Source organism: Pinus tabuliformis, chromosome 7 (assembly GCF_031772625.1).
Source record: "Pinus tabuliformis cultivar Carrire ecotype Pingquan chromosome 7, CPIR1, whole genome shotgun sequence".
NCBI lineage: Eukaryota > Viridiplantae > Streptophyta > Pinopsida > Pinales > Pinaceae > Pinus > Pinus tabuliformis.
The window spans coordinates 647617067-647761245 of record NC_142293.1 but is presented as its reverse complement, the minus strand read 5'-3'; positions in this window follow the sequence as shown (position 1 = coordinate 647761245).

The following is a 144179-nucleotide window of genomic DNA, read 5'->3' as shown; positions in this document are numbered from 1 at the left end:
ACCTCTCGGGACACATCACCTCATATCCATCTCCTGACAAACTTGTTCAAAAAGAACTTTGAGTTATGTTTCCCTGGCACTCGTCAACTGACATACTCTCGTCAGTATTAAGAAAAACTATGTTTATGTTGTATTCTTCTTTATTCCCTTGGTTGATGCTACACTGCTTCTACATAGGAATCACTCTAACCTTCCATGCACTCTTCTCTATGGCTTCTTTTCGGCCCTCTATAGCCTCCATGATTCTCTCTTCTACTCTAGCTTCATTCAAGGAAGAATTATATTCTTCACAACATTTGTAATCTTTGTATACCCTTGCGGGTTCCCTCCACACTCAAATCGCTCCTAAGCTTAATTTCGTTCAATGTGCATCACTATGACTAACAATGATTACAGGAAAATATTCATATTAATGCACAGAGCGTCAATTTCGCACATTTAATACTCAAAGTAGAGTACTTCTTCTATTAATGAATGTATATACACACATAATTTATAGAAGGGCCTCATTTGGCCAAATTTACATTGTATTGGACATTATTACTCTCACGACCATACTCAGCCTCTAAACCTCTCGAATCTTACTCCTAAGGATCCTCTAGATCCAAAAAATACTCTTAGGAAATATAACCTATCACAAGATATCTCTAGCTCATTCATCCTTCTGAGACTTATTTCGCGAAGAATATACAATTACACACCAATTAAGTCAATATTACAATCTTTATATAATTCGTACAAAATTGCAACTAGTTGACAATTAGGGAAACAACTCCCTTTGCAAATGGATGACCCCTAGGTCTAATCAAATGTATTTGACTTGGAGGTTGAATTCTCCTGCATTGGATTGCTTCTGGTGTATGCCAACCTTGATTAGCCATGTTTCCTTTTGATCTAACCTCAAATGGTAAAGCTTCCCTAAAGGGCCCCTGACTCTAATACCAATTTTTAGAAACAATGCTTAATATTGAGGGGGAGGTGAATCAGTTGTTAGGGTCCTATAATAATAGGATTCATAATTTTGAATTGACTATGCTTAGTCTTGTAATATTGTTCATACTTTTGATTTCTGCAAAATGTTTTCCCATATTAAAAATAAAAAATGTAAAGAGGGTGAAGTCCTAAAATAATAATCAAACGACCAAAAGAAAGAAAAAGATCAAAAAGATATAAAATATGAACCCCACAAAGAGATAAAAATACATCATGAAAGTGTGCAAATTCAAATGCCAATCCTTTTTATTTTACTTTGAAAAATAATATTGTGTGTAGCTTGCCAAAAGTGCCACAATCCATGATGGTCAAATAGTTTAATCTTGATTCATTCATGCTTTAAATTTCATGTTGATAGATAGAGAATAAAGATCTAGCCAAACTGTTTAATCTTGGAAGATCAATAGTTAGGTAGAGAATAATAATGAGCTCATCAATTTAATCTGAGCCATTGCAAGTTATAAGGTTAGAATTAGATAGTTTGCTTATCAAATAAAAATAAATAAAGGGCCAACAAGCTCAAATGAACCCAATGAATGAAGAGAAAATGTTAGGGTAAATAAAGGGTAGGCAGAATAAGTTTCGGAAATATACAAGGTTTCCAACTCAAATGCACCTTCATCATGCTTCATCCTATGTTTTATGTGCAGGAGGAACTATCAAATGAAAAGTACATTCACTAAAGCTTATTCACTGATTTCCCCTCATTTCACTAAACCCTTTATTAATTTTTCCCTTCTTCATTATTCCTTCATTACCTTTCTTTCCCTAATGCTTTTTCCCCTTCTTCATTTCCAAGCACCATTTCCTTTCATTTTCCCTTGCAAAAATATCCCCTCCCCTTCCTTTCACTTTCCCCCCTTATTTCATCCCATTTCCCCTTCCCAAAACCCCTTTTTCCTAGTGTGAAAACCATTCCCATCACAAATATACCCTCCCCTTTATTAATTTCCCTATTCCCTTAAAAACCTACTAAAACCCCTTTATTTATTTAACCCTCCACATTATAATTCCCCGACCCTCACTAAACCTTTGAATGTATTAAACCTGCCTCATTATTTATTCCTGGGCCCCACAAACCACATCCCAACTTCGCCCTCGCAACTCTGTCGCACGATAGACCTCCGATCAAAAACTCCTAGATCTGATGGCCCATATCTATATCATGCGCTCCCATCATTCAACAGTTAAAATCCCAAAAGCATGCAAGATTCGCGGTTTTGGCCAATCACTGTTTCGCTACGTGGTAGCACCACATTGTATCGCGTGCTCTCAAAAAATATCACCCTCCACCCAAAAGCAGTGCGATATTGCATAAAACCACCTCCCCACGTAAAATGAAACTGCTCACTATTCATTTTCTAATCCCATGCCCAAATTGAACCATTGTTGGTTAAAAACCAAAAAATCCCCCTTTTCACTCTTTTCACTGATTTTCATTGCAAACACCTCTATCAACAAGTTCTAACACTCAGGAACTCTGTTCAATCTTTTTCTACCCATTTTCAACCTGAAGAACCTGCCGACTCTAAATTGAAGCAACACATAGACAATTCAATCTTCATAAACATCTGCTGCTACCACAGAACCCTGTCTGTACACCTAATCATTGTTTTTCCAGGTATTCTTGAAAGAACCAGAATGACCATGTAATTAAGAATTCTACACTGTTTATATAAGGATAATTAACTAAATTAATTAAAAAGCCTTGCCAAACTAAAGAAACCCACTATGCATCGAAAGAAACCCTTTCCTGAAGACTATATTCACCCTTCCCACTGTTCTAGAGCTTTTAAAACTACTCCTAAAGCTAGAGAAAGAGTAATTCAAATAGAATAAACCAAATTATGGCTTCCCAGAGAATTATAAATGAGAAACCCTTGCAAACCCCTCACTTAGACATTGACCACCTCCCATTAGTTGACCGAGATTTCCAAATTAAAGACGCATCCACCTCTAGCCATCTATTAAAACTCCACTGCTGGAGTAAAGATAAATTCCTTAACTAGAATGATGAAATTCACCTATGGGAATTAAATTTTCCCAAATACTTATTCCCACAAGTATACCTATTCCCAAAAATCATCCATTTCTGCCAAGCTTGCTATATCCCAAGTCAAAGAGCCATAGTCTCTCCTAACCAATAGATTTTATTCACCATTACTGCAGAGTCAATAAATCAAATGTTGTAGGTCCAACCAAGCCCAAATGAAACCCCATTTTCCATTGAAATACTACTTGAACTTTACATACAACTGGACCTTCCCAAGAGGGCTCAAATCTTTCAGACTTTCATCCTAGAAGAGTCTCATACTCCTACAGACAGTCCTCCATACTCTGCCACCATTTTCTCTAAGAGGGCAAGACAAATTGTAACCATGTTGTCTTGTATCCTTGGGTATACTACTGATGAATTTGTAAATGAACCTGTACTTGCTTTCCTCTCTATTTTTTTCCCAGGAAAGCCTCCAGTTGCAATTTTTATTTTTGTTTAGTTCTTAGCAGACAGAATCCATGATCAATTAATCAGACTACCAAATGAAAGAGTATTCAAATACTCTTTAGTATTGTTCCACATGTTCCTATATTTCTAGTTAGATAAGTTTCCAATCAGCATCCAAAAATTGGACACTAAGGGCCAACCAAGACTTGTCATCTTTTGGACACCATTGATCCATAAATATTCCACTATTTTTAGTTATAAGGAATTCATTGATTCCTTTTTTCATCTAGATGTAAATATGCTAACTAGTAGCAATCAACCTAGGATTAGTGATGAGATAAAAAGAGTTTTGTAGTTGTCTAAAAACAGTAGAGTAGGAGACTAGTATCTATACCAGGACCACACTGAAATCAGGATATATGGATGCCAACTCACTCCCTACAAGCTGCCTAGATATCTCCCCATGAGAATATTTGCATTAGAATATTTCAGGCAAATCATAAACTCAGATGATGTCAATTTTCTGTCAGCTAGGAAGAAAACACAGTTCAAGATCAAAAACTAGCTAGGCCCTTTTATTTGTAATAATAGGGAAGCTAGAAAAGAAGCAGAGAAAAATTTACAGAAAATGAAGTTCAATAGCAGTTTCATGTGGCAGTATGACCCTAATGGAGTCATAAACAAATTAAGGTGCAAATTCAAATTAAGACCTTTTATGCATGAGTCCAGGCTAGACATTGAAAAATATGCCAACCATTCAAAGTGGCTGGAAAATACCTTAATTAATTGATGTGGAAAAGTAGATAGATATTAGTTCCTTTTTGCAGATTCCAACCCTACAGGAACAAATGGGTATTAGTCCCATTTGACAGACTTCATCCATGTAGGACAAAAATGTAAAAATAACCAGGGAAGAAGGTTCTAGCTCTAAAATGGATGCTGCAGATGACATATTTGAAATCATGTATAGGAAGAAGCCCAAGCTTAATCCTGTAAATGAGCAAGAAGAGACCATTAATATAGTTGAAATCATTGATACTGACACAGTGGTTAAGAAGAATATAGCTCCAACAATTTTAGAGGAAAGTCATTAACCTTCCACCTCAAATACTCAAATTCTTGAAAAACAACTTAGTATTGAAGTCTCTTCATCCAACAAACTGGTGGATAAAGAGAAAGCTATAAAAGAGAAGTACAAAGAAATCAAGTTGAGGAATGAGGCATTCAAGGCTGAAACATATGCCCAATACTTCAAACAGACTCCTAGTAATCAGAAGAGGTTGATGTCAGCTTTTGACATTAAAACTGGTAAAACGCAAATAACCTTTTTGCAAGCTACAATATAGCAGCCTAAAACATCAACAGATTATAGGAAGACAGAGTTTGAAGGTTTGGCCAAGGATGTTCACCCTATTGATCAAATTGAATTTCATAAGCAGGTAGGTGAAATGATTTACTCAACAATGAATAACAAATCAATAACTGTGCAGAAAATTCAAATTTCTCTAGATAACATCACAGCACAGTTTAAGCTAGAAAAGGCATCCTCATAGGCTAAGGATAATAGAATCAAGTCACTCGAGGACTTGGTGATTGAGATTGGATATAATCCAAATGACATCAAGGCAGTATAAAAGGTCATAAGGAAGAAAAATGAAGATATTGTTGCATTGAAGTAGTAGTTAAAATTTCCTCCTACTGTACATCCACAGACCAAGGAGGTCCTAGAGAGCCAAACCTAGCAGGATGAAATGATGGATCTCATTCTTCAACTAAATGCTCAATTGAAAGAAATGGAGAATGAATTGGACAATTTAATATAGCTTAAACATGCTAGCGTTCAGACAACTATTGCACCTGCTATCCCTACAGTCACTACATCAGTTCCTTCCACTTTCGCAACTTCATTGGCCCCAACAGCTCTAGTAGCTACAACACTTCCAATTGCATCAACAACTACATCAGCAACAGGTTCAACAACAGCAGTAGCTCATCCAAGTGATGAAGCAAGTAAATTGTTCAAAGCCATGGAGGACATGTCCATTCAGACCACTGAAATAAATAAACTTAAAGAACAGATAAAAAGTCTAGAGGATGAGAAGAAACTGGCTCAAATCATGCATAAAAATGAAGTACAAAAGTCAAACAGGTTGACTGAGAGGATAAAGAACTTAGAAACGGAATTAACATTGAAAGAGCCACTTTCCCAAGCAAAAGAGTAGCAATGGGCCAATATCATTGACTTTGTCAATGATATTTTTCCATCTATACAAGTTATCTTTGAAAAAAATGATTTAGTCAAAGGGGCTGGTGAAGAAATTCAAATGGTTAAGGCCAAACTTGGAAATATTCCAGAAGAAGCCTCAAGAATAATCCAATTCCTTAACTCAAAGAATAAATATGAATTGCAAGAGCTTGGCATAGCTAACAAAACTGGCACTATATTAGAGGTGAAGAAGGTAATTGTTGGGTCCCTATAATACTAGTGATTACCCCATTACTATTGTAGTTGTACCCCTTATTAATATTGTTGTGCCCCTATTGTCCCCATATTGTTATTACTGTGCCCCATAGAATCCCTCTATTGTTATTTTTGTGGCTTTATATTATTATTGTTAGGTCGACTGGGTTATATTGTGACTCCTTAGACTCCTATATATAGAAAGGAGGTTTTGTCATTTGAATCATCCAAGAATTGTTAGTTTATGTAATGTAAAGGAGGTTTCCCCCTCGAAGAGGCTGAATTCTAAGGCGTTGATCTATCTTTTCTATCTTTTCTTGAGCTAGTTTCATAACATTTGGTATTAGAGCTTTGGATTCTAGAGTTTTGCTGCTCCAAATAGATCATCGTGGCATTTTTGCTATAACTTTTTTTTCTGCGACGTTTCAGAAGTGAGAAAAAACCCATTAGAGACGAAATCGCACTAAACCTTGGGTTCAAAATTCAGAGCTTTTCGCGCTATATTTGCAGAGATATGATCTGAGGAAGTTGGTCTTTTTGCAAACTCTTGAATTACATTCCAAACAGGTGACTTAGGGAAAATCATCATAACTTTCTCTCTGAGCATCGGATTGAAATTTTGTAAGAAGGTACAGAAATAGGATGGAGTGTAGTTTCTTGTGTACATTTTTTAGAGCCAAAGGTCAAAACAGGGACACGTGACACATCATACAAGTTTGCTCTACTGAATTAGTCTATAATCAGGTCATTGTGGGAAATTTGGCATAACTCTTCATTAGAGACTCCAATTGGGGTCAGACTGGTGGCATTGGAAAGAGGACACAGAGGGCTACTGTAGGTCGCAATTTTAGAACTGGATGATCCGAAATTACAGAGATACATCGGAGGCAATATCGAGCTCCTACAAAGTGAAAAAAGGTGTGTAGATTTTTTAAATTTTTTCTTAATCTTGGTTTGAAAAATTATTTTGAAGGTATTCAAAGGGCATAGTAGAGCATTAGTATCGGTAACTGATTCCCCGAGGAAAGAAAATGCAAACACCTAGTAAGCAATCTGAAAGCTTTAGCATGACTCATGAAGAAGAGGAAGAAATGCTACATGATATATCAAAATTACAAGACCAAGTGCAACAAATTTCACTCTCACAAAAGCTAACAGAAGCTAAGATAAATGGCGTGGAATCTAAGATAAAGGGCGTGGAAGCCAAGATTGACGATTTGAAGATAGATTTGAAGGCTGATTTGACAAATTTTCTACAAGAAATACTTATTAATGGTGAAAGGGGAGTAAAGGAAACTCATGATGCGAACAAAGGAAATGTTAATCATGATTCCATAGACTCTAATGTTGGATCAAAGATGCACCATATTCCAAAAATCGATATGAGGAAGTTTGATGGCAAGGATCCTGCAACATGGATATTACAGATGGAGCAATTTTCGATCTCAATAATGTGCAAAACACACAAAAGGTACGTATTGCAACTTTATATTTGGAACCAAATCAGTTTGTATGGTATCAATGGCTTTGCTCTCGTAAACAATTTATCACTTGGGCAATTTTTACGGAAGAATTGATAGCACATTATGAGGATACAAAAAGAAACACTTTTTTTAGCCAATTGATAAGTCTCAAACAAAAGGGTTCAATAATGGAGCACATTGAGGAGTTCCAAAAATTGAACATAAGGGTAAAAAATATTCCAGAGGAGCATAGGATTGATGTGTTCATAGGGTCTTTAAAGGATAATATCCAACATGATGTTCACCTTTGGGAACCTGATTCATTAGAGAAGGCATTCAGGTTAGCAAGAAAAATGGAAAGCAAAATTATGGCAACCAGGAAGCATACCACTCACAACTATAAAGACGAAGTGTTGTTGCCGCTAGTCTTCCACAACCTATAAGGTTGACACCACAACAATTGGAAGAAAAAAGAGCAAAAGGGCTTTGTTACAGTTGTGATAGCAAATACACTAAAGGTCATAAGTGTGCTGAGAAGAAATTATTCTACATAGATTGTGAAGAGGAAGAAGAAAAGGAGCAAGAAAGGTCAAAAGAAGAGGATATACTCCAGGAACAAAGCCTAGATGAAGAAAAAATGAATCCGACCATATCTTGTAATGCATTGGCGGGAATTACCACTCCTCAAACCATCAAGATAGAAGGACAAATCAAGAAGAAAAAGGTAATAGTGTTGATTGATTCAGGAAGTACCCACAATTTTATTCATTGTAAGGTAGCAAAAGAATTGAATTGCTTCTTATATCCAGCACAAGAGTGTCAAGTGATGGTTGCAAATGGAGGAACAATAAATTTCTCTGGAAAGTGCCATAATATCAAGCTATCCATGGGAGAATATGTATTGACTAGCCCAATGCTTTCCATTCCAATGGGAGGTGCTGATGTTGTACTAGGAGTCCAATGGCTACAATCCTTGGGTACAATAGCTTTTAATTTTCAAGAACTTTTCATGAAATTTTCTGTGGAAGGAAAGGAAGTTGAATTAAGGGGTATTGCAGGGAAACCAGGAAAGATAATCAGCTCTAATGGTATGACAAAGCTTCTAAAAAAGGAACAAAGAGGTGTAATTGCACAATTATGTTCGCTAGATGTTTCCACATTGGAATCATCTATTTCTCCAGATCTCCAAAAAGTCTTGGACAATCATTCCAAGGTATTTGAGACTCCCAAAGGTCTCCCACCTATTCGTGATCATGATCATGCTATTCATCTGATTCCAGGAAGTGTTCCTCCAAACATCAGGCCGTACAGATATCCCTATGCCCAAAAGAGTGAAATTGAACGTATGGTTGCAGAAATGCTAGAGGCTGGTATAATTCAACCAAGTCAAAGTTCTTTCTCTGCTCCAGTAGTATTGGTGCACAAGAAGGATGGATCATGGCGCATGTGTCCGAATTATAGGGAGCTCAACAAGCTCACTATTAAAGATAAGTTTCCCATTCCTGTCATTGATGAATTACTGGATGAATTGCATGGATCAATTTACTTCACCAAGTTGGATCTTCGTTCAGGATATCATCAAATCAGAATGAAGATTGAAGACATTCTGAAAACAGCATTTAGAACTCATGAGGGTCATTATGAATTTTTGGTCATGCCTTTTGGCCTTACCAATGCACCTTCAACATTTCAAGGTTTGATGAATTCAATTTTCAAACCATTCCTTAGAAAATTTGTGTTAGTATTTTTTGATGATATACTAATCTACAGCAAGTCTTGGAAGGATCATGTTGAACATGTTGACAGGGTGCTACAACTATTGGAGGAGAAACAATTATATGCAAAAAGATCCAAATGTTTCTTTGGAGTACAAGAGGTGGAATATCTGGGTCATATTGTATCTCATGAAGGAGTTAAGGTAGACCCTAGCAAAATTAAAGCCATTAAGGAATGGAAAATCCCCACATCCATAAAGCATCTGCGAGGATTTCTTGGGTTGACAGGGTATTATCGCAAGTTTGTTAAGAATTATGGGAGAATAGCAGCACCTCTAACAACATTATTGAAGAAAGATGCATTTTCATGGACTCCAAAAGCAACAAAGGCCTTCGAACATCTTAAAGAGGCAATGTGCCAAGCACCGGTCTTAGCTACACCGGACTTCACAAAAACCTTTATTGTGGAATGTGATGCTTCAGGAAATGGAATTGGTGCTGTTTTAATGCAAGATGAAAGACCCATTGCTTTTGAAAGTCGTCCAATCAAGGGAAAGTTTTTACACAAAGCTATTTATGAGAAGGAAATGTTGGCAATACTCCATGCACTTAAGAAATGGCGACCCTACCTAATGGGAAGACACTTCAAGGTAAAAGGGGATCATGATAGCCTTAAATACTTTTTAGAACAAAGATTATCCTCTGAAGAGCAACAAAAGTGGGTCACAAAGATGTTGGGTTATGACTTTGAAATCATCTACAAAAAAGGGAAGCAAAATGTGGTGGCAGATGCACTCTCAAGAAAGGATGAGGATGTGGAAGCATTGTTGTGTGCCATTTCTATTATCCAACCAGATTGGATAAACAAAGCAAGGGAGGAATGGAAGAATGACGAAGAAGTGTGGGCACTTATTCGAAAGTTACAACAAGATTCCAGTATGTCTGATACATTTAGCTAGAAAAATGATTCGTTATGGTACAAAGATCGCTTATACCTCTGTAAGAATTCCCAGCTAAAACAAAAGATTCTTATGGAATTGCACACTTCTCCCTTAGGAGGGCACTCAGGATTTTTAAAAACTTACCACAAGGTTAAGAAGGAATTTTTTTGGGATGGCCTTAAATCAGATATTCAAAAGTTTGTGGCGGAATGTTTGGTTTGCCAACAAAATAAAGTTGAAACAATTAAGACACTGGGTCTATTACAACCTTTATCCATTCCAAGCCAACGTTGGGAGGAGGTTTCAATGGATTTTATCACAGGTTTACCCAAGTCTGAGGGAAAGAGTGTCATCATGGTGGTAGTTGACAGACTTACCAAGTATGCACACTTTTGTGCATTATCACATCCATTTAAAGCCAGTACAGTTTCTACTGCATTTATGGAAACAATTCAAAAGCTACATGGAAACCCAAAGATTATTGTAAGTGACAGAGATCCCATTTTCACTGGAAATTTTTGGACAAAATTATTTTCTTGTCTTGGTACTCAGTTAGCTCATAGCTCATCTTATCATCCTCAATCTGATGGGCAAACTGAGATAGTAAACAAATGTTTGGAAGGATATCTTCGTTGCTTTGTATCTGATAAACAGACACAATGGGTCAAATGGTTGCCTCTGGCTGAATGGTGGTATAACACTTCCTTCCATACAGCAACAAAAATGACCCCATTTATGGCACTTTATGGGTATCAACCACCATCCATCACATCATATTTAAGAGAAAATTCTAAGGTTCAAGCAGTGGAACATCACATCGAACATCAACAACAAGTCCTCCAACTCTTAAAGGATAACCTCGTGTTGGCACAGAATAGAATGAAACAACAAGCAAATCAACATCGCAGTGAAAGAAGTTTTGATGTAGGTGATTGGGTATTCCTACGGCTACAACCATATAAGCAAATGTCCCTCAAGCAAGCTAAGAAGGATAATAAATTATCACCAAAGTATTATGGTCCGTACAAGGTGTTGCAAAAGATTGGTACTATGGCATACAAATTGGAGCTTCCTGCAGCTTCTCGATTGCACCCAGTTTTCCATGTTTCATGTTTAAAGAAGGTTATAGGCGACAAGCTCCCAGTTCAAACAATATTGCCAAAACTTGACGAGGAAGGAAAAATTATATTGGAACTAGAAGCAGTCACAGAAACAAGAACTCGACAGCTACGAAATCGATCAATTTCAGAGTATCTTATCAAGTGGAAGAACTTATCTTCTGAAGATTCCACATGGGAGGATGAGAATTTTATACAGAAGCATCCAGAACTACTCAAGCGTTGAGGACAACACTTTTTTGAAGGAGAGGGGCATGTTGGGTCCCTATAATACTAGTGATTACCCCATTACTATTGTAGTTGTACCCCTTATTAATATTGTTGTGCCCCTATTGTCCCCATATTGTTATTACCGTGCCCCATAGAATCCCTCTATTGTTATTTTTGTGGCTTTATATTATTATTGTTAGGTAGGTTGGGTTATATTGTGACTCGTTAGACTCCTATATATAGAAAGGAGGTTTTTCCATTTGAATCATCCAAGAATTGTTCATTTATGTAATGTAAAGGAGTTTGCCCCCTCGAAGAGGCTGAATTCTAAGGCATTGATCTATCTTTTCTATCTTTTCTTGAGCTGGTTTCATAACAGTAATCACCAAGAGGAACTTGATGATGCAGCTTGAGGACGAATGCCAAACCATGGAGCTAGCTATAGGCAGGTTCATGGTCAAACTTGATGTTTTGAGGCAGAAAGGTCTGCCTAATCCATTGGTAATAAATGATAGGTTAGTGCCACATGAATACTATGACAAGAGAATCAGAGAAGTGGAAAAGGAGCAAGCCAAGAGTTTCTCTATGAAAGGGATGCCTACAGGAAAGATTCTTTACTAGAATTTTGAGAACCTTTTTTACCTCCAGCATGAGGTAAAACATCTTTTTGTAAACAAGCCCACCATTGAAAAATACACAGAAGTTGATGAAGTCTACAAAAGAATGGTAACTATTAAATTACCAGATACAGAGACTTGGGAAAAATTAAATGATTTAATGTGAAAATTCAAGGTAAACAATGGATACAGAGCATTGAAAGAAAAGCATCAAATCAGCTAAGTCAAAGAGTATTAGATGAAAGAGTATCAGTCAAAAGGAAATGTAAAAGAACAGTCAGCGTGGAAGACAAACAACAAAAGAGAAAAAGCAGCGTAATATCAAAGAAGAGCCAGTTGCAAACAATAAAAGAGGGACAGCTTGCATCAATTACATATCTGTCTCTACCTTCATGCATGAAGATATTTCTTTTTCCTTGAATAATTCCTAAATCAGTTTGGGATATTTTGTAATAATTTTTTGTATAAATACTTCATAATTCAAAGTATTAGGTGTGGATTTCTAAACATTTCTATAGTTGTATTGATCTGAAACCTAAGGGTTCATTGTACCATTTTTCAAGTCAGTAGACTAGACTGAGTAATAAAGGCATTTCATTATAGGATTCATGTGTTGGGCCACTTCAGTGAAGTATTTTTTGTTTGTCAAATTGTTATCTTTTTAAGTGTTTCACATACTTGCATGTTATCTATTGAATGAAATAACTAGAATATTATTAAAAAAATTGTTTAAGTACACTCTGTCCTGAACAATTATTCATTTTAATGTTTTCTTCTAATATCCAGAGTAGGGAATCCTTCATTGCTCCCTAGTTTTGATTGACCTCTATCATTTCCCTCATTATCCGATTTCAGGAATCCTTATCTGCTCCTTGACCCCGATTGAAAACCACTTCACCATACAGCCTAAAAGATCTGAATTTAATCAGCTACCTTGCCCTATGAACACTATCTTTAGAACTTGATTTAGTCCTCTTTTCTTGACACTTGACCCCATAGCCCAATGGTAAAAGACATCCCTCTATCTATCGACGTCCCTCTATCCATCTAAGTCAGTGATTCCACCACCAAATCAAAATCAAAACCCAATCAAGCTTAAATAACTAGCCTAAAATCAATTAACTCAACAAAGTTAAATCATAAAGGGAGAGCCCTCTCTGAGCATTACGAAGGCTAGATCCTAATCTCAAAAGGAGGTTTGTGGTTACCTCTAATATTTCTTTGACACAAGATAACAACCGTAGGGAACTTTTAGAGTGATAACATTAGTATTAAGGATAATTTCTTATTTTAATGTTTATTTATATTCGTATTCGTTCTTGGAAATAATTCATGTGAGCCATCATCATCATATCACATAACAACAATACAAATCGACATATGAACACACAAACTATGAGAAAAACCACCAAATATTTGTTTGTATTATGATGTAAAATATGAGCTCCTACTCTATTTGCATCAATCTTTGTGAGCACCCACTCATAGGAAGTAACAAAACCATTATATTATTTGTTGGAACCCAGTAGAAAGAAGAAAAAATTCCCTTCTTCTATAGATACCTAATCATCTTACCAGAAGAACCAATTGAAGCATTGGCTTCCTGGATTTGTTGCAAGAACCAACTTGTAGCTTCATGGAATTTTCATATGAACCAACATGTAAGAGGCACCAACCCCCAATATCTCTTTATATATCCATTAGGCAAGATCTAACTCCCTATTTTGTAGGATATAACCCACACTCAATAAGGAAATAATTGTTCTTTTTAATGGCCCCCACTTGGACTGATTGTAGTTCTATGTTCTTCAATCCTTGACCCTCTGAATTGGCACTAACTTTTCCTAATTTTATTCTTTAATCATTACCAATTATCAGTCGTATATACTTGTTAGCAACATACCCTCAAAATTATTTTCACTCTATCCATTCTGAAGCAACATTTAATTTTATGCTCTTGGCCCTCACACAATCATCACGATCAATAACTCTTAATCATCATTCTCTCAACATAGTCAACAACTCTCGACCACCTTCAACTCAAGAAAACTTTACCTTTCTTATCATCACACACATACATTATCTAATGCATTTCCCCACATGTTTCACTATTGCAATCCATAGTTTTGTTCTTTTTCTACATAGAGAATGATGTTGGAACTTCTATGCACGACATTGCCTGAGTGTACTCTAAGCATGGATAACCATATTTTTGTATCATCCTATTTCTCAACCACTACAACTACACTAAATTAGAGAATGGACCATGAATTGTTTTTCCGTGTTGAGAATTAAATCTTATTCCACTTGTTGGAATTACTGAGAGGGGGGTAGAATTAATATTTCATAGAAATTATCACTTAATTAATATTTTTAGAGCATCAGTTAATCTTAAGGAGTATTACAATTATTCAATAAAATAGTAAAAAACAATGTAGAAAGATAGAAATAGTAGGAACAATATTTTTTAGCTAGAAAACCCCCTTCAGGTCAAAAAAACACCAAATGATTTTCTAATAAATTCTTTAAGATTCAACCCCAACTGAAAAGAAGGCTACAACTTCCTAGAATTCTAGAAAACAATTCTTATCCAGCTCCCACTGGATGGACACCCCAATGCCCTGGTTTTATTAGTAGTTAGTTTAAAAGATGCCCCAACACCGTAGTGAAACACAACTTACCCTACTACCACTCTACCCCCTTGAAGTGTTTACAGGCCCCAACTTAAACAACAATAATTATAGGACCTAAATCCTTGTCCTATCAAAACCTTATAACCAAGAGCCCTTGTTCAAACTATAAGAAAAGACACTTATCCTAAAAGAACTTGCCTTCTTCAACTCTACGCAAGGACACAAAATTTTTACAAAATGTGGGCTCCCAGGCCAGTGATAATGGTCCAATTGCAATGATGTATAATTCTTTGACTTTGATAAATGCAAATGACTTTTGGATAGACACTTTACAAGAAAATGAGATATTGATGTGAATATTGTTGAATTGTGTTGGGCACGGGATCCCCCAAGGCAAGTTTTGGGGCTTAAAGCCCAAGTTTTGACTACGTCAGATGTAAAGACGCCGAAAAGTATGGGCATGGAGGGCGAATTTGTAATTGAGTCACAGAGTTGTCCGCCCTTACTTTTGTAATGTAATGTCGGCTTGAGAGTTCTACCCATGGTCCACAGACCATGGGATTGTATAAATAGAGCAATGCTCTAAGTTGTAGAGACAACTTATTAGATTGAAGAATCTAAGAGGATGAAGCATTGAGTCTTGGTTGAAGTGTAAAGTCGTGTCTTGGGTCATAGGATAGGAGAAGGCTCCGCAGCTGAGTGTGCAGAGGCCTAGTAGTCCGTAGATGAGTGTGCAGACCCCTGCAATTGAGTGTGCAAGGTGAGTTGAGTTTGTAAACGATTGAGAAGTAATAAAGAAATGTTTGTATCATTTTGTGCACCTTTTTTCCTATTTTATGCATTGAATTATATTGGATATAAATTGCAAGTTACTGTTTATTTGTTGCGCAAACTTATATGAATGTGTTAAGCAAATATAAACTAAGTATCGGTTTAAGCAAAGTTAACTAACAGTTATAAGAGGATAAGTAAGATTCGTGGTAGAAATCAGGGAAAGAGTGCAGATTGCTACCTTAGCAGCACAAAATCACCTCAGCCCCTGACTAAGGGTTGTGCGAAGGCGATCGAGATAGAGCGGGAAGGCCTCGCAGGTCAAGGAAGTGTGTGGAGTGACCTGCGCGAAGCTATTCCTAGTTGGACTAAGTTGACCCCTTAGACATATCAGGGGTGTGGAAACTTGGTTCCATCATCCCCCCATACTACTTCACGTGACACCTCAGTCTACGCTCTGTGGGCTATTGCCTAAAGGGCCAGTAGTATAGGGATTTGTTTGGCTAATTAACTTTGAACGTGGGTCAGGCCCCATCAAGCCAACAAATGGTTCCATTGTCGGGACTGGAATCTACATAGAGATGTTTGATGTCACATCACTAGAATCCAACTAAGAAGGAGATTGAAGGGTGGTTGGATGGGAAAATTCATGAATTCATGGCGCAAGAGAACATGAATCCATGACTATCGAAGGAAGAGTGGTTAGACTACTACCTATACACAAAAAACCACGAAATTTTCTTCGCATCTTTCCCTATTGAGCTGTACGAGTGGATCGCAAAGTTAGCAGATAGCCAAGGAAGGTGAAAGCTCGACGAACCTATTGTGTGAACCCAAGAATTGGTGCACAGAATGGAAGCATCAGAGGATAAGATTGTGCACGCTGTTGATCACTGGCTCGATCGGATTATAGGAGGATTCATTACTGAGTTCGCGGTAGATACTTCGGTCAGCTATAGCAAGGCAAAGCGATGCTTTCTCAAGGGACCACGAGGTAAGTACGTAAAGTCTCTGAACACTTGGATTAAAATTATATTGTGCAAAAAGAGGATTATGAATCTAGATTGATGTTTGGGGCTATGCGAAGTGGGAGAATTTACAGAAACGAAGGAAGTGCAGGACTAGAGACTAGCTCCTTGATTTCACCTCCATGAAGGGACGAGGAAGAGCTCACGAAGGTATCTCTGTGAAGTGTGATCCATTTGATAAGGCAAAGGATTCCGTGCATACCACCTCCACCCACACCACCACCATTTTCACCGTCATCACCTCCATATTCGCCCATACCACCTCCGCCACTGCGTTTTAATATGGCAAGCTCGATAAATTTGCTTGTGTTCAAGGGAGTAGGAAATGAAGATCCGGACCAGTTTTGGTTCATTGTAAAATCCGTATGGGAAGCGCAGGGAGTTACATATGATAATATCAAGAAAGCGACATTGGTTAGTGTTCTGCAGGATTGCGCGTTGACTTGGTACATCAAGCACTCAAGTGATAATTCAAATGCGGGAATCAGAGTTATCCAAGCTACGCTAACTAGGGAGTTTAGCAGGCTGAAGTGAGAAGCGCAGTCAATCATTGGGTTCAAAGAGATCACGATGCTATTAGGAGAGACTCCTTAGGAGCAGGATCAGAGGCTAAAGTGCATGATTCATGAAGCTAACATGACTCTGACGGATGGACAACATTGTGAATGGTTTGTAGCATCACTATTGCTGCATTTGAGGAACGCACTATCGCAGCAAAGGCTAACAACTCAAGAAGAGGTTTTAGAGATCACGATGGGGCTACATGAAACCCCAATCAAGATCCTAAATTAGGAGTTCACCAGATCCACGTGCAGTTGAAAAAATTATGCCTTGAGATGCAAATTCTAAAACAGGAAAAAACAGTCCAACCAGAAGCACATGAAGAGGTGTGGTGTGTGAAATGCAAAGGTAAGGGTCATGATAAAGCCCATTGCATGGTATTCATGAATTACCTCACAGGAGGGGGACCAATGTCGTTAAGATCAGAAACAAAAGTAGGACCGAGCATGGCACCTGCTCTGTGGTGCACCTTTTGTCAAATACGGGGAAAGCATGCTATAGAAAACTGCCATTTGTTGCAAAAGTACATGCAGAACTCACAACAATTGTTCCATAATCTATGTAGATCGGTGGGACACGATGAGTGCACATGTAGAAGTTATGAGCTAATGATGGATAGAACTCCCACCTACAGGGTTCAAGCTGAAACATGACCCATAGACTAAGGTGTAGGCATGGTGCGAACCAAATTCCAGGGGCATGGATGAGGCCGAGGTGAAGGAGGACCTAGGAGGGGTCGCGGACAACTGATATGCTAAAATTGCGGAGGGAAAGGACATTATTCCGTGATTGTACAAATCCAACGCATCCATCATGTCTGTACTGTACCTTGTAGGATCATGAGACAGAGGATTTTGCTATAATGATAGCTAGGCTACACGACAAGGGAGCACTACCACCTCTTGTTGGCTTATTGGGGCTTGACCCAGGTTTAGAGTTAATTTATCCAAACAAATCCTGGTACTACTAGCCCTTTCGGAAATAGTCCACGGAGCGCAGATTGAAGTCTCACCCGAATTAGTATGGGAGGGTGCTAGAACCAAGTTTTTTCACCCTGGAGATGTTTGAGGAGTTCAACTAGTTCATGGTTTGACCATGTGCGCAGGTTGCTTCGCGCACTTTCCCATATGTCGCAGCCTGATATAATCCCTTTGCACAGTGCTACCCAGGGGTTGAACGTCACACTCTGCATTATTACCTAAGACCTTACTCATATTCCAACATTAGTTAATTAACTTTGCCTACTTGAGTGCTTTAAGTATACTAAACAATATAAACCATTCATACAGGTGCACACAGTAAATAAACAGTATATTTACAAATTACATCAATCATTCATCAACCCAAGAATAGATACAAAAAATTATAACAAAACTTCTCTTTATTAATTCCTTCCTCAGTTATAGACTCGACTTTGCCCTACGCACTTAGCTGCAGGGGTCTGCACACTCAACTGTGGACTATTAGGCCTTTGTGCACTCAATTGCAAATCCTTCTCCTACTCTACGACCCAAAGACACACTTCAACTTGCGACTTAATCACTTAAAATTTTTCCTACTTATTTTTCCTTTTCTTACACTTAGAGCCTCGCTCTATTTATACAATCCCATGCTCCGCTGACCATGGATAGGTCTATCCAACCGACAATACATTACAAAACTAGGGCGAAAAACCCTATGACTCTATCATACTTTCGCTCCCCTTGCCCATAATTCATGGAGCTTTACAACAAGATTCCGTCAAAACTTGGGCTTTGAGCCCCAAAACATGCCTTGGGGGGATTCCATGCCCAACAAGCCCCCAACACAAACATCGTGACTCATCCTCGAGTCACTCTGTCGGTGCGACAATCTTTGCACGAAGTCCCTCCAATTGTTCTCGAACTGCATGGAGGTCAGCAGCACATTGAGTTGTTGCTTATTGGATCTGTTGCATACGCTATTCCAAGACCTCTGTGTCGAGAGTGCTTCTCTACATCAATGTGTGCATCCCTTGCATGTGTGTGAGCTTGCCTTTAAAGTCTGCAGTGATGGTGAATGCCTCATCCATCCAAGGCTGGATGCGTGCTTTTAGGATTGCTTCCTTATGTCATGTTGCGTCCACCTACTCCTTCAGTGCTTTAACCTACTACATCTGTGCAAGCCTTTGGGTGAAGACCACTGTCTGCGTAGTTCCTCAGACACTATCATAATTCTATTGGAGTTCTCGTACCTCTGTCTCTAAGCACTGTATGTTGGGGTCCTCCTGCAGATTTGAGAGGACCTCACGTGATTCTTCCAATATACTGGTGCAATCTCACACTGCACCTCCAATTTCCTCCAACCCCGTTGTGATAGTGCTAGCATGTTTTTCTCTGACTTTCGGGGGATTGGATGGTTACACCTTTAACCACAACTCGACAATCTAAAGATTCAGCTCCAACTGAACCTTTCTGATTTCCTCCTTGGCCTCGCGGACCCCTGTTGCTAACCTATGGATCTGCGCCTCCGTTGGTATGTCTGCTGGGATGGCCAACTTCAGGATGCTTTGGAAAGTGTCATCTATCACCTATACCAGGTGTTGATTTTGCGACACCAATTCGTCGCGCTGCAAGCTTAGTTGTTCCATATTTATTTTCTACTCACTGAGGACTTAGAGCATGCAGCTCTCCCTAGATCACAACTCTACAGTTATCTCATCCTGCAACACATATAATGTCTCGTGTGGGAGGGAAAATAGATTAACATCGAGACCTTTCAACGCACTGACCGAAGGCCTGTCGGCCTCATTTGATGTCACTAGTGCCCCTTCCGGCAACACTATTGTGTTCGTCATCCATGCGCACAACATCGGCTCTGCTATCATGGATCTGACTACGAGGTTGGTCGAAAGGGTACCAACTTGAGGGGGACATGCCTATAATTCATGCAACTGCACTCTGAGGGCCCCTAACACAATCTGGTTCTCCCACATGAAATCTTGGAGAGACTCATTGGTGACATCGCGCACTGTGTCGCCAATGTCATGCAGATCACCCTCGGTTAGGGTGATCGGGTCAATGGACAATTTCGAGGCCTTGACCTTCTTCCACAACCCTGCTTGCTTTTCTGGGTGTTGGCGCTTCAGCTATGTTGATGTACTTCGTGGATCCACACCTCCTTCTTCTGTTTCTACTTCCTCTACTTCCTGCCCCTGTGAAGGTGTTGTTTGGCCCTCGCCCGCCTTCGTGGCTGCTTCTTGTGATGCTGAAGCCTTTTTCTGCTCAGCTACTTTCTGTACTGTGTCTCGCGCTGCCCACACTTTTTCTCCTACTATTTCCTTCCTTCATATTTCGGCCAAATGTGTGATGTGCAACTTGGCCTCGTCTTTCTTCTTTTGTGCTGCCGACTTTTCAATTTCTGCAATGTCTGGGGCATGCCATTCCAGCGGCCATGCCTCCAAGACATTGAAAATGGTGTCGTCGATGGCTACAAAGGGTAGCTTTGCCACTATTTAGTTGGGTCCTTCTGCGCCCTGATATATCTGTTATGCATGTCTGCCTTAAATTCTAAAAAACTCTGCAAACTATTGTAAACTGTGGGTGACAACCACAGTTTACGGTTGATCCACATTCTGAGGTTCATTTCCATGAACACCTAGAAGATCTTGTTGTCACATATCCTTTTAGCATCCTTCATGGCCCAGAGCGAAGTGTACTTCACGGCTTCTGGTAAATATCTGTCAATTATGGGGAATTGACTATCCTCCGACAATTCCCTAGCTACGAGCACTATAGACAACAACAACCATGAATAGTGGAACATTTTTCCCTCTTCCTAGGCTTCGTGGAAATTCTCTAAAATTTCCATGTAGAGGAATTCAGACCAATTAAACTGGACCCCCTCTACGCACTGCTCGGCCAATGTGACCACCAGCACAGGTACCTCATCTGCGCAACACTTGCGCATAACTTTTCCAGCTAGGATTTGGGTTGCCACGTGTACTACATTTTCCTTGATGCTGGAGATGGCGTAGCCCCTCTTCTTCTTTTCAAGCTTGTAATTTTTCTTCATGGCCTCCACAATGGCCAAATCACTGCCCTTACCTTCCAATATGGCCACGGGGTCCTCTCGCTTGTATGGAAGTCGAGAGACATGATGAATCAAGTATGTCGTGATGGGGATGGGCTCCTTCAGCCATAAACACCCATCATGCACCAGGTTGAGTAGATGCCTGATGACGAAAATGGTTATTGGGGCGCGGTGGAAATACAACACCCAAAGTAGGTTAAGCATCTCAACCTTTTCCATTCCGCGCAACCACTTCTGCGACTCTAATGCTATCACCCCCCCCGCAATGTTCTGCTTCATAAGGTTTCTAGTCTCAAGGTGAGGGAACTTCTCGTGGTCAGCGAGGTGCCAATCTTCGAATTTCAAGCTCGACATGCGGCCTAGGTGTGTGCCTTCAAACATAATGCCATCTGGGAGGAGCAGGGTCTGGAGAGAGCTCTTGCTCTCGTCCAGGTCCTTGGGCACTTCGGCCTTCCCTTTTCGCGGAGGGAAATATGTAGGCAGTTTTGTCACAGTGTACATAGGCTAAGTATCCACCTCCATGCCTTCATCTTCTTCTTCTGTGATGGTAAGATCCTGCAGATCTTCTTCTTCTTCGTTTGTTTCTATAGTGATGGCTTTCCCCTTCTCCTCCATCAACAGTTTGTTGCGTAGCGGGTTCCGTGGGGACACGCATATGGGAGCCATTGCTTGTTTGTCCTTCTTGGGTCTTGGCATGCACAGTGATTTTGAGATTTTTTCCACAATCTCGGCACCTTCTGGAACATCCCCCATAGTTAGGGCCTACACGGCCTCCTTGGTGGTCACTTCTACTATCTCCATACCATCCTTAGTTGTTGCCATTGTATCTGTGCAATAATATATCACTCGCGAATTCAGGGGCTTAATCAACGCTCAACTCACAACAATCAGGGTTCTGCTCAATCGCTCAATTCACAAATGACCAAGTGTTGTTTGCTGGGCAGCCCTTTGTATTTTATAGTGCTTTTGGAATTTGAATTCGACCATTCCCCCCAAATCTGGTTCATTAATGCTCCCTTGGCGGCATATTCTCCTATATTTTTCCCATAAATCACATCTTAAATGCCTGTCGCTCACTCCATTTGGCCTCATGTTGAGCAACCCATCATGAATAGTGACTTCAGTGGTCACTTTCTGGCCAACCTGTGCGGCAGCGCAGCCCCCCGTGCGTGGTCGCAGACCTTGTGACTCTTTGCTTCTGCTTGCACCTCCAATATCGTGCAGCTCCAGGGAATAATAATTTATAGTCCCGCACTCCCTTCCAATTGCTTGGAGCACTAAGACTGTCCTTCCCTTGGCCTGTCAGGTGGTCACACCACCCGTGAAAAGTTTCATCTGATCATTCATCATGTTGCCTGGAGAATTTCTGCCTTTACTATTATGGTTGGCATCGTGTACTTTATTACTTGCAATGCACTACCATATTCATTATTCTTAGCAATATGTGGTTCAAGCCAAGGCATTAGACTGATCAATTCACGGTAATAGGACTTAACCCTGTCATCGTGATCGCACACACCCTGCCTTACCATTCTAGTCTTTTTGCCGAAAATATTTCTTTATTTCGTCCTCCATCTTCTTGACTTCTGCATCCATCAAAGTGCTTTTCTTCCTTAACCCTACCCTTTATTCTTCAAGTTTCTGGAGTCTAAGGTTTCCATATTGGATTTCTTCCTCAAGTCCCATGCATTCTGCTTCTCGCAGCTGTGTGATCCCTTCCTTTCGGGTTTCATGAACCATCATCTTTACTGGTCATACTATGCACGGACTAGGCTTTACATGCTCCATAGGGATTACAGCATTCGCTTCATACTAAAGTTGTGGAAGTGCCCATGCGGTCAAGGTTTTACACATGGTCCTATAAGCCTAGAGAACCACTGGTATGCACAGGTCCCAGTCAGTTCATTTCACATGGTGGATCGTGTTCAGTGCTTCGTGTACTTTGTCAAAATTTTCTACGTGAATATGCTTCTGCGTGCTTAGTCTTACCATACTTCCTGGTCCTAACCGGAGGTGTCGTTCACACCATTGTCTTGCCCACTACTGCTTGTTGGTCATGCTTCTTATCACAAGGGTGGTGTGCGTTCATGCAGGTTGCGTACCATATGCCTGTACCCAACTGGAAAGGTGGGTGTGTAGGCTGTTTCATCCATCTTACTCAGCTTTCGTCCACATCTGAGGCTTTCCAAACCACATGCGCATCATCCTTCTGCATTCATGCCAGTCCTAAAAACTTCTTTGCTGTGTACCCCACCATCTTGCGGGCATAGAGCACAATACCCATTTTAGAGCATCAAAACGTTGTTGTTTAGGTACTTCTCTTTCAATTTTTTCAGGAAATCATCCACCTCGCTCAACCCATCATATGTACGCAGATCTCTTACCTCTGTTGCCATGCAACATAGTGACCTTGTCATCATGTTATAGTTGAGTGTGGATACCTCGTGTAACCAGTTCTTCCACTGTTCTATTTCCTCATCTAAATCTAAGGTGCAGGAGGTTTTGCGCTCCCACAAGAGTCTGCCATCTGATGTTGGATTTACCCAGTCTTGCTCCCATGCAGTTATCTTGTAGATACGGTATAGATCGTCATTGCTATCATTGTTGCACACTAGCTCTATGTAGCGCGATCCTTCCACAGGGTTTAAAGGTACCACTATGCGCAGTGACTTTTTCTCAAAAATCATCTTGCGCTTCTTTAGATTTATCACTCCATTCATGTCAGTGGCCCAATCTATTCCTAGTAGTGCAGGATAGGGATTGTTTTCATCAATAATCTCTATCACTTTGAAATTTGCTAGCGTGCTCACACCTTCAATATCTACTGTTATTCCCTACAATATTCCCATAGGTAGGATCTTTTTTTGGTTTGCCATTCGCAATTGAATAGGAGACCATTGCAGCATAGGCCCGCCCATGCGCTCCCACGTCTGCTTTGGAAGAACGTTCACGTACAGTCCTAGATCCAAAATCACTTAATCCATTTCATATTCCCTGATATTCACTGTCAATCGCATCTCTCTTCCTATTTGTGTTGTGTGCTTCCTGAGCTTCCAGACTATGCGCGGTTCTCCTAGCATGGTTCCAGCACATCTAGTGATGAGTTCTTGCAGCCCCTTCATAGCTTTGCTATCATGTAGTAGCTTCATGCATGTCTCCAAAAATGTAGTGAGCATTGATGGGTCCATTTCAAGTTCCAGTTTGTCTTCACTTCCTGAAGTAGAGGCATCCTCGAAGCTCTTCTTAGCTTCCATGAATGTCTCCTTAGCGCGTTTTAAATCAAATTTTGGTTCCTTTGTTGGAGCCTTGCGAACCCAGTCACTCTCTTTGGGTTGCTTGCCTTTTTCATCTCCTTTCATGATACCACTTGGGAGCATGATATTTACATTCAGGTCTTCCTCGTGTGGCTTAGAACTCATCATTTGCAGGTTCTGAGTCGGGGCAGGTTGGAATGCTCCTTTATCATGCAACCTCACTATCAGTGTGGGACAGTCCTTCGTCTCATGATCAAACTGGGTACAATATATGCATGATGGTCTCGTTGGATTTGTACAATCACGGGCATAATGCCTTGGCCCTCCACAATTGTAACATATTAGTTGTTCATGACATCTTCCTAGCCCCATTCCACCTCAACCTAATCCACGCCCCTAAAATTCAGTGCGCACCATCCCTGCATTTCAATCGAGGGCCCATGTTTCGGTCTAAACTCTGTAGGTAGGAGTCCGATCCATCATCAATTCATAACTTCTACATGTGCACTCATTGTGGCCTACTAACCTACAGAAACTACAGAAAATTGTTGGGAGTTCTGCGTATACTTCTGTAATAGATGGAAGTTATCTGTAGCATGCTTCCCTCCAATCTAAAAAATCACGCACCATAATGCAAGCACCGTGCTCGGTCCTACTTGTGCCTCTGGTCTCAATTTCATTGGTCCTCCTCCCGCCAAGTAGTTCGTGAAGACTGGACAATGGTCCTTGTCATGTACCTGGCATTTGCACTTTATGCACCATAACTCCTCACCCGCTTTTGGGTGAGTCGTCCTATCCTATTTCAAACTCTACATCTCAAGGCACAATTTTTTCAACTGCGTGTGGATCTGTTGAACTCCTAGGTTAGGATATTGTATTTGGGTCTCATGCAGTCTCATCACGATCTCTAAGGCCTTAGCCTGAGTGGTTAGCTTCTGCGATGACAATGCATTCCTTAGATGCAGCGTTAGTGATGCTACAGACCATGTGCAGTGTTGCCCATCCATCAAGGTCATATTGGCTTCACGAATTATACATTTCAGTCTCTAATCAAGCTCCCATGGGGTCTCACCTAGAAGCATCACAATTTCCTTAAATCCAATGATCGACTGTGTCTCTGATTTTGGCCTGCTAAATTCCTTATTTAGTGCAGCTTGGATATCCACGATCACTGCATTCAGATTGTCATTGGAATGTTTAATGTACCAAGTCAGTGCACAATCCCACAGAGCACTGACTAGCGTTGCTTTCTTTATATTGTCATCTGTGACTCCCTACGCTTCCCATACAGTCCTTACCATGAACCAAAACTAGTCCAGATCTTCATTCCCTACTCCTTTGAACACCGACAACTTTATCGCACTTGCCATATTGAACTGTGGTGGTGGCGAAGGTGGTGTGGGTGAAGATGGGGGTGAAGATGGTGAAACTGGCAGTGGTTTAGGTGGGAGTGGTATGTGCGGAATTCACTGCTTTATCAAACTAATCGCGCTTCTTGGTGAAACCTTCATGAGCTCTTCCTCGCTTTCTCACGGAGGTGAAATCAAGGGGCTAGTTTCTAGTTTTGCGCTAGCTTCATTTCTGTACATCCTCCCACTTCCCGTAGCCCCAAACATCAATTTATTCGAATAACCTTCTTTTCACACAGCAGCATTTTAATCCAAGTGTTCAAATATTTAATGTACTTACCTCGCGGTCCTTTGAGGAAGTGTCATTTCACCTCACTATACCTAATTGAAGTATCTACTGCAAACTCTGTGATAAATCCTCCTATAATATGATCGAGCCAGTGATCCACAGCGTGTGCGATCTTATCTTCTGATGCTTCCAGTCTGTGCACCAACTCTGGAGTCCACACAATAGGTTTATCGATTCTACACCTTCCTTGACTGTTTGCTAGCTTTGCAATCCACTCACACAACTCAAAGTTGAAGGATGCAAAGAAAATTTCATGGATTTCTATATATAAATAGCAATCTAACCACTCTTCCTTTGATAGTCGTCAATTCCTGTTTTCCTGCACCGCGAACTCGTGAATCTTTCTATCCAACCACTTTTCAATTCCTTTCTTTGTTAGATTCCAGTGATATGACATCAGACATCTCTATGAAAATCCTGGTCCCAGTAATAGAACCATTTGTTGGCTTATTCAGGTATGACCCAAGTTCAGAGTTAAGTTAGCTAAACAAATCCTGGTACTACTGGCCCTTTCGGCAACAGTCCACAGAGCACAGACTGAGGTCTCACCCAAAGTAGTATGGGAGGGTGCTAGAACTAGGTTTCCACACCCTGGAGATGTCTGAGAAGTTCAACTAGTTCGCGGTTTGACCCTGCGTGCAGGTTGCTTCATGCACTTTCCGGTACTTCACAACTTGATATACTCCCTTCACGCAGCCCTATCTAGGGGCTGAACGTCACACTCTGCGTTATTACCGATGACCTTACTGGTATTCCAACATTAGTTAATTAACTTTTCCTACTTTAATGCTTTAAGTAAACTTAACAATATAAACCATTCATATAGGTGCGTGCAGTAAATAAATAGTATATTTGAAAATTACATCAACCATTCATCAACCCAAGAACAGATACACAGAATTACAACAAAACTTCTCTTTATTAATTCCTTCCTCGGTTACAAAGTCAACTTTGCCCTGCGCACTCAGCTGCAGGGGTCTGCGCACTCAGTTGCAGGGGTTTGCACACTCAGCTACGGACTACTAGGCCTCTGCGCACTCAACTGTAGAGCCTTCTCCTACTCTATGACCCAAAGGCACACTTCAACTTGCGACTTAATCACTTATACTTTTTCCTACTTCTTTTTCCTTTTCTTACACTTAGAGCCTCAGTCTATTTATACAATCCCATGGTCCTCGGACCATGCGTAGGTCTATCCAGCCAACATTACATTACAAAACTAGGGCAGACAACCCTGTGAATCTATCATACTTTCACACCCTTCACCCGCAACTCGCGGATCTTTACAACAAGATTCAGTCAAAACTTGGGCTTTGAGCCCTAAAACATGCCTTGGGGGGATTCCATGCCAAACACCTCCCCCAACTCAGAACCTACAAATGATGAGGTCTAAGCCATGCAAGGATGATCCAAATGTGAATATTGTGCTCCGAAGTGGAATTACGACGAGAGATGATAAGGCAAACAGCGTAAAGAAAGTACTTGGGTTCGCAAAGCTCTAGTGAAAGAAGCGGAGTTTGATTTGGAGTGCACTCAAGAAACCTTATGGAAGCTAAGAAGAGCTTTGTTGATGCCTCCACTTCAGGAAGAAAAGATAGACCAGAGCCAGAGATGGACCCATTAATGCTCACAATGTTCCTGGAAATGTGCATGAAGTTACTACGCGACAGTAAGGCTGTAAAGGGATTACAAGAACTCATTAACAGCTGCATGGGGATTGCGCAAGGAGAACCACGTGTCATTCGAAAGATTAGAAAACACAAGACAAGAACATGAAGAGAAATCAGGTTAACCGCACAAATTGGAGAATATGAGATGGACCAACTAATTTTGGATTTAGGGCCAGGCATGAACGTTCTGCTAAAGCAGACATGGGAGTGCATGGGGAGGCCTACACTGTAGTGGTCTCCTATTCAGTTGTGCATGGAAAACCAATAGAAGATAATACCCTTGGGGCAATTGTAGGGAATCATTGTGGATATTGATGGAGCGAGCGCGCTAGCAGAATTTGAAGTGATAGAGATTGTTGATGACAACAATCCCTATCTCGCGTGTTTAGGAATTGATTGGGCCACTGACATGAATTGGGTGATTAATCTGAAAAAGTGCAAGATTATTTTCGAAAAGAAATCTCTACGCGTAGTAATACCGTTGGACCCTGTTGAGGGATCGTGCTACACTGAACCAGTGCACGAATATGAAAGTGATGATGATTTTGACTGCATCTACAAAATAACCGTGAGAGAGAAAGACTGGGTAAATCCCGCTGCAAATGGATGAATTTCATGGGAGCGTGAAAGCTCCTGTACTTTAGATTTGGATGAGGAGATAGAGCAGTGGCAGAACAGGTTACACGAGGTAACCATGTTAAATTGTAATATGATGACAAGATCGCTACACTATGTATCAATAGAAACAAGAGATTTACCTACTTACGATGGATTAGGAGAGGTAGATGCTTTCCTAGACAAATTTGAAAGGGAGGTACTAGAAAAACAACAATTCGAAGCCTTGAATTGGTTACTATGCACTACACCCGCAAGGTGGTGGGGTACACACAAAGGGAGATTTGAAGACTAGTGCACATGTAGGAGGATGATACACACATGGTTTAGGAAGAATATGGGGTGGCCGACAACTAGATATAATGGCTAGGATGTTCCACTTGCACATCTATCCATATGGGTATAGACCTATGGTAAACCATTTGCGCAGATGCACATGAACTTCACGATGGGAAATATGGACAATAAGCATGTGTTGGTGGGGAATGGGTGAACAACTCTTCAAGACAGAATGACAGAGCGTGGAAAGAACGAGTGCACAAATGGTTGCCCACACGGAATCCTTTCACGAAGTGTGAAAAGCATTGAAAAAGCTAATAGTGAAGCGATTGGTACGTGCGTGTACTACTAGTCCTATGGGCTTATAGGCTGACATGAAAGAAACCTATGGGATGGACACCTTCTAGGTTGGTTTATGAAGCGAGCATTGAAATACCGATGAAGTATATCATGCCTAGTCTGCGCATAACAACGCCCGCAGATACGACAAATTGTGAAGCCTTGAAAGAAGGGATCATGTAGTTGGAAGAAGAAGAATGCTTGGGACCTGATGTAGAGATCTAGATGGGTAATCTTAGGCTCTAAGAACTCTTGAATGAAAAATTTTGTTTGAGGGAGAAAAGTGCCATGGCGGAAGAAGAAGTCAAGAAACTGGAGGGAGGAATGAAAGGGGATTTACTTGATAGAAGGATTGTGGTAAAATGGGATGCGCGTGATTACATTGATAAATTTGGAGACTACCACAGAGATTTGATCAGTTTGATGCCTTGGATTGGACCGCGTATTACTAAAAGGATCACAGATGTTGGCACGATGCAATGGTAAAATACGCGATGTAAGTAGTAAGGTTAAAAGGAAAACTTTTCCAAGGAGAAGTAAATGATGATTGGGTAAAGTCATATATAGTTTGTGCGACCACCTGACTAGCCATGGGAAGCATAGTATTAGTGCTTCAGGTAGTTGAAAGTAGGTGCAGGACTATAAATTACTCTGCCCGAGAGTTGTGCGATGTTAGGGCTGTGCGCAGGAGTGAAATGTCATAGGGTCCGCAACACCACAAGGGTAGCTGCACTGTCGCGTGGGTTGGCTAGAAAGTAACCATTATAATCACTATTCACAATGTGATACTTGGTTTGAGACCAAATGGAGTGGGTAGTAGGAATTTAAGGTGAGCTTTATGGGCTATATTTGGGAAAATCTACCGCCAAGGGAGCATTAATGGACCGGATTTTGGGGGAATGGTCGAATTCAAATTTAAAAGGCAATATAAATTACAAAGGGCTGCCCCGCAAACAATAATTGGTCATTTGAGAATTGAGTTGTCATGTGCCCAAAGACTTCTAAACCTAGACCTATTGAGAGCATTTTTTGAACGCCCACTTGAGTAGTTGAGCGATTTCAGGAAAAACAAGATGGCAGCACCTTATCAAGCGAGGGATATTGTAGAAATGACCACCAAAGAGGCCGCGCAGGCCATGACCATAGAAGATGCCCTTGAAAGCGCCAGGATGGTTGCGGAAATCCCTAAATCACTGCACATACCGATACCTAAGAAAGATAGGTTGCCCATGATTCTGGTGCACATGTCCCCTCGAAACCTGTTGTGAACTAAGTTAACAATGGAAGAAAAGGGGAAAGCAGTTAATTTGGAAACCGATGAGGAGGAGGAAGACCTTAAGGACATCATGATAGAAGAGGATGAGGATGAAGACATGGAGGAAGAAACTGAGTGCGCGGACCTTCTAACTAGGCTGCCTACGTATGTTCCTCCATAAAATGGGAAGGCAAGGGTGCCCAAGTTCTTGGATGACTCCACAGCTACACGACAATATCATTTTCGAAGGGGCGCACCTCAAACGGATGCCGAGTCTGAAATTTGAAGATTGGGATCTACCCAACCATGAGAAATTCCCTCACTTGGTGACCGCATAACTCATGAAGCCAAAGAAACACACCGCGCAGGGGGTCATAGAGTTGGAGCTGCGCAAATGGTTATGTGGATTCGAAAAGGCAGGGTTTTTGAACTTGCTCTAGGTGTCGCATTATCATTGTGCCCCAGTGACCATCTTCATCATCAGGAAGCTACTATGCCTAGTGCATGATGGGTGTTTGTGGCTAGAGGAGCCCATCCCCATCACAGACCACCTGATCCATAGAATTAATTGACTCCCTTGTAAAGGAGAAGACCCAAAAAACATTTCAAAGGGTAAGAGCAGTGATTTTGCCATCACGGAGGCCATGAGAAGGAAGTATAAGCTGGAGAAGAAAAAGAGGGGCTACACAATCTCTAGCATCAACAACAAGGAAATCAAAGTCACAACTTAGATACTAGCCGGTAAGGTCATGCGAAAGTGTTGCACGGATGAGGTGCCCGCCCCGGTAGTTACACTTTCCGAGTAGTGCACAAAGGGGGTCCATTTTAACTGGTCTAAATACTTGTGTAAGGAGTTCTTGGAGAATTTCTGCAAGGCACAAGAACAGGGGAAAACCTTACGCTATGCATGACTTCTGCTGTCCATAGTGCTGATGGCTAGGAAATTGCCTGAGGATATCCAATTTCCCAGAATTTCGAGGGAACTCCTAGAGGCCATGAAGTACGCTTCACTGTGGACCACCAAAGACATGCACAAGATTCGAGACAGTAAAATATTCTGGGTGTTCATGGAGATGAACATCAGAATGGGGATTAATCGCAAGCCATGGTTATCACCCATTGTCTATAATAGTTTACAAAGCTTCACGGAGTTTAAGGTGAACTTCCATCATGTCTACATCGCGGCATGCAAGGACCCCACAAAGAAGTGGAATGAACTACCATACATGGCCACGGATGATGTTATCTTTAACATACTTGAGGTGTGGCCGCTGGAGTGGTGCACTTCGGCCATTTCCGTGGTGGAAGCAGACAAGTCTATTGCATAGAAAAAGAAGGAAGAGGCAAAATTGTGGATGGCACAGTTGGCAGAGAAGAGACAAAAAGAGGACATAGAAGCAAAGGCATAGGAGGCATGGGACGCTACGAAGGCAGCAGCATAATAATAGAAGGCCGTAACAGAAGCACAAAAGGTAGTAGAAAATGAGCACAAGGGATGGAAATCACCTTTTCCTGAGTAGGAACAAGAGATGGAGATAGAGGAGGGTGGCGTGGAACCACAAAAAGTGTCAACACAGTTAAATTTCCAGTGCATGAGAGAACCGATGGAGCCACGAAAGAAGTCAAAAGCGTCTAATACTGCTTTTGACCTGATCACGCTCACTAAGGGGGATTTGCATGACATAGGGGAGATGGTGTGCGATGTCACTACAGAGGCCCTCCAACAGGTCACAGAGGAGAATCAGATTGTGTTGGGGGCCCTCCGAGCACAGATTCAGGAGTTACAGGGGCGCACTCCTCAGGCTGGTACTCTCTCTACCATCCTCGTAGTAGGAACGGTCACAACCAAGGAAATTTTGCATGCTCACACAACCAATATGATAGTGATGCCAAAGGGGGCACTTGTTACAAAAATGAGGCTGATAGGCATATGGTCAGTGCATTAAAGGGAATGGGGATCAACATCGTTGCACTCCCTCGAGAGATGCTCTGTGTCCTACAGGATGAAGTTATTGCAAAACTGCAGGCTAGGGAGAGCCATGCGCTGCAGGTATTGAGCGAACAAAGAATCAACATGGAGTAGTTGAGCTTGCAATGCGACGAGGTCATGTCCCAGCACAGGCAGATAGTGAAGGTACTTGAAGAATCTTGCCAGATGGTCCCTGTGTTGGCCATCCAAATAGAGGCGTGCATTTAGAGGCTAGCAACTGGGGTGCATGAGGTACGAGACAAGATGACTAAGGTTCAACTCGAGCTAAACCTCTAGATAGCAGAGTTGTGGTTGAAGGTGCAACCTTCAACTCCTCCAGATGTGAGGCAATCACTGTTGGGCAGTGGATCCCCCATGTAACTGTTTTGGAGCATAAAGCCCACAATTTTTGGTATTGGTATTGTAAAGGCTCCGCGAAGTGCGCAGAGCATGAATTGTAATGAGTCAAGTCAAAGGGTAGTCCGCCCTAAAATATTGTAATTTAATCTAGAATGTGTCGACCTACCCATGGTCCGTGGACCATGGGAATGTATAAATAGAGCGAGGCTCTAAGTGTAGAAGGTAGCTTTTGGTTCAGATCTAAAGTGTATGGGTTTCTAAAAGTAATATTCGATCTAAGTCTGTAAGTCTGAGTCATGAGTCGTAGTAGTAGAAGAGGCTCTATAACTGTGTGCACAGAGGCCTAGTAGAGTCTGCAGCTGTGTGCGCAGGGTAGGAAGTGGATTGTAACTGGAAAAAAAATTAATAAAGATAAGTTGGTTTTGGAATATCACATATCTATTGCTCTATTTCTGTTTATGCATCTGTTTACAATTTATGATTGCGCACATGTCTATTTATGTTGAATGGTAAAGGAAAGCATTGGGGCCATTTAAGTTAATCCAAGATCTATAATACCAATAAAACATACTAAGGGTAAGGGATCTAGATAGTGCCACCTCGTGCTCAATACTAGGGCTACACGAAGGTTGGATAGCTGTGAGAAATTGTACAAGTGCAAAAGATCGGTTCACAAATCAAGACATCCCTAGGGTGCGAAAAACTGGTTCCAACACCCTCCAATACTACCTTGGGTGAGACCTCAGTCCGCATTCCATGGACTGTTGCTGAAAGGGCTGGTAGTTTCAGGATTTTTTTGGCTAAAAGACTTCTGAACCTGGGTCAGGCCCCATCAAACCAACAAATGGTTCCATTGTCGGGATCGGGATTTGCTTAAGGGATGTCTAATGTTGGAACACTGGTACCCTACGAAGAAAGAAATTGAAGAGTGGTTGGATCAGAGGCTTCACGAGTTCGTGATACAGGAAAACAAAACCCTACAGATATCTGAGAAGAGGTGGTTGGATCGCTACATATATATGAAAATCCATGAGATCTTCTTCGCGACCTTCTCGTCAGAGATGTATGATTGGAGCACGAGGCTAGCCGATAGCCAGGGAAGGTGCAAGCTCAATGAACCGATAGTATGGACTCCAGAGTTGGTGCATAGGCTAAAGGCATCTGAAGATAAGATTTCGCGGGCCGTAGACCATTGGCTGGATCAGATAATAGGAGGGTTTATCACTGAATTTGCGATAAACACAACTGTCAGCTACAGTGAAGCAGAAAGATGTTTTCTCAAGGGACCATGAGGTAAGTACATCAAATTGTTGAATAATTGGATTAAATGTTGTTATGTGAAAAAGGGGTGATGTGAATCCATTAATGAGTGAAATGACACAGAGCGGAAAGGTTTACAAAGGTATCAAAGGGTTAGGAAACAATCGTTTAATTTCACCTCTGTGAGCGGGCGAGGAAGAGTGCGCTTGGGATTCTCGAAGGAGTGTGGTCAGTTTTATATGGCAATGCATTCCGCAGTTATCATCTCTACTAACACCACCACTCGCGTCACCCCCTTCACCCCCATCTTCGCCCACACCACCTCCACCAAACTAGCAGTTTATCATGGCAAGCACGATCAAGCTAGCTGTATTTAGAGGAGTAGGGAATGAAGATCCAAATCAGTTTTGGTTCATAGTAAGAGTAGTGTGGGAAGCATAAGGGGTTACGGGTGATAACATTAAGAAGGCCACATTGGTAAGCATGTTGCATGACTGCATGTTGACATGGTATATCAAACACTCGAATGATCACCTGAATGCAGGAATAGCAGAGATCCAGATAGCGTTGAACAAAGAATTTAGCTGGCCGAAATCCAAAACACAGTTGATCATCGGATTTAAGGAGATCGTAATGCTTCTAGGTGAAACCCCCTGGGATCTAGATCAGAGACTGAAAATTATGATCCGCGAGGCTAATATGACACTAACAGATGTGCAGCACCACACGTGGTTTGTGGCGTCTTTAACACCACACCTAAGGACGGCACTATCACAATAGAAGCTCTCAACCCAGGTAGAAGCATTGGAAATGGCAATGAGGTTGCATGAAACACTGATACAGGATCGAGGGTTGGGAGTTCAAAAAATCCACGTGCAGCTACAAAACCTATGCTTGGAGATCCAGAGTTTGAAGCAGGATAGGGCGCCCTGGCAAGAGGCACACGAAGAAGTGTGGTGCGTAAAATGTAAAGGCCAGGGCCACAATAAGGATCAACGTCTAGTATTCGCAAACTATTTGGTGGGAGGGGGACCAATGCCATTGAGACCAGAGGCATTGGTGGGCCCAAGTGTGGCACCTGTGCTCTAGTGCGCGATCTATCAAGTGGGAGGAAAGCATGCGGCAGACAACTATCACCTATTGTAGAAGTACACACAGACTCTGTAGCAACTATATTGTAATTTTTGTAGATCAGTGGGCCATGATGAGCAAACATGTGAGAGCTATGAGCTAATGATGGATAGGACCCCAACTTATTGAATGCAGACAAAAACGTGAGGCTTCGATCCAGCCATAACAATAGCGCGGGGTGGATTTCAAGGGCGAGGTCAAGGATGAGGAGGAATGGAGCCCAAACGGGGTCATGGATAGCTAATCTGTTATAATTATGGAGGACCCGAGCACTACGCTCGTGATTGTATAGACCCAACGAAAATATCTTGTTCGTATTGTGAGCAGTTTGATTGTGAAATGATAGATTGCCCAATGCTGATCACACAAATGCGCGAGAAAGGGGTACTATAGCCTACTCTGACACAAAATATCCAAATGATGTAGTCCGAATCGCGCGAAGAAGACCCCAACATAAACATGATGATCAAAAGTGGCACGACCAGAGGGGAAGATAAAGGGAAGCAGCCTGAGGAAGATACCTAGGTACGCAAGGCTCCTACAAAGAAACTTGAGTTTGATTTGGAACGTGCCAAGGAAACGTTTATGGAAGCTAAGAAGAGATTTGCAGAGGCCTCTACTTTAGGTAGTAAGGATCACCCAGAGACAAGACTGGATACTCCTATGCTAACTACCTTTTTAGAGACATGCTTGAAGTTGCTACATGACAATAAGGTAGTCAAAGGACTAAAAGAGTTTATTGCTAGGTGCGCAGGATCAAGTGAACCACATGTAGTCTGAAAACTGGGGAAGCGTGCTCTGCGCACGGGGAGGGAAATGAGACTAACAATGTAGATTGGCTAGTATGAAATGGATCAAATAATCTTAGACTTGGGGTCGGACGCAAATGTGTTACCAAAACAGATATGGGAACGCATGGGTAGGCCCATGTTACAATGATCTCCTCTTCAATTACAGATGGGGAACCAGCAAAAGATCTTTCCCATGGGGAGACTGCAAGGGGTAACAATGGATATCGAAGGTGTGAGCATGCAGACGGACATCGAGGTAATAGAGATTGTAAATGACAGTAACCCTTGTTAGAAAATTATATATTACGGAGCAATGGAGCACATAAAATATTGTAGAAATATAAACACAGAAAACGCACAAAACAAGAGAGACACAGATATACGTGGTTCACCCAGTTTGGGCTACGTCCACCCTGAATATCCAGTCCTTCCTTTCTATTATCCAGCAAAATGAAGAGACAGAACCTACAACAAATCCACTGTAATGTCCTCTGTTTTCTCTCACAGTGTCACTTCTCTATTTCTCGCTCACAGAATACACATCTATTTCATAGCCTCAAATACAATACCCTCATACAAAGAGAGGGGTTGCCTTCTAGGAAAAAAAACCCTAAACTAAACATAAGTTCTACCGTCAGATCATCCACCTAATGAACGGCCCAGATTGACTAGAAATTACTATACTTTTACAAGGCAATTTTACATTTGTTTTTAGCTTCGGGGGCGCTGCCCCCAAGCCCCCGCTGGGGGACCGCTGGCCCCGGACCTCCCAGCCGGGGGGGATCAGCCCCCCCGGACCCCCGCAGGGGGGACAAGTCCCCCTCGCACCTCCCCGCGTGGAGGGGTGTACAAAATTCCTGGGGGTATACATCCGGCTGAAAAAAATACCTCTGAACAATCATGCTCCACACACAACAATCTCCCACTTGGAGAATGATTGTAGAAACTCCACCGCTGCTTCATTTGCTGGACAATGAATCCTCTTTGGACCTGACTGTTTCTCATCTTCATCGTCATCCTTGAAGACCAATTGAAACTGAGCATGTTCTTAGTTTCTCCCTGGTTACAACTTTTGTTAGCATATCTGCAGGATTCTTGCTAGTGTGTATCTTTTCCAGCTTCAACTCTCCATCTTCCAATACTGATCGTATGAAATGGTACTTGAGCTGTATGTGTTTAGTCCTGGAATGAAATGCTGAGTTCTTTGCAAGATGAATGGCACTTTGACTATCACTGTATAACGTGCCCATATCATGCTCCTTACCCAATTCACCCATAAACCTTTGTAACCAAATCATTTCTTTACTAGCCTCTGTAGCAGCAACATACTTTGCTTCTGTTGTTGAAAGTGCAACAACACTTTGGATTTTTGAAACCCAACTGACAGTTGTTCCTCCAACAGTAAATACATATCCTGTAGTGCTCCTCCTGTTATCTCTGTCACTTGCCATATCTGCATCAACATATCCCTGTAGAGAAATGTTTGAACCACCAAAGCATAATGCTTGATTTGTGGTACCTTTCAAATATCTGAGAATCCATTTCACTGCCATCCAATGTTCCTTTCCTAGATTGTTCATGTACCTGCTTACAACTCCCACTGCATGTGCAATATCAGGCCTTGTGCAGACCATTGCATACATTAAGCTTCCAACTGCTGATGCATATGGAACTTTAGACATATAATCCATGTCTTCTTGGGTCTTTGGGCACATTTCCTTGCTGAGTTTGAAATGGCTAGCAAAAGGTGTACTAACTGGTTTTGCATTTTTCATATTAAATCTTTTCAACACCTTTTGTATGTACTCATTCTGAGACAATGTTAATTTGCGATTTTTCATGTCTCTAGTTATTCTCATACCAAGGATTTGTTTTGCAGCTCCCAAATCCTTCATTGCAAATGAATTTGCCAATTTTGTTTTGAGCACATTTATTTCCTGCATGTTAGATCCTGCAACAAGCATGTCATCTACATACAATAACAATATAATATAGCTACCATCATTTTCCTTTTTCAGATAAACACAATGATCAGAGTGACATCTAGTATAACCTTGTTCAGATAAACTTGTCAAATTTTAGATACCACTGCCTTGGAGCCTGTTTTAAGCCATACAAGCTCTTCTTCAACCTGCACACTAGTTTCTCCTTCCCTTTCACCTCATATCCTTGTGGCTACTGCATATATATATCTTCCTCCAAATCCCCATGGAGAAAGGTTGTCTTTACATCTAACTGCTCAAGATGCAAATCTTCAGCTGCTACAAGACTTAAAATAGTTCTGATTGAAGTCATTTTAACAACAAGAGAAAATATTTCATCAAAATCAATACCTTTCTTCTGTGCAAACCCCTTCACCACGAGTCTAGCTTTGTACCTTTGTTTTCCTCCATCTTCTTCCTTCAGCCTGTAAACCCATTTATTCTTCAATGTAGTTTTTCCTGCAGGCAACCTGACTAAATCCCAAGTCTGGTTATGCATTAAGGAGTCCATCTCTTCTTCCATGGCTACCTCCCACTTCTTCCTGCTTTCAACTTGTATTGCTTCTTCATAACATTCGGGTTCACCGGAATCAGTCAACAATAAATAATATAATGAAGGAGAATATCATTCAGGGGGTCTACTTATCCTGGTAGATCTTCTAACAGCACTTTCAGGTGTTTGGGGTGCCTGTTGTTGTTGTGGTGGTTGTTGTTGTTGTGGTTGTTGATTATTATTATTTTCAGGCACCTTTACTTTTTCAGTGATTTCATCAAGAACTGTGTATTCCTTGTTTTCGTTTTCTTTCTTCTTTTCCTACAACTGATTCTTATACAAGACCTTTTCATTGAATATTACATCTCTACTCCTAATGATTTTGTGATTTTCATAATCATATAAGCGATAACCAAAATCATTAACACCATATCCAATAAAGGTACATTTCTTTGACTTTGCCTCAAGCTTTGTTCTATTTTCTTTATCAATATGGACAAAGGCCTCACAACCAAAATGCTTTAAAAAGGAGTAGTTTACCTTTTTACCTATCCATGCTTCCTCTGGAACACCACCATCCAAGGAACTTGAAGGCCCTCTGTTTATTAGATAAACAGTAGTATCTACAGCATTTGCCCAAAACTGTAAAGGCAATCCTGCATGCAATCTCATGCATCTTGCACGCTCCATGATTGTTATGTTCATCCTTTCTGACACACCATTTTCTTGTGGTGTTCTTGGAACTGTCTTCTCTCTACGAATTCCATGCTCTAAACAGTACCTATCAAACTCTTTGCTACAATATTCACCTCCATTGTCTGATCTAGGACACTTCAATTTCTTTCCTGTCTCAATCTCAACCAAAGCTTTCCATTTTTTGGAAGTATCAAATACATCAGATTTATTCTTAATACAATAAATCCAAGTTTTTCTAGTTGCATCATCAATAAAGGTAACATAATAACGAGAGCCACCGAGAGATGATACCTGAGCAGGTCCCCATACATCTGTATGCACAAGCTCTAATTTTTTGTTCTTCTTTTCTTTCCCAACTCTGAGAAATCTGACTCTCTTCTGTTTTCCATAAATGCAGTTCTCACAGAAGTCCAAATCAACATTCTTCAAACCTGGCAACAAATTCCTTGAGTGAAGAATCTTCATCCCTTTTTCACTCATGTGTTCGAGCCTATGATGCCATAATGCTGCATCTACTCCTTTGGAAGTTAAAGCATTAACAAAGTTAGAAATACCATTGCATAAATACAATGTACCAACCTTTTCGCCTTTTGCTATTACCAGGGCTCCTTTGGTGACCTTCCAAGCTTTATCTGTGAAAGTTTTCACACAACCTTCACCGCCTAACTGCCCTGTTGAAATCAGATTTTTCTTTAGATCTGGAACATGCCTTACCACCTCTAGTAGCCATTGGTTTCCATTCTGCTGTTTTACAAGAACCTTACCCATTCCAGCAATTTTACAGGGTTTATCATCACCCAAACGAGCTTGTCCAAAATCTCCTTGAACATAGTCATAAAAGTATTTCTTATCAGGTGTGGCATGGAATGAAGCTCCTGAATCTACCGCCTAGGAATCAATAATATTTTCGAAAGAAAGAATCAAAGCATCTTGTAACACCTCACCTGTCACATTTGCTTCATGATTGTTTTCTTGCTGTGCATCTCCTTCTTTTCCCTTCCGAGATCTACAGTCTTTCTTTAGGTGTCCTTTCTTTCCACATTTCCAGCACACTATCCCCGATCTGGACTTGGATCTACCTTTCCTTGATTTACTGCAATATCCTAAGCTCTTTCCTCTTTCCATTTTTCTTCCTCTAGACTCTGCACTCAAAGCATTTCCCGATGTCTCACCGGTGCTTTTCCGTCGCATTTCCTCGCTAAGGATAGCACCGACAACATCATCAAACTTTAAAGTACTAGATCCAAAAACAGAGTTACTAATGGCCATTACCAAACCATTCCAACTTTCTGGTAATGAGCACAAGAATAATAGAGCTCTAACTTCATCATCAAAGTTTACCCCTACAGAACTTAACTGACTTGTAACTGTATTAAAATCATTTAAATGGTTTGCAACAGATCCACCTTCCGACATATTCATATTAAATAACCGTTTCATAAGAAATACCTTGTTTGAAGCTGAGGGTTTTTCATATAGTTTCGACCACGTCTGCATCAAACCCTCTGTCATGGTTTCCTTCGAAATGTTGAAGGAAACTGATGCAGCAAGGCACAATCGTATTGTTCCGAGTGCCTTTCTATCGAGAAGGTTCCATTCTTTGTCTTTCATACCCGTCGGCATCTTTGTTTTTCCGCCCAATGGTAGGTATAGATATTTCTGATACAGATAATCTTCCATCTGCATTTGCCACAGCGAGAAGTTTTGGCCGTTAAATTTCTCGACCCTAAACTTACCATCTTCCGCCATTGCTCCCACTCGAACCAGGAACCCTTCTTTCCTACGAGTTTATCAGCCAAATAGACCTTCGGCTCTGATACCAGTTGTTAGAAAAATATATATTACGGAGCAATGGAACACATAAAATATTGCAGAAATATAAACACAGAAAATGCACAAAACAAGAGAGACACAGATATACGTGGTTCACCCAGTTTCGGCTATGTCCACCTTGAACAGCCAGTCCTTCCTTTCTATTATCCAGCAAAATGAAGAGACACAACCTACAACAAATCTGTTGTAATGTCCTCTGTTTTCTCTCATAGTCTCACTTCTCTGTTTCTCGCTCACAAAATATACATCTATTTCACAGCCTCAAATACAATACCCTCATACAAAGAGAGGGGTTACCTTCTAGGGCAAAAAAAACCTAAACTAAACATAAGTTCTACTGTCAGATCATCCGCCTAATGAACGGCCCAGATTGACTAGAAATTAATATACTTTTACAAGGCAATTTTACATTTGTTTTTAGCTTCGGGGGCACTGCCCCCGAGCCCCTGGACCCCCCAGTCGGGAGGGATCGCCCCCCCGGACCCCCGCAGGGGGGGGACAAGTCCCCCCCGCACCCCCCCGCGTGGAGGGGTGTACAAACTTCCTGGGGGTATACATCCGGCTAAACAAAGACCTTTGAACAATCATGCTCCACACACAACAACCCTTACCCTACATTGCTAGGAATAGACTGGGCCACGAATATGAATGAAGTCATCAACCTAAAAGAACGGAAGATGATATTCGAGAAAAAGTCCCTATGTGTAGTGGTTCCGCTGGATCCAGCTGAAGGAGATCACTACATTGAACCTGTGCACGAAGATGGAGGCGACGAGGAGCTACATTGTATCTACAAGATAACCATGCGAAACTAGGGTTGGCTAAATCCGACTGCAGGTGGAAGGGTCTTGTGGGAGCGCGCAGGGTCCTGCCCTTCGGATTCAGACAAAGAAGATGAATGTTGGCACGATCGGTTGAGTGAAGTAACAATGCTAAATTTTAATATGATGACTAAATCACTACGTTGCGTAACCACCTAGGCTCGATATCTACCAAGATATGATGGATTGACAGCGGTGGATGAATTCTTGAACAAGTTTGAGAGTGTAGTACCAGAACACCAGAGGTTCGTTACATTAAAGTGGGTGCTACGCGCGACACTTGCGCGTTGGTGGGGAACACATGAAGGAAACTTTGAAAACTGGCACGGCTGCAGGAGGATGATGCAGCTAAGGTTTTAGAAGCCAGAACTATGAATAACTAAGAAATACAATGGACGTGATGACCTGTGCACGCACCTCACAAAATGGACCAAAGCCTATGGAGAAGAACCCCTGCCTTAATGGGTACCCTTATTTTATCATACCGTGGATGTCATCCCAAGAAACTGGTATATCAAGATAGAACTTCGACATGTAATGGGTGAATGAGATATCTTGCATGAGGGATTTTTGTTAACATTCTCATTTGAAGACCTATGGGTGGATATTGTTGATGATGCACTGTAAACTATGAAAGCTGCCATTTTCAAAATACCACAAGAACCATGGTAAATAGTTCAACTAGTATGGTCACCTCAGTTAAGCCATGCCCTAGAATGTTACAACATACAAGTGGAGGATGATGATGATGACCCCCAAAATATTAATATTCCTGAAACAGAAGGGAGTGACAAAGTTCGAGGACCGTTAATTGAAAAACTTGACATCACTACACCACTGAAAACAAAACAGGTAAACATTGGTATAGATGCGGAACCGAAGTACACAATGCTTGGGGACTATTGGGATGATGCCAGGTGGATAAGGCCATCGAGTTACTTCGTGAATATCAAGACTTATTCCTGACCAAAATCACGGAGTTAAAAGGGATCCTCGATGACCTAGGGATGATGAAGATAACTCTGAAACCAGATGCGAAGCCAATTAAGAAACGTCCTTACCGTTTGAATCTGAAGTATAAGGAAAAGTTACGTGAAGAATTGGACAAAATGCTTGCAGTAGGAATTGTTGAACCAGTGGAAAAGTCCGACTGGGCGAGTCCTATGATAGTGCAGGAGAAAAAATAGAAGGGTGAAATTAGGATTTGTGTAGACCTCAGGAAGCTTAATGATGCCTGTATTCATGATCCATTCGCAACACCATTTACAGATGAAGTATTGGATAATGTTGGCAGACAGGAAGCTTACTCATTCACAAATGGGTTCTCAGGGTACCATCAGATTAATATCACGCTAGAAGATAGGAGCAAGACAACCTTCGCCATCGAATGGGGTTGTTTTCAGTACACTATTATGCCCTTTGGACTAAAGAACGTGCCAGCGATATTTTCACGCGTAGTGGTGGCTGTGTTCAAGGAATTTATCCACAAGTTTTTGGAGCTCTATTTTGATGATTGGACTGTATTTGGGTTAGTTAAAAAGCATATAGCAAGCTTACGGTTGATGTTGGATACTCGCCAGCGACACCAGATTGTGCTGAATATTAAGAAGTGCACCTTCCTCATCCCCTTTGGAAATTTTCTCGGCCATGTGGTCTACAAACAAGGTCTGATGGTGGACCCTATGAAGATTGTTGTCATTCTCAATCTCGAAGTGCCACGAAGTTTCAAACAACTCCGCACCACATTAGGGCACATTGACTACTATCGGAAGTTTATTAAGAGCTATGCGCAATTCATGGCACCAATGGAATAGTTGTTGAAAAAGGATGCTACATATTATTGGAATGATGAGTGTAAGAAAAGTCTGGAGATCCTCAAGGAAAAAATGGCATTCGCTCCCATTTAGGTTTTCCCAAAATGGGACATCAAATTTCATGTACATGTTGATACTCATGCAGGAAGGAGCAGAAGGCATTGATCACCCGATTGCATTCGCAAGTCGATGGTTGTCCAAAGCCGAAAAGAACTACTCTACTACTGAATGCGAGGGACTGGCGATGGTATACACACTCCATAAATACCACCACTATCTACTTGGTGGGCACTTCGAGATGTATACCTATCATTTAGCATTAAAATACCTGGTGAACAAGCCTGTGTTGGTGGGGCGCATTTGTAGATGGTTGTTACTATTTCAAGAATATGACTTTGAGGTCATCGTAAAGCCGGGACGCTTAAACGTAGGCCTAGATCACCTATCGCGAATTGATAACGGTGAGGAGACAACAAATTTGGAGGAAAGACTACCTAATCCACAACTCTATGCAGTGCGTGTGGTGGATGGCCACTTTAAAGATATAATCCATTTCTTAACCACAGGGACCGCACTGCAGGAATATTCAGTTCAATAGAAGAAAGAATTGGTGGTACGCATGGCAAATTTTTCTATTATCGATGGGCACCTCTACAAAATGGGAAATGGCGAAATATTATGAAGATATGTACCTGAATTTAAACGGGCATAGATCCTCACAAAATCACATGGGGGGCTGCAAGAGGACATTACGTGGGATAGGAGACGGCACAGATGATTCTTCGCACCAGACTATGGTGGTGTTATAGCTCCAATTATCACCCTTGGTATTTGTGATGCTTGGTTTATGGCCTAAGGCAACCCCTCCTTCCAAACTTGGTCCAAATATTTTAAAAATAATGTCTTACTTCCTATACGCTACTTTTCCCTATGATAAAAGCATGTACACACAGGTTAGTCTATACCCAACCTGCATATATGTATTAAAACACTTAAAAAAATTAAATTTCCTTAACTATGGGCAGAGATCATGGGTTTTACCTATTGATTGCCTCCTAGTTCTCGTGGTCCAACTATTCCCAACTAAAAAACTAATTTTGGAGAAGTATAAAAAGAATTCAATGGGAAGGCCTTAAGGAGGAGAGAAATGACAGAATTAATATACTAAGATTATCCCCTGATCAAGTCTGAAGAATCCCTGTGCTTCAAGTACTTCCCCAAGTTCAGGAAACTATTGTTTCCTTCAGTGTTGATATTCTCCCACTTGCTTGAGATATCATGGTATTGGTTATGGAAGGAGGCTGGTGAAGACTAGGACTAGATGGACCTGGAGGACGGTTCCGCTTGGAGCCAGAAGAGGAAGACTCAGGTGAACTCTTTCCTTGTTTATTATAGTTTTCTACAATAAAAAAAAAACATTGTCTTGTTCCTGATATCGACTTTGTTTATGCATCAGATGTTATTGTTATGTTTCATGTATGAATGACTATTTTGATGATTATAAATAACCATTTACTTATATGATATAAAGTTGATTTCACTAAAATGCTTTATCTATATGCTGCTAAGTGTATTCAAATTGGTTGATTTGCAGATTTGAAGATCATCAGGAGTTGCAGAGGGTTTGAACCCTGGCCGGAACTACCCAAACGAAGGACATCTGAGTATGTTCATCCTCGCATAGTTAGTTTATTTAAGCATGTTGCCTCTGTTGTATGCGTGTTTCTTGCTGTAGATTGTTGGCATTATGTTTTCTGGTATGGCTATATGTTACAGATGTTGTACTTGATGGCAACTCCCATGACAAGGCTCTCAATTTATTGAAAAATTAAGAAGGGCACAGGAAATCAGTTCAGAAGGTGCGTACCCGCAGGTACACCATGCAGGAGCCGCGTCCAGAGACGCAGGCCAGCCGTTCAGGAGGTGCGTCCACCCAGTGCACACTTTTCAAGGTCACGTGGGGGTTTCTTGTGTTTTACTCTTGGTATCTAGCCGACGGTATTGTGTTATTATGGTGTCGGCTCGTGGTATTGTTCCATGATTTGAGGAGGAGCTTGCCTATATAAAGCAAAGAAGATCATTTGGTTTGGGATGTCTTTGGTTGAATATCTTATGAGGCTAGATCTGGTCTAGATCTAAAAAGGCGAATCTTCTGAAAGACTGAGATCTCTTTGGCGCATGATCAGATCTGTAGATCTGACTGTTTGGGTTACTCTTAAAGTCTTGAAATCATTCATACCCGAAGGTACGCAGGTTCAGTGAAAGGCAAGTGCGCCGGGACGCAGTGCATTAAGAAGAGACCTGCGTGGGGACGCAGGGCAGAGCAAGATTCAGGTTCGTTCGGGACGCAGTACAGTTACAGGCGCACTGCGTGGGGACGTGAAGCAGAATAAGGATCAGGTGCGTCTCTAAGCAAAAAGACGCGGCGCGATAGTATTTCTGGGGCGTCCCTGCAGCAAAAGAACGCGGCGCGACAGTGTTTCTGGGTGCGTCCTTGCAGCAACAGGACGCAGTGCAGTTGAAGGAACAGTGCGTGGGCACGCAGCGCAGCAGAAGGATCTCTGCGTGTGGACGCAGGGGAGAAGAAGGTTAGCTGGGTCTGGTCGCAGGCCACAGAAGGGAAAACTGCGTCTCTGTCTTAAGATGTTCTGTTGATTGAATTTCTCTGTTGATAAGGTGTTCTGGGTTAGTTCTGTTATTACTGATCTGATAACTGTAGTGGACTGTAACTGTTATGTACTTGATGATCATTTGATGCCTTATGAAAAGAAGTAGGGGGTTGTAGCTCCCTTTCAGGAGAAGACTGGAAATCGAGAGAGAGAGTTGTAGCTCTCTGCAGGTTGCAGCCTGCGTACTGGTAAAGGACTGCACCAGTACAAAATCATTGTAAAAGGAGTTTCTAATTTGAAAGAAGATAGAGACATATTGCAGCAGGTGGTTTTCACCCACATTGGGTTTCCACCTTACATCTTGTGTTCTTTGGTGTGACTATCTGTTTTCTTTGTTCATGCTCATTATTTTATGGTACTGACATGCAAAAATAATTCAAAGATCAAATAAGGAAGATTTATTAAATTGCTAGATAATACTGATTCACCCCCCCTCTCAGTATTATTTCCAACAATTGGTATCAGAGCAGGTCCTTCAGAGAAGCTTGATCGCTTGAAGGTAGATCATTCATCATGAGCAACTATGAGAGAGAAGCATCAATCAGGCCACCGGTTTTTGATGGGACAAACTTCAATTATTGGAAGGTAAGAGTTACTGCATATCTTCAATCTCTTGGTACAGAAGTTTGGGACATTGTAGAAACAGGCTACGCTTTTCCTTCAGCTACTCCTATAGATCCAGCAGAGAAAAAGAAGTATGAAACAAATGCAAAAGCAGTCAGTACTCTGTTAGGATGTATATCCCAAACGGAATTCATGAAGGTAATGCACTACAAATCCGCAAAAGAGATATGGGACAAAATTGTCACAAGCTATGAAGGAGATGAACAGGTAAAGCGTGCTAAACTTCAAACTCTCAGGATTCAGTATGAGACTCTTAAGATGTATAATGATGAAAGTGTGGCTAACTATTTTCTTCGGGTAGATGAGATTGTTAATTGTATGAAAAATTTGGGTGAAGAAATAAGAGAGGTTATAGTGGTTGAAAAGGTTCTAAGATCATTGTCCCCCAAGTTTGAATCTAAAGTATCTGCTATAGAAGAAAAGGAAAATCTACGAATTCTCACTATGTCTCAGCTACATGGAATTCTAACTGCTTATGAAATGAGAAAGGGAGGTCCATCAGACAGAAGAGAAGCTGCTTTCAAGGCATCAGGTAAAGAAGATTATTATGGAGCAAGCCACGTCCCAGAAGAAGAGGAAGAAGAATCAAATTTTGTCAGAAATCTTCAAAGAGGTTCTGGAAGGTTCAGAGGTAAGTTACCTTTTAAATGCTTTGCTTGTGGAAGAGTAGGTCATTATGCTACAAAATGTCCTTATAAGGATAAAGGAAAGGAACCTGCTAGATGGAACAAGAAACAAAGTGCAAATAAGAAAAGCTACTACACCCATGAAGATAGTGATGATCTATCAAACAGTGATGAAGATGAACAAGGTAATGAATATAAGTTGTTAATGGCATTTGAAGATGATGATTATATGGATGTTGTAGATGTGGATAACCTTTATGATAAAATTACTAGACTCAAGAGATGTATAGAAGAAAAGAACATGATCATTGATACTCTACAATTTCAAATTGATGAAAAGGAAAAACATCTTGAAAAATTGGAAGGTGAAATTGTTGGTCTTAGAAAAGAGATTGAGAAAACAAAAGCTATTAATCTCAAGTTTGTCAAAGGATCTGAAACTTTGGATAAGATTATCAATGTGCAGCGATCTCCTCTAAACAAGACAAGTCTGGGCTATAATGGAGAAACTTCTCAAGCATCCACCTCAAAAAGTTATCTTGATGCAGCAAGAAGAAATGAGCAAAAGCAAAATGAATATCATCAAGTAAAGCAGGGACGAATTACAAACAGAAACTATCAGGGGCAATCCATCTTAAGGGAGAACAAAAGCTACAACCAGCCACAGGTAAAATCTTCTCAATTTGGTTCAAGAATGGATGACAATAGAAGTTACAATCATTTGGCCAGTAGATTTGATAACCGCAGAAGTTTCTTCAATGGACAATGCTTTTCTTGCCATAACTTTGGTCACAAAGTAGCTCAATGTGTTGCATATAAAACAATCATGACTAGGGAAGCTCAAAAACAAAGAAGTATGACAGGGATTACAAAAAGGACCTATAACAACTTTTCGGTTCTTGAAAATGAAGTTGAATGTTCTATTTGCAATAACTTTGGTCATGAAGACTCTGAATGCAGGAGCAGGTTCCAGCAGAAAAAGGAACAAGCCTCAAGCACCAAAACATGGAGAATAAAGGAACCTCAAACAGAAAGATGTGGGATAGCATTTTATGCAGAGGGATAGGAAAATCTATGATACATTGACAGTGGATGTTCGAAGCATATGACAGGTGATAAAGAAAAACTTGAATCTTATTCTGCTCTAGAAAAGGGAAAGAAAGTCTCTTTTGGAAATGATACTCCTGCAACTATAAAAGGAAAAGGCATTGCTCAGTTAAAAGAAAAGGTCAAAGCTGGAAATGTTTTGTATGTTGATGGATTGAAGCATAATATTCTAAGTGTCAGCCAGATGTGTGATCAAAGAACCGAGGTTATATTTAGATCGAATGGATGTCTTGTTCGTGATCTTGATACAGGTAAAACAGTGCTCAAAGGCAAAAGAACTCCAAATAATCTGTACATATTTGAAGAAGGACAACAACAATGCTATCTGAGCAAGGATGAAGAGCACTGGTTATGGCATCGAAGGTTGGGACATCTAAGCTTCTCACAAATAAGGAAAGCATGCAAATATCAGGCAGTTCGCGATCTTCCAGATATCAAAATTCCTGACAACACCATATGCAAATCATGTCAGTTTGGAAAACAAACCAGAACTAACTTTCCAGAGAAACAAGGATCAGCTAGCATGCCTCTTGAGCTAGTACATACAGATACATGTGGTCCATTCAGGAAAAGAACACCTAGAGGAGAGGAATACTTGATATTATTTATTGACGATTTCTCTAGGTTTGTTTGGTTAGGACTTATGAAGCACAAAGATGAAGCATTCGAAAAATTCAAATCCTTCAAAGCCTTGGTTGAAAATGAATCAGGTCACAAAATTAAGTGCCTCAGATCTGACAGAGGTGGGGAATTTACTTCAAATGAATTTTTCGATTTCTGTGATGAACATGGGATAAGGAGAGAATTCTCTACAGCTAGAACTCCTCAGCAAAATGGAGTTGTTGAAAGAATGAACAGAACAATCCAACAAATGGCTCGTGCTATGCTTGATGAATCAGGAACTCCCGCAACTTTCTGGGGTGAAGCTGCACATGCTGCGGTTGTTATTCTCAACAAAACAAATGTCCGAGTGAACAGCACTCAAACTCCTCATGAGCTTTGGAGTGGCAGGACTCCTTCGGTAAAGCACTTCAAAATCTTTGGGAGCAAATGCTATATCAAGAATACTGATGAGCATCTTGGCAAACTTGAACCTAGGGAAGATGAAGGCATTCTTCTTGGTTACTCTCCATATAGCAAAGCATACAAGTGCTACAATAAAAGACTTGGCAGAATTGTTGACAGCATTGATGTAGTGGTTGATGAGAAGGGATACATTCCTAGGCAAGTCCATCATGAAGACATCGAAGAAGATGAAGGCTACCCTCAAAGACAGAATGATGAAGAAGAAGAACCTCAAGAAGAGCCAGAGGAGCAAAAAAGAATAGAAGAAAAGACTCCATCTAGATATGTTCAGAAGAATCATCCAGAATCTCAGATTGTGGGGCAGAAAGAAGCAGGTGTACAAACAAGAAGAACAGTTGCAGAAGCCTCAGGCTATTTGGCATTACTCTCCTCTACTGAACCACAAAATGTGAAAGAAGCATGCAAAGATGAATGTTGGGTGAAAGCAATGGATGAAGAACTTGAGCAAATCAAAAAGAACAACACTTGGGAGCTGGTTCCTAGACCAAAGGATAAGAATGTTATCGGAACAAAATGGGTCTTCAAAAATAAATTGAATGAAAATGGAGAAGTAATTAGAAACAAAGCCAGACTTTTTTGTAAAGGGTATGTGCAGCAAGAAGGAATAGACTTTGAAGAAACCTTTGCTCCTATTGCAAGACTTGAGGCCATCCGAATGTTCCTTGCTCTCTCAAGTTTTCAAAACTTCAAAGTATTTCAAATGGACGTGAAATCAGCCATTCTGAATGGAGACTTGGAAGAAGAAGTGTACATTGAACAGCCAGATGGGTTCATTCTTGGAAATGATCCAAATCTTGTATGCAGATTGAAAAAGGCTCTCTATGGTCTCAAACAAGCTCCAAGGGCTTGGTACTACCGTTTGGACAAATATCTTCATCAACAAGGTTTTTCAAAAGGTTTAGCAGATAGCAATCTTTATATAAAAGCTGAAAATGACAAATTGCTAATACTTGTTGTGTATGTAGACGACATTATTTTTGGCAGCAATGAAGAAGCTATGAGTCAAAGCTTTGCCTCGGTCATGCAGAAAGAATTTGAAATGTCCTTGCTAGGAGAACTGACATATTTCCTTGGTTTGCAAATCCAACAAAAAGGAGGAGGAATCTTTTTATCTCAAACCAAGTATCTCAAACAGATTTTGAAGAAATATGGCATGGAAGATGCAAAACCAGTATGTACACCCATGGTCACAGGATGTAGTCTCAGTGCAAATGATGAATCTGCAGCAGTACATCAACCAACCTACAGATCTATGATTGGAAGTTTACTATATTTGACAGGTACCCGATCGGACATCATGCATGCAGTTGGAATAGTTGGAAGATTTCAGGAAAATCCGAAGGAGACTCATCTTCAGGCAGTGAAGAGAATTTTCAAATATCTTCAAGGGACTCAAAATTATGGCTTATGGTATCCTAGAGATACAGATCTTACACTTCATGCTTATACAGATGCAGATTGGGCCGGAAGCGTGGATGACAGGAAAAGCACAAGTGGTGGTGCGTTCTTTATGGGTTCCAGACTGGTATCTTGGTTCAGCAAGAAACAGAGTTCAATTGCCTTGTCTACAGTTGAAGCGGAATATGTTGCTGCTGCATCTTGTTGCACTCAACTTCTTTGGATGACGCAGACTTTGTAGGATTTTCAAATCACTTGTACACCACCTATCCCCATCTTATGTGATAACACAAGTGCAATCAGCATCTCAAAGAATCTGGTTATGCATTCAAAAACCAAGCACATACCAATCAAGTATCATTTTCTCCGGGAACAAGTGCTTGAACAGAAGGTCAAGTTGGAGTATGTTCCATCTAAGGAACAAGTTGTTGATATTCTCACCAAACCATTGCCCAGGGACACTTTTGAATACCTCAGGCAAAAGCTGGGGGTTGTTGATGCATCATCTTATTGTTGAATCTTTTCTGATTGATGGTACAGGTTCAGGGGGAGCATATAATGCATTGTTGGCATTATGGAGGATGGTCAAAAGGAGATCTTGGAAATAGCTGCAATATGTCTCTATCTCTTTCATGGTGGATTATGGTTCTGTGTTGCAGATCTGGTTCCTTTTTCAGGGGGAGCATGAGCTTAGGGGGAGCATACCCCTTTGCCCTTGATGTCAAAGGGGGAGAATGAAGCTGAAGATTGTAAGGTTGCCATCAAGTCCAAAGGGGGAGATTGTTGGCATTATGTTTTCTGGTATGGCTATATGTTACAGATGTTGTACTTGATGGCAACTCCCATGACAAGGCTCTCAATTTATTGAAAAATTAAGAAGGGCGCAGGAAATCAGTTCAGAAGGAGCGTACCCGCAGGTACACCATGCAGGAGCCGTGTCCAGAGACGCAGGCCAGCCGTTCAGGAGGTGCGTCCACCCAGTGCACACTTTTCAAGGTCACGTGGGGGTTTCTTGTGTTTTACTCTTGGTATCTAGCCGACGGTATTGTGTTATTATGGTGTCGGCTCGTGGTATTGTTCCATGATTTGAGGAGGAGCTTGCCTATATAAAGCAAAGAAGATCATTTGGTTTGGGATGTCTTTGGTTGAATATCTTATGAGGCTAGATCTAGTCTAGATCTAAAAAGGCGAATCTTCTGAAAAGACTGAGATCTCTTTGGCGCATGATCAGATCTGTAGATCTGACTATTTGGGTTACTCTTAAAGTCTTGAAATCATTCATACCCGAAGGTACGCAGGTTCAGTGAAAGGCAAGTGCGCCGGGACGTAGTGCAGTAAGAAGAGACCTGCATGGGGACGCAGGGCAGAGCAAGATTCAGGTGTGTTCGGGACGCAGTACAGTGACAGGCGCACTGCGTGGGGACGTGAAGCAGAATAAGGATCAGGTGCGTCTCTAAGCAAAAAGACGCGGCGCGATAGTATTTCTGGGTCATCCCTGCAGCAAAAGAACGCGGCGCGACAGTGTTTCTGGGTGCGTCCCTGCAACAACAGGACACAGTGCAGTTGAAGGAACAGTGCGCGGGCACGCAGTGCAGCAGAAGGATCTCTGCGTGTGGACGCAGGGGAGAAAAAGGTTAGCTGCGTCTAGTCGCAGGCCACAGAAGGGAAAACTGCGTCTCTGTCTTAAGATGTTCTGTTGATTGAATTTCTCTGTTGATAAGGTGTTCTGGGTTAGTTCTGTTATTACTGATCTAATAACTGTAGTGGACTGTAACTGTTATGTACTTGATGATCATTTGATGCCTTATGAAAAGAAGTAGGGGGTTGTAGCTCCCTTTCAGGAGAAGACTGGAAATCAAGAGAGAGAGTTGTAGCTCTCTGCAGGTTGCAGCCTGCGTACTGGTAAAGGACTGCACCAGTACAAAATCATTGTAAAAGGAGTTTCTAATTTGAAAGAAGATAGAGACATATTGCCGCAGGTGGTTTTCACCCACATTGGGTTTCCACCTTACATCTTGTGTTCTTTGGTGTGACTATCTGTTTTCTTTGTTCATGCTCATTATTTTATGGTACTGACATGCAAAAATAATTCAAAGATCAAATAAGGAAGATTTATTAAATTGCTAGATGATACTGATTCACCCCCCCTCTCAGTATTATTTCCAACATAGATTACTCCTACTTTGCTGGGGTTCTGACCCAAATCCCTAAGGGACTTATTCCCGTAATAGAATTGGTGATTCCACTAGGGATAAGAATCTTCTTATTCCTAGTTTGGATTATTCAATGCTAATCAGGGCTCAGTTCTTAGTTTGCTTGTTGTGACTATATTTCCTGCTCTTGTAAGAACTCAGACTTCAAGTTTGATCTTTTTCATCAGGCCTCATTTTTTTTTTCTTGTAAAACTTCATATACGCACCTTTGTCTGTTTACAAAAGCATACACATGCTTGTTTTTGTGAATTGAAACCACGTATACGCAAGTTTATTTTGGTAGAAGCATGTGTACACGCACCTGTGTATGGACATAGTCACGTACACAATTTTTTGCATGCTTTTTTTCAAATCTTTCTGCCCAAAAATATTTGTTTCTTGGTCTATGTGGTTTATGAGTGGTCAGTTTCTGTCTCCAGCTTTTAATTATTCAGTGAGCTTACTGTTTTGAATTATCTCCTGCTTTGAAAAGTTTTTGACCTCGGTTTGCTTTTGAGTGAGTTTTATGATTTGTTTTTGAACACACAAGGCTTCTTATAGAGGTTCTTGATTGTTCTGGTTTTCCGAAACAGAAGATTGTTTGCAATATTTGTGTCGAACTCATTATTGGTTTGCTTGCTTTGCTTCTCGTCATTTTTGTGGCCATACACTTTTTCTTGCTTTTCGAAAGTTATTGTTGATGAATTTGAAAGTGTGTCTTTCCTGATTTCTTGATCAGTTTCTCAAATCTCTTTTTGCTACTTTTGGATCGTTTAGTGCAAGTTGAAACACCTATTTTGTTCAAGTTGTCATTCGTGTTGAATTGGTAACTTACAAAGTTTCCTTGTTCTTTGCTTTCGGTTTTTGAGTCTTTGGTGGCATTTTGAGTGCTTTCGAAAACTTGTTTTCATTGTTTATTGAAAAAGAAAAAGTCTTAAAAAACATTGTTTTTCTTTTCTTTAGCCAAGTTTTTGGTTCCTTTTTTCATTTTTTGAAAGTGAATTGTGATCTTTGGCGATCTATCCTTCTTGTTTGGAGAGAATTTTTTACATTCAAAAATTATATTATCTTCAATACTTAAGTTGGCTTATTAATGGTTATAAACAATTTCTTTTGTTTTTAAGAGTGATTTAGGATCTTGCATTAGGATAGTTTGCATTGTTAAATCATTAGTAATCTTTTTAGTTTTTGCATGTGTGAAGTGTGTTGCAAGAAAAGAAAAGAAAATTTTTTCTGCTTTCTAAAAGTTTTGTAGAACCCACGTAGAGATATCTTTTCATCGAAGGAAAAATGATTGCATTCATGTAGTTACTTTTTCATTGATTTCGGTTGAGTCATACACACATCATTAGTTTCACTCCCATACCCTTGACTTAAAAGAACAACCTTTAAAATCAAGCACTAATTAAAATAAACTAGAACATTTTTGTATTGTCATCAGAATACACCAACAAGTTTAGGTTTATTAGGGCCTTGGATTAGGCTATAGGAGATTTAATTCTCCAAGGCTGCTCTAAATTTTAAAACATAGAAGTTTGATTAAAGAGTGAAATCCAATAGCATTAGGGAGACTGGGAAAACTCCGTGACTATGAGTAAAGCATGAGGGTTGGTGAAGATAAAGACAAGAGATACCCCCTCTCTTACTTGTCAGATCCTACCTCATCATTGTTCCACCCAACTTCTGATACGAGTTGGTGTCCATAGTTTCCTATGCTAGGAATCCACATAGGTGGATATGGAGGCGAATCTCGTGGCACCTGAGGTTGACGTTGCATCATGTTCAACAGTACTTCTAGAGGGAACCCTTGCAAAGCTTGGGGGCTTACACCAGCAAAGGCTGTTGTCTGGAGGTCAGCGTAACTAAATCTAATACCTTTGCTGGTAGGCTTGGGCTGTCATTATCCCAGACTATCTTTGGAAGGTCCCTTACTTCACTTTCTTGTATTTTGGTGTCCGGTCCTCATCACCCGGAGTAGAAATACTTGGAAGTTGCTTGATTGGTTGTATCTTTAGGGACTTTATAGTCGAGTGCTCTTTGCTCCTTGTATATAGTTGGCTTTAGGTATTTTGGTCTAGTCACTTTTGGACTTTAGATTCTGAGTGACTGACCTACCACTCTGCCGATCTTGAAAGGCTTTTGATCTTTCTTTCGAAAGTTGTGGAGTTTCCTCCTCAAGGGAAAAGGTTTTGATTGTGTATCTATCTTCCTTGAAAATTCATTTGTACATTCTCGTAAGGGAAGGATCTGTGAATAAGTTAGATATGGCCCATATTCCCATGGAAACCAACCAAGGTACCCTCGAAAACGGGGATCCTTGTGCTTTTCCTATCTTTGGAAACATTGGTACTCCCTTGATGGCCACTTTGAATATTATTGGATTGAATGTTGGACTACCAGTTTGGTTGTGGTCCACTCCAAATATTCCAGATGTTCTTGAAGCTTCTTAGATGAATGCTCTATTTCAAGGGCATCACATGGATGCTAATTGTTCATCTTCTTTCAAAGAGAAATCTAGGGTTCCTCTTTCTCCTCCTTCTTGTAATAAGAAATCTAAAAAGAGGAGAAAGAGGAAGATGAAGAAGAAGAATAATTATAGCAATTCATCATCAACCTCTACCAGTCATGTTGAAGATGAGCCTTCAACCGTTGCAAGTCATGCTGGGGGCACAAGTCTAGTCACTACAAGTCATACTAGAAATCCATCATCAATCTCTGCCAGTCATGTTGAAGATGAGCCTTCAGCCGCTACGAGTCATGCTGGGGGCACAAGTCTAGTCCCTGCGAGTCATACTAGCAATCAATCATCAACCTTTGCTAGTCATGTTGAAGATGAGCCTTCAGCCGCTACAAGTCATGTCGGGGGCACAAGTCTAGTCACTGCGAGTCATACTAGCAATTCATCATCAACCTCTGCTAGTCATGTTGAAGATGAGCCTTCAGCCACTACAAGTCATACCGGGGGCACAAGTCTAGTCACTGCGAGTCATACTAGCAATTCACCATCAACCTCTGCAAGTCATGTTGAAGATCAGATTTCAATCACTGCAAGTCATGCTAGGGGCATAAGTCTAGTCATTGTAAGTCATACTAGCAAAGAGTCACTCACCTCTACAATTCATGTTTGCGACTCTCTGCAAACCACTGCTATACAAGTTGGCGGAATCGATGTTGATAAGAAACTGAAACGTAGAAGTTTTAAACCTAAGTTCCCTTATAAGATATGCAAGGGAGACCATGTTACCCATTTATGCCCTGGTATTCTAGAGGTACGAAGGATATGGTCTAAGTCTTAAAGTTCTTCTACTCCTGGATCCGATATGGTTTCTCATCAGTCCCATCAACCATTGGTTGATAATGTGGTATAGCTAGTGCAATCTCTGGCTGATTACACTCCTCTTTTGAGGGGTGAAGTGCCTAAAAAAAGAGTCTGCTTGATTTCTAGTACAAAGCCATCTGGTATAGGGGGCATTCCAGTTGCTTTGAATGTTCCCCCTCCAAGTTCTAGGAGTGTCTCCTTTGATTGGGATAGCCTTGTCGAGCCTCGTCTTCCTTTCGCTATAAAGGTCAGAGTTAATTCCACAAACATATATCAATGTATGGTGGATGAAGGATCCTCTGTAAGTATCATATCCTCTTTGACTTGGAAAGCTTTGGGTTTCCCAATATTGTTGACATCATAGAGTCTGTTGTTAGCCTATGATAGAAGACCTAGTGAATCTATGGGTGTTCTTCCTCAATTCCCTATTACTTTAGGAGGGAAGACTATATTAATAAATATGATGGTGGTTGATAGCCCTTTAGACTTTAATATGCTACTCGGGCATGATTATCTCTATGCTATGAATGTTGTGGTGTCTTCACACTTTCGAGTGATGTGTTTTCCTCATAAAGGGAATATTGTCACAATTGATCAGCTTGCATTTGATTATCACCACCCTAATTCGAATTTACTGCAGAATACCCCTTGGTTTGTTCCAAGTGTTAAAGTAGACTCTACCCCACTACGGGTGAATAATGTGGCATTGAATCCTCAATGTTCAATCACTTCTGAGAAGGATCCTTTGACTTATTATTCTCCTTCTTGGGACTTCGTCTCGACAGTTGACTGAGAGATTCTTCATATAGGGACATGGGACCCCTTAATTCCCTCTTTTGATCCTTATAGTTCTCATGATTTCTCAGAACTTGATTTGCCTTCACAGGAGGATCTCTTTGAAGCCATGACTTTTGACTACCAAAGGAGTCCTTGGCTTGAGCCCTGCAGGGGGTTTGTCCAGAATAACTATTATGCATAAGCTTTAAGGTTGCGTGGTTCCCTGTACCATATTGTATATATAAGGTACGCATTGTCAAGTTTTGTATTCTATAACACAAGACTTTATCTAAATTTTATATGTGGGATGTATTAACTTCTTGTCTAGTGTTCTTATTTATGTTTACAGAACTTGGAAGGTTTCTCCTTTGGAAATTTTTATGGTTGATCCATTCTGACAGGCATTGGTTCTCGAAACTAGCATATAGGTTAGGTTTTTTCACCTGCATTGTGTATTTATCAGTTTCCTTTCCCATTTTGGCCTTAGGATTGACCCCACCAAGTTATGGTGTAGAACCTTCTCATTACTTAGAATTATAATGACTTGTGTGGTAGAGCCTACCTTATCATGAGTGCCTTAGATAATACCTTATTGTCACTTGGAACTCATGTTGATTTATTGTTCTTAGGCTCGGGATTCCTCTTTAGTACCGCCATGACTTGTGCATTGAAGACATATTCTCCTTGCTTCTACGCTTATTTTTGGCCTCATGACTTGTGTGGTAGAGCCTGCCTTATCATGAGTTCCCTAGATAGTACCTTGTTGTCACTTGGCACTCATGCTAATTTATTGTTCTTAGGCTCGGGAGTCCTCTTTAGTCCCGCCATGACTTGTGCATTGAAGACACATTCTCCTTGCTTCTATGCTTATTTCTGGCCTTATACCCTAGAGGCTCCTTTGTGTTGAGTTGTATTGCTACATTGCATTTTGACTATTTGCACCTTTTCGCCTTGAGCCGGCTTCACTTGAACTCATGTTTAAGCCACTTATTTGACTATGTCTTCTGCAAACTCAAACATGCAATCACTTAGCTTCTACAGCTTGACACACCCTTTGATCCATGGAAGGAACATTCCTTTGAGTGTCCTTGACCAGTTTCGCCTCCCTGCGTTGAGCATAGGATTGTTCCCATCCCAGTAACTAGATCATCTGTTTCATTGACACTCGTTCTTTCCAATGTACTATAGCATTATTTTATACTTTTTCAGCTTAAAGAAAATTTAAGACAAAAAAATTATATATTCCAAAGAATAGCGGGAATAGGACAACATTTACATATATTGTTGGCAACTAGAAGCAGTTGTGTCGCCCTTGAACAAAGCACTCAAAAGAAAGTCTCTCCTCCATTTTGGGTGGGATTTAGTTTGACTTAGGTAAGCTTTAACCATGTTATTGAGTCAATTCTCCTCCGATTGGTTATCCCTTCCAATCATATGGAGAGTTTGCTCGTGCCTCCTTCATGACGAACTTATACAAATTTATCATATGCTGCCACATAGTCATCATTGAGTCGTGATTTTGTTCAAGGGAAGTAAACCTGAGTCGGCCTCTCTGCGATGTCCCTTGACCTATTTTTCAGTCAGTCATCCCTAGTTTTCAATGCCCTGTTTGTCATCACATCAGTTATATTGGTCCTTTTCTCGTGCCAGTTTGAGAAGGTCTCCATTGACTTCTTGCTGGCGGGTCTTGTCCTTATCGATGACGACATATTTCTCTGAGGGCAGGCCTAGAGCCACACCCTGGCCCTATTTTCATTATTGATAGGTCACCTTGTGCTCAACATCAATCAGTATCATGGGTCTTTGATTGAGTGGTTTCCCTTATGTTCGACATCAGCTTTCATTATCACACATTGGGATTCGTGTAGTGCCTTAGTTTCCATTTGACCCTATTGGTGGATTCCTTGCCTCTATGTCAGCTTTCATTATTGGTTGGTTCAAAGGGTTTCTATCATGTGCTAACTACATCTTTTGTATGCTGGAAACATGCTTCGGTTGGGTTACTACATCTTTTTTCGTCCAAATCCTTCCACAATATTGGCATACGGGTTACACTTGCACTAGATTGATGAAGGATGCCTTAATGCCTTCCTTCTGGCAGATCTTTTCCTATAGAATATGACTCATTACTCTGGGGAAACGATCTAGAGTCCATTTGGCAGTACCTTGGGGTTTGCAATCATCAGTGGAAGATCCTTCACTATCGACAGTGGGAAACCATCATTGTCCCCTGATTGGTAGATTCTTCCAGGTGTTCAACCTCAGCTCATTTATTCGCACTTGTTAGATTGTATTGGGTACCTTGACTCTCATTATCATTATGAGTGAGTAGTCTCGCATTTGTTAACGGTATACATCAATGAATGGTAATCAAATGATTTCTCACATGGTTGACTTCAGATCATTTATTCCCATTGTGTAGAAATGTACCACGGTGGTCGGTGAAGACCTCAGGTTGCATCAGCATTCTTTGGTTCACTTGTCAGTTGCTCCTGTTGCTGCTAGTTGACACCATTCCACGTTAAATGTTGTAGTCCTTCACAACGACATTTTATATGCTGACACCTGAGTTGCGAGGTAGTATCATCTTATTCCATCATGTTCATTTGGTACTATTGGAATCAGTTTTTTGACATCAGTGATCAGCTTCATCTTACAGCTTCATTGATCATCTTCTTATATGTGATATTCAAACACCTACTTGTTCGATCATGATTCGATGATCCATTATGTACTTCCTATTCTTTATACTTGTATACATAGTGGATCCGCTTGTACTTGATATTTGGACATGCTTTACTTTCTTTGAGCATGGGTATGCCTACCTCAAATAGTTGTTTATTTCTGATCTTCTTTTTGATGGCTTGGCAGGCTGAAATCTGGTGAAGTCCTTCTCAGTTGTTGACAGGTTTCCTTTCCATATACTTAATACATTTAAGCCATCATGTACCCCTTCTAGCCTCATATATTAGGGGGAATCTGTTATAGCTCCAAATATCACCCTTGGTATTTTTGATGCTTGGTTTATGGCCTAGGGCAACCCCTCCTTCCAGACTTGGTCCAAATATTTTAAAAACAGTGTTTTACTTCCTGTACCCTACTTTTCCCTGTGATAAAAGCATGTGCACGTGGGTTAGTCTATACCTAACCCGCGTATATGTGTTAAAACACTTTAGAAAATTAAATTTCCTTAACTACGGGTGAAGATCACGGGTTTCACCTGTTGATTACCTCCTAGTGCCTGTGGACCAACTGTTCCCAACTGTTTCTCAACTAAAAAACTAATTTGGGAGAAGTATAAAAAGAATTCAATGGGAAGGCTTTAAGGAGGAGAGAAATGATAGAATTACTATACTGAGATTATCCCCTGATCAAGTCTGAAGTATCCCTATGCTTCAAGCACTTCCCCAAGTTCAGGAAACTCTTGTTTCCTTGAGTGTTGATATTCTCCCACTTTCTTAAGAAATCATGGTATTGGTTATGGAAGGAGGTTGTTGAAGAATGGGACTGGAAGGACCTGGAGGACGGTTCCACTTGGAGTTGGAAGAGGAGGACTTAGGTGAACTCTTTCCTTGTTTATTATAGTTTTCTACAATAAAAATAAATGTTCTCTTGTTCCTGATATCAACTTTGTTTATGCATCAGATGTTATTGTTATGGTTCATGTATGAATGACTATTTTGATGTATAACTAACCATTTACTTATATGATATAAAGTTGATTTCACTAAAATTATTTATCTATATGCTGCTATGTGTATTCGAATTGGCTGATTTGCAGATTCGAAGATCATCAGAAGTTGCAGAGGGTTTGAACCCTCACTGGAACTACCCAAACAAAGGACATCTGGGTATGTTCATCCTCGCATAGTTAGTTTATTTAAACATGTTGCCTGAGTTGTATGCGTGTTTCTTTCTGTAGATTACTCCTGCTCTGCTAGGGTTCTGACCCAAAGCCCTAGGGAACTTATTCCCATATCACGCTGGGCACTGTACTCACGTAGGAAGGAGTGGAAGGCATTGATCACCCGATTGCATTTGCAAGTCGACGGTTGTCCAAAGCCGAAAAGAACTACTCTACTACTGAACACGAGGGACTGGCGATCGTATACGCACTCCAGAAATACTACCACTATCTACTTGGTGGGCACTTCAAGATGTATACCAATCATTCCGAATTAAAATACCTGGTGAACAAACCTGTGTTTGGGGGACGCATTTGTAAATGGTTGTTACTGTTTTAGGAATATGACTTCGAGGTCATCGTAAAGCCAAGACGCTTAAACGTAGGCCTAGATCACCTATCGCGAATTGAGAACGGTGAGGAGCCAACAAATTTGAAGGAAGGACTACCTGATGCACAGCTCTATGCAGTGGCACAGCTCTATGCAGTGCACGTGGTGGATGACCACTTCGAGGATATAATCCATTTCTTAACCACAAGGACCACACCACAGGGATATTCATTTCAGCAGAAGAAAGAATTCGTGGTACGCACATTAGATTTTTCTATTATTGAGGGGCACCTCTACAAATGGGAAACGAAAAAATATTACGAAGATATGTACCTGAATTTGAATGAGGACAGATCCTTGCTGAAGCACATGGGCGGGGGGGGGGGAGGGGAGGCTGGAGGAGGACATTATGCGGGATGGGCGACAACACAAAATATTCTTCGCGCCAGACTATGGTGGCCAACCTTACATCAATATTCGAAAGCATACTATTGGGCCTGTGAGGTATGTCAACAGACTAGGAAACCATTGCGAAGGGATGAAATGCCACTCAACCCATAGATGACGCTGCAGCCATTTGAAAAATGTGTGATCTACTTTGTGGGGCCCATCACACCTCAAGGGAAGGCAGGCGCGTGCTATATCATCACCGCAATAGAGTACTTGACTCAATGGGTTGAAGCACAGCCGGTTAAGGACTACACAGCCACTACAGCTGCGAAATTTTTGTTTGATAATGTGTTGACATGATTTGGATGCCTGAAAATTCTAATGAGTGACCGCGGAATGCACTTCCTAAATGAAACTATCAGCGCACTCACTGAGGAATTCCAGGTATATCATCAGCAAAGTACGTCGTACCATCTGCAAGTGAATGGGACAGTAGAAGCATTCAACAAGATTATGGAAACTACATTGACCAAAGTATGTAACATGCAGTGAAATGATTTGGATTTGCATATACCTGCCATGTTATGGGCATACCGAACCACTTGCAATAAATTGACGGGCCAGACACCTTTCAGGTTAGTCTATGGCATGGAAGTCATCATGCTAATGGAATACATTTACCCAGTTTACAGATAACAACAATGACAGGCATGGCAGACCGTGAAGCATTAGAAGAGAGGCTCGCGCAACTGGAAGAACTTGAGGAAGAATGATTTCTGGTAGGATTCCATCAGCAGGTATAGAAACAGTGTGAGAAAGCTTGGCACGATCGCCATATCAAGTTGCACACGTTCAAAGTAAACGATTTAATATTTCTGTATGAAAGCAAGTTCGAAATTTTCCTAGGAAAACTCTGAATGCATTGGTTGGGACCATATGTGGTCAAAGAGGTCACAAACACAAGCGTGGTCTAGCTCAACAAGCTTAATGGAGAGCCCTTCCCAGGAAGAGTAAATGAAAGTCACCTGAAGCCCTACATGAGTGGGCCGGCTATCTGACTAACCAATTGAAGCACAATCTCAGTGCTTCAAGTAGTTGAAAGAAGGCACGTGACTATAAATGAGTTTGCAGGAAAGCTACGCAGAAACAGGGTTCTGCATAGGGCAAGTCTATTACAGGAATTATAGTCACGCATAAGGGGCTACGCTACTACGTGGATAGGTTGGAAAGTAGTCTTTGAGGACATTGTTCATGGCAAGATTGTCAATTTAATACAACAAGGAGTAGACAGCGGGAAATTAAGACATGAATTCAGAACTGGATTTGAACTGATATGCCGCCAATATCGCATTAATGAGCTAGAAAAGGGGGGAACGGTCGAATTTGAATTTCATCAGGTCTATAAATTACAGTTGGTCATCCACTGAAAAAACTGTGGCATCTTGAGACTTAAGTTATTGTGCTATCCAATAGGCATGGATTCGTCGAACTTCAACGAGTCGAGAGTAAGCCTCATGGTTGTGACATTGCCAAAAGAGTTGCAGGACCTTCAGGATAGAGTAATGTCCACCGCCAAGGCTGCAACATCGAGTCCAATGTTAGTGATGGGAGAAGTGCCAAAAATCCCAAGCTAGATAGTAGTACTAGTCTAGATGTCACCACGAAACCTGTGGTCTGGTAAGCAATCTATGAAAGATAAGGGCAAGATGGTGAATCTTGTGATTAAAGACAGAATTCCATTGAAAAGTGCATCCTTGGGTCGTGTGCCCACGATGAAGCTTGAAGATTGGGACCTCGCAGACAACAACATCTCTCTTGCAAAAATGAAACACAAGCTTCAACAAACATTAAGTATACCAGACCAAAGATTGCAAGCTTGCTGCTCTTGCACAAAGGGTTCACTCCTTTGGCATCTCAGCTAGAGCTAAAATCCTATGAGAGGTTTCTTTGTGTTAACTGAGCAAATCAAAATGAGCATCATCGGTTAAGTGAATTAGTAGAGGTAATGGAGCAGGGGCTTGATAAAGTGTTGCAGGAGGCAAGGATGGAGCAGCAGAACATAGTGCGTCACTCACGTGGATGGTGGACCATAAGGCCTTGGAAGCACGTCTCATTACATCGACGAGTGACTTAGCATGAGTCACGATGATTGTGTTGGAGGCCTGTTGGGCAGCAGATCCCCTGTGTAACAGTTTTGGGGCTTAAAGACCATGATTTTGGTTATTGGTATTGTAAAGGCTCCGCGAATTGCACATAGCACGAATTGTAATGAGTCAAGTCAAAGGGTAGTCCACCCTAAAATATTGTAATTTAATCTAGAATGTGTCAGCCTACCCATGTTCCACGGACCATGGGAATGTATAAATAGAGCGAGGCTCTAAGTATAGAATGTAGCTTTTGGTTTAGATCTAAAGTGTATGGGTTTCTGAAAGTTTTATTCGATCTATGTCTATAAGTCTGAGTCACGGGTCATACTAGTAGAAGAGGCTCTGTAGGTGTGTTCGTAAAGGCCTAGTAGAGTCCGCAGCTATGTGCGCAGACCCCTGCAGTTGTGTGCACAGGGTAGGAAGTGGATTGTAACTGGAAAAAGAATTAATAAAGATAAGTTGGTTTTGGAATATCACATATCTGTTGCTCTGTTTCTGTTTATGCATCTATTTATAGTTTATGATTGTGCGCATGTCTATTTATGTTGAATGGTAAAGGAAAGCATTGGGGCCATTTAAGTTAATCCAATATCTATAATACCAATAAAACATACTAAGGGTAAGGGATCTAGACAGCGTCACCTCGCGCTCGGTACTAGGGCTACAAGAAGGTTGGATAACTACATGAAATTGTACAAGTGAAAAAGATTGGTTCACAAATCAAGACATCCCTAGGTTGTGGAAACCTGGTTCCATAACCCTCCCATACTACCTCGGGTGAGACCTCGGTCCACACTCCACGGACTATTGCCGAAAGGGCTAGTAGTTTTGGGATTTGTTTAGCTAAACACTTCTGAACTTGTGTCAGGCCCTATCAAGGCAACAATAGAACACCAGTGCCATCACCATGGTTATAGAAGAGATCAACAGTGCAGTGAGGGACTACACCAAAATGTTAGAAGAATCGTTCGAGGTTCTCACTGCTATGCAAGAGGACTCGAACATACAACGCTTGGAGACAGAGGTCCGTGAGCTATAGCAACAATATGATGACATAAAAGGGACTGCGCAGACGATGGCCCTTACATAGAGGCTCGTGTGGATGCAACAGGCTAAGGCACTTAAGGAGTAGGTAGACGCAATGTGGCACAAAGAAGTGATGTTGAAGGTGCGCGTCCAACCATGGATTGATGAAATCTTCACTATCACAACATCAATTGAAGGCAAGCTCGCGCAGATGTAAGGTACATAGGAACAGATACAAGGAATCAGTTCAGATATCGCAGTCTCTAAACAGCGTGTCCATGAGATACAGTAGGTAGCTGCTCAGTGCACTGTCGACCTCGTAGCTGTCTGAGCTGAGTTGGGAGGTCTCCGTGCAAAGATCTCTGCACCGACAGAGTGACTCGAGGGAGAGTCACAATGTTTGTGTTGGGGACTTGTTGGGTGTGGAATCCCCCAAGGAAAGTTTTGGGGCTTAAAGCCTAAGTCTTCACTACGTTCGATGTAAAGACTCCACGAAGTATGGGCGTGGAGTGCGAAGTTGTAACTGAGTCACAAGGTTCTCCACCCTTACTTTTGTAATTTAATGCCGACTTGAGAGTTCTACCCATGGTCCACGGACCATGGGATTGTATAAATAGAACGAGGCTATAAGTTGTAGAGACAACTTATTAAATTGAAGAATCTAAGAGAAGATGAAGCATTAAGTCTTGGTTGAAGTGTAAAGTTGTGTCATCGGTCGTAGGATAGGAGAAGGCTCTGCAGTTGAGTGCACGAGGCCTAGTAGTCCGCAGTTGAGTGCGCAGACCCCTGCAACTGACTGCGTAGGATGAGTTGAGTCTGTAACCGATTGAGAAGTAATAAAGAAAAGTTATTATCATTTTGTGCACCTTTTTTTTGTTGTTTTATGCATTGAAGTATATTGGATATAAATTGCAAGTTACTGTTTATTTGTTGTGCGAACTTATATGAATGTGCTAAGCGAATATAAACTAAGTATCGGTTTAACCAAAGTTAAGTAACCATTATAAGAGGATAAGTAAGATCCACAGTAGAACTCATGGAAAGAGCATAGATCGCTACCTTAGCAGCGTGAAATCACCTCAGGCCCTAATTAAGGGCTGCGCGAAGGTGATAGAGACAGAGCAGGAAGGCCTCGTAGGTCAGGGAAGTGCATGGAGTGATTTGCATGAAGCTATTCCTAGTTGGACTAAGTCAACCCCTCAGACATCTCAAGGGTGTAGAAACTTGGTTCCAACATCCCCCCATACTGCTTCGGGTGAGACCTCAGTCTGCGCTCCGCGGGCTTTTGCTGAAAGGGCTAATAGTACAGGTATTTTTTTGGCTAATTAACTCTGAACCTGGGTCAGGCCCCATCAAGCCAACAAATTGATTCTACTCTTTTGTCATTTCTTCACTTCTTGTCCTTTCACTAATTCATTACTTAATCTCTTCTACAATCTTCATTGTTTTACTCCTTGTACCTTGTTCCCTTACTTATTGTCACTAGTGGACCTTATCTTCATGCCATTTTTCCATTGCAGTAGTTGAGGGTGCTTGAACTATGTTAAACTTGCAATTGAAAGCAAGCCCAAATGAAACCCAATACCCAAAGGAAAATAAATACAACCAACCCCTTAACAAAACTTACCTCTTCCTACAAAAGAGGGTTAGTGCAATAAATCATACTTGAGATTTTCTTCCTGCAATAATATCTCTCTCTCTCTCTCTCTCTCTCTCTCTCTCTATATATATATATATATATATATATATATATAGGAAAATGTTTCAACGCAATAATAAATGAGGTACAATCATACCTATCAATATCATTCTTGATGCTACCAAATATTTGAGAATTTATTGAATGTTTCTCCCTTGATGTCTAGTAAAAATTAGTCCTAACACAGTCCCTAGACAGACTTAATAAATCTGAGCCTTAAACCTAAAAAAATCTCATAGACCATTCCTGTAGGAAACCAAAATAAAATCAACTTAAGGATACCTAAATACTTAACCCTTACAACCTTTAAAACGACATTTACATAGTGCCAAACATGCTAGGATACAGCCTTATGAAAAAACTTAAAACCAATTACAAGACCTTATTTTGTGCTTTAACTGGCCTAGAGACAAATATTGTTAGACCTTCCTACAAAATCTAAAGAAAATGTTACTCAGTCCGAAAGCTTTAAAAACAACCCAATACAAGTGAAAGTGTGTCAAAATTGACTTTCATGGTAAAATGTGCTAATCTAAGGTAAGAACAAGACTTTTCTAGGACTAGTTTGAGAGTCTACTCACTTGTAGCAGCATGTGTTCCCTAGCCATAGGGCTATTACAATAGGATGGAAGGTATAAACACATGTACATTGACAAGGAGATCCTTCACTACCTTCTTAAGATCAATCTACACCCAAAACAAACTTTGACACCATAAATGGAACCCTTAGTCTACTTTAGGACCAAATTTTGTTATTGTAGGCCTGGAAAGGAGCATAAACATTGCCAAATGATCTTCGCTCTACTGCCTAGACTTCACTCTCCTTATGTCAAGACACCTACACCAAACCTTAACCTTTCAAATGGAATTTCCCTCATACGTCAGATGCTATGGTAATTGCATAAGAGGGCCAAGAATTTCAGAGTTATTTCTTCTAAGGATTTTATGTTAAGATCATATTTTGAGGTGGATATTAGCTATGTTTTTATAATCCCTTGGAGGGTGACCGTTGGAGAAGAGGTACTCTTAATTTTCTTACAACATAGATGTTGGAGGGCTCCATTATAAAGTTTAAGACACTAAACAATATACCTTTATTCCTAAGAAAGGAGGGTCATTGGCCTTTAGGAAGTAAATAAGGTCATTTCTTAAGAAATATACCCTAAAATACTTTGACACGTTGCCTAAGGTGATGTAAGTCATGAATAGTATTTAATAGCCTTTTAGAAGAGATGTTTGATGATTTAAACCATTAAATGTGTGGCATGATCCTACCTTGTGGGGTTTTAGCCCATTAATGGGGGTCTCCAATTTCAAACATAAATAACTCTCAATTTGTGAGGAACCACATGTTGTGCCACATATTACAAGAAATATCTTCCTGAGAATGAACCAACAAGAGTGATTTGGATGTTAAAAACTATGATTTCTTAAGCCAAAATATCCAACAAATAGCAAGGTCACTTCTAGTGCTACTTGGGTTGACATTAGTGACAACCACCTATCAAAAATCCCCCCCTTTAGAATTGATGACAACATAAGTGTAGGAATTTACAGGGAAAGAACACCACAAGGACACCGCTCACAACCAGATCTCAAATCAATACACCAGTATTTTTGACGTGGTTAAAACCCTCAAAGAGGGAAACAGTCCACGGCCTGTCCCAACGTGGGTACTACAGGCAATTTATTAATCAAAGAATGAAAATTTACATAAGCTTCTCTCATGCACGGATTACCCGAACAATGACCCTCCATGCGCTTTAAATAGAACTCATGGACCAATCGGGTGTCAAGCCACGGATCAAGTGTCGGTAATACCGAGGAGAGAGTGAACCGTCGGATCACTACATATCGTGACCGTCGGATTGTAAGTTACAAAATGTACAACGGTAAAGAAACACACTTTACCTAACTCTATACTAGACCAAGTTGAACTTAACTATTTCCTATGTGTCGGAATATCCTAACATCCCCCCTTAAGAACAACTTGGGATAGGATTGAAGGATTTACAAATATGACACAATAGGAGAAGGAAGGAGGCACTAGAGCCTATCCCCCCTTAGTGACAACTTCCTGAACTCCAAGCATATATCGAAGTTTAGTGAACTTCGCCTCTGTGAGAGCCTTTGTGAAGATGTCTGCAACCTGATCATCTGTTGAACAATATTGCACTTCAAAAACATGGTCATGAATGAGCTTTCTGATGAAGTGCATGTGTAGTTCAATGTGTTTGCTGCGCTGATGTTGGACTGGATCTTTGCATAGCTGAATGGCACTTTGATTATCACACCAAAGTGTGGTTGGATGCTGCTGCTGAAAGCCAAACTCTGATAGGATCTGACGAAGCCACAAGGCTTCCTTACTAGCTTCCACGGCACCACGATACTCTGCTTCTGCTGACGAAAGAGAAATGGCAGCCTGTTTCTTACAAGCCCATGTAATAGGTCCTGAACCAAGAGTGAAGACATAACCGGCAGTAGACTTCCGATCATCAGGGTCACCAGCCCAATCAGAATCAGTGAAACCAACTAATAGAGGAGCTGCTTTGGCACTGTAATGAATCCCAAACTGTACTGTACCTCAAACATAACGAAGTATTCTTTTGGCTGCTTTCCAATGACTTTCACGGGGGTTTTGCATAAAACGAGCAACAAGGCCAACAACAAAGGAAAGATCAGGACGAGTATGGGTTAAATACAAGAGTTTTCCTACAAGTTGACAGTATAAGGTAGCATCAACTTCAGGAGAAGTACAAGAGACTGAAAGTTTGACTCCAGACTGAAAGGGAGAAGGGGCTGGCTTACAGTCTTCCATGTGAAAATGACGAAGAATATCACAAGCATACTTGGACTGGGAAAGGGAAATACCCTCCTTGGATTGCAAGACTTGAAGACCGAGAAAATAGTGTAAGTGTCCTAAGTCTGTCATTTCAAATTTCTTTTTAAGGCTGGACTTCACATGGTTGATAAGGTTGGGATCACTACTAGTAAGAATAAGATCATCAACATAAAGAACAAGGATGATAAGAGAGTTTCCCACTTTCTTGGTGTAGACAGTATTGTCAGAATAACACCTAGAAAAGCCAGATTCTAAAAGAAAGCTATCCATTTTGGCATACCAAGCCCGAGGAGCTTGCTTGAGACCATAGAGAGATTTCTTAAGTCGACATACAAGGCTGGAGTCTGTTTGGATGAAGCCAATGGGTTGTTCCATATAGATTTCTTCATGCAAGTCCCCATGCAAGAAGGCAGATTTAACATCCATCTGATGGACTTCCCATTTTAAAGAGGCAGCAAGGGAAAGAACAAGGCGGATAGAGTTCATTTTGGCAACAGGGGAGAAGGTTTCAGTGTAGTCAATGCCTTCAACCTGTGAAAAACCCTTAGCAACAAGACGAGCTTTATGTTTATCAACTTTCCCATCTGGTCCATACTTGGTTCTGTAAACCCATTTACATCTAACAAGTTTGCGTCCCTTTGGTAGAGGAACAAGATCCCATGTATCATTTGTCAACAATGAATGATATTCTTCATTCATAGCTGCTTCCCAATGTGGATGGCTTGAAGCTTCTGCAAAAGTGTCAGGATCATGATTTACTGGAGCTTGAGCCAGTAAAGAAGAGGCTCTTTCAAACTGAGAACGTGTACGTCGCTGATCTGTAGGATCACCGGCAAGATCACCTGCTGCATCCCGAGTAGCACAGACCCATCTTGGAAGTTGAGGATCCTGAGAAGGTGGGGAAGGATTATCATCCTCACTTTCATCATCTGAAGAAGAAATTTTTTCAAAAGTAGAAGAGATAGGAAGAGGTGGCACATCCGCCGGACTAGGCTCGCAGGCCGATTTATTTTCATCAAATTTTACATCTCTTCTAATGATAACATTTTTGGACTTAAATGGAATAAGTCTATAACCTTTTACATCTTCAGAATATCCAACAAAAGTACATTTATCACTCTTAGGTTCTAAAGCTTTATGCTCATCTGGAATATGGGCCCATGCTTCACTTCCAAAAACACGAAAGTGACTTACATCTGGTTTAATGGAACTCCAAGCTTCTTCTGGAGTGATATTCTTTAGAACCTTAGTAGGAGTGCGATTGATTATATAATTTGCACAATTAATTGCTTCGGCCCAAAAACTAAGACTGAGTCCTTTAGATTGCAGCATACAATTAGCCATTTCCTTTAAGGTGCGATTTTTCCTTTCAGCTACACCATTTTGTTGTGGAGTGTATGGAACAGTATGTTGCATTTGAATTCCATTTTCAGTGCAAAAGTTGATGAAGGTGTTTTTAACATATTCTCCACCATTATCAGTTCTTAGCTTAAGAATTTGATGTCCAGATTGTTTTTCAACAAAGGCTTTGAAGGCCAAAAATGTGTTAAATACTTCGCTCTTGAGTTTTAAGAAGTATACCCAAGTGCGTCTGGAGAAATCATCAATGAAAGTTAAGAAATACTTGCAGCCAGAGAATGAAGCAACAGGAATTGGACCACATAAATCACTGTGCACAAGTTGTAAAGGGGCTGAGGCATGCCAAGAGGCACGTTTTTCAAAACTGTCCCGATGATGTTTTCCGAGTACACATCCGGAACAAACACCATCTCTGCAAGATACCATAGGAAGACCTGTCACCATATTTTCTTTACATAGATGCTGAAGGGAGCGATAGTTTAAGTGACCAAATCGCTCATGCCAAAGTTTGCTCACTTCATCATTATGAGCAACAAATACTGAGGGAAGATTTGATGACCCAAAGTTGTGAAACTTATACAACCTTGTGGAATCATCAGCAATACCAGTAGCTAGAATCTGTTTAGGATCTCTTAGATCCTTGATTACAACATCATGAGGTGAAAATTCAACAATTTTACCTTCACCTGAATGAGTTATCTGATATACAGATAGAAGGTTGCAGGATAAGGTTGGAACACATAATACATCATTAAACTGACCATTGTCTAGATGAACAGTTCCAGTCCCTACAACATTAAGAGATCTATCATCACCAACATAGATATTTTTGGTGTTACAATCATTTAAAGAAGAAAACATGGCTTGGTTTTTGGCCATGTGATAAGAGGCTCCAGAATCAATGAGCCACTCATGAGAATGAGAAGAAGAAGATACATTTAATGCATAACCAGACTGAGATGATTGACAATGACATGCAGAAAGTGCCATTCCGGAAGTTGAAGTTGAAGTATGCTCCACATGGATGTTATGTTTCTTCTTTGCGGCTTCCAAGGCTTCCATCTTCTTAAAGCATTTAGATTCTAAGTGGCCATCTCGATTACAAAAGTTACAATGTCTATCAGTCTTCTTCCATTTGTTTTTATTGGTCTTATCATTTTGCTGAAATGATCTTTCATTTTGAGGCTGAGTTTGCTTAGGACCCTTGTTTGGTTTAGTACCATTCTTTTTAGGATATGACTTCTTAGGATTCTTTGAATTTGGTTGCTGCTGGGCGGCTAACGCTTTCTTGGAAGAGTTTCCAAGATTAAGAAGACCAAGGTGTAAGAGTTTTTCTTGTTCTCTTATTAAGGAATCACAAAAGGAGTCAAAGGAAGGGGCCTTGTAGTCTTTTCCTTGACAAATGAAAGCTTCCCTTGTAGAATGGAAAGTGGAAACAAATACAGAGTAGGCTGATCCCAACTTAGTAAGGATGGAATAAATAAAGTTACTATCTTCTTTCTTAACCTTAACACCTTCCAAGAGATATCTAAGGGTCTTGAATTTGGACAAGAAATCTTCAATGCAAGAAAAATTATTAGGATCCAAAGTAAGCAACTCATTTTCAAGTTGATGGGCTCTAATTTCATTTTTAATCCCAAAAACTTTAGTGATTTTTTCCAATGCTTCATGAGGAGTCTCAAGTTTTGCAATATGGAATCTAAGATCAGGAGAAATAGACATCCCTATCAAACCACGTGCTTGATCTTGTCTATTTTCCCATTTTGCAGCCTTGTCTTCATCTTTTGGTTTCTTCTCTTGGTCTGTGGCTATTCTGTAGAGACCTTTACTTCTAAGTAAATCTTCCATGTAGGCTATCCATTGGAAGTAGTTAGTGCTGTCAAGAATGACTTGGCATGGACTTTCCATTTTTAAAAAAAAAACTGAAGCTAAAGATGCTGAAAGTAAGTGTTCCAATGGATAGATCTCGAAAAATTAGGCTGTTTTAAAAAAAACGGCTCTGAAAAAGGCTTCCGGATGAAGAAGTTATGGCTTTTTGAAAAAAAATTGTTGAAGTTGCCGGAAAAGTGCGCGAATGTGCGGGAATGAAAAAATCCGCCCCCACAAAATGGAGACTTGAACCCAAGACCTCTACTCTCTTAAAATAGCTTTGAACCAATTGATCTATACAAAAAATTTGAGAGAGAGAGAGAGGGGGGGGGCTTTGGTTTGCGTGCTTGCCTTGAGAAAGCTCTTTTTCCCTACAAAACACAAAACACAAAACCCAACACGAATATGCAAAGAAAAACAAACCTTGCGGCTCGAAGTTAGCTTTAGCCAAAAAACTAGATATTTTAAAAAAATGAACCTTTCGGCTCAAAGTTAGCTTTAGCCAAAAAACTAAATATTTTTCTCAATGTTTCTGATTTTCCGAGATCACACTAAGGTGCAGGGAAAAGAGCATACGCATGAGAAAAAATCCTTCCTTTCTGTTTCTGATTTTCCCAGATCGCACAGAGTCGCAGGGCAAAGGGCATACGCATAAATGAAAGGTATAGATCTGGTTAAAAAAAAGGCTAAATAAACCGAAACCTAAATAAGCAGAGAGAAAATAACAGTAAACTGCAAAAACACTGTATACCTCCCGATCTGAAAAATGACGCAGCTAGGGCTACCGGAAACCTTTTCGCGTGAAACGAAAGGGGTTCCTCACTGGAACAGATGCTCTGAACGCAACAGAGCAGTCCTCTCGGCCCGAAAGCAGTCAGAAATAGTAGATCTAGGAAACGACAGCCGCATGCAGTTCTACCGGCTTCAGATTTGGATCACCAACGGACGCGGCCCTCAAATAGCTCTGATACCATGTAGGAATTTACAGGGTAAGTTCCTCAGAAAGAACACCACAAGGACACTGCTCACAACCAGATCTCAAATCAATACACCAGTATTTTTGACATGGTTAAAACCCTCAAAGAGGGAAACAGCCCACGGCCTGTCCCAACGTGGGTACTACAGGCAATTTATTAATCAAAGAATGAAAATTTACATAAGCTTCTCTCATGCACGGATTACCCGAACAATGACCCTCCATGCGCTTTAAATAGAACTCATGGACCAATCGGGTGTCAAGCCATGGATCAAGTGTCGGTAATACCGAGGAGAGAGTGAACTGTCGGATCACTACATATCGTGACCGTCGGATTGTAAGTTACAAAATGTACAACGGTAAAGAAACACACTTTACCTAACTCTATACCTAACTCTATACTAGACCAAGTTGAACTTAACTATTTCCTATGTGTCAGAATATCCTAACAATAAGTACTCCCCCTGTGATCATAAATCCCCTCGACATCATGCTTCTAGCCTTCCTAATTCTTTCTCTCCCCCTTTGAAATCAATGGTGAAGGTTAACTCCCTTTGACAACCTACCTCTCCTATTGACACATAACCTGCCTCAAATCTCCTTATCTAATTGATCAGATAAAATAACAGTCTAATGGGAACTTGGGATAATCCCAAGTTTTTAGTGAAGATATTAAAATGCCTCATGTGATAAAGGTTTGGTAAAGATGTCAATGATTTGTTGTTTTCTACCAATGTATTTAACTTTGATATTTTTCTCTGCAACTTGTTCTCTAACAAAATTGTACTTAATCAAAATGTGTTTCATTTTTGAATGCATCACATTCTTGAAGATACTGATGACTCTGGTGTTATCAAAGAAGATTGATTTAGGCTCATCAAACTTCACTTGAATATCTTGCAAGGTTTGTTTCATCCCGAGGACTTGCATGCAACAGGTCGATGTTGTTATGTATTATGGTTTCGTTGTGGATAAGGATATTGACGAATGATTCTTTACCAACCATGAAACAAGACAACCACCTAGATATAAAGATTCTCCACTAATAATCTATGATGATTAACACTTCCTTCCCAGTCAGTGTCTGTATAAGCGACAATGGTTAATTCATTTCATTTAGGATAACCTAGTCCATATTCTGTTGTTCCCTTAAGATATCGAAATATTCTCTTCACTACAATGACATGAGATTCTTTTGGCGATCTTGGAATCGTGCTACTTATTCGTCTTATTGCATCACATTTGTCCTGGAATTTGTTACATATAGAAGACTACCAATCATATATCTATACATCCTTTTATCCACATATTTGGATGAGTCATTTATGCTTAGCTTGTAACTTGTCACCATTAGGGTGAGAACTAGCTTGCAATATTCCATTTGAAATCTCTTCAACATTTCCTTGATATATTTAGTTTGACAGATAAATGTTCCCTTGTCTTGTTGATATATCTAGAGTCCTAAAAGGTATGTTAACTCACCAAGTAACAACATCACAAACTCACTTTTCATATCTACTACGAAATTCTTTCTTAACCTATCATCATCGCTTCCAAAGATTATAAAATCCACATATACATCAATAATCATTAGCCTGTCATGTTCAACCCTTACATAAAGGTTTCTACTAGCATTTCCTTTGTTGAATCCTTGTTTTTGCAAATACCTATCAAGATGGGCATACAAAGCTTTGGGTGCATGTTTGACACCATACAACACCTTCTTTAACCTGTAAACACAATCTTTCTTGTCAATGAGAAAACATACCTTATTTTGTTCTATGTATACCTATTCTTCTAAGTCTCAATTTAGAAATGTTTATTTCACGTCCAATTGATAAACTTTGATCTTCCTCGAACATGCATAAGCCAAGAACATCTTGATACCTTCCATTATAGAAATGGGAGTAAACACCTCTTTGAAATCAATTCCTTCAACTTGTGCATATCCTCTGCAAACCAACCTTGCTTTGTTTTTCGTAACTTGTCCATCCTCATTAAATTTGTTCCTAAAAACCCATTTTGTGCCAATGTCATTTTTATCCTTGAATCATGGATTCAATTCCCAAGTATCATTCTTTTCAATTTGATCCAATTATACATTCATAGCAACAACCCAATGTTCATCTTGGTTGGATTCTTCAAAGTTGTTCAACTCAAATGTAACTAAGAGAGAAACATGGGCTTGTTGTGGTACACAGTGCTATTGATTTCTTCTAGTTCCTATGCCTTCATTGAGATCCCCAATGATCTTATTTGAAGGACGATTATTTTGGTACCATTCTTTAGGGGTCTTTGAGGGTGCTTTCTTTTCAACTTTTTTTTCATATCTTGTATCTTCTTGTTAGTAGTTTTTTCTTTATTCGATTGTGCTTGCTCTGGGAATGCTTCTTTGATCCTTTCTATTTTTGTCTCTTATATCTCTTATTTGCTTGAATAATATATTTCTTGTTCAATTTTTGGGCCACAATATCCGTTAAATGTTACATTGATGCTTTCAACAATTAGGTTAAGCCTTTGATTATAACATCTATAAGATTTACTTTTGCGTGAATATCCAACAAAGATGCCTTCATCTACTCGAGAATAAATTTTTCATGTTTTTTATCTTCCCTTTTAATGAAGCATTTGTTTCCAATCACTTTAAAATGTTTGATATTTGTTGGTCTTCCTCTCCATAGTTTGTATGGAGTCATATCACAACTTCTTCTAAGAAACCTCTGTTCAAAATATATATTGTGGTATCAACTTCCGAAACCCAAAATTTGTCATTCAATTTTGAATCATTCAACATTATTCTTCCCATTTCTTGTACAATTCCATTCTTCCTTTTGACAACTCCATTTTGTTGCAGTGTACTAGATGTTGAGAATTGCCTTTTTATTCCAAGGTCATCACAGAAATTTTGAAATGCTTTGGAAGTAAATTCTCCACCATTTTCATATATTAAACATTTAATATCAAATTAGTTTCATTCTCAACCATTTCCATGTAGATATTAAAACATTCGAATCCTTTAGACTTTTTCTTCAAAAGGCTAACTGTCGTCATCCTGGTATAATCACCATTCATTAATATAAAATACAATTCATCATTCAGTCCTTTATTCTTCATTGTTCCAAATATATAAGTATGTACCAATTCCAAAGGTTTTGATGTGGAGTTTTCTTTCATCTTGAATTCAACTTTTGTATGTTTTCCATGCCTACAGTGTTCACAAATAGTGCTGGTTAGTTTTAAATCGATGGCATTTCCCTCACAACTTCCTTTTTACTAATTCTAACAAGGTTATCAAGTTTATATCTCCCATCCATCTATGGTAGAGCCAACTTTCATCTTTTTTTCCAAGAAACATCATTTAACAATGTAATCCAAAGTGTATATTCCATTTCGAGTTCTAGTTACAGTAGCCACTAGTTGGCCAGATTTGTCTCTTCTTATTTCACATTTCTTTTAGTGGAATAACATTGTATGTCCTTGATGACACATTTTTCCTATGCTCAACAGACTTTGATTCATAGTTTCAACAAGAATCACATCCTTTGCTATAGCGTCCTTGCTTCCAAGCTTGACCGTGCCTGTTCCTATAACATTTGTAGATATGTCATTGCCAAAATATATTGTTCCATATTTTCCTTCTTTAAGCGATATAAATTTGTCCATGTCTCTAGTCACATCTATTGAACAATTGCTATCAACATACCACACATTATTTTTGCTATGATATTTTAGAGAATGAATGTATCTTTCAGTTTTCTTCTTCCATACTTATTCATTCTAATTCTGTTGTGATTCCCTTGGGGTAGCAGCAAACCTGCAATATTTAGTCAAATGTCCAAAATTGTTTCATTTATAACATTCTACTTCATCTCTTAAGTAATTAAACCTATTGTATCTTTGCTTGAAATTTCCCTGCACACTTCCAGGGTAACCATTCTTAAAGGGTCTTTCAAAGTTCCTTCTGTTCCAACCATAAGCATGAAAATTTATAGCATTATGTCTGAACTTTCTACATGAATAACAAAATACATGGAAGACGAGTTGATAGCTAGGAGGAAACCTTCTTTATGGAACCATTGTTGAAGGGTCTTCTTCCATATCTTCAACTTTTGGTTTTTTTAGGAAGCTTCCTTTCTTGATTGATCCTTTAATAATTTCTACATATGTTTTCTGTCCATTTACCTTTTGCTTCATGGAGGAACTTGAACCCTTTTCAATTTTTTCTTTGTAGCCTAGAATAGTATTATTACTATATATCATTTGATTTCTAATGAGTGCATTCAAGTTTCTAGAGCTATTTTCAAATTTCTATAGAACATGTCCCCTTTTTGCTTCTTTTCATAGAGGGGCTATTATGGTTTCTAGTTCTTTGCTTGCCTCGTTACATTCTTTTAATTTCTTCCTGAGTGATTCTTCAATTCCTTTGGCTTGTTCTAACTATACTCTAAGGTTGATAATTTCTTCTTCATTCCTTTTGTGAGGTTCTTGGCATGTTCTTTTACTTCCTTCAATTTAGCTTCCAGAGAATTGACATTTTTCCTTTCTGCTTTGAGTTCTTTTATAACTTTAATAACTTCGTCTTGAAATTAGATTTCATTCATTTCTTCTTCATCATCCTCTTATTCATTAGGTTCTTCATTACTTTTATGCTTAGCAATAAAGAATACTCTTTCTTTGTTTTCATCATCACTGTCACTTTCTTCTTCAGACAAGGAACTATCTTTCTTGGAGAAGAAGCTTTTCTTAAACCCTTCCTTCTAACCTTGCTTGTTGAAATTTATTTGACTGTTCTTTCCTTTCATAAATGCTTCATTATTATGAGGGAAATTAGATGAAAAATGACCAATCTCACCACAGTCAAAACATACTAATGAATTTTTTCCTTTTTACTTACATGTTCCTCTTTTCATCTTCATTGTAAGGTAGGAAAGTTCTTCATCTGAAAATTCTTCTTCTTCTTCCTCTTCTTTGCAACTACTATATCTCAGTTTACATACCTATTTTCCTTTCCCTATCTTCTTGGATGTTTTAAATGTAGTTTCTATATTATATGAACCATATTCCTCTTCAATCCTCATTTCATAAGCTATAAGTATCCCATGTAGCTTGTCCATACTAAGGTTTCTTAAGCCTGATCTATCTTCTAAGACAGAAACCTTAGGATTAAATATTGTTGGAAGAGTTCTTAGGACATTCCAAATAATGACCTTTTTATCAACTGGTTCTCCTAATCCTTCCAAGGCATTTGTTACTTCATCTACACATTTAAAGTAGGTTGTAATGTTCTCATCTTCTGTCATCATCAGTTGTGCAAATTGAGCTCTGTGAATTTCAAGTTTTGCTTCCTTGACCTCTGAGTCTCCTTCATATACGTTTTGAAGCTTCTCCCATAGTTTTTTTAGCAATTTTACAACCCATTACCTTAACATAGACAAATTGAGTGAGTCCACTTATAATAAGATCCTTGGCTTTGGCATCATATACAACATTTTTCTAACCTTGTTCATTTGTTGTTGTTTTATAGCCCCATTTCAACTATTTCCCAAACTTCATATCCTTGTGCAAGTAAATGAACCTACATCCTTCCAGTCCATAGTGCATAGTGATTTTCATTAAAAAAAGGAACTATATCATTGGTGTACTCCATGATCTCCTTCCAATTATTAAATTGCTAGTGAAGAAATCTACTCTGAAGCCCATTGTTGGAAATTCTAAGAGGTGGTGAATCAATATTTCTTAGAAATTGGTACTTAATTAATATTTTTTGAGCATTATTTAATCTTTAGAAGTATTACAATTATTCAATAAATTAGTAAACAACAATGCATAAAGATAGAGACAATAGGTAGAATAGTTTCTAGGTGGAAAACCCCCTCTTGGTCAAAAACTGCTAAATGCTTTTCTAATAAATTATTTAATCTTCGACCCTAGTTGAAAAGAAAGATGAAAATTCCTAGAATTATATAAAAACATTCTGCTCCAGCTCCCACTGGAAGGATGCCCCAACGCCCTATTTTTATCAGCAGTCAGCTAAAAGAATGCCCCAACACCCTAGCGAGCCACAACTCGCCATAGCAACACCCTACCACCCTAAAGTGTTTGTAGGCCCCAACCTAAAGGTGATTTCATTCACTTTCCTAGCACCACCTACCACCCTATAAAGAAAAAAATAAATAGAAGAATTGTGGACTCTCGTACAAGGGACAATTATCCATGTTAAAGTGATATTCAATGATTTTTCTTTGAGCTACCAATAATAATTCTTGGACCTAATCCCTTGTCCTTTCAAAACCTTAAAACAAAGAACCCTAGTTCAAAATACAAGAAAATACCCTTATCCCAAAAACAACTTGCCTTCTTCAACTCTAGTCAAAGACATAGATTCTTTACAAAATGTGAGCTCCCGTACCAAGGATAATGGCCCAATTACAATGATGTATAATGCTTTGACTTTGATGAATGACAATGAATTTTGGACAAAATATTTACAAGACAATGATATATTATTGTGAATACTACTGAAATTCATATGCTCCTTCATCATTGCTTCATTGGTTGAGTTCTTCTTCAATATTCATTGTTTTACTACTTGTGCCTTGCTACCTTACTTGATCTCACTAGTGGACCTTATCTTCATGTCACTATTCCATTGTAGTATTTGAGGGTGCTTGAACTATGTGAAACCTACAATTGAAAGCAAGCCTAAATGAAACCCAATACCCAAAGGAAAATAAATACAACCAATCCCTTAACAAAACTTACCTCTACCTAAAAAAGAGGGTTAATGTAATAAAGCGTACCTGAGAATTTCTTCCTGTAATAAGTTGTGTGTGTGTGTGTGTGTGTGTGTGTGTGTGTAATAAAAGGTTTCAAAGCAATTATAAATGAGGTACAATCATACCTACCTATATAATTCTTGATGCTACCAAATCTTTGAGAATTTATCGAATGTTTCTTCCTTAATGTCACATAAAAATTAGTCCTAATAGAGACCCTAGAGAAACCTAATAAATATGAGCCTTAAACCTAAAAAAATCCCATAAACTAGTCCTAAAGGAAACCAAACTCAAATCAACTTAAGGAGACCTAAAGACTTAACCCTTACATCCTTTAAAAGGATCTTTACACAGTTCCAAACATGCTAGTGTAGAGCCTTATGCAAGCACTTAAAACCACTTACAATACCATATTTTGTGCTCTAATTGACCTAGAGACAAATATTGTTAGACCTTCCTACAAAATCTAAAGCACACCTTACTCAGTCTTAAAGCTTTAAAAACAACCCAATACAAGTCTTAATACAAGTCAAAGTGTATCTAAATTGATTGTGATGGTTAAATGTGCTAATATAAGGTAAGATCAAGGCTTGTCTAGGACTAGTGTGAGAGTTTACGCACCTGTAGCTACTTGTGTTCCTTAGCCACATCGATTATAAACCAAGACGAAAGGTAGAAACACACATATGCTGGCTTGGATATCCTTTGCTACTTTGTTAAGATCAATTGTTGGCTTAGGGGGTCTTGACCCAAGTTCGGAGTTAGCTACACCAACCAAAAAAACCCTACACTACTAGCCCATTTAGCAACAACCCATGTAGCGCAGGCTGCAGTGTCACCCAAAGTAGTATGGGGGGATGCAAGAACCAAGTTTATGCATCCATAGACTAGTGTGATGTCTTCCAGCGCCTCAGATCTATCTTCACACAGATCGATAAAATATTGGGGCATGTTACTACAAATCTGTTAAAATAGTCTTCAAACCCTCGCGAAGGTCTATGATCAGTCCTTGCGAACCTTTACTAGTTAATTTAGCTACTTACGCGCACCAGAAAGAAATCCTAAATTGGTGTTCTTGCAGATCTACTTAAGTTGTTAATAAACATAAGAGGAATCACTAGAATCTTCATGAACATATTTAAACATGCATCGCATACATAATTAAGACGTATTCAAGAGAATCGCATAACATTCAATCAATGTTTCATAAAATGAGTCATTTGTCAACAACATATAACATTAACAGAGACAAACATAAATACTCAGGAATTCTTCAGAAAATTGTCTTTATTGATCTTTAATTCAATGATTACAAACTCAAATTTCCCTATGCACATAGCTGCAGGGGTTCGTGCACTCAGTTGCAGACTCTTCCTAGGCCTCTGCGCACTCAACTACAAAGCCTTTCTTCTTCTAAGACTTATTGATCCTTTCTCTCTTCTATATTACCCTCTTCTACTCTACTGCCTTAGAATCTCTAATACACACCTATTTATAGTCTTTTTCATACAATTCCATGGTCTATGGACCATGGGTGAATCTCAAAATTGACTCAAAACTTATCCAAAACAAGAGGATAAGCGCCTTTGACTCCTATCCATATACGTGCTCTGCATCCACAAATCGTGAATACTTTAAATTATTTACAAAATTGTACCAAAATTTGGGTTATCTTAACCCCAAATTAACCCAGGGGACCCCATCCCAACAGGCCCCCAACACAAAGATCGTGACTCACCCTCAAGTCACTTTGCTGGCACCACGATCTTACTACGAAGATCCCCCAGCTCCACTTGGATCACTACAACTTTAGCAGCGCTCTGTGTCGTTGTGTGTTGATCCTCTTCGACCAATTTTTCAATGGCTAGTCCTTCTACTGCTAGCCTCATCATCCACTGTGTCTACTGCAATCCCTTAAGTGTATCTTGAATGGCGGTCATACCTTGATAAGCCTCATCCAACCAAGGCTGCAACCTGGCCTTTAGCAAGGCCTCTTTCTTCTATGATTCCTCTACCTGTTCCAGTAACTACTTTCCTTCTTGTAACTTGGCAAGGCACTGTGCCGATGCTAAGGTGCATGTAGTCACCCTGACCTCATAATATTGGTCATGCCTCTCCCTTATCTTTATGTTCAACGTCTGTAGGTTCAGATCCTCATGCAGATTGGTTAATAGCTCCATCACATGATCAAACAATGTCGCATAGTTAGTGACTGTGGCATCTAAGGTAGCCATCCCTTCCTTAATTGCAACTTCCTACTGCTCCTAGACCTTAGGCGAAGTTGTGAGCTGCAACTTTAACTGCAACTCTGCAATATTCATGTTGAACTTGAAAGTGAATTCTCCAACTTCTGCTCTAGCCTCACACACACCAGCGGCTAATTTTCTGACTTTGGCTTCAAGTTGTGCATCCTCTGGGATATGAAGTTCAGGCACTGACTTACATGCCTCCACTACTGCTGACTCTAGACATGAACTATGCACCTGTAGTGCCTCCTTAGAGCATGCATCTTCTCAACGAACAGTTGCTAATTGTTGACTTTGAACTCACTGACAACAGTGAGTGCTCATTGTTCTCTGATCTTGAGCTCTTCCATGACCCCTTGATGTAATGCATGTAGGGACTCAAGTGATAGCACGACAAGGTTCAGTCCCATGTTTTTGACTGTGTGAAGTGATGCATGCTCTTCATTTGTCTCATTGTAGATTGACCCTTCAGAAAAAGGGAAGACTATGACATCCTGTGGCCAGTCCATCTCCACGAATGTACTCTTTCCTTGAGTCAGATTGGCTTGCGCGTCGCTTGCCTTCTCGAAAGCTTCTTGAATTCTAGTTGCTTGGAGCTGCAACTCACACAGATCCTTCTGGATGCCCCCAAGCGTCTGTATGTATTTTTGCTTGAACTGCTGCAGCACTTCGGTTGTGGTAGCCCAAATTTTATCGCCAATCTCATCGAGATCACCCTCTGTTAATGCCATGGGATCAACTCGTGTTTTATCAGATTTATGATTTTTTTGTGTTCCACCCTTCTGCTTTGTATCACATCGTTTCAAAATAAAGGTGGTGCACTACCCTTCATCACCTCCATCACCTTGTCCTAAAAGATCTTATTCCTCTCTCTCCAGTGAAGGTGACTTATCACATTTCTGTGACTCGCGCTACTCTTTTTTTCCTGCTCCTTAGTAGCACATTCTTGCTCTATGCAAGCCTTTTCTGTAGCTTTCTTATCTTTTTATTCTACTAGGTTATGTGCAGCTTTCTTAGTGGCCTCCTTTCTTTTCTTCACAGTAGAACTTTCCGCGCCCATGCTTGTTCCAACATCTAATTCTTACGAGTTGCACCACTCTATAGGCCATAACCCTATGACCTCGTGAACGTCTGTTTCTAACACCAAATAGGGAAACTAGTGCCATTTCTACTCTAGCTGATTCTGTGCTTGGATATAGACTCTATGGAAGTCAGCCTTGAATGTCATGTAGGCTGACAGTTGCATGAATGAAGTTGGGGACAACCCTGGGTGCTAATTGACTGCCATATGGAGATCCATTTCCACAAACGTAAAAAAGATCTTTGTTTCTGTAATCCATGCGGCATCCTTCGTAGACCACAATGAGGTGAATTGCGCTACCTCCATCAATCCTTCCTCGAGTAGAGGAAATTGGCTATCCTCTGGCAATCTCCATGCAATGAGCAAAATTGATAGCAACAACCAAGTGTAGTAGAATGACTTAGTTTCCTCCTGGGTCTCGCGGTAATTCTCTAGGAACTCCTGACAAAGGTACCAAGCACAATTAGATTGTACACATTTCACTCATTATTCAACAAGTGGAACTACTAGCACCGGAACCTCATCCATGTGACATTTTCTCATAACCTTCCCTGCTAAAATCTGGGTAGGAAATTAAACTACCTAGTCTATAATAGAAAGAATGGAATATCCTTGCGACTTATTGAGGAGGCCATAATCCTTCTTCATCTTGTGTGAAATCTCTTTCTCCCCAGTCTTCCCTCCAAATTCCTTGGTTGGGTTTGTGCCTTTATAAGGCAGCCGCATGATTCTGTGAATCAACATGTCCGTGATGGGGATAGGCTCTCCTAGCCATAATCACCCATCATGCACTAGTGTGAGGATTTGGCTCACACATATATTATTAATGGGTGTACATTGATAATGTGGCACCAAGAGCGGATTGAAAAACCCTGATTGCTCGACACCGCATACCCATTCCATTGTCTCCAATGTTGTAACACCTGTTTCTTCATAATAAACCTTCCACATATATTTGTCCGTCGCCAAATGTGGAAACTTAGTGTGGTCCATGAGGTCCCAATCCTCCATTTTTAACAATGGGATCTGTGTGAGACGAGGACCTTCAAAAGGGACCTACTCAAGCAGCAGGGGCATGGATATTGTAAACTTCTCAGTATCAGGGTCCTTCGTGACCTTTTCTTTTCCCTTTCGTGGAGGGATATAATTAGGTAGCCTCGTCATGGGTTCCATTCTTTTAGCATCAATATCCTCCATTCCGTGGAATTCTCCCGCCTCCAGGTCCACTACTCTTTCTGGCTACTTATCCTTCTTCTGTTTTGCCTATGTTTGGGTAGGTCACCTAGGTGATGTATGCACCAGCACTAGCTTCTTCTATTTCTCCTTTTCTTCTGGTTGGTTCTCTTTCATTACAGGTTGTTTGTCTTTATCCATAGTCTATTTTTGCCTAGGAAACCTCGGCGCCATGGGCACCTCAGGAGTAGTCTCTACACTCGACACTTCTAGTCCTGGTGCATCAGACGCAGCAGCTTTCTAACTCAAGGCTTCGATGGGTTAGTGGTATTCATTCTCTGCATAAATAACTCATGGGCTATGGGAGAAACGTTTTCTCATGACATGAATTCTTCCCAAAATTCTCGGCTCATAGGTGACAGTCACCGAAATTCACCATAAATCTTAGAGTGCAAGTGTTCTATGTTGGACTGACACGCGTAATTTATAGAGATTTTTGAATTCAAATCCAACTGTTCCCCCAAAATTCTGATAATAAATGTTATTTTGGTGGGATATCTTCAATGATTTTTGCCTTAATTGTCACCACCTCACTCCACTTAATCGTCTTCTGGCCGTCAAGTCATGAACAATAACACCAATAGTCATTTTCCTACTAGGCTGTGTGGTACTTTCTCTTCTGGTGTAGCCTCCTGAGCGCAGCTTCATTGGTTGAATCATCGTCACTCTTCGTGCAGCCTACTCACTTCTTTGTCCTCTAAACCGGGTAGTGTAGTTCATAATCTCGCACTCTCTTGAAACTGCCTGGAGCACTAAGACTATCTTGCTTCCATATAGTCATTGTGTAGGATCCCCTGTATACAACTTCAATCTACTCCCACTCACTCTTCCTGGGAAGGGTTCCCCATTCAACTTCGTGAGTTGAACTACGTCACCATCTATAATTTCTTTGACAATATATGGCCCTAACCAATGCATCTGGAATTTACTCGGAAATTTAGTGAATTTACTATTATATAAGAGTATAAGATCGTTTACCTTGAACGTGCGAAGATTGATATGGCGGTCATGCCATGCTTTTTGGTGTTCCTTCTATACTTGTTGATGGAATCCTACCAAAAATTGATCTTCTTCAAGCTCCATCAGTTGCGTGAGCTGTTCCTCCAAGGCCTCACAATCTGCCATATCTGTTAAAGCTGCAATGCGTAGACTAGGCACAATGTATTCCATCAACATTACAGATTCAACCCCATATACTAATCTAAATGACATTCGCCCTGTCAGCTTCTTACAAGTAGTCCTAGAAGCCCAGGGTACTGTAGGTATGCACACATCCCAGTCATTCCACTGCACGTTGAAAATCTTCATTAGTGCATTCTCTAAAACCTTATTAAAGGCTTCAATAGTTCCATTGGCCTACAGGTGACATAGTGTACTCTTCTGATGGTAGACTTCAAACTCCTCAGTCAACGCATTGATCGTCTCATTCAGAAAGTGTGTACCCCTGTCACTCATTAACACTTTCAGGCATCCAAATCTAGTTAAGACACACTCAAACAAGAACTTTGTTGCCATATCCCCTGTATAATCCTTAACCGATTATGCTTCTTCCCATCTAGTTAGATATTCTGTCGCAGTGATAATATAGTGTGCACTCCTTTTCTTTCCACGGGGCTGAATTGGCCCAACAAAATCGCCCACTTCTCAAAGGGTTGCAAAGATACCTAAGGATGTAGTGGTAACTCATCTCTTGGTGATGGTCTACCAGTTCTTTGACATGTATCACACGCCTTACAATATGCCTTAGAATACTTGTGCAGTCTTGGCCACCATAGACCTGCACACAAAATCTTCTATGCAGTTTCTTTACTTGCATAATGGCCTCTTGCAACTCCCCCATGAGCTTTGGTGAGAATGTTGTCCCACTCAAAGTCTGACACATATCTTCGCAATATTTCATCTGCACCCATTTTATATAAATGTCCCGCAATTACTAAAAAATCGGTCACGCGAACTACTAATTCCTTCTTCTGCTAACTTGTATATCCTTTAAGTATTAGGGGGTTTATGTAATACATTATATTAGATATCATTTTGTGATTCAACTGTGTTATGTAAGTCATTCACATATGACCATTTCCATGAGAGGTAGTCGTAATTGACTAATTTCTCATGATTTTTGAATAGTTCACTTAGCACTCATTGCATCAGGTGATGCTCACAGGCGTGAAGAAGTGGGATTGAAACTAGTGAAATGAATCACATAGTGTCAATGATCACTTCCAAGGCTTGCACCCGGTAACCAGGACTTCCCAAGAGGTCACCCATCCTAGATCGCCTTTGGCTCAAGAGCACTTAACTGTGGAGTTTGTATATCCTTTCGATGTCATCCCCATAGTGAAGAAGTAAATAATGTCTACAAAATGGTCATCTTCTACATGCACCGCAAAGATGTGCACATCTGGAAATGCTTCCTCCAAATTATTAGGTTCTTCCCCTGTTTCAATTCATGATAGATGATCATTTCTGGCATTTAACCTCCCCGGCTTCATAATGACTTCAAAGTCATACTCCTGAAATAATAGCAACCATCTGCAGATCTCCCCCCCATCCCCCAACACATGCTTGTTGACTAGGTATTTCAAGGCAAAATGATCTGTGTAAATCTTGAAATGACCCCCTAATAAATTATGCCTAAACTTTTGCAACACGTACACCATGGCCAACCCTTCATGCTCAGTTCTTGGATAACTTTTCTCAGCCTTTGGTAACATCCTACTTGCGAAGGCTATAGGATGGTCCATTTCTTCTTCACCAACCTGTGTTAGCACTGCACCCAATGCAATGCAAGAGGCATCCACATGTACATGAAACTCCTTTTTCCAATCGGGAAATACTAAGATCGATGCAGTGACCATCTTGTCTTTCAACACATCTAAGTTGCACTAACATTCTTCATCCCAGCAGAATGCCATGTCCTTCTTTAGTAGTTTCTCCATGGGTGTAGTAATTTGAGCATAGGCTTTAATACATTTTCTATAATATCCCATATGTCCCAGCATTGCGCATAGCTACTCAATGTTCCTATGGACCTCCAAGTTCACAATTACCGCAATCTTTGCAATGTCCACTAGAGATCCTTGCTTGCACATGACATGACCCAGCAAGATCCCAAAAAGAACATAGAATATGCATTTTTTCAAATTCAATGCAATCTGGTATCTGCGACATGTATCCAACATCAGGCGTAGACTTGCTATGTGGCGCTTCACTAATCCAAACACCGTCCAGTGATCAAAATATACCTCCAGAAACTTATGAATGAACTCCTTGAATGCTATGATGACTACACGGGAAAATATCGCAGACACATTCTTTAGTCCAAATGGCATCACAGTGTACTAAAAACAACCCCACTCCATTGCGAAGGTCATTTTTTTTCTATCCTCTGTGTGATCCTGATTTTATGATACCTTGAAAATATATTAGTAGAGGAATAGGCCTCATACCCTCCAACGTTGTCTAGTGATTTATCTTTAAATGACATCTAAAATGGATCATGGACGCATGCATCGTTAAGCTTTCGCAGATCTACACAGATCCTTATTTCGCCTTTTTGTTTCTTTTCTTGAACCACCATCGGGCTCACCCAGTTAGATTATTTAACAGGTTCTATGATGCTGCCTCCAATATTTTATCCATCTCATGGTGAACCTTTTCCTTATTCTGAGGATTAAGGTGGTAAGTCCTCTGTTTAATAGGCTTCGCGTCTGGTTTCAATGTGATCTTCAAAATGCCCAAATAACCGATTATGGCCTTTAGATCTGAAAAGATAGTGGGAAAGAGATCCTGGTATTCGTGGATTAATTCAACAACTTTATCTACTGTAGTGTCGTCCCAGTAATCTCACATTTTTGCAAACTTCGGTTCTTCTTCAGTGCCAATGTTTACTTTTTTTGTCTTTAAAGGTGTGGAGATGTTTGGGTTTTCTATTTGTGGGCCTTCAACTTCGCGATGCCCTTCACCTCCAGAATATTGATGTTCCTTGGGTCTTCTTCTTCTTCTTTAGCGGTCACATTATAGCACTCTAGTACATGGCGCAGCTAGGTGATCCAGTCTGGTTGGGTCTATTCCATAGGTTTCGTTGGTGTTCTGAAGATAACCTCTTTAATTTCTTGTAGTGCATCATCGATGCTCACAAACTTGTCCTCAAAACTAAAAGTCAATAAGAACCCTTCCTTCAATATATCTGATTCCGTGGTGCCATGGCAAAGCTCCGTCTCAAGATACCAGTTCATGGGGATGGTATCCAAGGTATGGAAAAATATGTGTACCCTCTCTAGCTGTGGTTTTTTCCCCATGGTTTAGTCCATTTCACTAGGTGATTGCGCGGATTGTCCCTTCCCTTATATTTCTCAATCATTTTGGTGTTATCACACCCAAATCGTAGCTTCATCATGCTTTTGTAATCTTTCCATCCAGCAAAACTATCCTTATGCGTACCCCACCATCGTGTAGGTGTAGCACGCAGTGCCAACTCTAATGCTTGGAAACAGTGGTCCTCAAGGACTTCAAGCTCAAATTCATCCAAAAACATATCTACATTAGTTAAACCATCATAATAAGGTAATTTTATTATCTCTGATGAAACATAGCGCAACGACTTCATCATCGTATTGCATCACAATGTAGACACTTCATGCAAGTGATTCTGCCAATGCTCTAACTCCTCTTCTGAATCAGAGGTGTAGGAACTCTCCCAATCCCATGCAATCCGTCCATCTTCCATCAGATTGATCCTGTCTCGATCTTGTGTTGTTATCTTGTAAATATGATCCAGTTCATCATCACTTTCTACATAATCATGGATTAGTTCAGTATAGAACACCCCTTCTGTGGGATCTAGTGGCACTATAACTCGAAGCAGCTTTCTTTCAAATGACATTGTCCTCTTCTTTAAATTAATTACCCCATTCATATCTATTGCCCAGTCAATTCCTAGGAGTGCAAGGTATGGATTACTGTCATCAACGCTTTCTATAACTCCAAAGTTTGCCACCGTGCTCATGCCTTCAATGTCAAATTTTACTCCATATAGTCATCCCATGGGGATGATTTTCTACTAGTTCACCATTCTAAGCTGAATTGGTGACCACTACATCACATGCCTCCCCATCCTTTCTCATGTCTCTTTTGATAATACATTGGCATCGGAACCCAGATCCAAAATGACCTAGTCCACTTCATAATCACCTATCTGTGATGTTAGTCGCATTTCTCACCATTAGGGTCTTTCTCTTTGCTGGCACATTTATTTATTAATTCCTACAGGCTTTCCACAGCCTTGCTATTGCACAAAATCTTTATGCAAGTTTCCAAAAACTTAGTGATTACAGGAGGATCAACCTCTATAGGCACACTGATTTCTTACATCTTTTCTTGGCTTCCTAAGGTGGAGGCCTCTACGAATCTCTTCTTAGCTTCCATAAAGGTTTCCTTAGCATGGTCTAGGTTAAAGTCAGTTTCTTTCTCTAGTGCTTTGCGGACCCATCCTTCCTCTTTAGGATGTTTACCCTTATCAACGCTAGTCATCATTTCACTTCTTAGCACAATATTAATGCTTTGATCTTCTTTGCAGGGCTCAACCCTCATCATTTTTAGATTCTACGTAGGTTGTTGAGGTTGTGTTTTCTTCTCTTGAATTTTACATATTAGCACAGAGAATTCTTCTATAGTATGGTCAAACTGTCTGCAGTATTGACATGATGGGTGTGTATGATTTTGGCACTCACGCGCATAGTGGCCCAGCTATCCACAGTTGTAGCAGATATTCTAACCGCAACCTCTACCAGGTCCTCCTCCTCCTCAGCCCCATCCTCGACCCTGATATCCTCGACGCGCTCCTCCTGAGCCTTGATCTGGAGGTCGAGTTTCTGCTTGCATCTGGTATGTAGGTGTTCTTTCCATCATCAACTCATAGCTTCGACATTAGTGCTCATCGTGGCCCACTGGTTTGCAGAAGTTACATAACAACTACTGGGGTGTCTAGATGAACTTTTGAAGTAAATGGAAATTATCTGTCACATGTTTTCCAACAACCTGAAAAATAGCACACCATAGCGCAGCCCCCATGCTCAACCCTACTAGAGATTTTGGCTTCAAGGGAATTGACCCCCCTCTGTTAATATAATTAGCATACATAGGAAAGTGATCCTTATCGTGCCCATGACCCTTGCACTTCAAACACAAAACTTTTGTCCACACTTCTGGTTTAATCTCCTTGTCTTTCTTCAAACTTTGTAACTCTAGGTGTAAGCTTGCTAATTGTGAGTGGATTTGTTGTACTCCAAGTTCGTGTCGTGAATAGGGGATCTCCGTAGCCTCATTGCAATATCTAAATATTCTGCCTATGTTTCTATCTTCTATTGTGATAGGGTGATTCTCAAGTGGGGCAAAAGCAATGCTATAAATCATTCGCGATGTTGGCTATCTGTGATCTGCATATTAGCCTCTCTGATCTGACACTTCAACCTCTGATCAAATTCCCAAGCCGTCTCATCGACCCTCATCATGATCTCTTTAAATCTAATTATTGAATGAGAGCTAGACTTAGGCTTACTAAACTCTTCGTTTAAATCTGCCTTAGTTTCTGCTAGTGTTGCAAGAGGATTATCAAAAAAGTACTTAATGTACCAAGTTAGCGTGTGATCTTGCAAAGTGGTAGCCAACTGTGCCTTCTTTATATTGTCATCAGTAATCTATTGCATTGCCCATATAATGTTCACAACAAACCAAGACTGCTCTGCATCTTCACTTCATATGTCCTTGAAGATCAGCATCTTTGTTGTGTTCGCCATGTTGAATGGTGGTGGTGGAGGTGGGGGTGTGGGCGAAGGAGTATGTGGTGGAGTTGGAGGTGGAGGTTGAGTGGAAGGATGATTTTCTCGAGGAATCCCTTGAGTGATTAGCTGAACAGTGCTTCACGGTGTAGTCTACCCCACCCTTTCGTCATCACTTGAAGGAGGTCCAATCAATCGACTATACTCTGGTCCTGATCCTTTGTAATTTCTAAATAATTGTCCACTTTGCATAGCTTTGAACATCAAGGCAATGGCATCACCCTTTTTTCACATAAAAGTGTTTTAATCCAAGTATTCAATGATCTTAAGTACTTACATCATGGTCCTTTGAAAAATCGCCGCTCCACTTCGCCATAGCTAACTGAGGTATCAACTGCAAATTCTGTAACAAATCCTCCTAGAATTCAATCGAGCCAGTGATCAATAACCTGCGCGATCTTATTTTCAGAGGCTTCTAGTCATCACACTAATTCTAGAGTCCACACTATAGGACTATCGAGCTTCCACCTTCCTTGACTGTCTGTCAATTTGGCTAACCACTCATACAGTTCAATGGGGAAGATGCAGAAGAAGATATTGTGTATCTCTGTATACAGGTACATGTTCAACCACTCTTCCTTAGACAGGTGCAGGTTCCTATTTTCTTGAACCACAAACTCATGAATCTTCTTATCCAACCACTTTTAGGTTTCTTTCTTGGTCGAATTCCAATGATGCGACATCACACATATCTTTCAAGTAGATCCCGATCCCGGCAACAGAACCATTTGTTGGCTTAGGGGGTCCTCACCCAAGTTCAGATTTAGTTGCACCAATCAAAAAAACCCTACATTACTGGCCCTTTTGGAAACAACCTACACAACACAAGCTACAGTCTCACTCGAAGCAGTATCGGGGGATGCAAGAAGCAAGTTTCTACATCCAAAGACTAGTGTGATGTCTTCCAACACCTCGGATCTTCCTTCATGCCAAATCAATAAACTCTTGGGGCACATTATTGCAACTCTGTTAAAATATCCTTTAGACCCTCGTGAAGGTCTACGATCAGTCCTTGTGGACCTTTAACAGTTAATTTACCTACTTACGTGCATTAGAAAGCAATCCTAGATTTGTGTTCTCGCAGATCTACTTAAGTTGTTAATAAACATAAGAGGAATCTCCAGAATCTTCACGAACATATTTAAACATGAATTTCATACATAATTAAAAATTATTCAAGAGAATCACATAGCATTCAATCAATATTTCATAAAACGAGTCATTTATCAACAACATATAACATTAACAGAGATAAACATAAATACTGAGGAATTCTTCTTAAAACTATCTGTATTGATCTTCAATTCAAGGATTACAAACTCAAACTACCCTGCGCACATAGTTGCAGGGGTCCACACACTCAACTGTGGACTCTTCCTAGGCCTATGCCCACTCAGCTGTAGAGCCTTTCTTCTTCTAAGCCTTCCTGATCCTCTCTCTTCTATCTTACACTCTTCTACTCTACTGCCTTAGACTCTCTAAGACACAGCTATTTATAGTCTTTTTCATACAATTCCATGGTCTGCAAACCATGGGTGAATCTCAAAACTGACTCAAAATTTATATAAAACAAGGGGCCAAGCCCCTCCGACTCCTATTCATCTACGCACTCTGCATCAAAAAATCATGGAGACTTTACATTATTTACAAAATTGTACCAAAAATTGGGTTATCTTAACCCCAAATTAACCCAGGGGACCCCATCCCAACATCAATACACACCCAAAACAGACTTTAACACCATAAATGGAACCCTTAGTCTACTTTAAGACCAAATTATGTTATTGTAGGTCTGGAAAGGAGCATAAAAAGTGTCAAAGAATCTTCGCTCCACGACCTAGACTTCACTCTCCTTATGTCAAGACACCTGCACCAATCCTTAATATTTCAAATGGAACTCCTACCCTCATACTTTAGATCCTGTGGTAATTGCATAAGAGGGTCGAAAATTGCAAAGCTATTTCTTCTAAGGGTTTTACATTAAGATCATATTTTGAGGCAAATATTAGGTCTCTTTTTATAATCCCTTGGAGGGTAAACGTGGGAGAAGATGTACTCTTCAATTTCGTAAAAGACAGATGTTTGAGTGCTCTATTAGAAATTTTAAGACACTAAAAAATATACCTTGATTCCTAAGAAAGGAGGGTTGTTGGCCTTAAGGAAGTAAATAAGGTTGTTTCTTAAGAAACATATCCTAAAATACTTTGACACATTTCCTAAGGTGATGAAAGTCATAAAGACTAATTAATATCCTTTTAGAAGAGATTTTTTATCATTGAAACCATTAAATGTGTTGAATGATCCTACCTTGTGGGGGTTTAGCCCATTAATTGGGTCTCCAATTTCAAACATAAATAACTCTCAATCCATGGGAAACAACGTGGTGTGCCACATACTACAAGAAATATCCTTCCGATAAGAAACCAACTAGAGCAATTTGGATGTGAAAAAACATGAATTTTCAAGCCAAAATTATCGATGAAGATCAGGGTCGCTCCTGGTGCTTCTTGGGTTGACATCAATGAAAACTACCTATCAATACTTCTATGATTCTAATCATTGGATATTGGGTAAACCAACACTCCCTTTTTGTTTCACAACATGTGCTTAACTGCCTCTCGTGAATCTATTAACTCTAGTAATGTATTCATGCAAATTTTGGTGTTACAACAATCATGATTGCAAGAAGTGGTATCAGAGCCAAAGGTGTCGAGTAAAAATCACACCCAAGTCACACTTGGTGAGAGAATTTTGAGCATTGGATAAACCACCATTCCCCGTGTGTTTCATGAAATGTGCTTAACCTTCTTGTGGATTCGTTAACTCTAGCGATCCATCTGTTTACTAATACCTGCAGATTTTGGTGTAATGGAAATCGTGATTCCAACACTACCTACACACTCAAGGACTACCACAATTAAATTCTTCCTATTTAATTCTCTGAATATTTCTATGGCTTTCCATTCTTATTAATTAAGGCTCTCACAACTCAAAATCTACTCTAACATGGATCCCGAAGTTGTGGTCAAATCACCATTAATCCTAAGGCTCTTTTCTTGTTTTATTTCTCTATGGCATGATGGATACTTAGGTATGGCTAATTATCTTTGAAACAAGCTCCAATATTCTGATAATCATGGTCCTTGTGGCTTTAATTCATTGTTCTCATCAACTTCCAATGGATGCAACTCTGTCAAACTCAAATTTCGATAAACTCTTTTAATCTCTAGCCCTTTAGTGAAAAATACCAAGTGTCGAGACTATGGGAAAATAACAGAGGATATTTCTTTTCACCACAAATTGAGCTCCTCCACCCTTAACATTATATCACTAGAACATAATATTACCTAGGGCCTAGAACTAGATGCTAGGTAGAAAGAGCTTAAGTCAATGATTCAGAGGTCGAACGATTTTTTTCTTTAAAACCTATTATGGGTCCCAACTATTGAATACTTAATGACATCGTGATTTCTTCTTGATGACATCATTGAAACCACATGGCCACCTTCAAGTGGTGCCACATCACATCCTTCTCAACTAGTCACATCCACCATCTCTTTGCTTCCACTAGGTCCCACACAAGTTAGGAGTGAGAGGTAAGGGAGTTCATTCCTCTACATTCCCACAACAAAGTTCGACTAGACTGAAGCCCTGACTTAGGGCCATTTTCACTATTTTTTCTTGATCCATGAATTCAATGTCGAAACTGAATAAACGAGAAAAACTTCACAAAACCAACTCTGTCGTGAACTTCAAAGGATTTTCCACATCATCAACTTACTTCATGCTAACGTTATCTGGGCGATGTGCAACCTCCTAAGTGGTAACACATGTCACCCCGATTTGGCCCACTTGACTACTTAAAAATATGCTGAAAAAACATGCCACATGTCCTCTTCCCATGTTGTCATGTCACCTTGTTTTGACATTATTGATACCATGTGATCACCTTTAAGTGGTGCTACCTATCACCCTTTCCAACCTATTAATGATTCCCACCTATAGCTAGTCCCATAGAGGTTGGGGGTCAAGGGTTTGTCCTTTGAACTCCCATTGAAATTACCTAAACAATTAGCCTCTCAACTAGGCCAAAGTCTCGACTAGATTAGGGTCAAGGCCCGACTAACTGATAGCCCGACTAGAGCGATGCACCCAAGTAAAGGGTCCCAATTGGTTATGGGTCACTAGTTGGATGGATTTCCACTTTGAATTTCGACCATTGACTATGCCAGAATACACCTAAGTCTGACCTTACTAAAAAATCTGCCTAAATAAAAAATAAATAAATTTTGTTGCAAAATGCAAGGGAGAGGCATAACCTTGATCCTTGGAACCCTGCTTATTGAAATTTTTGATCCTCATACTTTGACCATCCATATATTTTTCTACAGCAATCATTTTTCGAACTTCAACAAATTTTTGGAAATCTCTTTCTGAGGACTATCCAACTATGCCATTTCTAAAAGTATTTGAATTAATATCCTAAGGCATAAATAAAGTCAAATCCATATCTCCCCTATTGACTCTAGCCAAGGCTCCAACTCCAACTGAATAGTAAACACACCACATCAATGTCAAACCTATTGTTTTAACTTGGAAGACAAACTTTGACTGAGGAGAATTCAGTGCTAAAGACATTTGTTTAAGACTGTGAAAAAATAAGTTTTTTGTCCCATTTTTAAAACCCCGTAGATTATAATTTAAAAGATAATGACTCTTGATCTTCAATGGAAAGAAGAAATTATTTAAAGTTGCATTCTAATGCAAATACAAATTTAATGAAAGAACAATTAGAAAAGATTGTGCAAAGTTTCTAACACAGGCTTCTTAATGAAAAAAAATGTTTTCAACCTTGGAAGAAAAATGTAATTAGCAAGGGATGATATATAGAAAAGAGGAGCACATCATTAAGGAAATTTTAACTTTAATTCACAGGAAAATGTTTTACAAAATTGTAAAATTAAAGGTCGGCAACTTCATTATTCTTTTCTATGAAGAAAAATATAAAATGGAAATAACAAGAAATAGATTATGTACTCAACAGGTTTCAAGAATCACTTCAAATTCTTTATTCAGTTCGACTTGAATATTGAAAGATACAAGTAGTTTATGCTTCTGAGGTCCAAAACTCAAAACCCTCATTTCTCTTTCTGAATTAACTTTATACAAAATTTCAAAAGGACAGTTAAGTAACTGTCAACTGCCAAAAACTGATAACTTCATAAATTACTTTAGAGTTAATAGTTCTTTCAAACTTTATATCTTGAAAAGAAAAAAAGAAAAATACATCATTCAAAAATATTTGACAAAACAAATGTATGATAGATGGCACTGCTTCATTTGCTAATATGAGATAGAGGTGTGGATTAAGATCTTTCTTCTGCACTTGTTGTTGGTGGTGACATCCATTCTCTGCACTCTTTCCACATGGTTGCATCTGAACTAGGACTCTTGAAAAACCTTGTGTGTGTCATTCCGAAGTTAGTGATTTTGCTATATTTAGGTTTGCCAACAAAAAGAGTTATCATCAACCATAAAAGCTAAAAATCCATTTGCAAATAATGGACAATGGTCGCTCCCTTCAATACTGTTGTTCTTTTATGTGTTGAGCTAATTTTTCTTTTTGCCTCTACTAGAAAAGTATCATAAGTCTCCTACGGTAATAAATTTCCCTGCTTGTCCTAGAATGAGGGAAAACCTACTCTAGTTCTCTTATCAAAATCAATATTAAAATTCATTACAACTTCCTTAACTTCTGTTAATTTTTCTTATGTTTTCTTCTTGTATAAGTTGTTTACACTAATATTATTCATTTTGAACACATAGTTCTATATACAATTCCTAATTTCCTTAATTTTTGTGAAGATCTTGAATTAATGAAATCAATCATTTTATTTGCGAACTAAGCTCTTTGTTGTAATTTTTGTTTATTTGAAACAATCAAAGTTTCCAAGTCTTTGATGATGATATTCTCCTCCTTTACTATAGACAATGACTCCCATATGTTCCTCACAGTATGGATGATGTCATTTGATAAATTTTTACTAGCTTGAATAAGGGACATATTCCCCTTCACCTTCTCCTTTAATTCTTTAATTTCTTCAGAAGAAACTTGAAAATCATTCCTATACTTGTCAGAATTTTCCTTAGATATTATCAATTATTTTTTAGTAGCTTTTATAACTTTCAAGACACTCTCATAATCTATCTGGATTTTCCTCACCTCATTCTCAAAAATCCGCAATTCAGTCATGACTCTAGTCAATTTATTAGTTGGGTCCCCATAATCATCTTGTACTACAATAGTACAAATATGAAAACCAATTTTCTGTTGTAAAACAAAATTTATTTCTTTCAAATTGGTGATTTCATCATTTCTTTGTATGAGCTCCTCTGTCAGTGCTTCTTTCTCTTTTTCTACCTATGCCACTTCTGAATCCCTGAAGCCATTAGATGTTTAATGGAAGGCATATTCAATTTCTTCTTTAGCATCTAAACTTTTGTTGTAGCTCCTTGCAATAGATTTTGAACATAACTTTTGTCCTCTGGGTTGACCCCAATTTTAACAATCATCTTCTTCAATTCTTCATTCTGAGTGGTTAAAGCTCTGGAGTTTGCTTTTTCTAATTTCAATTGGTTAACCACTTTTTCTAACAAACCTTCAGCTTTGGTAGCAGCCAAAGAAGACTTCTTTAAATCACTGTAAATTAGTTCACCAGCCTGCCTATGCAAATTGATTTTTTCAAGTAGAGGGATTTCTCTAGCATCAACTATGAAATTGACATCTTGAAACCTAATGAAGGAGAAACAGACAAATCATAAGGGTGAGAGAAAGAAAGTTTGAGTTGATTTCTCTCCAAATCCATTGCAAAAAGCAGTATGGTATGATAATCTATGATAAATTGAGCCTCCAATTTGGATTCCATGCTTTCTTTAACATTCCTATTTCTTTCTTCAATCCGAGAATAAACCTACTTTGTCATTGACACAGATCTCTTGCTAGATTCTTCTAGAACAAGAGAATATGGTGTATAAAAAAACTCTCCCAATTGTAACTAAAAACCTGAGGTAATGATGAGCTTCCACCTTTAGATATTTTAGTTCTTTTATAAATTTTGTTTGTTTCCTCTTCTAGATCAATCATATCTTTGCTACCTCTCTTTAAATTCTTTTCACTTTGATGAGGAGTTTCAACTTCCACTCCTCCAGTCAAACTAGTTTTTCCTCCATTGGCTAATTTCTCCACCTCTAGTCGAGCTTCATGTATAAAGGGATCATAAGAATTTTTCACCCTCCTGTTTGAAATTATATGATGTGGATCATATGCCCACTTTTCACCCATCTCAAATTCATATCTTCAAGTGCTTTATGCACTTCTCCTAGATCTTGCCTGTTATTCACAATGAAAGGTCCCACTATCTTTGTAAATTTAAATAAATGCCCCTTCTCTTCTAGAACAAAATGTACTTGATCCACATTAAAACTCTTCTTGATGAACTCTAATGAAAATATTCTCATAGGCACAACAATTGGGATCCTGTAAGAGGAAAATTCTACTCCATATAATCTAATCTATGAATAATCTTCAAACTAAAACCAATCACCAACTTTGACATATTTACTGAGCTAAAGGAAAAACCAAGATTTTGGTAGAAAGCAAGGTGGAGGAGAATTGTTTAATATTGAGTAAATAACTAATAGAAAAGAAGTAACAAACTACATTAAAGCTTGGTTATTTGCAGTCCTTCTTATTCAATGCTTGTTCTTGTGAGAGTCCATGATATTCAACCCTAGGTGCATGAATATTTCAACATGAGTGTACATGAAGAGGTGAGTAAAAAGAGAAGGAAATCTGAAGAAACTAGTGAGTGGAAGATATGCCAATTGGGAATTAACCATTTTCTCCTAGAAAATAGGTATGTGAAAAAAAATTTCTCGATTCATCATCAAACTAAACATTCCTAAAATGGCTTTGTCCACAGTATTTGTATCCTCCCTTCCTAAAATTTTATCTAGAAATTGTAGGACACATCTAAGTTCTTTAACAAAAGTGTCCAGAGGAAAATGAGTAGGCTCCATAGGCAGATGCTTCCCAGTAGGCATTAAGAAGAAATTAAATTGAGCATAATTAGAAGCCTACAAATCTTGAAAAGTGGAAAACAGAGTCTCTTCTGAAAAAGGGGTGTAAGAACTTGCAGATGGAAAACATAAATCTTGTTGAATTAGCAAGGAAGACACTTGAAATACTATAAATTCTGGAAACAGATGGGTTTGAGGAATCATGGTAGCTAAAACCCAGAGATTATAGTAGCAGCATATACAGGAGACTCGATTTGGTTAAGCAGAATATGATGATAAATTTCTATATAATAAATGGAGAAAACTAGATCAAAAATGTCTCTTCTAGTATCCATCAATGGAATATGGAAAGTAGAACATGTTAAAGAAGCTTTATTTGATATTTTGATACTTATAGATGCCAAGACTCAGTGCTAATATCTGAATAGTTGCAAGTCATAATGACTGGACCTGCAACTTATACAATTGATTCCACGGAAGGGTGAGTAGAGGACAACGGTGAATAGAATGAATAACAAAATGAGGTTTATAGTGGAAAGAGAGTAACAGGTGGGAAACTAGAATTAATGAGAATCTTAGGAAATTTGAATTAATGAGTTTGCGAGAAGACAATTGATGTGGATGATGAGGTGGCCGAAGGGTACGATGAGAAGTGGTGACTGTGCAATGGCAGAATAGACAAATATAATTGTGCTCACCTACCATCGTAACATGCTCTCTTTTTGACGTAATATGGGGGCAAGCTCTCGTACGAAATAAACCCGATGGATTCTCCCCACAACCATTCTAATTCGTTGATCTGTCATCATATAAGATGTTGAAAAGTATTTACGGCAGGGCTGGGAGAGCTAACCATCAGGAATGTAGTGCTGTCGAGCTTTCCCCATCTAATGGACCCCACTACCATTCCTCATCGCGCTCAAAGAATTTCTCGATATTTAAACTTAAACTTTGTTATTTTTTGACTAGGGACCCACCTACTTTACACTTAATGTTGCATTAAGACTTAAGTAATGCAGTTTAATCCACCATCATACATTAATTATTTAACATCAAAATTTATGTTTTTCTTTTATTTTTATTTTGATTTTTTTTGCAGATACATATACATTTTCTTATAAACATAGATAAAAGTAAAACGAGCTACAACATTTGGCTCCACCTAGGGATAGTGTTTTAAGTCAAAAAACTAAGAATTACAAATTAGTGCCATCACCTCGGGCATGGAGTCAAAATTATAGCTTGAAACATTACAATGAAGAGCTCACTGAATATTCACAATGACGACACCAATATATACAATGAGGAAAAGAATGGAATTTAATGTTGAAAGTAGTGCTTCAAATACTACCCATTGACTGGCAGCTGTATGAGTTCACCATCCAAGTTTTCCAGAATGAAGGTGTTATTGGTTCTGACTTCTGCTATTTTGAAAGGACCATACCAAAGAGGATCAAATTTTCCATGTTTTCCTTTCTCTTCTCTCCTCACATCCCATCGTAGAACCAAATCTCCAAGCTGAAAAAGAATATCCCTGGATTTTCTGTCAAATATCAATTTCATTTTCTCTTGGTAATTGATAAGATTCTCCATTACTTTCTCCCTGTTTTCATTCAATTCCACCAATTGATTCATTCTTCTTGTGAGTGCATTTGATTCTTGTTGAGCATCTTGGATAAGTCCCACAACATGTTTTTCTAACTAATTGGTAAATAAATTAGATACTCCATATATTAACTCAAAAGGTGATTTTCCAGTCGACCTCCTAGTGGTAAATCTGTTTGCCCATAAGTCAAACTTTAGCTTTGAACCTGAGTTTTTTTTATTCTCTATAATGGTTTTCTCAAGTATCTTCACCAGGGACTTATTAGAAGATTTTGACAACCCATTCTCATGGGGGTGATAGGTGGTAGAAGGAGACAATACCACATTATATGTTTGTATAAGTCAATCAACTTTGCAAATATGAAAACCTGAGCATTTTCTATGACCAACTTTTTAGGACAGCCAAACTTGCTGAAAATATTTTCTTCTAAAAATTTGATTACCACTAAAACATTAGCCCTCCTCGTTGGAACAAATTCTACCCATTTAGTAAAATAATCAGTCCCTTTCAAAATACATCTATGTTGTCCACTAGAGGGTGGATTTATCTCTCCTATAAAATCAAAACCCCATTGTCTAAGGGGTTCTTCAACAAACACATGAATCAATGGTATTGGTGCTAATTTCTTCTTTTCAGCAAACATATGGCAATTCTCACAACTTCTTTCAAGTCTATAAACATCAGAAAACAAAGAAGGCCAAAGGAAACCAACCTTTAATATTTTGTGTGTTGTAACCTTCCAATTGTAGTGACCACTGTGGAGGAATCCATGATATTCATTTACTTTCTATAGTTTCTCCTTTAGTTAGAGAGGGCAATAAAACACCAGCTGGATCTCTCCAATAAAAATTTCCATCTACTATGACATGCTTTTGAGCTTTGACTCATAGAGCTTTATATTTTGTTTTATCTAAAGAAGAAGGAAAACTAAGGAAACATAGATAATGGACAATCTGTTTATATCATTGAGAACAAAGATACTTGTATTGAATTATGCTTTCAGGCTCTTTATTATTACCTTGTTCTTCTTCTGTCTTGGGTTCAACAACTTCTGCCAGCAAATTAATTCATATATCTTGATGATTAGATTTTGTTAATATTTTTTCCAATCCTTTTCCTTTCACCAGCTTGGTTGACTTAATGTCCATATCATATTCCTGGATTTTTGCAATCCACTTTCCTCTTTTTCCATCGCTATCACTCTGAGTCAAGACATCTTTGAAAGAAACAATAGGAACATAAGCAGTGATATAAGATTGAAGAATATAAACTCTAAAATCCTTTAGTGCTTTCACTAAAGCATAGGCCTTCTTCTCCATAATATTATATTTTATCTCTACATCCCTTAACACCCTACTGAAGAATGCTACAGGTTGCTCCATATTCTCCTAATTTCTCTGTAAAGTATTGTTGCGAGAGTAGAAGGAGAGGAAGATGAGAATATCTAAAAATGATTTTGATAATCAGGACTTACCAACATAGGATCCTCTTGAAAACCTTCCTTGATCGTGGCAAAATATTCCCTAGCATTTGTAGTCCACTTCACTTCTACATCCTTTTTCAACATATCAGTAATTTCCTTAACAATTTCTGCATAATTTGGGACAAACCTTCTTAAAAAAATTATCTTTTCCAAAAAGCTTTGAATCTCCTTTTTTCTCCTTGGCAGAGGTATATTTTTTATTGCTTCAACTCTTTTTGGATCTATCCTAACCCCTTATTTAGATACAATATGGCCTAGTAATTTTCCTTCTTTCAAAGAAAAATGAGATTTCTTGGGGTTTAAGGATAAGCCATACCTTCTGCATTTTTCAAAATTCTACTGCAAATGCTTCAAATTCTCTTCATCTGATTTGGAGAAAATTGTAATTTCATCCAAATAAATTACCACAAATTTCTCTTTTTCACCTACAAAGGCTATATCCATAGCCCTCTGGAAAGTAGCACCAGCATTCATTAATCCAAAAGGAATCTTAGCATACATAAAAGTGCCCCATGGAGTGGTAAATGTTGTCTTCTTCTGATCTTTTGGCTACATTGAGATTTGATTATAACCAGAAAAGCCATCAATCATTGATAACCTAGAAGATCCTATTACCTTTTGCAAGATTTGATCCATTTTGGGAAGAGGATAATTATCCCTCAGTGATGCCTTGTTTAAATTTTGGAAATCAATACACAATTGAACCTCTCCATTCTTCTTCCTCATAGGTACTAGATTAGCCGCCCACTTAGAATATTTCAGAGGAACAATTTTTTAGCTTGCAATAGTTTCTTGACTTCTTTCTCCATTGATGGCAACAATAAATGATTTATCTTCCTCAACTTTTGTTTATATGGTTTAATCCATGGCTTCAAAGGGATTTTATGTTGAATGATGCTAGTATCATATGTCTTCAGCTCTTTGTAAGACAATGCAAATATATCAACATATATCTTGAAAAGATCTACATACCTCTCTTTGAACTCCTTTCGAACATCTTTCACCAATCTCAGTATCTAAAGTTGTTGCTCTATTCCAAGGTTGTAGTCTTCAAGATCATCTTCTGAATCTATTTTCTTAATATTGAAAGAAACATCATTAGAATTAAATAATCTATCCAAGGGTATCAAACTTTTAGGGATCACGTTATTCTTCATTTGCATTATTTTATAACCTCCTATGGAATCCTTTAAAGTAAATTTTGTGTCTGATTGTTCTTCCTAAACTTCTTTAGTTTCATACTCTTGATAAATCTCCAAGTTTGAAAATTCAACCACCATTATATAGTAAAATGACCTTCTCATTAAATCAGAGGGAAAAGACATGATTACTGAAGAAATGACAAAGTTCACAAGCCTTATTTCCAAGCTAACATTGCCTATACACTCACAACCTGCTTTATAAAGCTTCTATCCAAGCCTAAGGGAGCGTTAGTGACCAAAGTAACTCTACTTGTTACCTCAAGGATAGCATTAGTAAACCCTTATGAAGATTTAAGGGTCAAAGGAGCAGATTAACTAAGAAATATCCCTATATTCTCTCTTAAATCAACTTCAAAAAGCAAGGAAACATCAAAGTTTGACCTATTTGGGGGATTTCTAATCCTAATGATGTAGTCAAATGGGAAAGAGCTCAAAAGAATGGCAACATCATTGCTTTTACCTAAGGAATCTCATGGAGAAACTTGGCAACCCTAACCTCGCATGATACATAAGCAGAGCTAGGGCTATTGTGATAGAGGTTAAATCATTTGAATGGATATCTTACTTGATTATCAAGAAGAGTCTCACACTTAAGCATAATAATTTGGTAAGAAAGGAGAGCGAGAGAGGAGCTGGAGGGGTACGGGAAGGTTGATGCAATGAATAGTTGTAATCACTCTTTCGACATTAATATAGAACTACGGTTGTACTGTCTACTCTGTGGTGTTGGTATTATAATTCATTTATATGTTTATTCAATATATCTTAGCATGAGTAGCTTAGTTATGTGCGACTAGATGTCTTTTGTATATTCATACATTAATTGTCAAGGTTTTATGATGTGATTACGCTTGTCTCTTCTATATGCAGGACTTAATCTGGAGCCGGTTGAGGGGACTTCCACCTAGCTACATTGCGCTCTCCAACAACTCTACACGGAGACTCGAGGTAATGAATTCATCTTGCTTTGATAGTTAGCTGTTGAATATGGACATGCATGTAGCTTTTTGACAGTTGCAGATAATATTACAGTCTGCCAAGGGTCCCAGGAAGACCCTTGAGGGTTCCTTCATTCTCCATACACCGTGCATTAATACCTATAGCAGAATTGGAGACTCTGCTGGGGACTATACTTTAGTTCCCGGTTTTCCCATAAAGTTCCTAGTTTCCTCCTCCTTCCAAACCTTCCTATACTTCTTCATTCCTTTTTTGACCACTCAGGACCTTGCAACACTCTTCTTTCATTGCTCAGCCTTGGATCTAATCCCCACAGCCCTTTTTTGAAGTGTTTTCCCTCATGAACATAGATTAGTAGTGTAAACAGAGCTTTATAAAGCTCTATGGCTATAGAAACAAAGCGTTAGTGCCTCTAGTAACTCTCTATGGCCTCTAGCACAGAGCGTTAATCACCCATTTTTTGATATACAGCTGTGTCTATGACCTCAAAGGGTTGGGAAACTTGCTTCTGAACTGATAAGGTATCTGTAGCTATGTTTTGTTTCACTGATCTATGTCATGAAAGATTTTTTTTTAAGAAAATAGCTTTTCTTCTTATAATTTTTTATTTTCATAAAAGAAAAAATCAAAAAAAAATATTGTTTTCCGCTTAGCTAGTTAAGTTCTGCATTATTTGGTTTCAGTGGTTGTTAGTGAGCATTGAAAAGTTTTGTCGGTTATGCTAGTGTTGTAATGAATAGGATGCATGGAATGAATATTGATGTATGAATGACTCTCCCTTTGTAAAAGCAACTTATTCATCGAAATTGAAAATTTACAAGCATTGTCTTTGCATGATTTGAGTTAGAGTCCCATAAAATCTCATATGTCAACACCCCTACCGAAGACTCTAACAAAGTACACTTAAAATATACCTAATAAAATCAATCAGTAACTCTTTATAGAGTAAACACACATTAGTTTAGGCTAGGATCTTGGGATAGGCAGTGTGAGTAAACTGCCCAAGATCATACACCAAAACTAGTGTCATTAAAGAGAGAAATCCTTCTGCACTCATACTACCGGGACCACTCCAGTAAAAGCGGAGCTAAATACGAGACAACATCGAACTGTAAGTGAAGGTAGCCTACCTTTGCTTACATCTCCTTTGGGTATTCTATGTATCGGGGATCCCTTTGGGGATATCGGAGCTAAGTTGGGCACTCAGGTATCCTGCCCACATAGTGTATTTTCTATGACTATGTCCCCCCTGGTAGATCTAACGTATCCTTAGTGGCCATACTTTTAGGGACTAACAAAAGGTGACTGGGGCGAGCTGCCCTAGTACCTAACATAGATGGACCTACTCTATCTTCAGTTTTTGGGAGGGTGCTCGTCTTCAGGAGAGTACTTGGCCCCTTAATCTGAGGTTTGGGCAAAGCTATAGAGTAACCGTAACTGTACATTTGGCCAACTCTCTCTGTTATTCATTGTGATACTGGGTTTCATCTCCAATGATTGGTGCTTATCAAACTTGGTCATTTCCCTCTGCTTGTTGATTGATTTACTTAGTGTATGTTTTATTTTTTAGGTGCCAGAGTGTTATCATTGAGACTTTAATAAACATCACTGTAAAATTTACTGATAAAAATTATCAGCCACCGTGGCTACATCTGGCCCTCATCGTCAATCTAGACGATTGTTAGGACTTCCCCCACTCACTGTGGAGGATCTGTTGAGCTCCAGTGAGCCGGATTTCCCGTCTTCGGGAAATCAGTCTCCAAGATCTCACACATAATCAGTTTGGACATCCGACGATTCAAGCTTACTGGAGGATTTCTTTACTGAAGGATTTTTTCCTCCATACAATCCTTTGATCGTGAATCTGTTGGGCCCACTCTTGCTTCCCGATACATCTGTACCTCCTTTGTCTTCAATTGGAACAATTCCACCCATCCCGTCAATGACTAATGGGTCGTGGGACTTTTTGGACACTTTTGGTCCCCACCACTTCCTAGTCGACAGTCAATACCACACCTTTGATGGATAACCCTACTATCTCATTTGTCCTAGGTTCAACCCCTAACATGACACACTCCACGAGTGGAACCCAGTCTATTCTAGGTTCCACCCCTTTAGTGTCAAACCCTGTACCTGCAACAAGTGCTACATACAACACTCCTTATAATGCTCAATATAGAACAGTTAGCGTGGGTCCATTCAACCAACAATATGGTTGGAATCCATTGTATAGTTCTAACCCCCAGATTCAAGTATTTGGGGGCACTCCAAATATGCATATACAGACCGGGAACGTAACAGTTCCCCCTCCATTTTTAGGCATGCATGGTTAGTCACTGATTGACATGAACAATCCTTATGCTAGTCAATGACTTATGGTTGGTTATGTGGCAAGAGAGAATTCTCAAGGAGGTCCCAATCAATCCATGGGGGCACCCTACTCACAACCTCAAATGATCCAAGGGGGAATTGCTTATCCTGGGGGAAATTCTATACCCCAGCCAAACAATCCCTATGGAAATCCACATTACAATACCATACCCTAAGGCACCTACTATACCACGCAACCTTTGTATAATATTGGAAACAACACGATGGGAGGACCGCAAGTATCCTCAAGTCATATGTCATTACCTTGGTCTGATTCGGGGGCATCACACACTTTGCCTTTCTTGGCAATGCTTGATATCCCCAACTTGTGCAAACTTACAAATGACCCCATCTATCATAACTTACTTTGGCCGCCAATCCTGCATAAAATACAAATATACGTCCCTAAGTTTGAAGGGAAACAAGGGGAGGATAGGCGTACACACATCACCACCTATCATCTATGGTGTGTTTCTAACCCCATGGTGGCTGATAGTATCTGGTTACGTCCTCTTCCCCACACCCTTACTGGCAATGCATCCAAGTGGTACATTGAGTTACCACATGCGTTAGTCAATACCTTTGGTGTTCTAGTGATGGAATTCTTAAAGCACTTCCAGCTACTCATCCGCTATGAAAATGGGATGGAACTCCTCACTTCATTACATCAGGATACCTCCACCCACATCTCTGATCATATACATGAATGGAGACGTAGGGAGAGGTTAGTCAAAGCTCCCCTCCTAGACTATCTCTTAGCGGATTGGCTCTGCAAGTATCTACTCCCCCAAATCGCTAAGGATGTTGCCTTAGGTGGTACGATCACAGAAGACCAATCCATTCTTCGTGCCCAGCACTTGGATATGATATATTCGTAGTCTGGCACTCTATACAACGTAATTCCCAATGCCCCTCACAACTTCAATGCTCTCACTACTCAGCAACTCGGAGTGCACGCCAATGAGATTATCGGCATAACCTCCGGGGCTATTGTAAAACAACTCAACGATCACATTGCCTAGATGTTAGTGGACCCCTCTACCAAATTAGCTGCTCTTCCTACCACCATGATAAACTTTGTGCAGTCTACACAAAAACCCAGTGGTAAGAATAAGAAGAATAAGAAAAAGATCGCTCCTCTTGAAGAGTAGTCAAGAAAGGGGTACAACCCAAAGTAGAAGGCTACTGCGCCTTCTGACGATGGAAAGGAAAAACCTACCCGATTCCCTTGCAAAATCTATGCGTAAGACCACATGACATATATGTGTCCGTGTCTTCATGAATGCACAAATTTCATCGCTAAAAAGGACACCGACATGACCCCTACCATCTTGAATAGTCCTTTCCTGACTCAGCAGCAGTAACACCTTATTACAAACCAACCCCAATCCCTGCAAGGGGCAATGGTGGTTCACAACATCCTTCAGCTAGTGAAGGACCCTCTACCATTTACACCTTTGAAATGGTAGATCTGCAAACCAGAGCCAAATCTTATGGAGCTCTAGTCGTTCATGCAGAGGAACCCTACTCAAGTCAAAACCCACCGCCCCCTAATGATCTTCATATCGAAAGGCTAGTTTCTGGTCTTTTGACTTTCCCTCCTAAAGGGGCACTTCATTGAACACTGCATAATACATCTGTAGATGCCACCCAAAACTACAGTATTGTAGAAGACTTGGCACAAGTGTCGTCCACTATGTTAGCACTCGAAGTATTACAAACCTGTCCAGCACAAAGGAAAGCTCTGCTTTCGGCTATTGGTGGTATTTGTTATCACTCTAGGAAGCTCTCCTAGTTTATAGCTCGGATATGCTTGGTAACATATAAATCTTCAATATTGTTCTCTAAACTGTTGGAATGGATGATGGTTTGGATCAAGTCAGATGACTGTTTCAACTCTATTTTCACTCAAGACATGCATGAACACACTCAGCGTTACAAGGCTTTAGACCACTAATGCTCAATAGTTTATAGATTCAATGGACAGATGGAGAATATTGACTGTACCTGCAGATGCATACATAAACACATATGAATGGCTAGCTGCAGAAAGAAAATGAAGCTTACAAATCTAATTTATCAATGCAGAGATAAGATGACAGTTATATGGCATTCAACATGGAAGAAAACATGAATAACCCATTCAAGTGCAAGCTTAGAATAGAGGGAAAGATGGGGATTGAACATATAACAACAAAAGAAGCTTGTATTACTGGAATGAATATGAGAAGTGTAGAGGAGCAGAGTCTCCACAGTCTCCAAAATTTGAACCTCTCATCCTTCTAACTTTTGGCCATTTATAGGCTTTTTACAATGCTCCCGAGCTCTCAAAGGCTCGAGGTGTCTTAATCTATCCTCTCTGCCTTTTTAATGACTTTATGCCATGAATAGACATGCATGAGCTCAGAGGTTTCTTTTTCTAACAGCAGTAACCAAATTCTGGTAATTTTTCCTTGTTATCAGGTGGCTCGCTCGTGTGAGTGATGCTCCATGATAATTTTTGCCGGTTTGGCTATGTTGCACTATTTTTTTCCCCTTATGGCCATATATTCTATTATTTTAGTTCACCTGTTGACTGTTAAAAATACGAATAGAGCCAAACAGAGCTATCGGGTCCATTCCCAATCGTTGTCGCCTGTCGCAAATGGCCTGTCCCTTTGTTTTTTAGAAATACATCAAAACATTGGAAATACATTAAAAATGGCTCATGACGGACTTCAAATTTTATATATTTCCCTTCATGAACCCTTTTGGGTCCGGGTCTTATCACATATCGCAAGTTGCTTCGGTCCTGCTCCAAGGTTCCCCTTTGTATTTTAGAAATACGTTAAAACTGCAAAAATGCATTAAAAATGACTTTTCTGCGGATCTCAAAATATATGCAATAATGCTTATATAGCCATCGGGTCTGGCTAATCGCATTACACATATACATGTATAAAGGCCCCACTCTATAATGTTTCCCAAATTGCAATTCGCCGATGCGATTGATCACAATCGCATATCACTCATGCCCCAGGCCGATGGTGAGTGCTCTGTTGTGTTGGCCGATTGCGATTCTACGATGTAGTGTGGGACGTCGATCTGCATGCTTGATTGATGGTCCACATTGACTCCGTCGATCACCATTGTAAGTTCCACATAGTCTACGCCGATATCTACCGATTGTCGCCAATTGTGACCACCAATCAGATCTAGACCATTGATCGGCCAGATCTGATGGCTACTATGCATTTCACTGTTCAGACCTCCTATACTCAATTTTTTCTATTTGCTTTGGTTTTTTACTCTTGATAGTGTTTTTATGCCATTTTAAGGGCTCTTCTCCTGTGATTGTTTTGATCTTTGGCATGATTTTACTAGCTTTTGAAGACTTAGAGAGCATATTTGGATCCATTTGGATCAGGACCTAATGCAATTATAGATGCAAGAGTAATATTTTGAAGTCTGGCTTATGGCCAAAGCGGAGCAAGAGGAGACGTGCCCATCGGAGCTAAAACAGGGGACTTTTTTGCTAAAAATAGTAGCGCACCTCAAGGGCTAACACTGGCTCCTTCTGGGGATGAATGCCTCCCTGTGAGGTTTCAAGAACCACAGACCGATGCCTTTCCTGTAAAACCAAAATCAAATCTATCTCCGAGTGTTCCATTGGGAATGGAGTTTATTTTGTATAGAAAATAAAAACTGGAAAACATATTTATAATATGAAGGCTTTAAAGCCTTAAATGAAATAAAGTTTCAAGAACCACCCATTGACTAGGCCACCAAAAACATCTTCTCCTTCCAGACTGTGCAGAATAAAGGTAATGTTCTGTTGAATTAAAGCGATGATAAACGGACCTGTCCATAAGGAGTCAAACTTACCATGATTACCTTTCTTTTCCTTTAATGCATCCCATTTGAGAACCCAGTCACCAACTTTGAAATTGTCCATTTTTGCCTTCCTATCAAAGGTTTCTTTGATTTTCTTCTGATGAATTTTTTACTTCTCAACCAGCTACTCACTGATCTGCTGTAATTCAACTAGATTATTCATTCTCCTTACCATGTCATTTGTTTCATCTTGTTCTTCTTAAAATAATTTGGCCACAGGGAGAATCAGCTGGATAGGAAAAACAGCATCATCACCATAAACCAGTTTAAATGGAGAATTTCCTATGGACTTCTTGTTGGTAATTCTGTCAGCCCACAGTGCAAACTTCAACTTGGAATCCTATCTCTTTTTGTTTTCCTCCAACAGTTTTTTGATTATCCTTACAAGACTCTTGTTAGATGATTCTTCTAGGCCATTACCTTGAGGATAATATGAGGTAGAATGCATCAATTGAATGCCCATGGATTCAGTCATGTCCACCAATTCCTTTTCCTTGAAAGTTGATGCATTATCAGTGACTAGTTTGGTTGGGCACCCAAATCTAGTGAAAATGTTCTCATTCAAGAACTTTATGACAACTTGATGATTATCATTCTTAGTGGGTATAGCCTCAATCCACTTGGTGAAATAATCAGTGGCTACCAAGATCCATTTGTGCTAGCCACTAGAAGGTGGGCTGATCTCACCTATAAAGTCCAAGCCCCACTACTGGATGGCACCATTGGCATGTATTGGATTCAAGGGCAGAGATTGTAGCTGTTGTCTTCCTGCAAACCTTTGACATTTGTCACAAGACCTCACAAAAGAACACACATCAGAGAATAGAGTGGGCCAATAATACCCATCTCTTAGGATCTTATGGGCTGTGGTTTTCCAATAATGATGCCCTCCATAGATGCTAGAATGGAACTAGTGCATGACTTCCACAGATTGTCCTTTATCTAGGCATCTCAAGAGGATTCCTGATGGGTCTCTCCAATAAAGCAGGTTTTTATTAATGAAAAATTTGGATGATCTAAGCTTAATGGCCCAGGCTTGACTTGAGCTAAGCCCTCGAGGGACTTCTAGCTTCTCCAAAAAATGAACTATACTGGAATACCATTCACAGGTGGCTAGATTTTCAGCCAAACACTGATTCTTCTCTTGCTCTTCTGCTGCTTCCTATGTCTACTCATCACCTAAGTTTGAACCCATGCAATTGATGTCTAACAAACTGCAATTTTCCTCAGCCATAAGTTTAGCCAAGCCCTGGATTTTGACAAGCTTAGTGGGTTTCACCTATATGTTAAACTCTATGAATTTTGCAATACATTTAGCTCTCTTTCCATCAATATCTGGCTGAGTTAGGACATCTTTTACTGAGGCTGAAGTTACATATGCAACCACTTTGGAATGCATAATATAAATTCTGAATGCCTTTAAATATTTTATGAGAGCATAAACTTTTTTTTCAATGAGGTCATACCTTAGTTCAACACCCTCAGAGTTTTGCTGAAAAAGGCCACAGGGTGCTCTACGCGTTCATCATTTTTCTGCAACAGAACCACTGCAAGTGTATCATAAGAGGCAAAAGAGAATATATAAAACTCCTTGGTGTAATCTAGGCTGATTAAAGTGGGAGCTTCCATGATAGCTTGTTTTATGGCTTCAAAAGATCTTCTTGCAGCATCTGTCCATTTTATTTCTGATCCTTTCTTCAGCATGGAAGTGATGTGCTTCACTAGTTCTGCAATGTTTGGAATAAACCTCCTGACAAAGTTGATCTTACCCAGGAAAGATGAATCCCCATTTTTGACCTTTGGATGGACAATGTCTAAATTTCTTGAACTCTTGCTGGATCAATCTTCACACCTTCAGCAGAAACAATATGTCCAAGTAGTTTGCCTTCTTCTAGAGAAAACTATGCCTTCTTTGGGTTCACAAAAATTCCAAACTATTTTCACTTTAGAAACACCTTCCTCAAATGCTACAAATGGTCCTTGTGAGTGCTAGAAAAGACTGTTATGTCATCAAGGTAAATAAGGACAAACTTATCCTTCTCTCCCACAAAGGATATGTCCATGTCCCTCTGAAAAGTAGCCCCAACATTCATCAGTCCAAAAGGCATCTTAGAGTACATGAAAGTGCCCCAAGGAGTAAGGAAGGCAGTCTTTCCCTGATCTTCTGGATGTACAACAATCTGATTATAACCTGAAAATCCATCTAGGAAATACATGACTCTAGCCCATGAAACTTTTTGCAACAAGTGTTCCATCTTAGGTAGGGGGTAGTTGTATTTCTTAGAGAATTTGTTCAGATTCCTGAAGTCAACACAAAGCCTGATTTCTCCATTCTTCTTTCTTACTACCACAAGGTTAGCTATCCACTTTGAATACATTAGGGGAACTATGATCTTGGCATCTAGCAACTTCTTTATTTCCTTTTCAATCAAAGGAAATAAGAAAGAGCTTATAGGTCTCAATTTCTGCTTAAAAGGGATGGTGTTCTTTTCCAGTGGAATCTTATGCTAAATGATGTTTGTGTCTTAGGTCTTAAGATCATTATACTCCCAAGCAAAAATATCAGCGAATTATTTCATCAGGATGTAGTACTCGGAACTTTGGGCAGTAGATAAGTGAGTGGACAGATTTATGTACTTTGGATGGGCTAGACTCCTTACATTATGTTTATGAACAACATACTCATTTTCTTTTTTAGTAGGCTTATAAGGTACATAATTATGATCAAACATCTTCTCTATAGGCACCAATCCTTTGGGTATATGGTTACTCGGCAGCTGGATAATGTTATTCTGACCAATTTCGTCCTTTAGCTTGGACTAGTTATATTCTTCAATGGTTTCATTTTCTTGGTCAATGTTCATTTCATAAAATTCATCAATGACTTGTAAAAACCTATTAATTTCATCACCATCTTCAAAAGCTTTCTAGTATTTGACATTGTCAGGCAGAGATGGTTTATATTTCACCTGAACTTCATGAGTCAATTTAGGGGGCAAAGGAGGAATAAACGTGCTAGCAGACACAGCAAGGGAATCAGCAAGTTGGTTCTTCATTCTCAGGATGTAAGAAATGCTGAAAATATTAAAAGAGTCCTTGAGCTTCCATACCTCATCTTTGTATGCTTTCAGCCTTGGATGCTTTGCTTGGAAATTTTTGTTGACCTGCTGAATGATAAGGTCTGCATCTTTAAACACGTTTAGACCTTTGATGCCCATTTCTTTAGTAGTGTTTAAGCCCAATATCAAGGCTTCGTACTCTACTATATTATTTGTGACCTGAAAAGTTAACTTGAAACATAAATTAATGCATTCTTGTGTGGGGGACACAAGGACTACACTTGCCCCTGTAGCTTCCTTAGAGAAAGCTCCATCAAAGAACATGTCCCAAATTTGTGGGCCTTCTTCCTTTGTGATTTGGCAAACTGGTTTCTTAAGCTGTGTGGAGGCCAACTAGGATTCTTCAATTTGAAGAATACAAGCTCCAAAATCAGTGTCAATAGCATAGATGGGATGATTAGTGGGATTCCTTTCATCACTAATGATATAAGCCAACTGAGCTTCTATATATAATCTCCTACTCTCACCTCCAAAAATTGGGACAGTAGCGTAGGATAGATCATTTTGTAATGTTCCACCTAATCTCTTGATCCAACCTCTAGAAAGCAACATGCCAAACTTGGGGGGTACATCTGCTACCACAATATCCATCATCATGCTCTTCATGGGCAGCTGAGACAAAGTGATGGCTAGGTCCTTGATTAATCCCAGGTATTTCACTTTTCTAGAGTCAAAAGAAAACAGGTCATGATAAGGCTTGGTAATGTCAAGACCCAACTCATCCATGATAGCCTTGGGCATTAGATTATGGTTATCTCTAGTTTCTAGAAGGTAGTTGTGAAGGATTTTGTCATGAGTGGTTAGAGAGACATAGAATGACAGGGAGTTGTCATCATAATTTTCAATCATTGGGCTGAGAACAACAACTGGTTTTTCATCTTGCAGATTTACATAGTCTGTGGAGACTTGCATGGCATTAGGCTCAAGGGCCTCGAGGATAGATCTCTTGAACAACTCTTTCTTCACTAGTTCAATCAGAGGTATAGGTATTCTTAGCTTCTGAATTTCTGATTGAAAACTGAAAGGAGAAGGAGACTTGTCAAGGCCTCTTACCTCGTGAGCTGGAGCTTCAAGGATGATGGGATCAACTGCCAGTCACTTTTGCTTATTAGTTTGTTGTATTGTAGGGACAACAACTCTCTGAACAAGAGTTTCCTTGGCATTATTCATCTTTGACCTCAGATTATATCTGTGCTAATCAACAGTTTGCAGAACAACGTCACCATCCCATTCTTGGTTGATCTGATCATTGAATAATGACTTTCCATATGCAGTTGAGGTCAACAAGGAGGCACTGCCTTTGTCTTCCAGACAATGGATCTCATCATCTTCTTCAAACTGATCTTCTTCCATGACTACATTCTAGAAAGGGGTCTTCACCCTTTGGTCTTCATTAGCATCTTTACTTCTTTGCAAAATCTGTAACTGCTCATTAGCTCTTCTATATGGATTTGGATTTCTAGGAGCAAAGGTATTAGGAACTCTTCATTTCCCATGGTGCTACTAAACCTTTAATTTGGATATTTCAGAGGCTAATGACTCTATAATCTTGGTCATTTTATCTATCTTGGGATCTGAAGATGATGAAGACTCACCCCTCTATATCCTTCTATCAACATTTCCCCTGAGCTTCTCTGCAACCATGATGTTTGATTCTACTTCCAAGGCTACATCCTACATATCAGCCAAAGTAGCACATCGCCTCTCCCTCAACAGTAGACAGAAGTCAGAATCAAAGGCACTGGCATAGGTGATTTTATTAGAGGTAGTGGTGGGTTTTACTTCAACTAGTATCCTGTTGTACATGCGGTTAAACCTCTTATTAAAATCAAACAACAACTCACCATTTTCCCTCTTTAAGTTCCCAAACTCAGTGTGGTAGTAGAGTAGATCCTTCTTATCCCCCCAATGCTTTAGGAATGCATCATCTAGAGCCTCAATATCTACTATAGACCTTGCGATTAGTACTCTGAACCATTTTCTAGCCTCTCCATCTAGACTTTGGATAAAGACTTTCATCCATACGTCATCTTCACTAATTTCCAGGTTATTCGCATAGTTATAGAATGATTCAAGATGTTCCTTGGCTGAAACAACTTCAATCCTAGTGAACTTAGGCCTATACTTCTGATATTCTCCGGTAGGCATGGCATTCAAAGGAGTGGGCAGTATTAGAGTTCCATACCTAGCAGCTATGATTCTTTCCATTTTGGTAGGTGCTTGTGGACCTACCATAGTTGTGGTGGCTATAAGGGTACTGGAAATCTGAATGACAAAGGACTGAGGACTGACTGATAGGACTAAATGAGTATGATGGATAGGAGGAAAGGCTTTCTTCAGGCTTAGTACAGAAGGAGGACCTAAAGAATAAGGAGCTCTATAAATCTCTGAGATTTTTTCTTCACTGCTAGTATTAGATGCTATACTCTCAACATGTATTTGTTCTATTACAGGATTTTCTTGAAGATATATAGAATATTGTTTAGAGCTACCTGAACTTGATGCTCCTTTCTGCAATGCCTTTCTTTCTTTGATGATTTTTTTAGGGTCAAATACTAGGTCAGCTTGTGGCTTCTAAGGATTTCTCCAAGTATGCCTCAAGATTCCATGCTTGCAATTTTGAACATGGAAAAATGTCAAGCTCCCCTTTATCACTAGCTTGCATTTCAAGTGCAAATATTTTCGAAAGGTAAAGGAATACACCGAACTATCATTGACGAAGGTTCTTCAACTTGCGTAATGTCGACTTCATGTTGGCTCACTTTGGGTTCTCCTACCCTATCCCCACCGTCGAATTCCCTTAAAGCTTTCGACAGCCACACTTTCATCCCAAAAGGTTGCCTAGCTAGCTACCCCATCACCTTGTATGGGAAATCAGTAACGGTGGACATCGAAGTCGTAGATAAAAGGCTTGACTATAATCTATTGTTGGGTCACAGTTGGACTTACGCCATGATGGCCATTGTGTCTATTATCTTTCACATCATCCCATTTCCATTGGATGGAAAGGTAGTCACAGTGAACCAGTTGTCCTTTTGCACCCCTAATTATTCCATGTTACCAAGTGGCTTTGTACCCTTAGTGGGTGGTGTACCTGAATCTTACGTTAGTATCAGTACTGGTCTACTGAAGCCCTCTTCCTTGATGGGTTATTTCCCTCTTCTGCCACAAGCGGTTCCATAGACAGTTAATATGGTTTCATCCAGTCCTCATGAACCAATCGACCCTTGGATCCTACTGGCCCCTTCAGAAATTGACACTTATGGAGAAAAATGTCATTGTCACTAGCTAAATTGACCTACAAGGCCATTCAATCTGCGTTTGAGTCGCTAGTCACTTTGGTCATGGCCAATGGTACCACCACCTCTCCCATAATTGATCCTTCTTTCGATCCCCTCAATCAAGTCCTACCTATGGACAAAGCTATTGAAGAGATCATGAGTTTATAAGAGAGACCTTGGGAGGACTCGCAACATCATGTTTCGGTATCTGATTCGGACATGATACCTCTTCAAATCCTGTCATTTGACACACCTGAAATAATTTCCTCACCTTATACGACTATCCAAACTTTGGACTCGGAGGGAAACATGGGAAATATTTCAAAGACATTGCTCATCGATATTTTAGTCAAGAAAGGTATTGTGGAAAACATACAGATTGGAGCCAATCATAATCCTGAGGAAATACGAGCTTCACCTACCCTTTTAAGGACTTCTGTGATGTTTTCCCTTGGTATTATGCGGAAATGCATAGCATAGACCCTTCTATTGTCAAGCATGAGGTCAAGAAGTATTGAGCATTATTTTTATGGTATTTTTCTTGCTTGTTAATCCAAAAAATCCTTGAGTCTCCTTCTTTGGACTCATTAAACTACCATGAAGAAGATCGAGCATTCTTTTTATGGTATTTTTCTTGCTCGTTAATCCGAAAAACTTGAGTCTCCTTCTTTGGGCTCGTTAAACTACTACAAAGAAGATTTGAGCATGTTCTTTTACGGGATGTTTTTCTCGCTCTAAAACTGAAAAATCCCCGAGTTTTTCATCGTTGGGCTCGTTAAACACATACGACAACTATCCGAGCAACTCTTTTTCCCTCTTTTTCCAGCTCATTAAACTAAAAAAGATTGATTGAGCATTCTTTTTTGGAACTTTTTTCTCGCTCATAGAACTGAAAAAACCTCGAGTTTCTTCTTCAAACTTGTTAAACAATTATGGAGAAGCTCTGAGCATTCTTTTTAGGAACTTTTCTCTCTCGTTAAATTGAAAAAACCCCCAGTTTTCATCATTGGGCTCGTTAAACATTTACAACAACGAAATGAATGCTTTCTTTTTTGGGACTATTTCTTGCTCTTAAATCAAAAAATCCCTGAGTTTTTCACCGTTGTGCTCATTAAACACATACCACGATGGTCCGAGCAACTCTTTTTCGCTCTTTTTCTAGCTCATTAAACTGAAAAAATATCTTTTGAGCATTATTTTTAGGCGCTTTTTCTCGCTCATAAAACTGAAAAAATCTTGAGTTTTTTCTTCAGGCTCATTAAAAACTTATGAAGAAGACCCGAGCATTATTTTAGGTACTTTTCTTGCTCGTTAAACTGAAAAATCCAAGTTTTTTCTTCAGTCTTGTTAAAAACTTATGAAGATGACCCGAGCATTCTTTTAGGTAATTTTCTCACACGTTAAACTGAAAAATCCTGAGTTTTTGTCACCGGGCTCATTAAAAATCTATGGCAACAAAAAGAGCACTTGCTTTTTCGGACCATTTCTCACTCTTAAATCGAAAAATCGCCGAGTTTTTCCCTTCTTCGGGCTCATTAAATCTACAAAGAAGGAATGAGCAGTTATTTTACCTCTTTTTCCTTGCTCACTAAACTGTAAAATATGCCTTGAGTTTTCTTCATTTGACTAGTTAAAATTCAATGAAGGTATTGAGTTTGTCATCACGTGACTCATTAAAAATTCACAATGAATATCGAGTTTAGTCAGTCTCCTCATACTCGTGAAAAAATTAGGTCAACATCTATTGAGCATAGGTTTCTCTTTATCCGAACTCAGTATATTAACTCACGGAAAAGTAACCAATCTAGGTATACTATTAAAATTTTGTCACACCTAGTTAAAAACTATGACAAAGGGACCACCCCGGAGTCATTCTTTACAGTCTTTCCAAACTCTCTATATATGAAAAGACCACTGAGTTGTCTCATCTAGACTCATTAAATTACATAGATGAGGTGTAGAGTCACTCTTTTTACAATCCCTTTTAGACTCTTAAAACATGAAAATATCGATGAGTTTTCCTGTCTAGACTCATTAAACTAATCAGATAGGGCATAGAGTTGCTCTTTTTGTGGTCCTTTTCATAATCTTAAAATATGAAAAGATTGATGAGTTTACCAATTTGGACTCACTAAACTAATCAACTGGGGAAAGTGGACAATACAATTGTGTTCAATATTTGAAAGCATTGTTTGGCAGTAGTCATTCCCTGAAACATGGCACTCCCTCAGATAAACCTTCCTTGTGATGACCTCTCAATATGAATCTTATCATCCTATGAGTTTAGCCTAAATAACCCGATGTTCTTGCATCTCTGTATCCTAACACTCTTTGGTGTTGGTGAGTCTAGTGATGCATGGTTAAAACCGTTTTCGTGCCTTCTATTATTCAAAGGATAACCTTTTATTTCCTCCATCAACCCATCAAGCATATTCTTTCATCATGTCCTTTGTCGTTTTGACCCTATGCTCAATTATTCCTCAAAAAACAAATCATTCTTGTCCCGTTTTGTGTCGATTGATGTAGGACACATTATTGCCTACCTTTCGACAGGCCTCTTCCTATCGACTTCAACACTCTATCTAGGAAGACAACCCAGAAACACATTCAGTGCCTTGGTACTTATAGACATCAATGGCAGGTCACCTTGTGCTTGATCAGGGGTTCTCATTATTGGCTCCTGATTAAACAATTCTATGAACATTCGACGACAAAAACATTTTTCACACTCACTAGATTGTACTGTGCATCTTGGAGACCATCACCATTATTGGTGGCCTTCCTCGCGTCTGTTAACGATATCCATTATTGACTGGTAATCAGATGATTTCATGCATGTTATATATTAATGCATATATTCACATGCATCGATCTATGCTATTTTTTGAAGCAGAAATCAAGACCTTGGGTAGAGGCTTGCATCACTCAGCCTTGTTTCCTCTCCCAAGTTGCGTATATTGTTTTTTGGAGACATCTCATCATAATGATGCTATTACGATACCATATCCGCATTGTGCTTATTGGTGGTTAGACTTGTCATATCTCTTCATTGAGAAAATCACTCTGACATACCTACTGAGCATGGGAAGTCCTGACTCAGGACATGATTTCAGTTATTTTATATATGTGTTGTATCAGGTTTCCTGTACTGCCCGAAGCTCTGATCCTCTCTCTCTTTTTGTTAGGAAGGAATAAAACAATTAAGTAAATTACATTGTCCATCATCGCAACCTCTAATATCACTCTTTAGGGGGCATCTGTTATACAGTAAAATGACCTCCTCATCAGCTCAGAGGGAAAGACATGATGACTGAAGTAATGACCAAGTTCACAAGCCTTGTTTCCAAGGTAACATTTCCTATACACTGACAACCTGCTTTATAAAGCTTCTCTATAAGCCTAAGGGAGCATTAGTGACCAAAGTAAATCTACTTGTTATCTCGAGGACAACGTTAGTAAATCCTAGTGAGGATCTAAGGGTCAAAGGAGTGGATTGACTAAGAAATATCCCTATATTCTCTCCTAAATCAACTTAGAAAAGCAAGGAAACATCAAAGTTCAACCTGTTTGGGGGATTTCTAATCTTAGTGAAGTAGGCAAATGGGAAAGAGCTCAAAAGAATGGAAACAACATTTCTTTTACCTAAGGAAACTCATGGAGAAACTTGGCAACCCTAACCTCGCATGCTACATAAGTAGAGCTAGGGCTATTGTGATAGAGGTCAGATCATTTGAAAGGATAACTTACTTGATTGTCAAGCAGAGTCTTAGACTTAAGCATAAGAAGTTGGTAAGAAGGGAGAGAAAGAGGAGCTGGAGGGGTAAGGGAAGGCTGATGCAACTGATGGTTGTAATCACTCTTTCGACATTAATATAGAATTGCAGTTGTACTGTCTACTCCGTGGTGTTGGTACTATAATTCATTTATATGTTTATTCAATGTCTTTTAGCATGAGTAGCTTAGTTATGTGCAACTAGATGTCTTTTGTATATTCATACATTAATTGTCAAGGTTTTATGTTGTGATTACGCTTGTCTCTTCTATGTGCAGGACTTGATCTGGAGCCGGCTCAGGGGACTTCCACCTAGCTGCATTGCGCTCTCTAGCAACTCTACACAGAGACTCAAGGTAATGAATCCATCTTGCTTTGATAGTTAGTTATTGAATATGGGCATGCATGTAGCTTTGTGATAGCTACAAATAATCTTACAGTCTACCAAGGGTCCTAGGAAGACCCTTGAGGGTTCCTTCATTCTCCATACACCGTGCATTAATCCCTATAGTACCCACCATCTCTAGAAAAATTTTAATATGTTCCTCATCCTTGAACACCTACCAATACTTTACATCATCTGGAATATATGGCATGTTCCTGATTTCCACCTCATACCTAAGTTTGGGATTCAAGGGAGGCTTAAAAGTACTAGCTATAACTACTAATGAATCAACTAGTATATTACCTTCCCTAGGTAAAAATTGTATATTGAAAGCATAAAAGAAGTTATCTACCGAATCCAACACTTCATTCCTATGTGTCTTAAGCCTTTGATATTTTTCTTGAAATTGATTCTTGATTTGTTTAATCACCAATTCTGAATCTCCAAAAATAGAAATACATTGTATTCCTAATTTTTTTGTAGCTTGTAAACCAAGAATCAAAGCTTTATATTCAATAATGTTATTTGTAGAGTCAAATTCTAGTTTATAAGAGAAGGTAATCATATGACCTTTAGGAGAAAGAAGAATAATTCTAGCCCCATTCCCTTCCTTTGAATAGAAAACATCGAAATACAACTTCCATACTCCATTGACTACTAGCTCCTTGCTCTTAATTGCTAAAGGGAGCTGCACTTTTGTTTCTTCAACAATTTTTGGTGATTCTTGTAACATAAAATAGGAAAAGTCATCATTTTCCTAACTATAAATAGGAGAATTACTTGAACCCTCCTTTGTGATAGTTTTTACAAACCTGGTCTCTCGATACAATCTCCTTTCTTCTCCACCAAAAACTAGAATAATAGCATAAGTAAAATCCAGTTTAAGCACTCCTCCTAGTTTGGCTCCCCAAGATCTAGAGAGAAACATTCCAAAACGAGTTGGAATATTTGCAACAACCACGTCCATTACAATACTCCTAGTAGGAATTTGTTGGGTCCCTATAATACTAGTGATTACCCCATTACTATTGTAGTTATACCCCTTATTTATATTGTTGTGCCCCTATTACCCCCATATTGTTATTTCTGTGCCCCATAGAATCCCTCTATTGTTATTTTTGTGGCTTTATATTATTATTGTTAGGTCGGCTGGATTATATTGTGACTCCTTAGACTCCTATATATAGAAAGGAGGTTTTGTCATTTGTATCATCCAAGAATTGTTCATTTATGTAATGTAAAGGAGGTTTCCCCCTCGAAGAGGCTGAATTCTAAGGCGTGGATCTCTCTTTTCTATCTTTGTGTGAGCTGGTTTCATAACATTTGGTATCAGAGCTTTGGATTCTAGGGTTTCGCTGCTCCAAACAGGTCATCGTGGAATTTTCGCTATAACTTTTTTTCTGTGACGTTTCAGAAGTCACAAAAAAAACCCATTTGAGAAGAATGGGCGCTGAACCTTGGGTCCGAATTTCAGAGCTTTTCTCGTGATATTTTCGGAGATATGATCTGAGGAAGTTGGTCTTTTTGCAGACTCCTGAATTACATTCAAAACAGGTGACCTGGGGAAAATCGTCATAACTCTCTCTCTGAGGATCGGATTGAAATTTCGTAAAAAGGTACAGAAAGAGGACGGACTGTAGTTTCTTGTGCATGTGTTTCAGATTCAAAGGTTGAAACAGTGACTCGTGGCACGTCGTACAAGTTCGCTCTACTGAACCAGTCTAAAAGCAAGTCACTGTGGGAGATTTCACATAACTCTTCCTTGGAGAATCCAATTTGGTTCAGACTTGTGGCATTGGAAAGAGGACGCAGAAGGCTACTACAGGTAGCAATTTCAGAATTGGAGGATCCGAAATTACAGAGATACATCAGATTCAATATCAGGCTTCTATAAAGTGAAAAAAGGTGTGTAGTTTTTTTTAATTTTTGTGTAAGCTTGGTTTAACGGAATTCAAAGGGCATAGTAAAACATTATTATCGGTAACTGATGCCCCGAGGAAAGAAAATGCAAACACCTAGTAAGGAACCTGAAAGCTCTAGCATGACTCATGAAGAAGAGGAAGAAATGCTACATGATATATCAAAATTACAAGAACAAGTGCAACAAATGTCACGCTCACAAAAGCTAACAGAAGCTAAGATAAGTGGCGTGGAATCTAAGATAAATGGCGTGGAATCTAAGATAAAGGGAATGGAAGCTAAGATGGATGGCATGGAAGCTAAGATTGACACTAAATTTGATGGCATGGATGATAAGATGGATGAATTGAAGAAGTTGCTACAAGAAAGGGTCACTAATGGTGAAAAGGTAGTAAAGGAAACTCATGATGAGAACAAAAGAAATGTTAATCATGATTCCATAGACTCTAATGTTGGATCGAAGACTCACCATGTTCCAAAAATCGATATGAGGAAGTTTGATGGCAAGGATCCCGCCACATGGATATTACAGATGGAGCAATTCTTCGATCTCAATAATGTGCAAAACACACAAAAGGTACGTATGGCAACTTTATATTTGGAACCAAATCAGTTTGTATGGTATCAATGGCTTTGTTCTCGTAAACAATTTATCACTTGGGCAATTTTTACGGAAGAATTGATAGCACATTATGAGGATACAAAAAGCAACACTTTTTTTAGCCAATTGATAAGTCTCAAACAAAAGGGTTCAATAATGGAGCACATTGAGGAGTTCCAAAAATTGAACATAAGGGTAAAAGATATTCCAGAGGAGCATAGGATTGATGTGTTCATAGGGTCTTTAAAGGATAATATCCAACATGATGTGCGCCTTTGGGAACCTGATTCATTAGAGAAGGCATTCAGGTTAGCAAGAAAAATGGAAAGCAAAATTATGGCAACTAGGAAGCATACCATTCACAACTATAAAGACGGAAGTGTTGTTGCCCATAGTCTTCCACAACCTACAAGGTTGACACCACAACAATTGGAAGAAAAAAGAGCAAAAGGGCTTTGTTACAATTGTGATAGCAAATACACTAAAGGTCATAAGTGTGCTGAGAAGAAATTATTCTACATAGATTGTGAAGAGGAAGAAGAAAAGGAGCAAGAAAGGTCAAAAGAAGAGGATATATTCCAGGAACAAAGCCTAGATGAAGAACAAATAAATCCGACCATATCTTGTAATGCATTGGCGGGAATTACCACTCCTCAAACCATCAAGATAGAAGGACAAATCAAGAAGAAAAAGGTAATAGTGTTGATTGATTCAGGAAGCACCCACAATTTTATTCATTGTAGGGTAGCAAAAGAATTGAATTGCTTCCTATATCCAGCACCAGAGTGTCAAGTGATGATTGCAAATGGAGGAACAATAAATTGTTCTGGAAAGTGCCATAATATCAAGCTATCCATGGGAGAATATGTATTGACTAGCCCAATGCTTTCCATTCCAATGGGAGGTGCTGATGTTGTACTAGGAGTCCAATGGCTACAATCCTTGGGTACAATAGCTTTTAATTTTCAAGAACTTTTCATGAAATTTTCTGTGGAAGGAAAGGAAGTTGAATTAAGGGGTATTGCAGGGAAACCAGGAAAGATAATCAGCTCTAATGGCATGACAAAGCTTCTAAAAAAGGAGCAAAGAGGTGTAATTGCACAATTATGTTCGCTAGATGTTTCCACATTGGAATCATCTATTTCTCCAGATCTCCAAAAAGTCCTGGACAATCATTCCAAGGTATTTGAGACTCCCAAAGGTCTCCCACCTATGCGTGATCATGATCATGCTATTCATCTGATTCCAGGAAGTGTTCCTCCAAACATCAGGCCGTACAGATATCCCTATGTCCAAAAAAGTGAAATTGAACGTATGGTTGCAGAAATGCTAGAGGCTGGTATAATTCAACCGAGTCAAAGTTCTTTCTCAGCTCCAGTAGTATTGGTGCACAAGAAGGATGGATCATGGCGCATGTGTCCGGATTATAGGGAGCTCAACAAGCTCACTATTAAAGATAAGTTCCCCATTCCTGTTATTGATGAATTACTGGATGAATTGCATGGATCAATTTACTTCACCAAGTTGGATCTTCGTTCAGGATATCATCAAATCAGAATGAAGATTGAAGACATTCCGAAAACGGCATTTAGAACTCATGAGGGTCATTATGAATTTTTGGTCATGCCTTTTGGCCTTACCAATGCACCTTCAACATTTCAAGGTTTGATGAATTCAATTTTCAAACCATTCCTTAGAAAATTTGTGTTAGTATTTTTTGATGATATACTAATCTACAGCAAGTCTTGGAAGGATCATGTTGAACATGTTGACAGGGTGCTACAACTATTGGAGGAGAAACAATTATATGCAAAAAGATCCAAATGTTTCTTTGGAGTCCAGGAGGTGGAATATTTGGGTCATATTGTATCTCATGAAGGAGTTAAGGTAGACCCTAGCAAAATTAAAGCCATTAAGGAATGGAAAATCCCCACATCCATAAAGCATCTGCGAGGATTTCTTGGGTTGACAGGGTATTATCGCAAGTTTGTTAAGAATTATGGGAGAATAGCAGCACCTCTAACAACATTATTGAAGAAAGATTCATTTTCATGGACTCCGGAAGCAACAAAGGCCTTTGAACATCTTAAAGAGGCAATGTGCCAAGCACCGGTCTTAGCTACACCGGACTTCACAAAAACCTTTATTGTGGAATGTGATGCTTCAGGAAATGGAATTGGTGCTGTTCTAATGCAAGATGAAAGACCCATTGCTTTTGAAAGTCGTCCAATCAAGGGAAAGTTTTTAAGCAAAGCTATTTATGAGAAGGAAATGTTGGCAATACTCCATGCACTTAAGAAATGGCGACCCTACCTAATGGGAAGACACTTCAAGGTAAAAACGGATCATGATAGCCTTAAATACTTTTTAGAACAAAGATTATCCTCTGAAGAGCAACAAAAGTGGGTCACAAAGATGTTGGGTTATGACTTTGAAATCATCTACAAAAAAGGGAAGCAAAATGTGGTGGCAGATGCACTCTCAAGAAAGGATGAGGATGTGGAAGCATTGTTGTGTGCCATTTCTATTATCCAACCAGATTGGATAAACGAAGCAAGGGAGGAATGGAAGAATGACGAAGAAGTGTGGGCACTTATTCGAAAGCTACAACAAGATTCCAGTACTTCTGATACATTTAGCTGGCAAAATGATTCGTTATGGTACAAAGATCGCTTATACCTCTGTAAGAATTCCCAGCTAAAACAAAAGATTCTTATGGAATTGCACACTTCTCCCTTAGGAGGGCACTCAGGATTTTTAAAAACTTACCACAGGGTTAAGAAGGAATTTTTTTGGGATGGCCTTAAATCAGATATTCAAAAGTTTGTGGCGGAATGTTTGGTTTGCCAACAAAATAAAGTTGAAACAATTAAGACACCGGGTCTATTACAACCTTTATCCATTCCAAGCCAACGTTGGGAGGAGGTTTCAATGGATTTTATCACAGGTTTACCCAAGTCTGAGGGAAAGAGTGTCATCATGGTGGTAGTTGACAGACTTACCAAGTATGCACACTTTTGTGCATTATCACATCCATTTAAAGCCAGTACAGTTTCTACTGCATTTATGGAAACAGTTCAAAAGCTACATGGAAACCCAAAGATTATTGTAAGTGACAGAGATCCCATTTTCACTGGAAATTTTTGGACAGAATTATTTTCTTGTCTTGGTACTCAGTTAGCTCATAGCTCATCTTATCATCCTCAATCTGATGGGCAAACTGAGATAGTAAACAAATGTTTGGAAGGATATCTTCGTTGCTTTGTATCTGATAAACAGACACAATGGGTCAAATGGTTGCCTCTGGCTGAATGGTGGTATAACACTTCCTTCCATACAGCAACAAAAATGACCCCATTTATGGCACTTTATGGGTATCAACCACCATCCATCACATCATATTTAAGAGAAAATTCTAAGGTTCAGGCAGTGGAACATCACATCGAACATCAACAACAAGTCCTCCAACTCTTAAAGGATAACCTCGTGTTGGCACAAAATAGAATGAAACAACAGGCAGATCAACATCGCAGTGAAAGAAGTTTTGATGTAGGTGATTGGGTATTCCTACGGCTACAACCATATAAGCAAATGTCCCTAAAGCAAGCTAAGAAGGATAATAAATTATCACCAAAGTATTATGGTCCGTACAAGGTGTTGCAAAAGATTGGTACTATGGCATACAAATTGGAGCTTCCTGCAGCTTCTCGATTGCACCCAGTTTTCCATGTTTCATGTTTAAAGAAGGTTATAGGTGACAAGCTCCCAATTCAAACAATATTGCCAGAACTTGACGAGGAAGGAAAAATTATATTGGAACCGGAAGCAGTCACAGAAACAAGAACTCGACAGCTACGAAATCGATCAATTTCAGAGTATCTTATCAAGTGGAAGAACTTATCCGCTGAAGATTCCACATGGGAGGATGAGAATTTTATGCAGAAGTATCCAGAACTACTCAAGCGTTGAGGACAACACTTTTTTGAAGGAGAGGGGCATGTTGGGTCCCTATAATACTAGTGATTACCCCATTACTATTGTAGTTATACCCCTTATTTATATTGTTGTGCCCCTATTACCCCCATATTGTTATTTCTGTGCCCCATAGAATCCCTCTATTGTTATTTTTGTGGCTTTATATTATTATTGTTAGGTTGGCTGGATTATATTGTGACTCCCTAGACTCCTATATATAGAAAGGAGGTTTTGTCATTTGTATCATCCAAGAATTGTTCATTTATGTAATGTAAAGGAGGTTGCCCCCTCGAAGAGGCTGAATTCTAAGGCGTGGATCTCTCTTTTCTATCTTTGTGTGAGCTGGTTTCATAACAGAATTTGAGCCAATGACACCACCAAATATTTAATCAATCCAATACATTTGACCTTATTTGAATCAAAAGAATGCAAGTCTTTATAGGGCTTTGTAATTTGTAAGTTTAATTGTTTCATAAATGAAAGTGGCATTAGATTATGAGATGCTCCTAAATCTAACATACAATTATGAAGTATGAAAGTATGTATAAGCATAGGAATATAGAAATAAGGTGTAAAAGTATATTAATCCTCTACATGAGGACCAAACATTACTATTGGTATTTCCTCCTGTAAATTAATTGCATCTACTAGATGATTATTTGAGAGAGATTTATAAGTCAGAAACTTGCTTCTTATACATAGGAGTCTTCACTAGCTCTATTAAAGGAATTGGAACTTCAAGTTTTTCTAATTATTTCAATAAATTAAAAGAATGAATTTCTTTTACTATTTTCAATTGTTCCCCCTCTTTGGAGTTCTAACTTGGGACGTTCTAAGAACTAACAATAGTCTATTGAATAGATTTGTGAAACACCGTTGAATCTTGCTTGTTGTTACAAATTTATCCCTATTGAACTGTAACTTTTGGGACTGAATTGACCTACTTCTTTCCTTTATCAACTTGTCTTAGAGACTGTTGTTGCATTATGCAATATGTTTGCTCCTCCACATTGTTTGGGAGTCTTGATCTCTTCCTAGATCTAAGATCATATTTTTTATGCAACTCTGCTTGCATAAAATCTGTAAACTTCTTATAATATTCTTCAATTTCTTCATCATCCAGAGAGACCTGAAAATCCAAATTAGAATCTTCCCTTATGACTCCTTCTCTTTCTTCATCATACAATGTAGAAATTTGATTTTCATATTCTTTAAGAGATTCTTCCAGTGATCCCTCTGGTTCATCTTCGATGTACAAAGGTGGTTGTATATGATATTGATCCTTTCTTTCCCTTTGCATAATTTGCAGTGGCTGCCTCCTAAATTGAGGATTAAAATTTCTGTTTTGACCCTGTTGAATCTGTCTTGGTGGATTTTTTCTTTCCAACTCCATTTTCACCAATTTATTGGATAGATTTTTAATGATTTTGGTCATTTCATCGAGCTTATGTTCATGAGAATATTTTGGCTCAGTAGCAGCCTTCTCTTATTCTTTCCCTTTTCTCTTGGCTTCAACTTGTTCCCTTGGTTTAATTTTCCCTACAGTAGATAGAGTTGCTTCAATCTCCAATGCATCAGACTGAATTTGGTCTAAAGTAGGAGATCTCCTCTCCCTCAAGGTGAAACCAAAGTCATAATCAAATGCCCCTACAAACACCACTTTTTCTCCTGCAGGCGGTTGCTTTATCTTTGTTGGTAAGCTATTATACAACCTGTTAAATATTTTAATGAATTCACTTACATCCTCTTCTGATTTTCTTTTAATTGCATTGAATTTAGTTAAGAAATAACTATGATCCTTCTTTTCACCCCATCTTTGTGTCAAAACATTCTCTAATTCCTCCCAAGTATTTATAGAATTAGCAGGAAGTGTTTTGAACCACTTCCTTGCTTCCCCATCAAGTGATTGGACAAATAGTCTCATCACTACATCCATATACTCAACATTTAAATTCTCAACAAATGCACAAAAAGAAGAAATATGTTTTTCTACTGTTAATTCATCCTCCCTTGTAAACATGGGCAATAATTTTAGATAATCTAGGGGCATAGCATTGATTGGATGAGGAATATTCAAAGATGCATATCTGTTCAAAATAAAATTTGGGATAACCATATTTGAATTTGAGAGGGGAACAGAGGAACTTCCTGCCTGAAACACAAATGATTGAGGTGGGATAACATAAATAGAAACTAGCTGACTAACAGTACAAACAATTTGATTTGGAACTGAAAAACCAATTGTTTTAATCTCTTCAATTTATGGAAAATAAAATGACACTAAATCAAATGATTCTCCTTCTAATGTGGGTTCTGAAAAAAAAAATTGAGAGGAAGACAAACTTTCTTGAGAAAAATCAAGATTTTTAGCAACTTGCTCTGAATGAAAGGTCTTAAAGAATTGTGGAGCAGAACTAGAACTAGGAGCAGACAGAGTAGGGTTTGGAGTTACTAGGGATTTTGGCTTCCAAACTCTTCGAGAAATTAATTTCTCTGGATCAGAGAGGATAGGAGCTTTCTAATACAAGGTATCAAACCTCGTGACGCGTCTTTTTGGAGCTAGGATTATTTTCTTGGTGACAGACTTAGGATAAGGACTTTCTTTGCTCACCAAACAAAGAAATTCCTACAAAGAGAAAACCTAGGAAAAAATAGCTTCCTATCTCCATTCCTAGGAAACAGCGCCAAAAAATGTTATACCTTGGAACACAACCTCCGGCTAAGGAGAGGTTAGGGCCCCAGACATTTGTTTAAGAATATGAAAAGATAAGTTTTGTGTTCCATTGTTCAAACCCCGGAGATTATAATTTAAAAGGAAATGCATCTTGATATTCAATGGAAATAAATAATTATTTACTGTGCCCTTCTGATGTCGAATGCAAATTTAATGAAAGAACAGACAGAAAATATTGTGGAAAGTTTCTAACACATGCTTCTTAATGCAGAATCTTTGTTTTCATCCTTATAAGAAAAATGTAATTATCAAAGGATGATATATAGAAAAGGGGAGTGCATCATTACGGAACTTTTAACTTTAATTAATAGGAAATGGATTTGGAGAATTGTAAAATTAAAGGCTACCAGCTTCATTACTCTTTTCTATGAAGAAAAAAATTAAATGGAAATAACAAGAAACATATTATGTACTCAACGGGTTTCTGGAATCACTTCAAATTCTTTATTCAATTCCACTTGAATATTGAAAGATACAAGTAGTTTCTTCTTCTGAGGTCCAAAAATCAGAACCCTCATTTCTCTTTCTAAATTAACTTATACAAAATTGCAAAAGAACACTTAAATAACTGTCAACTGCTAGAAAATGATAAATTCCTAAACTACTTTAGAGTTAATAGTTCTTTCAAACTTTACATTTTGAAAAGAAAAACATAAATACATCATTCAAAAATATTTGACAAAACTTTTGTATGACAAGTGGCACTGCTTCATTTGGTAATCTGAGACTGAGGTGTGGATGAAGGTCCTGCTTCTGCACTTGTTGTTGTTGGTGACATCCATTCTCTGCACTTTTTCCACATGGCTACATTTGAACTGGGACTCTTAACAAACCTTTTGTGTGTCATTTTGAAGTTAGTGATTCTGCTATATGTAGGTTTGTCAATAAAAAGAGTTCTCATCAACCATAAAAGCTTAAAATCCATTTGCAAATAATTGACAATGGTTTCTCCCTTCAATATTGTTGTTCTTTCATGTGTTGAGCCAATTTTTCTTTTTTCCTCCACCAACAAAGTCTCATAAGTCTCCTAGGGTAATAAATGTCCATGTTGGTCCCAGCATGAGGGAAAACATGCTCTAGTTCTCTTATCAAAATCAATATTAGATTTCATCACAAGTTCCTTGACTTCTTTTAGTTTTTCTTATGTTGTCTACCTATATCATTTCTTTACAATCATTTTATTAATTTCGAACACATACTCAGTTATATCTTCAATTCCTAATCCCCTTAATTATTTTGAAGATCTTGAATTAAGGAAATCTATCATTTTCTTTGCGAACTAATCTCTTTGCTGTAATTTTTGTTTATTTGCAACAACCATATTTTGCAAGTCTCTGATGATGATCTTCTCCTCCTCTACTATAGACAACGAATCCAAGATGTTACCCATAGTATGGATTATTTCATTCCATAAAATTTCTCTGGCTTGAATAAGAGACATACTCCCCTTCACCTTCTCCTTTAATTCTTTAATTTCTTGAGGAGAAACTTGAAAATCATTCATATACTTGTCAGCATTTTCTTTAGAGATTGTCAATCCTCTTTCAATAGATTTTATAAATTTCAAGGCACTCTCATAATCTATCTGCAGTTTCTTCACCTCATTCTCGGAAATCTGCAATTCAATCATGACTCTAGTCAATTTATCAATTGGGTCCTCGGAATCAACTTGTACTACAATAGTACAAATATGATAATCAATTTTCTATTGTGAAACATAATTTATTTCTTTTAGCTTGGTGATTTCATCATTTCTCTATATGAGCTCCTCAGTTAGTGCCTCTATCTCTTTTTCTACCTATGCCACTTCTGAAACCATTGGATGTTCAATGGAAGGCATCTTCAATTAGTTCCTTAGAATTTGAACTTATCTTTCAGCTCACTGCAATAGCTTTTTAACAACACTTTTGTCCTCTGGGTTGACCCCAATTCTAATAATCATCTTGTTCAATTCTTCATTCTGAGTGGTTAAAGCTCTGGAGTTTTTTTTTTCTAATTTCAACTAGTTAACCACTTTTTCTAACAAACCTTCAACTTTGGTAGTAGCCAAATAAGACTTCTTCAAATCACTGTAAATTAGTTCACCAGTCTGCCTATGCAAATTGATTTTGTCAGGAAGAGGGATTTCTCTAGCATCAACTGTCAAATTGACAATCTTGAAACCTGGTGAAGAAGAATCAGATAAAGCAGAAAGGTGAGAGAAAGCTAGTTTGAGTTGATTCCTCTCCAAATCCATATCAGAAAGCAGCATGTTCTGATAATATGAGATAAATTGAGCATGCAACTAGGATTCCATGCTTTCTTTAACATTCATGTTTCTTTCTTCAATCTGAGAATAAACTTGCTTTATCATTGAAACAGAGCTTTGGCTAGTCTCTTTTGGAATAGGAGATGATGGTGTACAAACAACCTCACCCAATTGTAGCTGAAAACCTAATGCAGATGATGAGTTGCCATCTTCAGATAGTTTAGATTTTTTAGAACTTTTGTTTGTTTCCTCTTCTAGATTAATCACATCTACATTGCCTCTCTTTAAATTCTTTTCACTTTGATGAGTTTCAACTTCCACTCCTCCAGTCAAACAAATTTTTCCTCCATTGGCTACTTTCTCCACCTGTAGTCGAGCCTCATGTATAAAGGGAGCGTAAGAATTTTCCACCCTCCTGCTTGAAATTATATGATGTGGAACATATGCCCACTTTTCACCCATCTGCAAATTCATATCTTCAACTGCTTTATGCATTTCTCTTGCATCTTTCTTGTTATTCACAATGAAAGGTCCCACTGTCTTTGGAAATTTAAATAAATGCCCCTTCTTTACTGGCACAGAATATACTTGATCCACATTCAAATGTTTCCTAATGAACTCTAATGAAAATAGTCTCATTGGCACAAAAGTTGGGAGCCTGTAAGGGCCAACTTCTGCACCATATATTCTAATCTCTAAATAATCTTCAAACTAAAACCAATCACCAAATTTGACATCTCTACAGAGTTGAAGGAAAAGTTGAGTTTTTGGTAGAAAGTAAGGTGGAGGATAAATGTTTAATATTGAGTAAACAGATGATAGAAAAGAAGTAACAAAGTACATTAAACCTTGGTTATTTGCAGTACTTCTTACCACATCAGTCCAAATACTAATGACTACTTGTTATTGTGAGAGTCCATGATATTCAACCCTAGGTGCATGAATATTTCAACATGAGTGTACAAAAAGAGGTAAGTAACAAGAGAAGGATATCTGAAGCAATCGGTTTGAGGAAGATTTGTCAATTGGGAATTAACTATTTTCTCCTAAAAACAGGTATGCCAAAAACTATTTTTGGGTTCATCATCAAACTAAACATTCCTAAAATGGCTTTCTCCACAGTATTTGTATCCTCCCTTCCTAAAATTTTAGCTAGAATTTGTAGGACAAGCCTAACTTCTTCAACAAAATTGTCCAAAGGAAAATGAGTAGGGTCCATAGGCATATGCTTCCAAGCAAGCATTAAAACGAAATCCAATTGAGCATAATTAGAAGCAAATAAATCTTAAAAAGTAGAAAACATAGTCTCTTCCAAAAAAGGGGTGTAAGAACTTGCAGATGGAAAACATAAAGCTTGTTGAATTAACAGGGCAGACACTTGAAATACATTTTCACCTAATGAGTTCATAAAAAAACATTTTTGAGGATAAAGGGCAGAGACGAACCAATATATAAATTCTAAAAATAGATGGGTTTGAGGAATCATGGCAGCTAAAACCCATAACCTTATAATAGTAGCATATACAGGAGACTCATTTTTCTTAAGCATAATTGATGATAAATTTCTATATAATCAGTGGATAAAAGTGGGTTAAAAATGTCTCTTTCTGTATCCATCAATGCAATATGGAAAATGAAACCTATTAAGGCAACTTTCTTCGACATTTTGATACTTTTGGATGCTAAGAATTTGCACAAATATCTAAATAGTGGAGAGTGACACTCACTGGAGCTGCAACCTATATAATTGAGTCCATGGAAGTAGGAGAAGAGGAAAGTGGTGAATAAAATGAATAATAGAACAAGGTTTATAGCAGAAACGGAGCAACGAGTGGCAAAATAGAATTAATGAAAATCATGGGAAATTTGAATTAATGAGTTGGCGACAAGACGGATGAGGTGATGGTTGACATGGATGATGAGGTGGTGGAAGGGTATGATGAGAAGTGGTGATTATGCAATGGAAGAACAGACGAATTATAATCTTGCTCACTTGCCGACATAACACACTCACTTTTCGATGTAATGTGGGGGTATACTCCCGTATGGAAGAAACTCGATGGAGTTCCCCCGCAACAATTCTGAGTCATTGATCTATGCTCAAAGTAGATGTTGAAAATCCTTTATGAGGGGGCTAGGAGAGATAATCATCAGGCATGTAGTACCATCGAGTTTTCCCCATCCAACGGGCCCCACTACCATTCCTCATCACACTCAAAGACTTGCTCAACATTTAAAATCTGACTTTGTTATTGCCGAATAGGGACCCACCTTCTTTACACTTAATTCTACATTAAGATTTAAGTAATGTAGTTTAATCCACCATCATACATTAATTATTTAACATCAAAATTTTTGTTTTTCTTTTCTTTTTCTTTTGATTTATTTTTCGGATACATATACATTTTATTCTAAACACAGATAAAAGTAAAACAAGCTACAACATATACTATGAATCTAACATCAATTCTAGCCCAGTTGACATTAATTCCAATGCACTTGATGTCACCTTCTAACCTAACAATGTCAACTGACCATCAAAGTAAAGGGGGGCCTAGCCATGGTGGGGGAACTGGCCCCAAGCTCTAATGAAATGATGATAAACAAAAGAAGTTGCATCAACATTCCTAAAATATTTGAGTGGAACAAGACCATGATGTCTAGCATGGCCCAAACGGATGTCAAACAACTACCCATGCACATCAATGTCCTCAGTGGTAACTTTCACTGCCTCCCAATCATTTATGCCTCTAATGTCCTAACTCCTAATCCTTTGTATGGCACGTAGGATGCCACTCTATGGGCTCACCCTCTGATAGGCTTGGATGAACTGATTGATTCTCTGTAACATTAGAGTTATAGACGAGCTAACAGGGGGTGTACCCAACTCTCACGTAACATAGGAACATTAGGACCTGTTGGATCCCAAGTGCACCTTTGGGTTAATTTTGGAAATTTAATGTAATTGTAATTGTAAAATCCAAATGTAAAGGTGAAATTGCAAGAAAATGTATATAAAATGTTAATGCAAATGACATGTAATGTAAATGAAATAAATATGAATTTTTCATGGAGGGAAAAGGTGTTGAAAGATATTTTTAGGAAAAATATTAAAATAATCTCTCATGATGTTAGGGTTAGGGATCATGTAATGGGTTTTTGAGGGGACGTAGGAGTGATTTTGGGGGCTATATTTTATGTTTTCAAAGGGTTGCATAGGTGGTTTCTGGATTGGGTGAGAGGCTCGGAGGCACTGCAACCTCCCTACTTCCATGGCATGGAGGGATGCATATGATGTGAATCCTTAGAAGAATATGAGTTTAGGGTTTTGTGTTTCATTTACAAATTATTATTTACAACATCCATGTGATGTAGTTTACTGGTTTATTTTGTTGTTGGTTATTTGCAGTATTATGTGTTTATTTCTATCTTGTTCCTAGTACTTGCAACAATTTCTGGTTATGTGCAGCAGTGGTTTTATTTGCAGCAGATGTATGTGTGAGTTCAACAACATTTATTTTCAGAAGTTATGAGTTATTTGCAGAAATCTTGTGTATGTAAATTGTTGGTCTTAGTTGTTGTTCATGGAGGTGTTTATGCTTATGATCTACAATGATTTCCTATGTGTTTTGTATAACAACTTGTGAGATATAGTTTGTTGGTTTTATTCAACCATCTGTACATTATGTTGTAAGTATTATTCTTCTTCCTGTGCATTTCTACAATTAGTTTTTGTATTTGAGATCAATTTTAAAGCACAACAACTTTACGTGAATAATTTTGGTTTAATAGGTTTAATTAGCAGTAGAAAACCCTGGTCATTTGCAGTTGTTTGGGTTGTTTCCCGTAGTAGTTGTGCTTTCGCAGTGTTGGATTCTGTTTTCAGAAATCATGTAATTTGTGTTTTTGCATTGTTTATTCGCAATATTGATGGTGCGTGGTATTGTTAGTGCATAGTACTGCCAATGTGTAGTGACAACACTAATAGTGAAAACACTGGCAGTGACAGCACTGGTGGTGACAACACTATCTGTGTTGCCACCATAGTCAAGGTAGCATTGTCTGGGATTTTGTAGTTGTGTGCATGTTCGTCTATCAAATTATCTTGTTCTTGTATTTTAAGTCTTTATTTTCCCTCTTGCAGACCTTCTAGCGAGAGTGTCTCCAACAATGTGCACTAGTTAGGAAAATCTTGGTACCTATCTCCATACAGGTGGTAGCAGCAATGGACAGATGCCCAGGCGGATGAACTTATGGTATGAGGGACGTTGTGGGCCTGGTCAACCTACAACTTTGATGCAGGAGCATTCAACCCAAGAGAAAATCAATGTAATTAAGTAGACATAGCGGGTCATGTATTTTATGAAGTTGGATTCCTAAGTGATAAATTAATGTAATATTAGGCTTTTGAGTGCATAGATTACAAATTAATTAGATAATGAGAGGAAGTTGTAAATGCTCTCAAATAAATGAGAACATAAGTGGGCAATAATGACAAAAGAGTCTAAAGTCAATTAGGACTCTTTAAGCAGTTCCATGATTCGAGGAACTAAGGAGAGCTCTTAGGAATTAAATGGAGATTAGAAGTGGACGTAGAGGATAGAGGATTTAGGAGTCAGTTCAGTAGATCTAGGAGTCAAACTAGGATCAGTTCAACAGAAATTTCTGGCATAAATGTAAGCCTACGAACAGAGTATAAGACGAGTCCATGATATTGAAGAGCAAGCCTGTGCGAGACACAGAGTCTCGGATATGTAATTGACTATTTATATTTATATATATAGATGTTTATTCTTGACTGTGTCAATGTGTTGAAGAGTATTTCATGAATGAATTACTTGTGAATTTGTAGGTTCTGTAACAGGGTTGCAGGCAGAATTCTGAAGGACACAGAGAGGGACGGAATGATTCAGAGGAATCACAAATGGGTCATTGAATCTAGTTGAGGAATAGAGTACGCTCTGTAGAGACTATGATGTTAAGAATTCACAAAGATCAAGCCGAGGAGGAGTTGAACAGTGGAAGAGTGAAAAGTCGAACCCTTGAAGGAAAATCCCATAACCACAGAAAACACTGAGAAATAGCGTAAAGTCTAAGTAAAAGGGATGAGCGAAGAAGTGAGGTGTTGGTGCAGAGTAACCGTTGGATCTTAATGATCAATGGCCTAGATTAAACAACAGAGGAACCTAAAGGATCTATCAAAACCGACCGATGAATTAGATCGATGCTCATCGCATGTGAAGAAGTGTAGGAGTTAACACAGCGAAAGGTGGTTTGACAAGCCTTAAGTGGTATGTCAGGTGGTGAAGAAACAGTACGTGGTATTGTAGGTCGAGTATCCGATCCCATTCATTGGAGGGCATGTAACATAATGGAGGAAGGGAAAACCGCTTATCGAGCGGTTAAATCCCATGCTTGTTGTCAACCCGAAACCAATGTAAACCATTGGATCGAGTAAGGAAATGGATGGCAGTGATTGATTTAATTGGAGATCAGTGGGAGGAAGGAGGAGTGCTTCAGCCATGGTTGAAAGGTGCGAACTCGAAATCTTATAGAGGCAGACTCAATTTATTTGAATTTCGGTCTTAAGCCTTGGGAGCAACATTCCATGTATTTCCTTTGTAAAGCGAAGTTCGAAGGAAATGCGATAAGGCAGACCCGATAAAGTATTGAGGCGCAGTTAATAATAATTGAGATCCGGTAGTGCATTATCGCATATCGAATGCAATAGAGCCGATGTTAACGAAAAACCACGGAGGAGCCGATACCCAATTGTGATTGCAATAAAGGTAACCTCGGGATCTGTGTAGAGGTCGTACCGAGCTGGAAAAAAGGTATGTTTTGCGAGGTTTTCCTTTGTAAATGGTTTTATAATGAAATAGCGCCAAATAAAAGGTTTTGTGGGTTAACTATATATACAACCAATGGTTAAAGGGGAAAGGTTACATATATGTGAGCGTTAAAGGGGTTATGAAGGTTTAAAAGTCCTGATAGGAAGCATTAAAGAAAGGCTTTAATCAAAGCCTTATAAGAAGGCTCAAGGGTTGATAAAGTTCCGATAGGAGGTATTAGGTGAGGTGATTGAGTTTCAATATAAAGGAACGGATAAAGAGGCCTTAACCATTTGATGGTTGAAGATTTGACTCCTTTGTGAGTTAAATACCTGGGACATATGTGTTTATGCATTTTTATGCATACTGTGGGTATAAGTGGCGGTAACCCTGTGTCATTTTGGTATCCAAGCAGAGTTATAATAAAAACCAATGGGGCTAAACAGAACAGAGAAATTCTATGTGAAATAATTAAAAGCAGAGTTATGTGTTAAGGTGTTTATGCAGGCAAGGAAGGATCAGATTCTAATTTGACAGAAGGAAGGCACACAGAGGTGATGTGTAGCAGAACTTGCAGATGCAAGAAACAGAGGACAATCCATTCAAAGTATAGGTGGAATGGTGAAACAAGATCATGCTGAGATCTTGAAAGTGAGGTAATATGTTCTGTTTTAAATTGAGAATGTGTGTTTTTACACTAATGCACAAGTGACAACAAGAGAAGTTATGAGAGGAGAACCAGATGTGTTCTTGAAGATAGAGTAAGGAAAATACTCTGATGGAGAAGTGGCAGTGAACCTGAAGAATCCAACAAGAGATTGGACAAAGAGGACAGTTGAAGTGTTCTCAAGAGAGAGTGAGAGATTGCAGAAGCCTAGAAGGAGAAAAGGTGTTTCTCAAGAGGAGGTTCCAGATAGAGGACCCGTGCTTACCAAAAGACTGAGTGAGGAGAGCTTAGTGAGGTAAGATTGCAACGAGGAGGACTAGTTGTTGCAGAGGCTTGTTGCAGATGAGTGAGGAGCTCATGAAGGAAGAGGAGAAGAAGATGACTACTGATAGTCATAGCAGAGGTTCAAAGAGAAGCCACAGTAGAAGAAAGATGAAGAAAGAGGATGCCAAAGAAAATGGCAAGAGGATGAGTCAAGAGGAAATTGACAAGGAGATTGCAGAGTTAAAAGAACAACTCGATGCATTAAGGAGGATACTAGAGGAAAGCCAGAGACTAGGTTGGGTCTTGAGGAAGAAGCCAGTGAAGTGGCATAAGTTGCAGAGAAGGCTACAACAGAGGCAAGTAAGGTGGCTAATGGAAAAACTCAAGGAAGCTGAGTTGGAAATGGAAGAGTACAGTTGTGAACCAGAATAGGGAGGAATTCTGGGAGAAAGTGAAGATGAAGACTTGAAGACTGAAACTTCAAGTGAGGCCAAAGGGTCACATGATTTTAAATCTTGACAATTTGTGTATGTTTGCAAGTGAAACATGTAAAGAAGGAAAATTCGCTGATATTGTCATAAAGGAGAATGAAGACAAGTAGAATCTAAATAAGGTTTTGGAAGAAGATGAGATAGATAGGTCTCATATGCAGTTGGAGAAAGATATCAAGAAACCAAGTGAAGGGCTTGAAGAGATTGAAGAGGAGACAATCGAAGAATTTCTAAATCATGTGAAGGATTTAGAAAAGCAAGGAGATATGATGGCTGAACCATCAAGTGAGACCACAGAGTCTTATATTTTTAAAACTGATAGTTTGTGTATGATGGCAGATATTGCAGCAGAAAAGTAGCCTTTTGAAGATATCTTCAGAGTAGATGAAGATCTAGAAGTAAAAGGTGACAAAGAAAACTTCTCAAAAGAAGAATAATTTGACTACATACAAAAGGAAAAGTATATGGATGAGTCTATAAAAGCTGTCATAAAGGAGAACGATAAGGCAGATGGTGAGACAAGGATAGCTCTTGGAGGAGATAAACAATAAGAGATTAAAGGCAAGCTTGAAGAAGAGACAATGTTCGCTGAAAACATAGTAAAGGATCATCATTCACTATGATGATAGGCACAGTGGAAATAACCATGGAATCTGTAGAGGAAGAAGGACATCTACTGAAGGATGTTAAGAAGGAAGGAATATGCAAAGGATTTAACCTTGCGGGGAATAACACTAATAAACAAGTGTTTTGCAGAGGATAGATAATCTTTTGAAGCTATTAGAAGTATGGAGAAGTATTTTTTAGAAGATAAAAACTCTGAAGTAAAGGAGGATGAAGAATGTCTCTTAAATGAGAGAAGTAGTGAATTATTGCAACGGAAAGAACTTAGGATTGGAAGTGATGATGAAATACTTGCGAAGTGTCACAAAGAAATTGCATTACTGGAATATTTGCTGGAAAATTCAGAGTATGACAATATGATTGCAGAAAAAGGAGTTCACTACAATGGACAAGGTTAAGAAGACATCATTGGAACAAATGATGTGGAGGAGAGACTAGTTGACAGTCTCATGAGTTATTTTGATAATTCAAATCAACATACTGATGTGCTAACAGAGGAGAAAGAAATGGAGCAGCAGACTGAACTGTTGCCAAAGGAAGATAAGGCACAGAAGCCTTATGTTTTTAATTTTAACAAGTGTTTTGTGAGTGCAGGTTTTGTTGTAGATGCAGAACAAAATTTGGCATAGATGAGTAGCCAAATAAAGATGAAAGAAGAAGATTTTGTGGAAGAATTCAATCCATGGAACAAAGATGTTAAATTGCTGGAGAGAGTGCTAGACAATCATGATTCAATATAGAAAGAGGTAATCATGAAAGAGGGTAAGGATGATAGGGAGGCAGTCAGCATAGCAAGCAAAGAAAAAGTTGGAGCAAGAATAACAGAACAAGAAGAAGAACAATAGATTGAAGAACTAGTGGACAACAGCAACAACCTGGAGCAAAGAGAAAGAGGAAGAAGTAAGAAGCAGAATATGGACCAGTCCAAAGATGTACTGGAGACAGAGATTGAAGAAATGTGGCAACTAATGATGATGCAATCTAAATGGAGGAAAATGGTAGTAACAGGAAGAAAGATTAATCAAAACTTGAACCTGATTGACAAGAAGAAGAAGATGGAGCAGAAGACAGTAGAATTGTAGCGACAGCAAAGGAACAAGACATTTTGGCAGTTACAAAACAAAGTATGGGATACAGGAAGACAAAGATCAAAAGACACATGATCATGAGATCATGAATATTTTCTACTTTGAGAGTTTGATGTAGGAGCATTCAACCCAAGAGAAAATCATTGTAATTAGGTAGACATAGGTGATCATGTATTTTAGGAAGTTGGACTCCTAAGTGATAAATTAATGTAATATTAGGCTTTTGAGTGCATAGATTAGAAATTAATTAGATTATGAGAGGAAGTTGTAAATGCTCTCAAATAAATGAGAACATGAGTGGGAAATAATGACAACAGAATCTAAAGTCAATTAGGACTCTTTAAGCAGTTCCATGATTCGAGGAACTAAGGAGAGCTCTTAGGAATTAAATGGAGATTAGAAGTGGATGTAGAGGATAGAGGATTTACGAGTCAGTTCAATAGATCTAGGAGTCAAACCAGGATTAGTTCAACAGAACTTTCTATCATAAATGTAAACATACGGGCAGAGTACAAGAAGAGGCCATGATATTGAAGAACATGCCTGTGCGAGACACAGAGTCTCAAATATGTAATTGACCGTTTATATTTATATATATATATATATATATATAGATGTTTATTCCTGACTATATCAGTGTGTTGAGGAGTATTTCATGAATGAATTACTTGTGAATTCATAGGTTCTGTAATAGGGTTGCAAGCATAATTATGAAGGACACAGAGAGGGACAGAATGATTCAGAGGAATCATAAATGAGTCATTGAATCTAGTTGAGGAACAAAGTAAGCTCTGTAGAGACTATGATGTGAAGAATTCGGAAAGATCAAGCCAGGAGGAGTTCAACAATGGAAGAGTGAAAAGTCAAACCCTTGAAGGAAAAGCCTGTAACCACAGCAAACACTGATAAATAGCATAAATTCTAAGTAAAAGGGACAAGCAGAGAAGTGAGGTGTTGGCGCAGAGTAACCGTTGGATCTCAGTGATCAACGATCCAGATTAAACAACAAAGGAACCTAAAGGATCTATCGGAACCGACCAATGAAGTAGATCGACGGTCATCACATGTGAAGAAGCGTAGGAGTTAACACAATGAATGGTGGTTTCACAAGCCTTAGGTGGTATTTCGGGCGACGAAGAAACGATAAGTGGTATTAAGGGTCGAGCTTTCGATTCCATTTAGTGGAGGACACGTAGCACAAGGGAGGAAGAGAAAACCGCCTATTGGGCCATTAAATCCCATGCGTGTTGTCAGCCCAAAACCAATGTAAACTGTTGGATCGGGTAAGGAAATGGACAGTGGTGATTGATTTAATCGGAGATTGGCAAGAGGAAGGAGGAGTGCTTCGGCCATGGTTGAAAGGTGCAGACCCAAAAGCTTATAGACGCGGACTCAATTTTATTTGAGTTCTGGTCTTAAGCTTTGGGAGCAGTGTTCCATGTATTTCCTTTATAAAGCAGAGTTCGGAAGAAATGTGATAAGGCAAACTCGATAAAGTATTGAGGCGCGGTTAATAATAATTGAGATCCGATAGTGCATTATCACATATCGGATGCGATAGAGCTAGTGTTAATGAAAAACCATGGAGGAGTCGATACCTAATTGTGATTGTGATAAAGGTAACCTCGGAATTTGTGCAGAGGCTATACCGAGCCGGAAAAAAGGTATGTTTTGCGAGGTTTTCCTTTGTAAATGGTTTTGTAAGGAAATAGCACTGAAGAAAAGGTTTTGTGGGTTAAATATATATATAACCAATGGTTAAAGGGGAAAGGTTACATATATGCGGGCATTAAAGGGGTTATGAAGGTTTAAAGGTCTTGATAGGAGGG